This window comes from Amphiura filiformis, chromosome 18, assembly GCF_039555335.1.
Source record: "Amphiura filiformis chromosome 18, Afil_fr2py, whole genome shotgun sequence".
Lineage (NCBI taxonomy): Eukaryota > Metazoa > Echinodermata > Ophiuroidea > Amphilepidida > Amphiuridae > Amphiura > Amphiura filiformis.
The window spans coordinates 29,445,202-29,589,380 of record NC_092645.1 but is presented as its reverse complement, the minus strand read 5'-3'; the positions used below and the strand labels follow the sequence as shown (position 1 = coordinate 29,589,380).

Genomic DNA, 144,179 nt, shown 5'->3' with positions numbered 1-144,179 from the left:
AGCTTTATACACGTTACTCTTATAACCTCTTACATACAGTCTGAGTATCATTCACTCCCATTGCAACATAAGTAGAAAGTAAAATAAATGTTGTAATACCGTTAGCAAAACACACTATTTTTGCCATGTCCTTTTTATACCAGGGGCGTAGCCAGTTTATTCACTGTCGTAGTGCACGTTAGAATATGACCGTTGCTAGGTCAACTGGATCACGCTTTCTTTGTTATGAACCACTGATCGAAATGATCACAACACAAAGCCTATGGCGTATCAAAATTCGGAACAGGTGTATGAGCCCAGGCTTGGAGCAGTAACCAATGGTTACCAACGTGCACTACGACAGCGAATTTGGTGGGGCGAATTAAAAATAAAATTTCGGGGCAAAGACGAACAAAAATGTCCTGGTTGCATGGTTTTGACCCGGTATACATACTTAGTATACTGTGTATTATTAAAGAGACTGTACACGTAAAGTCTTCGAGCTTCCAAAAAAGACTTTATTGAGACAATGTCAGGGAACTTCGATCTCCGGGAATTGCGACTGGAAAAGGTCGGACCTCATCTCTACGATCTGAATTGACATAGGTCAATTGATTTCCCGGCATGCTCAGTAGGCACATCGGTCTTACCATAGACCCTGGAAGATATTTAATAAATATTTGTTCCACAATTTATCAATACATGTATGATAAAATATTAAAACATCGTATAAGCACTATTCTATAGTAAATCAGTTATACCAAGTAACTGATGAGGCATTAAATATGCCGGATATTAATCATCTTCCTAATAGGCAGACTTAGTATGGTAAATGTCATAGACGTGACTTTTTACTTCCGGAAATGGCCGTTGATCGGACCTCATCTCTTCTCAAATTGTGACCTAGGTCCCGACATTTAACCTTATGCAGTCTCATCCCCATGACAATGTGCAGTGTCCAAAATGGTCATCATCGTCACTATGTTAAAAATAATTTTGATCATAGTTAATTCGCTGTGGAAGTGACGTAATAATCGGATCAACTACTATAGTAATGGATGAATACAATGTTTGAATAGATCGCCCTGCACTACAAGCAGATTGCACTAATCACCTGTATAGACGAATCTAAATTCACGCATTCCTACACCTGACTAGCAGCCTTTAGTTGGGTAGCCGTCGGCTACAATGCACTCAAAATGTGAAATTATTCGGCCTTGGCGGAAATTTTAAACTGCATTCCATCACCCGTTTTACACCTTTCGCGAAAACACAGGTAGACAAAAGAATAACACCATACAGTTCCCTTCGACAAAACACACAGCATGGTCTATTCGTTGTTGAAGTGACATATTAATAATCGGATTAACTATACGCGATATCTATGCATTGACGTACTTGCGAACAAAATGACTATATGCATGAATAGATGCGACGGGATTACCTGCGGAATTATCTCCATTATATATATTATTAGCTATTATTCTATTAACCCTCCTCGTCCTTGCATCTTCTCTAGGTGTTAGGCGGATTTTATTTGCACAATTGGACGCTCAAAACATCAGATTGGTGCTAGCGGCTACCCAAAGATGTCCGACTAAATCCTGACCATGACTTGGCTACTTGGATTCGTCTATATGTCACCAAACATACAGAATGGTCGACTGCAGATCCGTCGGATAACGCTATTTCAATGAGAAATGAACTTTGCTGCTTGGATGATGTCACGATGAGGTTAGCATTTATTCCGTAGATTGAATACAATACCGCTTTTTTCAAAGATACTAATTTTACAGGTGCGAGTGATTAGCATTTCTTTGACACCCATGGTTCAATGCATATAGGTACCGTGTGAACGATGTAGTGCAGGGCGAACTATTCAAAATTATATTCATCCATTGCTATGGTAGTTAATCCGATTAATTACGTCACTTCGACAGCGAATAGGTAATAACATTCCATTAAAGTATGGCTTGTGGCATTTGAAAGCAAAGGTATCCTTACACTTGGAAGAAAAATCCTGAAAACTAATTCATATTGGGTAAATTTAGTTGTTTAATAGATGCACTTTCTAATCCGGCACATTATGACACCCCCATTGAATCCAATGTGTCATGTTAAAAGGAGACACTTTTGGGCAGGTTATCAATTTTTAAGGTTTTTACATATCTTAAATATAGAGATATTTTGCTCCACAACGCCGTTTTCCCCAATAGTCGGGCAGCAAACTACCCAGTTTTTAAGGCCCGTGGCCTTTTGATGAAGACAATGTGCCACCTATCCTAGCATGTTGTTTGGGTCCCAAGTAACATATTTATACATGTTTACAAAAATCCAGATGCAGCAGAAGGCGGCCATCTTGTTTTTCAAAATGGCGCCCATTTTGGCAAAATATTTCCTATATTTGTCAAACTGCCCCTTCCCAATGTGATTTTATTGGCACAGTAGTGATTGTTGTAGGCTTGTAATAGTAGTTTTGTCATGTTGGCATACAGTAGCACCAATATTAATGATTTACAAATTCAAAATGGCCGCCAAAAATTCAAAATGGCCACCGAAATCAATTTATTTCCTTCAAACATACAATAAGCCTACATCAATCTGGTAACATGGGAGATTGGACATGTGACATGAATATTAATAATAATAACACACACAAATCCCATACTTAATTACTTAATGCACACACACCCCACACCCCCCCCTCGGACACCCCCCCCGCGACCTATATATGTTTATCACATTGAGATGATGATTTCATTTCGTATATTGGAGTGCCATAGAAATGTATAAAAACATTTTCTTGGCTCATACGGGTATCCTTTATACAAGAACAAGAACACTTAGGTGCTAGTTTGGGCCACAGGTTGTATTATTACGTACATCCATAAGCACATGGCAGCGGGGCGGGGTGGTTCTTCAAAAATCAAAAATTTGAACACATTTAAGGATTTTAAGGGCACTTTTGCCCAAATGTGCCCAGGTGGTTGGTTTCACTGGTCTCCACTGAAAACCCAACCATCAATATACCAAAATCGCTGAAAAGGGTACCCCAAAACCATGGCACCTTCCTGTACACCATCACAGAGAAAGCCCCCCCCCTCCCATTGGCCAGACATTAGGTATTGAGGGGTATTGGGAATATGGTAAAAGGTACCGAGTGGTCCCAGCAATGGGTTATGGGTCCCGGAGGAATGGTCCAGGAATGGGGAGAGTCCCATGGTCGGTGTTAGGGCACCTAAAACAATGGGAAGGTCAGTTTGAAAAATATTGGATAGGGTGAGGGGTACTGGGGATGTAGTTAAGGGTCCCAGGGTTTGGATAATGGGTACTGGGGACATAGTTAGGTGCACTGAGGAAGGGCTAGGTGTACTGAGGACAGGTTAAAGGGTACAACGGGTTATGGGTCCCCGGTGAAGGGGCTATGGGTTTCACTCCAGGGATGATTGGTCATGGGTTCCAGGAATGGGGTTAGAGGTCACATGATCTTATTTGAGGTCCCAGGGATAGGATATGGGTTACTGGGATTGAAGTTGGGGCAATGGGTTACTGGGATTGAAGTTGGGGCAATGGGTACCAGGAATTGGGTAAGGGGTACTGGACATTGGGTAAATTGAACTGGATGTGGGCTAACAGGTTCCAAAGATGGGATTAGGGTCCCAGGGATGCTTCATGGGTCTCAGGGACGGCGTTTGGTGTTCCATGAATTCAGTTAAAGGTGACATAGTTAGTGTTAGAGGTCCCAGGGAATAGGGTAAAGGCCAGGGTTAGGGATAGGATATGAAGGCCAGGGTTAGGGATATGAGTACCAGGAACATGGTAAGGGGTAACAGGCATTGGATCTGGGGAACCAGATGTGGGGTTACAGGTACCAAAGATGGGATTAGGGTCCCAGGGATGGGTCATGGGTCCTGGGGACGGAGTTCAGGTTCCAGGAATAGAGTTTAAAGTCCCATAGTTAGTGTTAGAGGTCCCAGGGAATAGGGTAAGGGATAATGGGGATAGAGTTAGGGGTCCCAGGTTGGAGTAACGGGTACCAGGAACAGAGTAAAGGGTACTGGGCATTGGTTAAGGGTAAACAGGTTGTGGGGTTGCATGTACCAAAGGTGGGATTAGGGTCCAAGTGACGTGTTATGGGTCTTGTGAGAGTTCCAGGTTCCAGGAACGAAGTTTAAAAGTCCCAAAGTTGGTGTTAGAGGTCCCAGGGAATAAGGTAAGGGATAATGGGATGGAGTTAGGGGTCCCAGCGTTGCGGTAATGGGTACCAGGAAAGGGGTTAAGGGTACCAGCATTGGGTAAGGGGTACCGGATGTGGGGTTACAGGTACCAAATATGGGATTAGGGTCCCAGGGGTCTCGGGGAAGGAGTCAGAGGTTCTAGGAATGGAGTTAAAGGTCCCATAGTTGGTGTTAGGTGTCCCGGGGATATGGTTAGGGTACTGGGGATGGAGTTCCCGGGTTTCCAGGTTTGGCGTTAGGAGTCCCAGGGATGGTGTTAGGGGTACCGAGGACTGTGTAAGGGTACTGGAGTAAGAGACTTAGCATGCTTAGGGTACTAAGGATATGGTTAGGGTGCCAAGGATGTGGTTATGGGCTGGTCCGAGTAAATCAAACTTAGCCGGAACATTGGATTATGGGTCCCGATGTTGTGTTAAGGGGTCCCTTGGATGGGTCTAGGGTTCCCAGGGATGGGTAGGGCTATTGGCCAGGGATGGGTTTAGGGGTACCAAGAATACGGGGTTATGCGAACCAAGGAGGGTATAACGGTAGGACATACGGGTACTAATGCAGAATACATGTTATGGGTTATAGATATCAGAGTACTATGTACGTTTAGCAGGGTAGGCCTACAGGGTTATGAGTTAGGTACCGAATTAGGGGTGATCGGGGTAAAGATCAGGATTACGGGTTAGGGTGTGGGTATGGGCTGGCCCCGGTACATCAAACTTAGCGGGTACATAATTATTATTATCATATCCAGATGAGGAGACATGAAGACATTTAAGGTGGAAGTTACAGATCTTAAATTCAGGAACTATTTTATAATAAAATGTTATCATAAAGAGCGAATTCATAATCATAGGTAAGCATTTGAATATGGCGGTGGGTGTATGGGGTGGTGTGGAGTGTATTTGCAGTGCAGTATGGAGTTTGTGTATGTGTTGGTATATTAATTAACATGTTACTTGCTTAAACTTATATTTTACAATGCTCATTGTATGTTTAGAGGAAATAAGTTGAATTTGGCGGCCATTTTGTATTTTTGGCGGCCATTTTGAATATCAAAATCATCAATATTAGTGCATACATGTCATAGATAATATCCTAGACCTAAAACAATAGCTATTGTACCAATAAATTTACAATGGGACGGGTCAGTTTGAAAAATATTGGAAAATTATTGCCAAAATGGTCGCCATTTTGAAAAACAAGATGGCCGCCATCTGCTGCATCTGCATTTTTGTAAACATGTATAAATATGTTACTTAGGACCCAAACAACATGTTAGGATAGGTGGCACATTGTCTTCAAAAAAAGGCCACGAATTTAGTTTGCTGCTTGACTACAATGAAATCGGACATTCCTAAGCGAAGATATTGAGTTCGTAAGTTATGGTATGGAGTTATCAGCTTTTAAAAATATTATTGACAATGTTGAGAGTAGGGATTATCTTGAAAAATGTCTCCAAATATACAATATGCCAGTTATATTCCGGTCTGAAACTACCAGACAATATTTTTAACATTAAGGGATGGGGTATGAACGTTTGGGCAGTATTTATTGTGGGACATTAGAGCACATCAGACATATCGAATTGCATTCTGAATACGAAGAATGTCCTTCTGATTTTTCGTAATGTAATACACATTTTATGGCAAATTATTAAAATTGATATTTTTGATATTTAACAGTACTCGAAGTAAACTTTATAAATCTGATGATTTATACTTAAAGTGTATGTAGGTGGGATGAAAAGCCGACGATCAATTGAAAATGTTGACCTTTCGTATTGAAGATATGGATTTTTTTTCCCAAAACACCAAAATAAAATTATTTGATATCAGAAAGACATTCTTCGTATTCAGAATGCAATTCGATATGTCTGATGTGCTCTCATGTCCCACAAAAAATACTGTCGAAACGCTCAAAACGCTCATTCCAGATCCCTTAATAACATCACAAATTCGCAACAAACACAAATTGTGAAAAAATCACCCCCGGACAGAATTTTGGCTCTTTCTCCATTTACGATCCTGCCCAAAAGTGTCTCCTTTTGACATGACACGTCACAATTATATTTTTACATGATATTATTAAAAGTAAATTCGTAACTCGTGAGTACTATTTTATTGAATGTGGCTAACCAGTTCATTATAAACAAATACATCCTCACGTCTTGCCATAAAGCAGCCTCATGTAAAAGGATATACTGCACACGTACGGTTTTACATGTATAATATTTTAGCCACAGCTAATATATCCGTCTTGCCCCCAACGACCCGCTTTACTTTTCTCAAAAAGTCAAGACACAATGATGAAAAGGTCTTTCATTTTTTTCACATGTGAAAATTTACTTTTATTATCAGGAATGTTTTCTTTGTGGGCACTGTCTTACTGCTGATCACGTGTCCATGTTAAAGGAATCATTGGGAGAGCATTTGAATAGACAGGGAATGAGACGACTTCATCCAATGCCCATGGTAAGTTGCATCAGATTTTAACAATAATTTATAGTCAGTCACAGTAGCATTGCGAAAGTACCTTATAAACCCAGACAGGGTCTAATTCTGCATAAAACCGGGCAACGTTATTTCTATAGATCTGCTGCGCATTCAAATTGCATTGTATTGCATCGTTATTTCATTTGTGTCTATGCTAATTATGTTTACACAACATGAACTCACGTGTTTTCAAGCAAATTCGCCGATAATAGGTGATCAAAAGCGATCGGAATGTTACAAAAGTACAGATCGCATTCAGCTTACTTCATATGAGATGATCTTTGGAAAAATACGGCATAATTTGTCTTGGTGTTTGCGGAATGCCATGCAGTAAAATATTAATACGTTGCGGCAATTCATGATTGACAACTAACAATCGGCGTGTCATTCGTATCCTCCACTGTCAATTTCTTATCCACTCACTAATCCTCACAAAAGCTTTGTGTTGATTACGTAATGTGTGGAGGCAAATTGCAATAAGTACAATGAAATAATGAGTAGGGCGGGCTCCGAGGCGGGTTTCTTCTTCATCTTACGTAACAGTATTGTACACCAAAAAAACCCGGAAGCTTGTCGTTTGGAGCTCTAGCTGAAATACAGCAAGATAATGTAAGATAGTAAATGTAAACCTGTATTTTAGCTAGAGTATCTCGAGCTATATAAACCTTAGAACCCAGATTCAATGAGAAACAACCCTTCAACTAATAGCTGTGATTTACTAAAACCTATCACGTGAAAACAATAATATTGAAATAAAGCGCTCTGAATGTGTAACGCAGTAATACGCGTGCGCAACTATAAATATTTTATTTTCTCTTAAGGGATGGGGCCATTTTTAAGCGATCTACAAAAAGTTTTTTGATACGTTCTTTGATTTCTAAAAAAGTAAAAATCGCAGTTTAACAAATAACGGTTAAAATGAAAGCCATTATTGGGGGGCTAATTATTGTATCAATTTGAAAGGCCTGACACCAATATAAACATTTGTTTCGGTGACCCAAGTTCATAGTCACAAACGCTCACGCACTTTTTTACAGATGGCCTAGAATTGCATATTTCGGTTTCAGCGATTGCCCGAAAAAAGGTTGTATGTTTTTGAAAAGCATTTCCGCTTGGAATGTATATAGATAGTTATTGTTGATATTACTGTTCGCGATTTTTATTTATGCACTCTTTAGCCGACAATTTTCAATGCATTTTGCACGATAGAAATGTCGCTTGCATACCGATATTTTTAACAGTATCGGGTTTTTTAAACCAAAATACCTTCCACATTAGTTCCCAAGAATTGGATGAAACCATAGATACCATATCAGACTGCAGGTGACGGATAGATTTTAAACTAGAATTAAAAGAATCAGCGTAGGCCCTCTCAAAATTTAGTTTCGAGATATATCGCCTTGTGATAAAAAGTGCAATTTTGGACAGCTTTTTGGCTGTTTTTTATAACAAGGAAATGTTTTACTTACCCCAAACTTCTCATGTAGTCCTTACTCAATGTCCGTTGCTGTTTGGTATTATTCCAGTAATCCGATTTTAGTTATTTAATTACATTTTACCACAAGTTTGCACACCGAACGGTGTGCTATATTCCCAAAACTGTTAATGGCGTCAGGCTCGCCTTATTTCAAACCAAGTCGCAGATGTGTGACACTAAATTCGCGGTTTTTATATTGGCAATTCAAACCTACGACAGATTTGGTGGTTTGCGATAGGCGATACCATTTTCCACGATTTTATGATATCCAGCTATATAGGCCTAGTATTTCATTTGATTACACTGAACATGGACATGATGAAGCTAAATCTCTACAGCCATCATGCACTGATCATTATTTTGCAGACCCGACCTTTCGCATCGGTTCCACATGTAGTAGTCCTAAGCACCACATTAGATTATGTTAACAAAAAATATTTATAAAATATGCAGGGCCGGATTTACCATTGGGTCAGATGGACCAGGGCCCCCGAAATCTGGGGGCCCCAATTAGGCATGTGCATGTTTCTTTTTAGCCCGAATACACCATATTTTGCACCAAAATATGCTAACATTGCAAATTTTACGCGCTTCGCGCCCACTGGCCTTTTATAATTATAACAAAATTCACCTTCATTTTGAGCTCAAATTGTCTGAAACCGAAATGTTTCTCGCGCTTCTTGCGCAAATGTCTTAGTAAAACCCATCTTATTGTAGGCCCCTTATTTGTAAACCAAAACGTGGTCACTTGAGTCAGTGCACATGCCTTCCCCACGGTGAGTTTGGGGGCCTCCGAATTTTGGCCTGGCCCAGAGCCCCCACAAAGGTAAATCCGGCCCTGAAAATATATATACAAAATTAAATTCATGTTAGATTTATATAGCGCTATGAATCAACTAGGCCGGTTGCAGCCGAACACGGCGCACACCTATCCGCTGTTAGATTGTAACATCATCACCAATATTATTACAATATGGAATTTTGAGCGCTATGAATGAGCAAGAGCCGCCTCCTGTGTGAAATCTGCTATGGGAGATCTGATGATCATATCCAGAGCAACACCTGTGTTGATTCAATTCAATGCCTCTCTTTTATCTATTGACCTCAAATAAAAGGATTCGAACCATTATAAATAGCGTCCCTGACCTAATGTGACACATATTTAATGAGGCGAAAAGGGATTGGTCTGGAATATGCTTGACTGAACTCAATACGATCAGTACACTGTCCTATGCCTTATTTTGATGAGGCGGGAGTTTTAAAAACACGGCCCCTGAACATAACATAAAGCCCGAACATATTTCCAGACAAGGAACAATTCGCTACTTGCACGGTTCCGCCATTATGCACTATGTGCGGGAGAGCCTCGAACTGGCAGCATACATGAAAGGAAGAATTATGTAACCTTACACAGAACGTTATGACTAGTTCAATTCCCATTCATGTATGCTGCCAGTTCGAGGCTCTCCCCGCACATAGTGCATAATGGCGGAACCGTGCAAGTAGCGAATAGCCATAATACAGACACACTGTCTGGCAATGACGTCACAATAGTCTATAGTATGATCAGTACAAAATAGTCTGTGATCGTCTACAGTATAATCAGTACTAAAAGTCCAGAGCGATTTTTCAGTTATTTTCTAAAATTAAAAGAACCACTTTTCAGCGGAAATTTTTGTAAGTTGTACAGCTGAAGTTGTGAAAGGGTTGAAAGACTACAATATTACGGCATAAACAAGAATATGTTTGTTTGGTCTTTATTCCTAGAGGCACATCCCTTAAAATCGCACAATTTTGCGTTTAAAGAATCTTAATAAAGGTTGCTACCTTATCTTTTACACACAAATAATGACTGTGTCCTTGGCAGTAAAAACACATCACTCATTATTTTCACTGAGAATGATGTGCGAACATTATTATTGCCCCTTTTAATCCTTGGATGGAATAAACACGGAATTGTGTAAGTTATATCTTGTTTAGAAACATCATGCTAAACTATACCCTTATTTTCTAATTTTCTACAGAATAAGAAGCATTGTTGACATAATGTGATGCGATCAAGCAAAATCAGTCGGAACTCGGAAATATTAAATTTTCAGTTTCTTATAGGATGGTAAAAGGCATTTACATATCTGGATTTTGCAGGAAACCCCATTGAAATTGAACTAACAGTTCCAAAGATATGAGCAATTAAAGAGTTTCCAAAACAAGAGAAAACAAAAGGAAATACTTCCTTTGTATGGCTATATCTCAAAATCAATATTTTCCGAGTTCCGACTGATTTTGCTTGAGCGCATCGCATATGATGTGCATTGGGCTATTCCAGTTGAAATCCATACACCCCGTATGGAATACCTTACCTTACAATTTCCCACACAAGAAATATAAATTTCAAATGGAGTTACCTGAATAGGTGACTCCATTTGAAATATTTCCTCCCCTTTTGTGGGCAAATTAAGGTCATGTATTCAATCGGGGATGTATATAAACTTCAACTGGAATAGCACATTTCTGTGGTTAGAATAACTAATAACCCTTCATTGTCACACAGTCAATATTTGAGTTTATTTGGTGTATACACTCCCCGGGGGTACTCAGTACAAATGACCATACGGGGACGTGCCGCAAACATGGGTAGCATTTTCTGCCTTCTGGTATATCAATGACCCCTTTTTCAAAGCCTATTTTGGTATATGAATGGATCTTTTTTTTTTCAAAATTTTTTCCTTAATCTAGCCAAAAAACTAAGACAATTTTAGTTAATTTCGGCCAAAATTTTGACTTTTGGTATATCAATGGGTCCAAATTTCTTGAAAAATTGGTATATTTATGGGTCCACTTCCAAAATCTCAGCGGCGCGTCCCTACCAAAACCAAACTTGAGTACCCCCCCCCCCCGGATACACTCTTAGAAAACAGTTTTAAAATGCTTTTCATTTGACATCTCATGAATACCAGGAGAACCCTTTTTGGTTCCTATAACATTAACAGATCTCCCTAAAACCATTAACAGTCGAGGAACCTTTTGTGTGTGTGTGTGTTTACTAAATAGTCCAAAAAACATGTAATGATTTTACAAAGAGTTCTTGAATGTTCTAGAACCATTTGTGGGGGTTCATTCTCCCTGGGAGATATTTGAGCCCTTTTTTGGAAGTTAAACGATTTCATCCCTGGTTTTGAAATTTGACCATGTTCTGAATTTTATTTACATTTCAGACATACGAGGGGTCGACAGTCAGACATCAACAACCTAGGTCGGGGTATATGTCAAAACTAGCACAGCTAAATCAAGCGTGGTTTCAAGAAAAGTGTAAACAAAATTTGTACTGGTGTACCTAATATTTTTAAATAAATACACAATACTATATTTCCTGATGAATTCGAACAACTTCGAGTGGCTCAGAGAGAACCAAATGGAACTTATATTGTTTGACTAAACCTTGTTCGCTGTAATTGTTGGCTTAGCCAAAAGTCATTATTAACTTTCATTTTACGTGCGAAGCATTTTCTGTATAGCAAAGCCACAAATATGTAAATTACAGTCGATGAAATCGCCAACAAATAAATGCATTATCATTCACATCAATAAATAAAAGATATATTTCAAATTAAGGCGTTGAATCTGCACTAATGCCTTCACGGAGTGAACAGAAATGTCGAATTTGGCATATACGACGTTCTTGCCTTGATACCCCCCTCCTAAAATGATGAAAGTGGAGACGGCAAAGAGTAAAGGGTCATTAAAATGACTAAAAATTGGACGAACAATTCACACATTTGAGTTTGGCATTGCAACCTTACACTAAAAGGCTTGTTATCCAGCAAACTCAAAAATGTTCTTCAAACGTTTATTCAAAACGTTTTAATAGCATTTATTATTACATAAAATATCTTGGACAAACATTTTTGCAAAATACTTCGTCAATATTTAAATAACATTTTGTTATAATGTTTTGCATCACGTTTTCAAAAAATGTTTTATTAAAACGTTTTTAATCCGACATCAAAGCTTTTCTGTAAAACATTATGTATTTGCTGGGTATACGCTACTGCCTGAGATCAAAACAAAGGTCACTAGTGCATTAAAGTCATATTTGGATATAAAATGTTACCATGTATATTAAATTCCAGATAAAGGTTATGGCTTTGAATCTTTAAAAACCATTTTTGATTTTCACATAATGTTAAACCATATTATTATCTGTTCCAGCTTTAGTGACACCTCATTCATTTCCTTGGACTTTTGGATGTACTGTAATAGGTATTAACTTTTAGGTTATGTATGTACCTATTAACATTTTAAAATCAACACACGCACCCGATGAACAGTGGTGAACATATCCTACCCAGAATAATACATGAGGTGTCACTGGAGCTGAAACAGATAATTAAATATGCAGATTACATATACTAGATAAAGGTGAAGGATTGCTTTATAATAAAATATTAATTTCTTTATTATATTAAACCACAAGTCAAGATTAAAAAGTGATTGCCAATCATTTAATAATTGAAAGGGCAAAAAGGTCGAATCTGCCATACACGACTTTCTCGCGCTAATACTAATTTCCGGTGTTACAGAAGACCACGGTATGTGCCAGATACGACTTTCTTGTTCTCTCCAGGAATTACTGAGTGCAGATATGATGGTTAGTTTTGTTAATGATATGATAATTAATTAAGTTTGATACTTGAAATACAGTTTAAAACATATGCCGATTTACTGCAACTTATTATGACGTCATACAAAATCATGACAAATTGGGACCATAATTGCTTTGTTCAATCAAATCCTGATGAACACAATCATACATAAATAAAAAATAAATAAATATCCAAGTCCTATGAATTTACAAATGGCCACGCCATTAATACTTTCAAGACTCTTCGAAACTTTGAGTGTTGCAAAATCAAATTTGATAGAAAGGCAACTGTTTTATATTCAGATAATATACCGTAAAACCTCGTCTACAAGCATATAAAGTGCTTTTGATGAAAGCTGAATCAATCCAGCTGCCCTCCATAAATAACTTTATAACGCTATGGAGTTTGAGCAAATAAAGTACCGATACAAGCGTATAAAACAAGTATTATTGTAAGACCACTCTATTGTATCGATATTGTACTGATATGGTATTGTATTAATTTAGCCTTCATCAAAAGCACTGCTTGTAGACGAGGTTTTACGGTAATACACGCCTGTTGTCATTTTTGTTCATCACTGTTTATATAGCACAGTAGCAAATTGTATATTGTAAGATGAATTATAACAGCATTGTCTTAAAAATTGCTGATAAAATCTTCATCCAAGTCTCGAGATCCTAGGAGATCATAGTTTAGATTATTATAATTTAAGGCCCCCAAAAAATAATTGTTTGTTTGTCCTCCACAGCTTTGAAAGAGGATGTGCGGGCGGGCGGATTTTTTTTTTCGGATTTGACGCATTCCTGGACCTAACTAGAGCTAAATGCTACAATCATTCATGGTGACTTAAAAAATCAACATTTTGTTTCATTAATATGCAGTTAAAGTTATAATTTGTGTTCATGTCATAGTCTTTTAATGATTTCAAATCCAATGTATTTTGAAGTCACTAAAAATAATAGACTATGACATGCACACAAGTTATAACTTTGCATATTGAAGACACAAAATGTTTTTGGGGGGCTACTAGCTAGGTCCAGAGATATACTCCAAATCTGAAAAAAAAAATGAATTTTACTTATTTTTATTTTTAAAAAAATTGAAAAAAAAAACAATATTGGTCAGGCCTTCATCTGAGGAGCGGGCGGTGGAGGACAAACAAACAACTTTTTTTTGCCTTAGCTTAGTTGAATTTATACTAAGAAGAATACGCAGAAATTGATGCAGCACAAAACACGATACACGTTCTACCTTAAGCACACCATTTGTGTTATTCATTATGATACAGTGATACAGATATTTATTACAGGTATAGGCCTACATGTATATTACTTTCTATCAAAGACAAGAATCGCACATCGTCATCATCCCTATATCTTCGTGTTAAAAATTGCCGTGATAGTACAGCGAATCCTCTCGTTTTTTAACAGCTAGGCATCGCGATTTTGTTCGAGATAGGCCGAGCGACTCAGGCTAAGCATACCATGACTATCATATGAGATGCCACATCGTTTCTATATTCTACACATAAATACGATTTGTGCATGCTCTAGTACCCCATATGATGTTTCTATTACAAGAAAACAATTTGTTTTCAGGTAAAACCAGGGTTTTGTTTCCAGTACACTCACTCGAAAAGCAGTACACTAATTAGCGGTGCCTTGCAGCTTGCTGTGGATATCTTTTAATGCATTTTTAATGTAAAACATTTGAAATCCAAAGTAAAAATTGAGATATATTTAATTGAGAATGACAATTAGGCTATACTTTATAGGTATAAAGGAAAACGTTTAGCCCATTTAGTTAAGTTCCAGGTGCACGTCCTATAACACAACGCACATTTAAACTTTCTTTATCTGTGTCAATAATAGAATATTAATTTCAACGGAGTATTGAGCTGTATGGAACAAATATTTATAATACAGGGTGTTGACACTGTGAATCGCTACTTTACATTTTGATCTCAATTCAGGTTTTTTTTTATTAAAGACAACGTCAAAAATATTGCAGCCTTTTGAATTGACGTCATGTAAACCAATTTTATGTAAATATACTTTTCATCGCATTTGGCGATGATATTGCTAAGTGTGTTATCTGTCAGCGGTCACAGAGGTTATCCACGTTACTCATGTGTGATTTCTAACAGAAGGCGCTGGTTCCCTTACTATAATATTCCTCATTCAAGTCAACTCAATGCACGACCTCGGAGTTACTTGCATGACTTTGGCGGGCTATTTTGAAACGGTGATGATGGTTGCACATGCAGGCACTTCTTTTGAAAATCCTAAATAAGGTATAGCACTGTCGCTGATAGGATATGCAGCTTTTATAGAACACGGATAACCTCTATAGTATGCCCTATTGTTCTTGAAACATGTTTCTAGCCTCAGTAGCCTGCAATGAGCAGGGTAACACTACGGTACACCGATCCAATCGTTTTTGAAAAACCTTATTTATTTTGACAATATGTGATTTGCGATTCTTCCACATGTTACACATTTTCAGTTAGAATTATATAAACCCCCACAGAGATCATATTGCCTCACACCCCAAATAAATGCTTTCAAACACACACCCTATTTCGCTCCATTTCCCACCACAACCAACGCCCAACCCTACACACATCTACCCCCCCCACCCGTCCGCTCTTGCTTACACCAGGATTCCTGTGTTGTCCAGCATTATGTGTGTGTAGAATAGGCTAGTGGTTCTTTCTGGGGTATATTCCGTATTACACCATTCTTGTGGTGTACCACCAATAGTTTATGGAAAACGTTGTTTTTTTAAACAGACGCACATTACCCCCCCCCCCCCCTCCCTATGAGGTAACTCTAAAAACATTGCTGCACGTTCAGTCCTTGGGGTCCTATAAGCTATATTTCTTTGTGGGAACCATGATTTATATTCCACAAAGAAATTGAATACCTAAGGGCCCAACTCCAATTTTTTACAAAAATGAGTTATAGACCCACCATATTATTGCCACACAGTTCTTCCTTGTGTGTGAAAGATGAGCCAAAATCCACTTTCTAAATAGTCTTCCATGTACACTTAATCATGGTTTCATGGAAGTAAATATTGGGTTAAAGAGGAATATTGCTCATCCATGAAATCTGCTTTTCACTACAATAAACTTTCTTGCTAACATATTACATGCTTCTACTTGTACAATTAATGGATAATTACCAAATTTCTGTAGCTATTTATAACACATCGGCTTAAGGAACTATAGCACTTGCAGTATATTAGTGGAAGAAGGGCCCAACTCCAGCTCGTATTAAGACCTGTACCGTTACCATGGAAACATCATATATAATTACGAATGTATGTAATATTATATGTTCATTTATTAAAGGTCCCCTGAAGATGAAAACATTCTGTCTATAAAACTTTTCCAAATATTAAGTTTTTTCTTAATATCTCAAAAACAGTTTTGATGGAGTTGGGCCCTTCTTCCACTCAGGTCCCACAAGTTATTGATGCAACTTACACAGTATTCGATAAGAAGGCTCGCAAAGAAGCGCACCGTTCACCTCCACACCCACAATTTGGTAGCGCTATATATTTTATCGTTCACCATTACTGCATTGTAGTATCCGACCACTAAACTAGAACATGACATTTTAAGCATTAGAATTCTTTGATAACCTTTCTGATCCCCGAAACTGTTAATGTGTTCATTTCATACTTTTTAGATTCCACACACTCATCACTTCGTGAATACTTATTCTGAGGATCCCATCTGAGTTCTTTGAATATCTTCATCAACCTTTTGTCACATTTTAGACATTCCAATGTAATGCCATCGAGACGTACTTCTCTCAGTTTCGTGACCACTTTCAAACTCTCAAACAACCACGTGATTCCTTCTGGACCAATCTCTTCATTCTGTCCAACACTCAATTGGCGCAGATTAGCCACATATTGGATGGACAGCGATAACACCAAAGCACCTGCATTGCTTATTGCACAGTCATCCAAACCTAGGCACTCTAACAAAGGCATACCTTCAAATGAAGCACAAAGGGCCACTACACCTAAATCACCTATTGGGTTAGATGACACGTTTAACATCAACATCTCCGGTAATTGTGGCAAGACATTTGACAGACTGTAGATTCCTTTGAAAGTTATTCCGTTACCAGAAAGACTAATATATTTCAAGTCCTGTAAACAAGAAAGAGCATTTCCAACAGCAGCAATGCCTATATCGCTCAGTTTGGTACGATTAAGCTGCAGATCACTCAAATTTGGTAAGCACTGGAGAGCCCTGGACAAGTCTGAACAAGCATCACTGATATTGTTATCAGAAATGTCCAAGGATTTCAATTTTGTGCAGCACGAAATTCCTTTGGCAACAAATGAAATGTCGCGAGGCACCAGACATGTTGAAGACAACTCGAGCTTCTCCAAGTTGGGCATATTTTGAAGGACATCTGAAAATTCTTCAACTGAATTTTCTATCAGTATGCTATGGTCCATTTTGTGCAAGGACAAAGCTGTGGATAGCCATTCGAAGATCCCATGCAATGGATCCCGGACCTGTTCCACCTGACGTGTTAGGCGATGGGGTTGTGGAATATACACGGGGGATGCAGATATTTTTATTGTTTCTCCACCTAAGACATTGTTGCTTAGAACAAGCTTACGTAAAGTAATGTTGTTCTGATGAGCTATATTTCTGAAAACAGATTTCCAGAACGCAACATCTTCTTTTCCATACACTAGAGACAAGGATTCCAGCTTGCAAAACAATATTTCAACAAACAGGTTTGTGTCTTTAAGAGATTCTCCTGACAAAAGCAGATATAAGGTTGACAATTCTTTCATATTGGCGATCAATAAGAATAATTTGAACATATCAATACTAGGTAGAGGCTCTTCTGATCTCATTGATTCAAAGAATGACAGACATGGAATCGTTAGACTCAGCTCTTTCAGGTTATATGAGTATGACAAAAAATTTGCCATAGAAACAAAGTCAAACCTGCAATTGCTTGAAAATGTTCGTATTCGTGTGGTCTGTTTTCGCTTGTCAGGTCCCATGGACATAAGAATACCTTTCAACAGTGGCGAAATATCATGCGGGGAAAAACCACAATGTGTAACAGAAAGATTGAGCTCAAAATCCCACAGGCCGATTGTGGTTCCAGTAAAAACAGGCTATCATTAAGGATGCGGTTCAGAACTTCCTTTTCAGAGATAGACAGTGTATGCAGGGTGGCGTGTTCAATGACACCGGTAAAATGAATGTTGAGTTCATGAAATGGTGTCTTTATCCTACTGATTACACCGTACGTCAGATAGGTAGTTCTGTCAACTTGAGAAGCGATGCAACATTTCAAAGTTACTTTTTCTTTTGAGTATTTCAACAAGACATTGATAAGCCTGCCCGTCTCACGAGTATTTGATTTAACCATAGGTCCTTCGCGAGTGAAATTATCCCAGAATGGATCCTTTCTGGCTCGCATATACATAATAGTCGTACTAATCAATGAATATGTACCTGTTTGTCCTGAATCGGCAACGTACTCTTCAAAACAGCTCATGAAGTAATTTAGTAGACCTTCCTTTCTTCCAAAACTATTGTACATAATGCAGATGTTCACCTTTTTACAAGCAAGCCATTTGGTAAAAATTTCGACAAGCTTGGAGCACTTGCTTTCAAACAATAAGCGCAACTCTAGTTTCCAAGATGAGCTACCAGAGAAGGTCAGTTCGCATTGGTCATCAGATATAACCTCATTTGTTCGAATCACTACCAAATGTGATATAATACACCGTGCCGCCTTTGTACTTAAACCACAGCAAAACCACAATACATATTAGAATGATATAGCATTGAGGGGTGATATCCGTGATAGATAATTTGAGAATTTCTCCTCCGAACTTTCAGCCAGCGAAGCCCAGTATGACGCCGCGCAAAATTCTTGAAATGTTTTATGAATGAAAGAGTACTGTTTCACCATATGCAATTTTGATCTCTTTCTTTCTTCTACTAAAATTCCAATTCGGCGCGATGTTTCCAGAATATCAGGGTTTCCAAACTCTTGCGACGAAAAGAACAACCTATCTTCAAAGAGACACATGAGAGCGACTTTCCCCAGACCTATTGTGATATTGTCTTCAATTTCATCACTTCCGGTGTCATTACCAGTCTTTTCCAACCATCTCTGAGTCATATAATGCAAAACCTCTTGATATAAAGACGTGAATCGTTCTGGTAGTTTTTTAGCTTCGTGCCACAGCAAACAAAACATTGTTAGGACCACTGGAATACAGGCCATAGATTTCATAAATGGATAGTTATAAAAGATGGTTTCGATGAAGACAGCCACTGAGTTTTTGACTTGATCGTGGCTCATCGTTGAAATTGACAAATCTTCCAATTCATCATCGCTATCTTCGTCAGAACGGCGTAAGTCCTCCTGAAGTTCATTCATTCTATCTTGTGGGTTGTCGTGTTTAGCAATTATATGCTCGTAAAGTTCTTTAGCATTTTTGAATGAACGGACTTTAAAGAACTTCCCTATGAATTCAAATATACCTTCTTCGTTAAACCCTTTTACTTCAACATGCGAATACTGACTGAACTCGCGAACAGAGGTAACCCTTTGTGGCCTTGTTGTGACGACCACACAACTATTGCACAACATCTTGTTACAAACTACATCCATTACCAAATTGCCTTGGGGTGACCTCTCTATCTTACCACTGAATTCATCTGCCCCATCTAAGATGACAGCCACCTTTTCAGCATTGTCTACAATGTACTTGTGTAATCCTCCTTTAGATACTTTTGAATCGGACGGAAGCAATTGGTCAAATATAGCATCTACGAGGCTGATATCGTGATCAAAATACCTCATTTTGAGGCAGAATAGAAGTGTAAACTTGCTCAAAGTAGGGGATGCATTGCCTTCAACACACTGTGACCAGTCGTACGCGATTTTACCTGCTAAGGTTGTCTTACCACTTCCAGCATCGCCTTTCAGTAACACTCTCAACACGGGCTTATCTTTATCTCCTTTTTTCTTTAAGCTAAACAACTCATCGTATGTTTTTAATGGAACCTTACTCACAATACCAGGAAGGAAGGATTCTTCCAGTAATTCTAAGTCCACAAATACATCATCTATATCTACCGTACTTTCTATATCAAATGGAAACAATGACACCTTTCCTCTATCTTCTTCATATACCCTGACGAGTTCCTGCCTGCAAACGTCGATGTCAAAAGTATCCATGCGAATCTGAAAAAAAATTGAAGAAAAAAATGAAAGAAAACAAAACATTAAACATAATAAGTTGTCTTTGGATTGTTGTCAAATGGTATCATTTTTAAATAAAATAGTATTTATATAACGGTTTATCAGGGTGTTTCAAAAGTCACATTGCCATTCGGAGCCGTAATATCTTTCTCAACAATTGGCGTAGGGAAAAACAAATACATATTTGGAATAAAAAAACGTTTTTCCTCAGTGAAAGGTTGTAATAGTTAAGGCGTCCAGATAAATCCCCTATGCGTTAGAGATAGCCCTTTACAAATCCTTGACGAGAAATCCTATATCTTAGGAGAAATTCTTAAAACCTATATAGGTTGATACGGGTATGGATGGTTGCTGGAAGGCTTAGAATTCCCATGGTTGATATTGAGTTCAAGTGGCAAGACATAATAATCAGTTGAGATGACCAGACACACCAATTAGAAGTATTGTTGATCCTGTGGAGCAGTACTATTAATATTAATTCGCCCATTGGGATCTCTCAAACGGTACTTGATGGTCGTAGATAATCAATTCCCGACATGAAAGAAACTCTCAACTAATAATTACTGGTTCGATAACGGATTCCTTTGTCAAGTCCACAATTGTGTTAAGAATATTTATCAAGTCGTAGTGCAAAAATTCTTTTCAATCCCCTGTGATTCCTTTCCATATCTCGAACGCATCAGAGATTCTAATGTGGATTCTGTAAAATGACCCTTGAGCATGCAATAGGTAATATCGCTGATATCTTTTACATGACCGTGATGTCAGATATCAAAAATCAAGAATTCAAGTTACGACAATGGTAAAGCATGCGTATATTTTTTTTCGATTATTCATTGTTAGAAAAATATCGAAGTTGAAAATGGAGTTTTGTAGGAAAAGGTTAATGTTTTTGCTCGAGATAAAAAAGCCTTGTTCATATGAGAAGGTTTGGATTCAAAACGATTCTCTTATAAATGCATCTATGCACAGTTTCCATCTCGATACACCCTATACACAGATATTTCCAAGCACATCGATTTCAGCCTCTACGCAGTCTGTGTGTATACTACACAGTTGAGTGCATAGCATAATAAGAGCTTTGTGAGATCTAGTGGAAATTAGGCACCTGTGATTTGTTTTTGTCAAAAGCTCAAGTGTTCCCTTCATCGAATCAGAATTTTTTTATGAACGAAAGCTAACACTTCCCCCTAAAAACACTTTATATCTATCGTCCCTAGACAGATAATTCAATGTTTATAGCAAGGCGAATGTGGTAAAGCACAATTTTTACCAAAATTTAGGTTTTAGAAGTCAAAACCTCTGGTGTTCCTTACAATATTTTTCAAATTGTGGTCATTAAATGAAAGAGCATACTTATATTGTCCATATACTAGCTTCATTTCAATGAACATTGGCCAACTCTCTTTAAATTGCAAATCTTGTGCAAAAAAATACTATTTTCGCCTGTTTTGTCATACGGTTGTAAATTCAATGAACTATGACTTTGCTAAAGAGCGCTTGCAAATTGATATGATAAATGTATTTACAGGGAGCAAGTTAAAAGCAACAGAAACACAAAATGTCAACAAATAAATGTTAACGTGTAGTGTATGTTTGTATACTGTTATGTTGTCTGTTTTTCCTAATCCGTGTTATTTCTTTGAATAATTTTGTTATCGTCCCTATAGGCAGTATAGTAACTAAAGTTTAATACCTCTTGAAGAGTCTGGATAACCTGCCGCGCAGTTGCTTGAGGATAATACTGAGGATGTGCATTATTAAGGCAGGTGACGAAATCGCTTAGGTCTTGAAAATAACCATCAGTTTCAGTGTCGTCTAGTTTCAAGTTTGTGTTGACTTTGATGTGAGAGAGGTGATTGCGAATGTGTGCGACCTGGAAAGGAATTTTATGACAATAATTTAGTTATTCGTTATTATACATGTAGCGCAAATGATTTCAGTTTACATGCACTATAATCGTGCAAATCATGTTACAGTAATGTCATTAGCAGATGAATAGTACCTATAGTGCTAATTAATCTGGGCTATATGGAGGCATTTTAAGTAGTAGAAAAGGGTAATTGAACTTTGCACAGGGTGTCAAGTTCATAACTACTCAAACCTGTTCAAAACTCACACCACCGTTATCCACTGGTTATAAGGATTCAAATAAAAAGTATACTTATATCTATGAATAATGGGCAAAAGAGTAACATTGTGACGTCTTAGGTTAAATTTTGCCTCAAAAGTCTCAAATTATTTGTCTTGTTGCAAGAAATCAGAAAAGGGACAGTTTTAGCTACCTTAGGTGTTTTCTTATCCAGGTAACACAACAATTTATCAAGGTCAAAATGATTCAGTAAATATAGAACACAATGCGACTCAATAAGTATTCGATTTTGATGCGTTACTGAGCTAACGAAACATCCTATATAGCACAAATTATTTTTTTTGAATTTATAATGGAAAGGCCAATAATTTGCGACTATTTTCAATAAAATCGGAGTATTTTTCAATTTTGCTCCATGTGGTGCCAAAATTAGACATATGACGTCACAATGTTACATTCTGCTCATAACTCCATAACCGTACATCGCAGATAGGTCAAACTATACTTAAACTATACTCAATCCCTATGACTTGAGGAACACGTTGCATATGTTTTTGCCAAGTCTGAGCAATTTTGACCTTGACCTCTGTGTTAAAGTTCAACGACCTTTTCCCACCAAATAAGGGTGCCGTTGAAATGCATCCATAGCCTATAATGATGAGCGCTATATATCTCTGCCAAATTTAACATGATTTGCACGATTGTTAGTGTTACGAGAATTTATTGGACTATTAGGGCCTACAGGAAATCCAAGTTCAATTGTTCACACGAGCCATGTAAACTTAGATTATATATCAATAATTTAAACTGTCCCTGGAGAGACCGTCCTCTATTCTATTCCCCGTTCAAACTATAACCCTGTAGAGAACCATGATAGACCGCCTTATTCACCAGGCACAATCCAGCAACAAATATTTAAAAACCTGTGAATAGAGGAATCTTTTTCTACCCTCCCAAAGTTCTCCCTCTCAAAATCATCTTCTTTAAAAATCACATTTCCCGTCACATTTACCAACTGAGCTAATCGGAGGTTAAGACACACATTTGTAGGTTTACTTGTCCGTATGTGTATCGATGATTTGCTCAAAACCCTTTACACTTTTGTGGATGGGGCTATATATGTTTGGATGTTTTAAAATGCTAACTATCGGATTTTTTACGGTATTAACCGTAAATGGGTGTTCTAATAGTTAAGTGCTCCTGCTTTACATGAAAAATACCCATGTAAGACATGAATTCACTATAACAGAACAATGCACGGTACTTATTTAATTTCACTTTTTTTAAATAACACTCACCTTTTTAATGGTATCATATGTCGCCACATCACCCTGATGAAATTCTACAAACTTCATCATGATCATGATTAAGCTTGCTGAATCAAAATCTCCTACATCTGTATACACTGCACCCGGTTGTAGACGAAGAACAAACACTTTAGCCGCTTCAATTGGATCCGTGTGAAGTAAAGTTGGATTGATATTAGCCCATGGTAATGTACCTGACGAATTCGGAGGGTATACCACCTTCTCAAGAGCATCACCCCAGTCCACACAAGCATTACATGATCCCTTGCCATTCTTTGGTTTTCCTTTGGTAGGGCATGTCTGTGGACTTATGCACGGTTTTAGTCTTTGTTGTAGGGTTTTGTGCCAGTTGGTGAGTACATTTTGGATACATGGGATTGCTTCGGCGCATACAAGTTGTACTGCTTGGTGGCAGCGTACGTAATTTTCTGTTTCAATACTTGTCATGGTGAATCGGGTTTGTTACTCTAAGAAGAACAAAACAAAACCAATTTACTGTTTCCACTCGTGCCGTGCAGATATAAACATGATCCCACTTCCTCCTGTTTTGCACATGATTTTTTTATCTGATCATAATAATTATGAAACAGCTTTTTGTTTTTTATAAACGCTGCGAAATCGGTGTTTGATTGCATCAAAAAATCAAGGTCAATATTATTCATACATGACTGCTCACAATGCGTACACTGCGACCCCGGACTGCAACTAAAACACATGTAGCTATAACCGGTGTGTTGTCGGAAGTAAATTGCACATGATTAGAGTTTAACATGATGCAGTCATGTCTACAGTAGAATTCATCTCGACCTTTGCAGGACTTAAACCCCATTAAAAGCTATTAAACCAAGATAACACTCATTGAAGCAGCTCAACTGATTAAATCAGATCTTCTCTGGTTGTGTACAAGTGTCTGTTTTCAATGTGCGACATCGTAATAAAGCTGGTATTACAGCTTCAGTTGGGTAACCGATTATAAAGGAAACGAAAGGAAACAATGGTATGTGTACCATTGTTCACGAAATGACACAAAGACCTGCTTTTTGTTAACCAGCATTCTTCAAAATGAGCAACATAATGATTGTTGACTTAACACAGTTTGGAAATAATTTCTTCATATTTTTGGTGTTATCTGTCGTTTACATATCCTTCCTAAAACACAAAAGTGCGACCCTCTCCAAACATCTAAATTAGCTAAAAATTTAGGACATGTTACAAAACTTTATTTTCTAGAACCTATTTAGAATAATTTAAATGTAGCTTTTACCGTTTTTTGTGGCATCCTTCAGAAGTGAGCGGCCCGATACCAATATTTTCGGTCAAATCTCCATTCAATTAACACGGGGAGTTGGCTAGCTATGCCTTGCCCTCACTCATATTTCACAAAAGTGCGACCATTTCTGAACATCTAGCCTAGCTGTAATTTTAGGTCATGTTAGAGAAATATTTGAGTTTTGGAGAATAAATAAAATATTGGCTGGTTATTTTTCACACAGTGATGTTAACTAGGCAAGTGTCCATTCTCCCAACATACATCATTTGTTGAGGTCACACGTCAATGGTGAGAGCACTGTGTATTGTGTATAGGAAAACGGACAGTAACTGCAGTATGAGCGGAATATTTCTCCCTGTGTTCCCCAATAGTAGTCTTAGAGTAGGCCTACCGGTAATTAAAATCTGGTACTTACATGTTATAATCGAAATGTTGCGCTGTAGGAAAACGCTAAGAAGGCACGCCAAAGCTACTGCATCATAATAATTGTAAAACCTACTTTTAATAGTCAACTAGTGTATGTGGATGGACGTGAGATTATGAGTGCGTGGCTGACAGGCACCTGCTGGCTGACGTGGGTAGAGAGGGAGGGACTAATTTTAGTTTCCAATTCTATCCTTTCCCGTTATATTGAACATTTTGAACCAAAACGGTATTTATTTATCATGTCTAAAATGAAATTAGGTTCGCAATTTCGATTCTAACCTAACTAGGAGGGGGCAGGAGGGCAACGTCCCCCGAGCGCCACCATTAGGGGGGGCGCCAAATTAACCAATTCATTATCGATTCTGCGCCCCTCCAATCGATGAAAGTCAAAATTGTCGCGTATTTCAGCACAAAAGCAATGGAAAGAACATTTAAGACCGACATTCAAAATCTAGCAACCAAAATTAATTAGTGGTAGGCCTTATTTGTCCAAAATCGCCAATTTTGTTTCCTGCCCCGGGCGCTACCAACCCTTGTTACGCCACTGCCTTGATCTTTCTTTCATATGTATGAGTATTTATCGCACAGCATACAGACAAGTTGTACTTATTTTACTCTGAAACCTAGGGTAGGGGCTGCGCAATAAATATGAGCCCTTGGGAGGGTAAAATTGGGAGGGGCCAAGAATTTTTTGGCGAGCCGAAAGGGGGGGGGGCAAGCAATTTTTGGCATTGGTTTTTGGCACTCATTCATGGGGCGCGTTTTAAATAAAACGCTCTAAAATGCTTCGGAAAACGGTACGGAAACGCTTAAATATGCAAATTTTCCTGCTCGCTGCGCTCGCAACATACATCTAGACCATTTAAAGTTTGGAATTTGGGATCCCAGAAATTTGGCATGTTCAAGGGGGGGGGGGGCGAAGACTTTTGGCGGGCCGAGAGGGGGGCAAGCGATATTTGGCGAGCCGTTAGGGATTTCCCCCCCCCGGGCTGATAATTATTGCACAGCCCCTAAAACCGCTGTGACACGCTCCCCTAGATCAGTCGGTAGATCGTAAAAATCATCCAAATTCAGATTTTGTCACCTCAAGAGTTTTTTATATGTGCTAACAAAGTAGAGAAATTAGCTACATATTTCATGGGGCTTCTATTTTCCTCGACAGATTTTTTATTCAAAAAATATAATGACAATTCTAATGCAATATCCTTCACTTTTAATAGGCAATTTCTACTGAATTTTAATTTGTTTACACTTTTGCTGGGATCACTTAATGGGCACACTGAACGAATACAACATTTTCATGACTAATCCCGGAGGGGATAATCAAAACGATATATTTCAGTATTTGTAAATCGACAGGTGGTGGCCGCATTGCATTCTCTAAATTCAGTAAATTTTCATCGTCAACCGTGTAATTGAATGGGATTATTTTGAAATTTTAAAACGCTTGAAATATCACAAACAGATAGGCCTATGTTAATAAATAATATAAATACAAGCTAAAACCGTTGGGGTTCGATAATGAACCCCACAAAACTAACCAAGTATATTAAAAATGCCATACGGCCGGACGGTTTCACAAGTTGCCGGCTCGATCATGTCATCCACCACCTGTAAATCGACATTGCCTCATTTCAAATATATAGTTTTAGTTTTGGTTTTGGTTTTGGTCACGTGGTTTCCTATTGTCCTGCCTAACCACTTGAATCACAAGATATCGATCTCTTTGTTTCTACCTTTTGTTTAAAACTAAACATTTGTGACAGGTAGTTTCGGTTTTGGTTTCAGTTTCTTATAAGTGGTGTGACGAATACAATTACAGGATTTTCGAGTTACCTGATCTAAGTATACAAAAGAAATGTTTAAATTTCGCAGTGCAATATTCACGAGCAGAGAAGTCGAACAAAACAGTCTACATTTGAAAGCATTGATTTAGTTTGAAAGCATTGGCTTGAGACTACGAAATAGCCTAAGCTGATTTCACTGTGAAAATATATAGACCATCGAAATATTTGCATTCGACATTACAAAAAGGGCCACTACTGTAATTGTATAGGTGCTATAAACAAAATCGATTCATGTACTTAATCCCATGTACCAGAATCGATGGAAGGCCATTATATGACCTCTAATAACCTAATGACTTTTACTGAAGCAATTTTTACTGCAAAAAGTAGAAGATATAGGGGAGAAGATTGGGGTGTGTGTGTGTGTGTGTGGGGGGTTGAAGGGCAAGGGGATATGGGCCGGGAGAGAGAGAAACATATGAGAGAGAGCATTGGAAGTGAAAGAGAAGGGGAGGAGAGCTCGAGATGAAGATATCGAATGTAGGGGAGGAGGAGGGGGAAAGGGGTAATTTAGGAAAGAGGTGGTTATATAGGGAGGGAGCCCCCTCTTAAAGAGGTATGGGTTGTGCTTCCGGGGATAATAAACTAATTCATAATCAAATCATCTCCATGCATCGTTTATGTTTCATACAAACAAACAAATTCCCCACCCCACCCCATCCTTCAGTATACGCGCATGTATATGATTTCTAGGCCTAGAACTCGTGAGTGTAATATGCCACCTACCTTCGACAGAGAGCATCAACTGTCGTCCGCGGGATAGATTTCCGATATCAATCATGATAATAATTATGTTAGCACAATAGGCTATTGTATACTTCTGGTTATATACCCTATACTGTGTCCTCCCAGCATAATAGTGTTATGATTGCAGATCAGATCAGCTCTACTTTTTAATCCCTTGATTTTTGGTTTCTGAACAAAAGAGAAACCAAAACTATATATTTGAAATGAGGGATTGTCTCCGGATGTAGATGGACGAGGTCCTGGTTTCAATACATTTACGTTTTGCATTGAACAGTTGCCTCACTTTCCTGATTTTGCCGCTAACCTGACGGGATGCCTGTAGCTCAGTAAAAATAATATTGGAATTCCCCGTTCGTTTTTTTTTTTTATCAAAGCATGACGCATATATACTAATGTGCGTTGGCGGACATGACCTGCCAATGCCATTTACGTCTGTATATCACGATCTGATACATACACATTGTTAAAATACATTGTACATGTAGTATTGAAAATGCATTGCTATATCAGCACATGTACATGTACAATATTCAGTATTATTCTAATTAAAAACATTTATTTTAAAAGACTTGACATAAAAGTTACTTTTTATATGATACTGTTCATTAGTTCCTTTTTAAGCAACAGAAAGCTGTATTAATTGTTATTAATATATTATTATTATTATTATTATTATTATTATTATTATTAATATTATTATTATTATTATTATTATTATTATTATTATTATTATTATTATATTATTATTATTATTTAAGTCCCAGCTTATGCTTGAGTAAATGCACCTATACTCCCCATTCCAAAAAAATACAGCACTAATTTTTTGGGATTAAACAAATATTATCAAGTTCTGCCTAATTAAACATAGCTAAATCCTAATCATTTATTTAGTGCTAACTGGAGCTATAAGAAAAGGTTCACTATATTTCCTGAAAAAAGAGCCAAAAACATGTATTTTCGGCATGTTTTTTGACAATCGAGTCACAAAAATCACAGACTTGGAACATGCATGTCTAAGCTTTCAAAATCTTGAGTATATGCCGAAAATTTACTCTAATTTTATGGTTGGTTATAAGAATGAAACATGTCTTTTTTTTTCAAAATTTAGAATGCATATTACTAAAATTATTCTTTGGGCTTGATGTCACTACATACGACACCCTAAAATGCATGTTTTTGGCCCGTATTTCCAAAAATTGCCCAAATATTAAATTTTGACTTTTATTGTTAGTTATGATTAACTAAAAGATTAGGATTTACTTATGTTTCATTTGGCTAAACCGGATAATATTTTTTTATTCAAATAAATTAGTTCTGTATTTTTCTGGAATAGGGAGTAAGCGCGAGCTAGTCACTGTAGTCACGCATTACGCAATGCGAAAGTAGCGTACATGCTGCGCCCAACTGCTGCGTGATGTACCTGTGCATATCGCACGATTTGCTTTGTGGATTTCCTTAGATTATATTATTTTCGCCATGTTTGATGCGTTCAAGCAAAATCAGTCGGAACTCGGAAATATTGATTTTGAGATATAGCCAAACATAGGAAATATTTCCTTTTGTTTCCTGTTGTTTTGGAAGCTCTTTAATTACTCATATCTTTGGAACTGGTTGTTCAATTTCTATGGGGTTTCTGCAAAACCCAGCTTTGTAAATGCTTTTACTATCCTATAAGAAACTGAACATTTTATATTTCCGAGTTCCAACTGATTTTGTGTGATCGTGTCACATTAACCATATCCCAAGACAAGAGATTATTCCTAATCAGGTTAAACATTTAAACACGTATAATTATAATGACGAAAGTTTTTGGACAATACTTGTACAGCAGAGTTGTTCGTTCTAGTGGTTGTTCAATAATTATGAGGGGGTAAAACTTCCGAACGTTCCACCAAAAATCGCTTGTCACCCCCCTCGGCCCGCCAAAAAATCTTTGCCCCCCCCCCTACACATAACTATTTTTTGGGATCCCAATTTGCAAACCTTGAATGGAATAGATATATTTTACGAGCGCAGCAAGCAGGAAAATTTGCATATTAAAGATTTCCGTAGTGTTTTCCTAAGCCTTTTAGAGTTTTATTTTATTTAAAAAGCGCCCCATGAATGTGTGCTAAAATTGCTTGCCTCCCCCTCGGCTGGTCAAAATTGCTTGACCCCCCCCTTCGGCTTGCCCAAAATGTCTTCCCCCCCATATTTTACCTTCTCCAGGTCTCATAATTATTGCACAGCCCCTTACCAGCAGTTGGACTTTCCGGAGGTAAACGTATTAAATCCGGCTTTATTGTCTTAGAACTTTTGTGCTCATAGGTAAGTGGATTCTTATTCAATCGTCCTTGTAAGCAAATATGTAAACAAATATTGTACAGGTGAAGTATTTTCAAAATAGTGCGGATATGAAGTAATGTATAGAAATCTAAAATTCTGCTATGTGGTACCCATTTTTGTTTTACTCATTTACACATGGCCTTCCTTTTATCACCCATTGATACATACTTATGGGCGTCATAGGGGTGGGGGACACGTACCATCACACTTCCAAATCAAATCCCCCTTCCCATTTTCGCAACAGTATTCATTGTTTAATCTGTCGTTTGATTTCGAGCAAGCACAATCGTAATAGTGTATGTATTTTTATTTTTAAAACAATAGAACAGCATTAGATTCTCATTTAGAGCGTTCTTCTACTGTAACCAGTAATAATGTATAACTTCTCAGGGAGCACATCAGGGTGGTTCGTCCATGTCAGACAACCCCTTTATCACGCAAGTCTGTTAGATCCGTATTTTGGGGTATGTACTACCATAACCAATAGCAGTGTAACATGTGCACCAAATGGCTTTAACTAGGGCTTCATTTTACTCAGACACATCGTATCGCACAAGAGTCCATAAAGAGCTTCAATTGGGCCTTTTTTTAATTGTCCAATATAAAGAACATATTAAAACTCCCCAAAGTCCAAGTAGTGGAACAGTACCTAATGAGCATAAATCCAAAATGGCCGCTTATGCAGAGGTGAAATTTCAAATTTGGTCAATTGGTGTTAAAAACGTACCAATGTATTCCTTTCGTCATAAGGATTTTTTAAAAAAAGTATAGTTTGACCTATCTCCAATATACATTTCATGAGTTGTGGGGGAAAGGTCAAATGAAAATGCATCATTGAAATCTTTTTCTGAAAAGGATCTTTTCGAAATGCCGAAAATTATTTCCTCTGTATGTAGGTGGACGTCTTTTTTTAAAATATGTTTACCTTTTACATTGGTAAAATTGCTCAAATTTCCTGATTTTTCCGCTAACCTGGCGGGATGCCTATAATTCAGTAAATAATATTAGAATTCCACATCTTTTGTTCTTTTTTATCAAACCATGACTCATAGCTACTAATTTGCTTTGTATGGCGGGTAACCGGACATGACCTGCCATTGACTCGGTGCCATTTACACCTATAATTCACGTTTACTTGAATACTGTTAAAATAGATATAGCTATTGTATTGAAAATACACTGCCGTATCGGCACATGTACATGTATAATATTGTGTTGTATTTATTCTAATTACAAACGGTTTATTTTAAAAGATTTGACAGCTAATTTGACTTAAAAGTTACTTCATTGTATCGTTAATTATATTCCTTTTAAGCAGCAGGAACAGCTGATGCAGTTTTACCTTTTATTAGTACTAATATAATTATATTATTGGCGGACATTTGAAAAGCGCCCTCTATCTAGAGTTCCCCACTATTTGACGAGGTTGTACTTTTTAAATGATTCCACATAACTCAAAGTACAAGAAACCACTTTCAAATTTTATTCCCAGTGATTTGGTTACTATTTTCACCCCTACTACCAGCACCAGCCAACCTGAAGAACCGACACAATCATACATTGGGCTATTCCATTTGAATCCCACACACCCCCTGTGAAAGATTTTGGAATTCCAACCAAAATCATCCGTTTTGGAAATTCCAGATCCAACCGTTGGGGTTTTTTTTTCAGGCATAAAAAAATGGAATTGAGGTCGAAGTGCAAAGCTTCCACAGGGTATCCAACCATGCCAACTGGAATCAAGTTAAATTTGTAAATCTTCTACATTATTCAGCTGGAATTCCAATTTAACATGGACATATTGCCAACCGGATTGTACATTTGGCCCAAATGGAATCTAGGAAGCAATGTAAATCTTTCAGGTGGTGGAATTCAATTGGAATAGCCCATTTGGCATGTGGCATATCTTTAACTGCTGCCAGTATGCCCTAAGACCTGGAAGATGACTGAAGACATGACATCAAAGAACATGGAATTTCTAGAGATTGTACATCAACTAGTTCCAGCAAATCTTCGTGCAAGGGCTCCGAACCATATGGACGATAACAAACAAATCCGAACTGGATAGCTTTCAAGACAGACGAGGGCACGCGATATAATAATGTAGTCGTTGTAGATGGCGGGAAACAACAAGACACTAGTTTGGAATTAGTCGAAAGACCATGCATTGCTCCTATTGAAGAGGACCAGGAGCATATGCCAACAGTACATCTAATTTGAAGGTTAGGATCCTGTGTCAGTGGTCTGAATGGTGCTGCACCATTCAAGGCCACTGACACAGGATCGTTTTGGTGCTTCAGTATAAGGGCCGGCCCCCTGAAATGTCCGTGTAGTTGGACAGATGTTTCAAATGGATGAATCATATGTTCAGTATACAAATATTAACTGTCTATGAGTGTGATGGTCGAAATATAATCACGAGGTGAAAGATGGATTGTTCCATTCCACGAGCCTGAACGAATTTAAGACAGTTAATATTTGTTTTATATCACTCATACATAAATCCTATTACTAAAATACTATTTAAGGTAGGAAATACATTTTTTCATCAACATAACACCATGTTTTGCCGTGATATACTTCACATTTTGGGATCTACCCCATAACTAAATCGGCGAGTCTAAGAGCCATCGCACGGCATGGCGCAGGCGCACTACGGCAGGCACTATGATGGTAAAGACTATCACACGGAGAGGCTGATAGTAAAAATGATAAATGGTAATCAACCAATGAACTGTCTAGAATTTATGTATGAGTGATATAAAAGCGTCTAGAGAATCTTTTCTACCATATTGTTAAATTTGTAGCCCGCGCATACTAATCCGTTTCCATGGCAACGGCCATGCTATTTAAGGATTTTTATTATTTTTTACCTTAAAATGGCATACTTTAACTAGCAACCATATTAAGGGTTCCGGTTTGCAAGTCTCGCCCTTAGTATGGACTCTATCCCTAGAACCTATATAGGCAAAGTAGCTTTTATACGTTGATGTTTGATACCTTTCTGTTCATAGTCTTTAGTATCCTCAGCTAGAGCAAGCAGGTCAACTAGCCATTTCGTTAACTTCTCCAAGAGTTTATTTCCTAAACAAGTTACACATTTAAACAAGACTTTATTTTGTTTACATACCCAGTAAATAAGGTTCTTAGTATCTGATCCAGAAAGTTCACTACTTGCGTACGTTTCAACAACACCTATTGCCTTTATCAACACTTGATGGGTAGTGACTGCTGTAGCCAACCGACACTAGAAGTAGTTCCAGCGTTGATTTTGGAGTTACCAATCTGTTTTCCTTGATCCCTGAGTCAGGAACTCATCAGATATGTGAGATCAGATACTAAGAACTTTATCTACTGAGTTTATTCTACAGATCCTGATGAATTTGTTCAATCATGTTTTTTAAAGTCTAAAAAATTTTAGACTTTAATTAAGTCTAAACACTGTTTTTGCCATCAAGGATTTCGCAGTCTCGCTTCATCGATTTTTTTGTCGGGACAGTGAAAGGTATTGCGCACCAACTGTTACATTGACTACAACAACGTCAGTGCAGCAGAGTTATCCATCCTGCTTACATGCAGTTGGATTGTGCAGAGGTGTTTAGCAATTTAAAAAATCCTGCTTTATCGTCCTAGAATTGTTTTGTTGAGAGGTAAGTGGATCCATATTCTTCTGTATAAGCAAATTATTTGCGTCTAATGTTGTACAGGTGAATTATTTTCAAAATAAGGAGACATGTATTCATGTATTGAAGTATAAAAGTCTGTTGTGTCTGAGTGTAACCAAACCAAAAAAGCAATTTAGTGGTCCTTTAGCTGAAATGATCAAATTCAAGGTTCTTCAAGCGCTCTATTTTGGTAAAATACAGTCGTGAGTGGTCTGTGCATGTGGGAGCTGCGCTGTCCAAAAACAAGGGTGTTTTTTTTGGGGGAAGCATACCCGTATGATCATTCATTTTGTGTTAAATTCCACCCCCCCAAAGTTGAAGTATGAAGTATAACATGGCAAAGAAACCAGTAATCAATGAGTGAAGTTGAAGCACAAATTTATAAATGGCATTTCGCAAATTCTCAATTGTCACAGCTAATCGCAAAAGCATGGCCACGTCATGACACCGGTTATGTCCGTAATGCTCTAACATCTGAAAAGCAAGAAAAAAAGAACACAGAAACTGAGAAAGGAATAATGGGAAACAAGAAATGAATGGTCATCAAGAACAGAGAAAGCAAAACACCAAAGAAGAAAATTATAAACTTAATGATTTCAACAATATATGTAGAACAGAGAGGCAGCATTATAAAGATATTATGTAATTTATTGTAATAAATTCATTACCTTGACAGTCGCGGGATCGCTTAAATCGTAAATGAGTCAAATATGGTGCAAACTGCGTGTTGATTTTCTTCAATTCAGAAAGAAAATCTTGTTTATCGTAATTTTTTGTGAGATTTTTTATGTATATGCCTATGCATTTTTAAATGATACTTCGTAACGTGTCCCCATGTTGAAACTTGATAATCTACTTATACTTGCTTTAAAGAGAACACGTATTGACACAGTTTAGACGATAGAATCAAGACGATTTATGTGTGATATGATTCCATTTAATATAACTCTCATATATCTCATACCTATCAAGAACATAAGACAATTATGTGACCCGTTCCGACAAATCAGGAACAAGTCGCATATTTTTACAAATGTAAGCACGGGACAATAAGCTTCAAAATGATACCAACATTATATACATAGCATCAATACTTTTCAAGTTATGGATAAGTTTGTAAATGATACCCTTTACTTGATATTGTTGTCAAATTGTTAGTCTGAATAATGTGCTGATTAGTTTCCTACCTTACACAGGATTGCATAGGGATTATCATAGTTCAACTGTCAATTATTGATCAAATAATCCTCTTTTTGATAGGTACTTTCAAGGATTTGAAAGACCACTCAGTCCCAAATACCATGAAATTAAGAATAGAGGTTATCCGTGTTCTATAAGCTGCATATCCTACCAGCGACTCCTATACCTTGTTTAGGACTTCCAAAAGAAGTACCAGGGCTATGCTACTCAGCTCATTTGCATCGCAAAATGACCCGTCTCCTCTGCAGCCAATTTGGTTTCGCTCCATCGAAATCAAGCTGGTCACGGAGGAGACTACCCTCCTTTGTGTTTGTTCATTTGTGTATGGATGAGAGCCCTTCTTGGAGTCCGTTTGGACTTAGGCTACGCTCTCAGCTAGAGTCCGACGCTGCATTGTACTAGAAACACCTTCTCTGTGAACTCGCTAGAGCAAGGAAAATAAAAACTGGTTTCATTACTATTTGTTTTTGCAGGTCATAATAATTTTATACTAGTATTATATATTTTGATGTAATAAATATCAGTATAATTTCGAGTTCAACTGAATACTTTCATCATGATTAACATTAATAACATGCTTTTATTTATCAAAATCATAAAACTTTTCCACAATTTCACATATTTTATCAATAACATGGATGTACAATAACAATCCAAATTTTAGTATCATTAATGTTTCCTCTGTCCTTTGATGTAGAATGGTACATTAAAATGAGGGGGGGGTCAAAATAGTTTTGAACCTAATATGAGGGGGGGTCAAAAAATTTTAGGTCCATTAAGAGGGGGGTCAAAAAGTTTTGGGTTCACGAAGAGGGGGGGTCAAAAATTTTCGACATGAAAAAAAAAAAAAAAAATCCAGTCCCCCCCCACCAAAAGTATTTAGGCCTATGAACACTCCCTAAGTAGTCTTCATAGAATTCACACAGTCTATGCCATGTCATTTACGGATACAAAGAGGATAATAATGTTGAGGGCGCCCACAAAATCTTACACCGTCTTACACAATGTTCCAAGACAAAGTTCAGTTTAATATTTACTCATCGTACAAATACAGACGTTTTATCATGTTATGATGTTGTCTGGATGGGTGGACAGTTGTCACACTGTGGAAAAACAACAACCGGGAATCCGCATTCATTTACAAATAGCATTAAATTAGTATCAGCTAGTGGCCTCCGTGCAGTGGAAAACCTTAATTGTTTCATCAAAAAGAAATGAAAATGAAAAAAAAACCGGATCCACCTGTGAACCTATAAAATGGGCACAGAAATTTGTCTCAAATATGAATGAATTTTAAGAAACATACGGGATATGATGAACCAATGACCTGACGCCATGATAGTAGGATCTATTAGTCGTTTTATATACAATGTATATACCGTGTTGTCATAATACCAATATTTGTCATAATATATCGAGTAATATTTAGTATTGTAAAGATGCAGTTCATAATGCACAAACGAACACTGATCTTTATGATATTCAGGTTGTTGTACATCTCATATAACATGTCATGTAGGAGGTCATATGTGTTGACCTTCTCCTATTGTATTTGTTCATCTGTGTATGGAGAGGATTAACGCCATTAAAACTCCATCAGTATTAGGGCGTAGTTCAGTGAACTCACCAGATTGCTATTCCAAGTACTTTGATAATACAGATAATATGTATTAATGGGTCGAGGCGATTGCATTGAAAAACCTAATAAATTATTCATAACAGTTACGTAATCGATCGATAATGCGGACACTTTTCATTTGCAAACCACCAAAATTCGTGATCTTTTAGCGTTGGAAAAGAAACCACGTGAATAGAGTGCCCTCTCAAGAATAGGTTCTGTGTGGAAGTACCTGCATGTGCAACCATGACTATTTCAAAATAGCCCGCCAAAGTCATGCAGGTAACTCCGAGGTCGTGCATTGAATTAGTTTGAATGAGGAATACTACGGGAACTATCGCCTTTTGTTAGAAGTCACGCATGAGTGAAGTGGATAACCTCTATTCCAAAATTTTATTTTTTATTTTATTGGAATGTCGTCTTTAAAGGCTTATAACTCACAAAGATGCCTGGCGACTTGTTCCAGGTTTTGGTTGGAGCTGGTCACATATTATAAAGGCCATCAATAGACAAACATGATAACGTTGATCTGTTCTTTTTATTCTTATCATTAACCTTTGGAACATTTCACATACATGCTGTCTGTCCCAATGCCTTCTCGGACCATATAATATTTTTTTTTTTTAACTTTCATGTATATATTAAACAAGGAGGCTCAAACACCTGAAACAAGTTAAATCGCGTGACAACTCCAATGTTAACATTTATATACTTGAACGTTTTGCAAATCCTTTAAATCCTTTATGAGCGTTTGGACAGATTTTTTGTGGGACATGAGAGCACATCAGACATATCGAATTGCATTCTGAATACGAACAATGTCTTTCTGATATCAAATAATTTTGTTTTGTTTTTAAGTCGCGAAATAATACACATTTTATGATGATTAAAAATTAATATTTTTGATATTTAACAGTCCTTGAAGTAAACTTTATAAATCTAATGAGATCTGGTAAAACTATACTTTTTCTGAATCCTTATGATGAGAGCTATACATTGTTATGGTTTTAAACAAGATTTTACCAACTTTGAAATTTCACCTCCTGCATTATGCCATTTTGGGTTCATGCAAATTAGGCATTCTTCCACAACTTGGACTTTTAGGGACTTTTGATATGTTTTTTTTCCTGAAATGAATCGTGATTAAATGGTTTCTGTTGCAATTAGCAACTTTGCCTAGCCTAAGTATGTTCGCGTAGATTCGATGATTTATCAGGTCAATAGCCTTGAAAATTACATGACACGTTGCCATTTATGTATTGTATTCGAGAAAAGTCTGTGTAATGTGATTTTTATTACAGTAGAAATCCATACACCCCATAAGAAAGACATGCATGGCCTTAACCTACCACTGAAAGTGTGAATTTCAAATCACTACATGCTAAAATCCGGGATTGGTTGAAACATTTGTAATGCAATACCGGGTTTTTTACGGATTTGTCAAATAGTCACAGATTTCCCACTTTGTCAAGAAAAGTGTCTCCTAGTGAATGTAGGTATATATGAAATATATTTAACATTTACTTGCTTCACCAGATATCTTATTATCTTATCTTATTACCTACTCCGTGATATAACACATAGGCTATAGGGTATTGGTTAGAGGTTAATAACTGCGCATCGGTTATTTGGAGGGCATTGTGAAAAATCTAAACATTTTGCCTTTGGAACCGAGGGATATTCCGAGGTCCAAAGCAAAATGTTTAGATTTTTCACAATGCCCGACATATTACCGATGCAAAGTTATTAACCTCATTCATAACCGTCACTTTAATCTCTTCACCTTACAAAATACCACAAAATTTTGCTCGAAAGTTTATAAAAACAGATGATTTTTACATCTTCCCTTTCCAAAATTCGATCAGGCTAAAACATGACGACCAATAACAAACGTGCGTATCAAAATGTGTGCAAATATGGTAGCGCGCAATCCAAATACGGTAGCCAGCGCGCGCGCAGTTTATTCGACGCACAACAACACGCAAACGCCGGTCAATTGTGTGCGACATTGGAACACTTACGCATTTTGCGGTCAATTGTGAGATATTAATGACCTCGATTTGCGTTCGCGTTTTCACAAATAACTAAATGTAATTGGATCGCAAACATTGCGTATATTCATGAGGTTATGAATGTGCAATTATTACTTCCATCTTAACAACTAGATATTTTCTAGTGAATATTTGTATTCAAAATTGTTATCATGCAGTATTGAACTTGTTTTTGTAAGATATTAACCCGTGTAAATAATATATTTTGTTGATTGTTAGCCACAAGATATTTGCCATTATGAACTACTCATTCGTAGCTTTTTATTATCAGATTCACTCTCTCTCTTTGTGATGTTTCCTTTGAACATATTCCAAACACAATAATGTGAATTCAACAATATTATGTGTGCCAAAACTACCAAAACAGTTAAAAATAACAATTATTTTAATCACAACTTTATTTACATTGTTGGCATTTGAGTAGTAGGGCCTATTTGTTTTCTATGGATGAAAAATGGAAAGAAACAGATAAAGATAAAGAAACTCGATTTAAAAGATCGCAAATGCAGTCAAAAGTATAATGAAATTAGTAAAAATTGTAAGTGATAAAATAATACTGATTTAGATATTGTAACCGTACGTACGAAATGCATGGCCACCCAACCATAACTTTAATAAAGAATGGAAAAACACGGGGAAAACCAGTGAAAAAGAGTTGTCGAGGATACGCTAAGGAATGTACGTTTAAAGTTATCTATTTTTTTTTATAATTCAGACATAACTTGTACAACTTTTCGGATCCATGTGTTCAAACACATCGAATTTTCTAGACAGAGAAACGGCAAACACGGATTGAACATGCGACATTGCAAGCTTCTTCGGCTTCTTGTGGCAGTATTGGTACCATTTAGCTTAATAGTTGGTAAGTTTATTGTCATGTATCTATTACGTGTGACGGTGTAAAGATACTGTGTTGTTAATCTCAGAGTTTCGAATTTCGAGTTTAGAAATCTCGAGTTTCAAATTTCGAGTCTGGAGTTTCAAAACCTCACCGCAACACGAAAAAATATTTTCAAACTTCCTTAAACACGAAAAAAAAAAGATTGTTATTTTCCTCATTCATAATCATGAGCTCGTAAATACCATAATTAACTAAGCCCAACTCATTAATATGTAAACCAGAAGTGACCTCTGCCCTCGTTAATATTAGCATGGGGGAAGTGGGTAACCTTGAAAATAGGGACCCAAATGATTTTTATAAAATTTGATCAATCAGTTAATAACGTATTGTTACGAGTCGTACTTGACTCAAGGCCAAAATCACCTTTTACCCGAACTCACACGAATGCACAACACAAATACACTGTTTGATTATGCTAACAAAATCTAAGTCTTTAATTGAAAGCACGTTATTATTATTGGTACAATATATGACAACAAATGCACATACACAATAATCAAATATAATCACTCTTTAACTATTTAGTACTTAGCCAGCATTCTTCTTCTTGGTGATCATAAAGTTCTTGCAATGTTCTGGACGGCTGATGTATATATCCTTAATCACTTGTCCTGCGAAAATCAGCGAAGTCCTTTGTACACTTGCATTGATAAATCCTTGCGTATAAAATCCTTATACGAAAATGGTGCTCTCCAAACACGTTTATAACTCCTTGCGCAGTTCTCCTATACTAAACTCCTTGCGCCGTTCTCCAATACTAAACTCCTTGCGCAGTTCTCCAATACTAAACTCCTTGCGCAGTTCTCCAAATCTCTTTACTCCTTGAGCTGCTTTCTCCAAACTTGGTGCTATTTCCACCTTTCACACAATATCTTCAGGAAGCAGGACTGCGATGCAGTTGTCCCCACGTATATTGACAGTTGCGTTGAATCAAAACACCAGACTTCAGCAAGTCGACAGAATAATATATATTCCTTTCTTGGAATTACGTTCTTGGACGTATTCTAGATCTTCTCCGACAACACTGGCAAATAGTAGTATTTTGACTACATAAAATAATTCTGGTTTGCAATTTCCTTTCTTTGAAGGAATTGGACTGTAAGCATATTAGCTAGCTAGCCCAGATCAACACTATCAACTGTGAAGAAATATGTTAACCTTTCTCATTACATCACTTCCTGAGGGGAAATCCCATTACATCACTTCCTGAGGGGAAATCCCATGACATCATCTTTACTTTTTACAATCTCAGGGGGTTTCCAAATATTCCAAATTAGATATGATTCAACTTGTTTTGTTCAATTTGAGAGGGGAATTCCCCCAAAATGTCATCACTCATGTAACTTTGTAAACAAAGATAAATAATCAAATTAAATTATTCAGGGCACATCACAGTATTATTTCCAGATTGACGTATAAGCATAAGCATGGGAGAAATAGGTAACCTTGAAAAACGGGACTCAAATTATATGTTTTTATCTATCTTTTTAACTATAAAACTACAAGGTGTACTACCCCCAGGTTTTTCATCATTATTATTAGTATTATTATTATTGTATTCCTTATTTTTTCTCATTCATATGACACCATCCTGTGGGTCATGTTAGACACCACTGACCCACCAATTACACCTCTTGACCGACCACCATGACACCCTATGACATACCCGACACCCCTTCACCTCCTGAGCCCTTTCATCGCGGCACTTGAGAACCAAGGATACAAAATAAAAATGAAAGACACGGCCCTATATAAAGGAATTGGATCAACAACTGATATTTTTAAATTGACGTATAAGTGGCGTATATTTATTGCTCATGTTTTCCAAGAAGCTATGCCTGTGAAGGGAATTTTATCAAATGCCCTCTAACGAAAGAATCCACCACGCATGCTCAATACAGTTAATAAATCAACCTGGTGGTTTTTGCTAATTGTATTGATCATCCGTGGTGTCAACCTCTATGCAGAAAACAGATTATCATTTTGTCTAAAAACACTATTTTCTTTGAAAATAGGGAAATTTTATATCTTTTATATATATTACACACTATCATCGCTTGAATATTTGTTTTGATGAGAGTATCATAAATATTTAAATTAAGGTAACTATAGTTTCCTTTATTCAGGCTTTTCACCATATCTCCATGTTCGATTCAGAAGTAAAACTGATTTTTTTTTTTTTACAAAAGGGGAAAATCTTCTCGTTCTATTGGTGGCATCGGTATCAATGTGGCTTACATGCTTTTAAAGGTAGAGGCCAAGAGGTGGTACATCGCTGATGTTTTAAATTCACTTTATTTTATAAGGTTTACTATCAACGGATTTCGTTAAAATTTTGGATATGTGTTGCTAACGCATTAGAGAAATAATGTTGATATGTAAAATGAGAATATAAAGTGGTTCCTGATTTCTTTTATGACTTCATGAACTTGGTGCTCCACACCTATCAAAAAACGAACTGGTTAAAATGCTCTGCGTCTTTGCGGCATTCACATCTCTTCACTTTTCATGTTCTTATTGTGTTTCTATAAGTTATCTCATTATCTTTTCCTTATCTTTAATTTCCATTTGTATAATTTTGTTGTGAATTGAGATGAAAACAAATAAACTTGAACTTGAACTTCTATTTTCAATGTTGAGCTATATTTTGTATTTTTAACTAGCGACATTATTTCACTGAAACGTAATTAAGCCATATTTTATATTTGTTTATCCAATCCATTTCAACTAGGCAATCTAAACTGTACTCACCATTTACATCCCAAGGTATATAAATATATCCACCTCACACCTTTTCAATATATATCCAGTAAAAGACAAAATATCAAATTACTGCTTCATTATGATATCAGACTATCACATGTATTCAAAATGGATGCCTAAATATGACCTGAACCAAGTGACCTATAACCTGACCTACGATGACATATAGCCTTTTCAGTGTTATTTAGCATGCATCGCTTATTTAATTTATTCAGTGTTATTTAGCATGCATCGCTGAGTACATTTCTATAGATAGTATAACAAAGGATTTAATGTATTCTATTCATGTACTCTACTTGAATAGAATAAATTTTGGGTTGTTATGAAACACACATCTGAGTTGCTAGGATACAATAAACAAAAAAACATATAGGGCCAAAATGATTTAATAAAATGGTATAAAAGCACTTTGTATGTAGAGATATTTTATAAGACCAGGACATGAGGTGATGAACATATTTATGTACTTCATAAATTTGCAAAATTGTTGATTAGTTTTTGGTATCATTTAATAGATTATATTTTTCTCATTACCATCCTGAAATATGACGATCCAATTTGATGTATTTTCGGAGAAATCAAGAAACAAACAGGCTATACTGGTAGCCACCTTCGACATTCTGGGTTGGAAAAAATGATTCCGTGAATAAGAGCCGTTTTACTCCCATGCCAATTCGCACGAACGGAAATAGGTCCGCAATAATGAGGGCGCTATAATGATAAACGCTTAAAACTAAAATAAAGAAATACATACGGGATGAAATAAATACAAAACCTTATCTTGTTAAGTATGATACGAGAAATATGAAAAAAAATATCAGAACAAATGTGCCCCACTATAAAATAAATTATTAATTAATTAATTAATTAATTAGAAATATTATTTTTTTTAAAAACCATTTTTTTTCATCAAAACAAATCCTAAAATAAAAGATAAGTGTAAAATGTACGTGATGATAATATACCAAATTAAAAGGAAATGTATCAGGGTCAAATTAAAATAAAAAGAATGAGATATTTTGTCACAAGAATTATGAGCGTAGTGGTATGGCGAAGCACTCGACGGGAGTACCGGACCACAATGCAATTCATGCGTACCAATGTATTGGCTTGCTAATTGGGCTAATTATTCACTTTTACGCTGAAAATGCTCTCGTTTTCTCACATAGATGCATAAAGGGGACACTATTTGAAATTATATGTAAGTTTGAAGACAATCCATATCCTAAACTGATAGGGTTACCCCACGTTAAGGTACTTTCTCTGATTTACTTTTCTAGGTACCACTGCAAACGTTGCTTGCAATCGCCAACCCTGTCAAAACGGCGCACGTTGTATAGAATGTAACAGTTCATCGAGCAACGTGAATCATTACATATGTGTGTGTACCAATACCTACGGTGGTATCAACTGTGGATTAAACATAGGTGAGGGCGCTTACTTCATTACTTAAATGATATATTATATCAAATGAATGAAATACAGTAAATGAAATGAATAAATAAAAAAATGAATGAATGAATGAATGAATGAATGAATGAATGAATGAATGAATGAATGAATGAATGAATGAATGAATGAGTGAGTGAATGAATGAATGAATGAATGAATGAATGAATGAATGAATGAATGAAATGAATGAAAATGAATAAAATGAATAAAATGAATGAAATGAATGAAATGAAATGAAATAAAATGAAATGAATGAATGAATGAATGAATGAATGAATGAATGAATGAAATTAATGAATGAAATGAATGAAATGAATGAAATTGATGAATGAAATTAATGAAATAAATCAAATGAATGAATAAATAAATGGAATGAATGAAAAGAACGAAGTGAATGAAAAGATATGAAAAGATATGAAAAGAATGAAAAGAATGAAATGAAAGAAATGAATGAAATTAATGAAATTAATGAAATTAATGAAATTAATGAAATAATGAAATGAAATAACAGAAATTGAACAACATCAACATTTTATTTAATGTAAGTTCTCGTCAAAGCTTGCGCCGTAATGGAATTTACCGAAAAGGTCAATGGTCCCAGCATTGCAGAGTGATCCTGGAAGGAATTTCTGTGGAAAAATATCGGTGTTTTAGTAATAGAGTGTGCAACTGTTTTAAAGTAAAGCTCAAAAAAGTTCAAAATCCAAACATTAAAAGAAAAATAAAAGAATTACTGAAAACAATAGTCTTTCCTTTTTTGGCCAAAATCTTGAAAAAGTAGACCTAATACTCATGTTGAATTTCGAAAACCGGCGCTTTTAGTAATAATTTTTAGATTTTAATTGCAAATAAAAGTTTCAAAACGCTCATTCTGGTCAGACACTGTCTGGGCGATTTTTTGTCGAAGCACTGAACATGCTGAAGGAGCATATAAAATTCTGCATTAAAGCAGAGCGATGCGGGTTCATAAGAGCAATTCCGGGTCAATCGGTTATAACAATGCTGGACCCAGGCACTGTAGACCCAGGCAACATCATTTTAAACTCATGCGTGTTCGTGACTGGAATCACACTGACGGCGCACAGTGTCATCGCCCCGATAGCGATTAATTGTTTCGTACATCATATTATTTGTAAATTTTGATTTTTCCGTTTTTCAAAATCAAACACGGAATAAAGCAAAACTAACTGAAAAAATAATATTTTCTGAAAAATCAACTGATTTTACACGTATGCGTTACAAATATGATGTACGAAAAAATTAATCGCGCCCCGATATCTTCATGGCAGAAATCGTCATGGTAGGTTGAATCCACAGCCACGCATGGCCATTTTGTTCGGAGCTGTTTAATAGTTTTGAAACGCATAATGAGCCGAGGGACATTCGACTAAGGCTACTGACAATAGCCTGATAATTGACGAGTAAGTGCAGCTAGCCTACGCTGCGCTATAGTTCCGCACATATAAAATCAGATTTTTTTGTCAGTTTTTGAGCTCAATACGCACGCTTCTTTCTCAATACGCAAGCTAACGACTATCATATCCTTTCAACACATATGTTCAAGTGCAAGGAAAAAATATGGCTTCTTTAGAATAGAAAAATTACGGGAGATGTTCATCATTTTCTAACCCGGTATCCAAAGATTTATCGTCTGAATATCAAATCGTGCTTAGCACATTCACGTACATTCATGAACATATGTGTTGAAAGGATATGATAGTTAGCTTGCGTATTGAGAAAGAAGCGTGCGTATTGAGCTCAAAAACCGACAAAAATTCTGATTTCATATGTGCCGAACTATTATATATAGCGCAGCGCAGGCTAGCTGCACTCACTCGTGGAGGTAGTCTAAAAGCAGATGACCTCATGGCGTATACATGCTCACTCACACACATAGAGGTCAATTACCAGACTATTGTCAGTCACGGTTGTTTGATGTATATAGAATTGGCTTCATTATTAACTAAATACAAACTATAGATGGCGCTTTTTATCCTAAATCATATTTCTTTATTTGCATGGGTTAGGTGATTAATATTGCCTTTAAAACAGCTAGAATAGGAGAAAGAAACAACATGGAAATTTTATAAACATATTTTATCAAACATTTAAAGGAATTATTTGTATTAAAAGCTTGAAAGAGTAATTTCCAGTAATTAAATAGCGCCACCAATTTTGTCATAAATAGATACATTTTATATCCGAAAAAGCTTTAAAAAATACGATAAAAGTGAATAATTTTTTTTTTTTTTTGGAAATTAAAGTTGAGAATGGCTCAAAAGCATCTGTATACATTAGCATGATATCACTTTTAGCTGTTTAAGCCTAAGATTTGGTTGTACACGGTGTTTTGTTTGAAAATCTAATAAATGATCCCACCAAACAACCGTGCAGTAGGCTTAGGCAATAGAAACAAATTAGTTCGATCTTTCGATCGACCATCTATGCTTGATCGATCCTTATAATTTATGAAATCAATTAATTTACTATTGTTAATTGTGATAAAATAGTAATTTGTGCCTGTAGGGATATTGACCAATATTATTTTAGCATTAATTCTGATTAATTAGTTGATAGTTCATTAATAACAAGTATCGAAGCAGAATCGACGGCCGATCCAAAGATCGAACCAATTTGTTTCTGGTGCCTTAGTCGGATGTCCCTCGGCTCATTATGCGTCTCAAAACTATTAAACAGGTCGGAACAAAATGGCCATGCGTGGCTGTGGATTCAAAATGGCCATACGTGGCTGTGGATTCAGCCTACTATGGCGATTTCTGCCATGAAGATATCGGGGCGATGACACTCTGCGTCATATGCACAACCCCAATTATATATGAATTAATTAAACAAGGCATCATTTATATTACTTATGCCTTGTATGTCAGCTTGATTTGTCCGAATATTTGATTTCAAACAGTACCACTAGGTCATGCTCACATTGGAGTCACCCTACAATCAGGGTTTAAGAATTAAAAAATACACAAATGTAAAAAGATGATTAAATCATCACCAAAAAACGGATATGAATGTGATATGATTTTACAGTAACCAATCCCGAGTTCAACCATTGCAGCCAGAACCCATGTATGAATGGCGGTGACTGTCGCAATGCCTATTTCAGTATTTCGCAAGCTTCGTATTTATACTGTATATGCGCTTTCGGCTTCATTGGGACAACCTGCGAAACACCGTGTAAGTATTACTGTTTTATTTTATGGGAATTCATAAGGGCAATGTCGGGGAAGATGGATACAAAAATCGCGACAATGCAGTCTGTCAGTTGCTAGGACAATTTCCTATTGTGAAGGTTTTTATTTTGAATGACAAGCTCCTAGAATAACCGTTACACGATTCAAACATGGTCAAGCTCGTTTTCGGTTGTTGTTTTTTGCCATCTCTGGTTTGAAATTTTCTAGGTTTTATTTTTCAGATTAAATTTGCTTTCATATATCATGTAAAATTTACCCAAACGATGGTCGAATTTTAAAGAAAATCAAGAAAATTAAAATTAGGCAAGGTAGTTTTGAAACCTGCTTCGCTCGCTTGCGCAAAGACTTACCGTGACTCAAAATCTTGTATAACAATTCAACATTGTTCAGAAGGTGTTTATCAGGAAGCATTTAGTAAAGCATGGTTTTGGTCCTAAATTTTAACTCAAAAGACAGAGAAAATATTTTACCCTTCCCAGAATCCTTTGCAAGATAATACATCCCCTCATTTCAACAAATGACGCTCCCATCTCTTTGTACAGGTTTCCTTTGTTTTTATTTTGAGAATAGACTGGCTGAACATGGGTCGCTAGTGAAGAAATAAACATAAATATCTGGATGTGCTTTACTAAGGTATATTCCGTCACTATCGACCCATATGGCACAACATGCGAATCAGTACAGAAAACTGAAATGGAACAAATGCATTATGGGAAGTGTAAGATACGTTCTCTGCTCAAAGCCAGATGAGACATTTACGCTCGGTAGGTTTTAGCTTCAGTTATTGCGAACCCTGCTTTTTTTATATTCTCTATTCGTTTCCACACAGGTGAAGAGCATCGGTATGAAAAGTCTAGCAGTGTTGTGCAATTAATCGGGGGTTTCAGACACGTGAATAAAACGAGAGATAAAAATACTGCTTTGTGTCTATCACTTTCAAGAAGATATATGCATTTTGAAAAAGAGATCTGTGTACAGACTTTACATTTAGTAATAGGAATATTTTTTCACAAGCTTCAAAGACTGGTCTGGAAGGGGTCTACATAAACCGCGCGAGCTAAATATTAATTGGGGTGAGTCGGGAGATGGTGTAAAATAATTGTTTGATAGAAAATGTGCTTTCCATAAGTTTACATTATGGTGATCATAATGTAGCGAATTTGCGTTTGCGGCGGATTTGGGGAGGCTGAATTTGAGCTTTGTGGGGGATATTTACCCCGTGCGGTTTATGCAAACCCGTTCCAGACCAGTCTTGGAATTTTGCGAAAAAATATTCTATACTAAATGTCAAATCTGTAATAACTCCCAAACTATCAGAAAGACAACAATGCCACATATTTTTTATATTTTTACACTTTTTTGTGAACGTAACTAGACCCATTTAGCAAATGCAGGACAGCCCCATGAAATTTACTTCGTGTGCTCGAATTTTATTGGGTCTATAACGAAAGTAAAAAGTACTTCTCTTTCGCTCACAAATACGTGTCGTCCTGCAATTTTCTGTGATTTTTTTTTCAAAACATGTCTCAATCTAAATCTGAAATCTAGAGGTTTATGATTATATAAAAAAGTATTTTTGGCCCTTGTTTTCGCCACGGTTTCTGTGCCGAATTGAACAGTTTGTGTACAAAACGTAATAAAGTATTGAGGCCATGCAGCCAAAAGTTCCCTTTTTTGGAACGGTTTCGTAAGACAGATGTTTCAAATGAACAAATCATATGTGACGTGTCATGTCAAAAGGTGACACTTTTGGGCAGGTTATCAACTTTGAGAATTTTACATAATTATCTTAAATAAAGAGATATTGTGCTCCACAACGCCGTTTCCCCAATGAAATCGGACATTCGAAGATATTGAGTTTATAAGTTATGGTATTATAAAATTGTAAATTGTAAATATCAGGGTTTAAAAATATTATTGACAATGTTGATGGTAGGAATTACCTTGAAAATGTCTCAAAAAAATACAAGATGCCAGTTATTTTCCGGTCTGAAACTATCAGACAATATTTTTAACATTAATAACATCACAAAATCGCAACAAACCCATATTGTGAAAAAAATCACCCCCGGGCCGATTTTGGGCTATTCCTCCATTTCAGATCCTGCTCAAAAGTGTCTCCTTTTGACATGACACGTCACATATATCAAAATGTTCAGAAGAGTCTGGAAAATCTTTTCTGCCCTGTTGTCAAATTTATAATCCGCGCGTTCAATTCCATTTCCACGAATCAGTGACGTAGCCAGGGGTCTTCCCCCCTTGTCCCCTCTTGCCCCCCGTGGGATGGTGACCGCCCCGACATTTAAGACTTTTTTGTGTTTCTGACCAAATTGACATTATATTTTGCCATTTTAACCTAAAAAGTGCCAATTTTTGCGCGCTTCGCTCGAATTTATTCCCTTTCTGTACCATATTTCACCAGTTTAGCTAAAATATGGCAAAATGGCAACTGATTTTGTCGCCAAAAGGTGCCCCTCCCCCCTCTGAAAAGGTGCTGGCTACGCCACTGCCACGAATGGCAAATGGTTGAGATATAAGTGTGATAAACGCTCAATTAAGATGATACAAATTCAATTCAGTCTACATACCTCCAAGTTCATTTCTAGATATTTATATTCCCATATTTCTATTTTCTTTAGATACCAACCCATGCAACAGTCGTCCTTGCCAAAACAATGGCCTGTGTATATCTTATGGCGCATATTTCCTATGCACATGCCCAGTACCGTTTAGTGGAACGTTATGTGAAATGTGTGAGTAAAATATAGATACGTTTTTGTTTAATTTTCAGTTAGTATTTTGGTTTTCTGTATACTGCACAGTATTCAAAATCCTTATAGGATCATACGGGGCAAAAATTAAACATGCTCCCGATTTTGTAATTGGTTAAATGAAAGTGTAGAAAATACTCAAACCATTATCAGGAATATCCAATTTTTGGATCGAGAAGCTTTTCAAAATGAATGAAAGAGTGTGTTGTAGTTTCTATCTAACTTTTGCGGGATAGCGATTGTATTTCATTCGTTGTCTACTATACGAGTTTGTAAAGTGAACATAAAAATACACCATATTGTCCCCCAATTTATTGGCGTTTAATCAACTTTCAAGTTAAAAGTTTTAAGCAACCCTCCAAATTTGGATGTCGCAAACAAGTTGCCTTGTTGAATGGTTTTAACTCCTTTCATTGTTAATGAATATGTTAACTGTTTTTTTTTTTAAATAATCATAATATTGTGAGTCTTTCCTCTTTTAAAATAAGAGTGAAATGATGTAACCATAATTATTGTCCACTCTCTCATGTTTGCTTCTTTTTTTACAGCGAGAGCCCCCGTAGTAATTACCTGCTGCCCACCTAGCCAAATTGTGAAAGTACGCGTGTTAGGACAAGGTGCCACCGTTTTTTATCCACCCGCAGAAACAGCTCCTGAATCGGCGATACTTACTAATTACACACACCAATCTGGTTCTTTTTTCCCGTTTGGTATGACACAAGTAACTGTTACAGCTTACACACAATCTTGCGGTACAGGTGCCGTTGAAATGGACCAGTGCACATTTGAAGTGTCTGTTGAAGGTACTTTTTTTTAGTAATAATCAGTCATAGAAAAAATGTTTAAGGGATTAGTCAATTTAGGGCAAATTTGAGCAAAACATGTGATGTCTACTATGAGTTTTTGTCTAGAAATATTTATCACATGTACAACTTAGTTATATATCATATATGAAATAGGACGCTCTATATAATAATATTTGAGCATGATTAGTTTTGTAAGCTCACTTTTGTGCGCTACTTATATACCAAGTCACTGGGTCCAGGGCTACCTCCAACCCACCTGGCATCTAGAATCTGTCCTAAGCGGATTGTACTAGACTTGTTCATTTAACATGCGTTCGGCATTGTTACAGACGGAGTTGCAACTCCTCCAGACTGTATGGTCAATCTCACAAAGAAGTTTCCATCTCTCGACTCTAGGACTTCTCCGTGTCATGATAGGCAATACAATTTTCTTCCACTGTTATGTAGGCATACTGCTCGTTTATAGTTTCAGACATTATGATATCCTTAAACAATGTTGAAAGTACAGGTTGTATTCTTATCGTTTTTCTTAGAATTTTAGAATCTATTATATTTTCTTTCACTTCATTTTTTCCCAATTTAATTATAGAAGATCATCCTGTTAATGTCAACCCATGTGTTGATTTTCCATGTCAAAATGACGGGACATGTTCGTGTTTGGGTGAAAACCATTACGCGTGCACATGCACACCTGAATATGGAGGACTATACTGCGTGGAAGAAATAGGTAAGATGACGACGGTGTATGGTTAGTTCATGCATAACTTTCACCAGATGTTCGTATAAACCAGTCGATTAACGGTCCGTAACCCGATCGACAGCATTGCCCCCCCCCGCCCCCGATTTTTCTCATTGTTGATGAGTTTTTTGGTATCATATAATGGCGGAAATGGATATCGACGAGAGAGGGTCTCCTTCAGTCACGTGATTTCATTGGCTATATAAGCGGGTGCAACAGCACTCTGGGCCAGGGTCCGGCAAGGCCCGCAGAGCTGGCAAAGTATTTGCTCGCGGGCAACTCAACCCAAACCTCCACGTGGTGTCGGATGGATAACGCAAACTTGGGCTCTGGGGAACAGGCTTAGATGCGAGGAAGTCAAGCTAGCGGAGGATCATGCAAAGTTTTGACCACGTTCTAGCCCTTCCTCGGCTGACTCAGCCTGGTGTGGCTCTGAAGAGATACCGTTTGTTTTTTAAGAAGCCTGCAAGAGAAATTACATTGAAATCACCGTACGAGTTTACGAGAAGAAGCATATACAACGTGGCAGCAAGCTGAAAGGAAATAACTAAGATGAAGTGAAGCATATAACGTTTTGTGACTGAATGAAGATATACAGGTGCAATTTGACAAAGGAGTGAGTAGTGGCGCAAATAACCTGTTAGGTTGAATGCGCCATCTAAATCTACAAAAAACGAAAGAAACAAAAACCTGGGCCAGTCTGTCTGTAGCCGTGAGTGTGGTTGGTTGATGACTGGTCACTGGGCCTCCGCTCCTGATTCTATACCGATCTCGGATCATCCCGGAGCCCTAATAAATACTGATTAACCAGTGTTCTCTATATCTGTGTGAACCTGAGTGTGATTCATTTACCAGTGTCATCTACGTTATGGTCCGTACACCCATCACACAGTGTTATCGCCCCGATATCTTCATGGCAGAAATCGCCATTGTAGTTTGAATCCATAGCCACGCATGGCCATTTTGTTCCGACCTTTGAGACGCATAATGTGCCGAGGGAAATCCGACTAAGGCTACTGACAATAGCCTGGTAATTGACCTCTCTGTGTGTGAATGAGCATGTATACGCCATTGATGAGGTCAATGGTCATATGCTTTTAGACTGCTTGCACGAGTGAGTGCAGCTAGCCTACACACGGCCCTGCACTTCTTAGATCGCCTTGATAAGAGTTCGAAGCCCTGTCGTCAACAGAGGGCAGTAAACTCGAGGTAAAGAATATCCCATATCGCGCTAATGAGCTGGGCAGTAACCGTAGAAAAAGCTCGTTTCTGGCGAAAATTGACAAGTAACTTACACAAATGTCTAGATACAGTTACTATAAGGTCGTGCGATGTATTCAAACCATTTGTTAACCATTTCTTTTTTAGGGAGCAATAATTATTTATCATGAATATTATTGCCATGTTGATGACATCATAGTTACTCGCATTTTGTTCATTTTTAAATTTTGAAACATTTAACGCTCAAAAGTCACACAAAATCAATCACACATATTTGAAATTTGGTTTAGAAATAATGCTAATAAAATCATTTGGGTTGATCAAGCGGTTGCTTTTTATGATTTTCAAGGCAATATGCATAAATGATGAATCTGCATGTACATAATTTTTCACTTCAGTAAGCTCGTCTTTTGACCAACGTTCATTATTGATCACGGGTTATATTGTATGCGATTGACATCAAAGAACCACATGTGTATGAGCTTGTGCATTGAATTGAATTATTACACAATGGTTATTCAGGTTATTGATCGCTAGATGGAAGCGAACATGATACATATTACGTAGGATTCCATGCCTGTGCGGGGATTTGAACCTAGCGACCAGAACTATGAACACTTTGAAGTGTTAGCACCTTGCAGGGCCGTGTACACTGCGCTATAGTTCGGCACAAATAAAATCAGAATATTTTTGTCAGTTTTTGAGTTCAATACGCAATGGTTCTTTCTCAAGACGCAAGCTAACGACTATCATATTCGTTGAACACGTATATTCAAGTGCAAGGAACAAAATCTGGGTTCTTTGGACGAAATCAATTACGGGAGATATTCATCATTTTCTACCCCGGTATCCAACGATTTATCGTCTGAATATCAAATCGTACATAGCACATTCACATGTATCATCCCGGGTATTCATTTCAGTGTCTCTGCTGTGTCTCTAATGTAATTATTAACCGGGCGATGTCGGTGTGCACCACATCCTAAGCCTTAACTTTGCCAATCGCTACCCTATATACCGAAGGCCGGTTCCGCTACAATGTAATATATCATATTTTTTTCAGTACCATCCTGAAAATTGTTGCTCCAAATCGATGTATTTCCGAAGAAATTGTGAAAAACAGGCAAAATGTGGTTACCAATTTTAGCGAAATTTTACACGCCCTGGAATTCTGGGTAGGTAAGGAATGAAATCGGTGAATTCGAGACGTTTCACTCCGATACCAGTTCGCCCGGAAAAATAGGTCAAATTATATAGAGGGCGCTATAATGATATAAACTTAAAACAAAAATAAAGAAATACATGAGGGGCGAATGAATAAAAAGCATGACCTTATATTGTCAAGCATGATACGGGGAACATGAAAAAAATGTAAGAGAATTAGAAATATTTTTTTTCATAAAAAAATATGTACATTATATGCACAAAATTAAAAAGAAATACTTCAGGGTCGAATTAAATAAAAAGCAAGATATATCTTGTAAATAATCATATTTGGGCGTAGTGGTATGGCGAAACTTCGGGGTCCACATGACTCGAACGGGAATACGGCACATAGTGTTGTTTCAGGATGCCGACCAGAATGCAATTCACGCGTACCAATGTATTGGCTTGCTAATAGTCCGGCTGCAAACACCATATTTTGGGGGGTAAGATGGTTTTGGCAGTTAAAGTTTGTTTTATTGCTGATTATTGATCTTTGAGTGGTGTAGAAAAAGATTCTGTGGGATGTAAAATCATCACCCTTGGGCAATCCGAGATATTCAAGATGGTCGCTACGTAACTCGGAAATAGCATTCAAATGGTGTTTTAGTGACAAAAGGTATCATACTAAATAACTATAGTGTTGTAGATGGTTAAAGTTTGTTTTTTGCTGATAAATGATCTTTGAATGGTGTAGAATAAGATTCTAGGGGTGTAAAATCGTCACCCTTGGGCAATCCGAGATATTCAAGATGGTCGCCACGTAACTCTGAAATAGCATTCAAATGGTGTTTTAGTGACAAAGGGCATACCAAATAGTGTTTTGGGCAGTTAAAGTTTGTTTTTTCGCTGATAAATGATCTTTGAGTGGTGTAGAATAAGATTCTTGGGGGAGTAAAATTGTCACCCTTGGGCAATCCGAGATATTCAAAATGGCCGACACGAAACTCTAAAATAGCATTCAAATGGTGTTTTAGTGACAAAAGGTATCATAGTGTTTTGCTGATAAATGATCTTTGAGTGGTGTAGAATAAGATTATAGGAGGTGCAAAATCGTCACCCTTGGATAATTCGAGGTATTCAAAATGGCCGACACTTAACTCTGAAATAGCATTCAAATGATTTTTTTAGTGACAAAACAAATAATTATAGTGTTTTTAGAGCGTAATATTGGTAGTTTTGACTCAATATGTAATATATGCATGTGGATTATGAACTGACATACTTCAGTGATCCCAAATTGCAATGATAGCGTCCCATAAGTCGTGAAACATATGCTCACTGTAACTGTTTTTTCTTAACATATTGAATGGTTTGCACAGAATATTATACTCATACGTTTCTTGTTATTTAACAACACAACTTCATTCTTAACCATTTGCATCAAGTTTTACTTTGCTCTTTCAGAGCATTTTAGCAATAGAATACATCATCATCATCATAATCATCATCCTTTGGCTGCGGAGCAGGCGACTACAAGTTTCCTCCAGCTACATCGGTCTTGAGCCATTGCTGATAGTTGACCTTGACTCAGCATGGTGTCCATATCCCCCAAAAGACACTGGATGTATTTCCAGAACAAGGTTCGTTGCCGTCCGGGTTTCCTCTTGCCATGAGTTGGGACATCCAATGCATACTGTTTTACTGGCTCATCGTCAGGCAAGCAGAGTATATGCCCTACAAATTTCAGTTGACGAGTCCTGGCTTTCTCAACAAGTGGCGCTGTCTCTGTCAGATTGTAGATAGTAGAATTTGGTACTCTTGATGTTCAGCATAATACGGTAGCAGGATGTGCCAAATAAGTTGATTTTACTTTCCACATCCTTAGAGATAACCCACGACTCACAGCCGTATAAAAAACTGCGTGACGCAGGCTGTGTGAAAACAGTTTAACCTTGGTGGAAATTGGGATGGTAGGACTTTTCCACAGTTGCTCTAATTTCCAGAAGGCTGTCCAAGCAAGAGATTTCCGTCTCTTTAGGTCACTAGCACTGGACCCCATCATGGAGCCTAGTTATCTGAAGTCGGTTACATGCTTAATGGGATTTCCGTACACTTGTAGAGGAGGCTGGGGTTGACAGTTGATGGTCATATACTCTGTTTTGGGTGCGCTGATTATAAGTCCAAGGTCTGCTGCGGTATTTGCGGTCCTGGAGAGCTAAGACTGGGCCGGTCCGTGGGGTGGAAGACTCAAGGAGAGCGATATCATCAGAAAAGTCCAGGTTATTTAGCAATTTGGCAGGATATCTTCTTGATCGACGAGGACAGGTCACAGCTCCGGGTCCAGACGCTTTTCCCAAAAGGTAGTCAACAATGATAATAAAGAGAAAAGGAGCCTTGCAGAACTCCTGTTGTTACATCGAAGGGTTCAGAGATGCCCCCGTCAACCATAACTGCACTGCTGGAGTTACTGTAAATTACCTTTATGGCACTGACCAAAGTGCTTGGAATGCCGTAGTGACACAATATTGACAACATTACTGTTCTGCTACTGGAATCGAAGGCCTTCTTAAAGTCAACGAAGGTAACTGTCAAGAGGAGCTGGTATTCCTTAAAGCCTTCCATAATTCTTCTCAGTATATGGATCTGCTGTGCGCAGCTGCTTCCTGGTCTGAAACCAACCTGGTTGCTTCTCAGCAAGGGGTCTACATGAGGCCGGATTCGTTTTAAAAGGACCATTTTGTAGACTTTTGAACAGCAGCTATCGACATGAGTAATATGCGTCTATAGTTGATCATCAAAGAAAGGTCACCTTTCTTTGGCAATGGCATAAAAACATTGGTGATCCATTGGCGTGGTGGAGATAGTGTAGTGTTAACTTCTGTCACTCAACACACTCCCTTGGAAAAGGTTGTTCAAAATGTGTTATATTTCTACCTTTCATATCGGTGGTGGCCATCTTGGATTTTGTATGCGATTGTGAAGAAGTAAAATGTCAAACTGGATCTGCTTAATTCTAGAGTGTACATTAATTATTGTAAGGAACAAAATCTGGCAACAGAACTTTACCTAATGGTTTTTGCTTATGACGTTACACAGCGGCCACTTTAAATTACTTGAATTGTGAGAGTGTCACATTTAAAACTGTACATAATTTATATCTAAACCATCCAAAAGGCTCCCATAAATTTTGGCGTCCCTCAGGGGTCAATCCTTGGCCCCCTGTTTTTTACAATTTATATAAATGACCTCTCTAACCACCTTAAGAGTACTGATTCCAAGGTCTATTTATATGCTGATGATACAGCCATGTTTGTAAAGGGTAAATCAGTCGAAGAGATTTTAATAGAACTCTTAATTCAGAGCTGGATCATATTTCTAAATGGTTGCAGAATAACTACCTCACTTTGAATGTCAAAAAAACCAAATCCATGTTGTTTGCAACTCAACACAAATTAGGCAGGACCGAAGAGTCTCTCAATGTTTATATCAAAAACGACTCCATCGAAAATGTAAATTGTTTTAAATATCTTGGCATTTGGTTAGACCCCTCTCTCACTTGGAGTGTTAACACCGATTATTGGTCTCTAAAATAAACAAACGTATCGGTTTGCTTAGGCGTGTTCGCAATATCCTCCCGCAACACACACTGAATTTGCTTTTTAAATCACTTATTGTCCCTCATTTCGACTATTGTGACGTTGTATGGGGGAATGCATGCGAGACTTATCTTTCTAAAATTGACAAACTTCAAAATGCAGCTGGTAAGATAATTCTCGGTCTTCCTCGTAGGTATCCTACCAACGTTTTGCTTCACACCCTTGGGTGGGAAAAGCTTCATGATCGTCGCTCCATTCATTTGAATGTCATGGTTTTCAAAAGTCTTACATGCAGTCTTCCTTCCAACCTGTGCAATATTTTTAATCATGTTCATAAAACCCATAACCACATGACGAGAGCATGCTCTCAGGGAAATCTGGTCCCCCCTTCATGCAAAAATAATTCTGACAAACGCAAATTTATTTCAAGAGGGGTGATGTCTTTTAATGAATTACCTCAAATAGCAAAAAATCCCCTTCCAGTAAGTCAAAGAGTGATAATCAGCAAAGAAAACTACTTTAACTGGCAAAACCATCTAACCTTGCTCTGCCACCGGACTATAATGTGCTAATTATCCACATTTACGCTGAAAATTTACTCGTTTTCTAACTTCCCAGCAAACACAAAACGTTTTCGACATCATTCGCAAAAGGTAATAAAATGTTGTCAGAAAACGTTTAAATGTCGGGTTATATAAAGGGTATATCAAGGGTATAAAACGTTTTCGTAACATTAAATAAAAATCATTTTTGATAATCTACTGCTCAGCAAACAAAAATGTTTTACAGAAAATGTATAAATGTCGGGTTATATAAAGGGCATAAAAACGTTTTAATAACATTCCAAAAACATTTTTGAAAACTTGATACAAAACATTTTAAACAGAATGTTAGTTTGGGGTTGAAAAAATATTTTGCGAAAAATGTTTGCCCAAAATATTTGCAATAACGTTTTAAAAACGTTTTCATGACCTTCATATAACCCGACATTTAAATGTTATTAAAACGTCTTGAAAAAAACCTTTTAAGAACATTTCTGTGTTTGCTGGGTGCAAATATTTTAACATAATGTTATTTAAGTGTTGACAAAATATTTGGCAAACAATATTTACAAAACTAGTTTACAATACCATTTTTGAAAACATTAAACAAATATTGTTGTAGTGTGTTTTCAAACAAAACGTTTTAAAACGTTTTCATGACCTTTATATAACCCGACAATTTAATGTTATTAAAACGTTTTTATGTAAACCAAAAGCCAAAATATAACTTATTAAAAACGTTTTAAAAACGTTTTTGTGTTAGCTGGGTTAGCTGCATAAAGGTGACGATATTTGAATCAATGTGTATGTAAGTTTGAAGACAATCCATATCCTAAACTAATAAGGTTCCCCTCTTAAAATGGACACTCTGTTCCTGATGAAATAAGTAGGTGTGGCGTGGTTCCTCAACGTGTGTGTCGCTGTAGCTGCAGTTGAAAAACGCTGTAGCAATATTTTTATACTCAAACTTAGGTAAACGGCGCGCTAATACGTTTTACGTAGTATTTTATTCTGATAAACAGAGAACAGAACTTTTTCAGTTTTATTTCAAGAAGTCAGTCAGACTCTATGGTCAGAAATGTATTATATTCTTACAGCATATTACACAGCAGGGATTTCAACTCAACAAAATCCAAACAAGGCCTAATGTAAAAGAATGTTATTCATTTCCCTGTGTTAATGACAGGAGATGCAGCGTGGAGAAACGGCTTCAATTACAAAAAGGATGCATAAATAATATCTGAAAAAAAACACATTGTTTTGTTGTACCATCACAAACCTTTTTATGGGACACCTTGTGTTTAGAAACGCGTTACTCTTATTCTTTATAACGTCATGTGAACTTATTTAACAGTCATTTTTTATGAATATGTTATAATTGCAGCTGCCGATCCTGAATTGGACGCCTGCTCAAGTCAGCCCTGTAAGAACAATGGCGTATGCTACAATGGTTACAATCATCATGCTGACACCGACGCTTTTGTGATTCAGTATACCTGCGTTTGCCCACTGAATTTCAGTGGAACTAATTGTGAAATTGAGAGTAAGTTTTTAATTACTATCCATTATTTGTTTTCGGTGCCCTCTTTCATTTACTGTAACTATAGCGCATAAAAATCTCATCTATTTTAATGACTTTCTCATGTATCGTTAACAAGGAGGCAGGCGCGTAGCAAGCGGGGGGACAGGGTGGACGAAGTCCATGGGCCCCGAGGGTTCAGGGGCCCCGAGCACAAAAGCGAAAATTAAATAAGGGCTGATAATGGAGAGCAGGGCCGGATTTTTATACCATTGGGCCAGATGGGCCCGGATCCAGGACAACTTTGGGCCCCAAAATTGCCCTATGCATCTTTCTTTAAACCCCAATAACAGCATGTTTTTTGGTCAAAATAGGGCACATTCAAATACCAAATTTTATGTTGATCTGGGGCCAAAATAATCTGAAATTTATTTGAACAAAATATGTTAGTCCCAGCTTGGTCCCCCATTAGTTAAACCAAAACTTGGCCACTGACTTGAGTGCACATACCTTCCTCAGCACGTGAGTTCGAGCCTCCAAATTTTGGCCTGGCCCAGGGCCCCAATAATGTAGGCTAAATCCGGCCCTGGTTAAAAGGGCCCGTACTGCTCCTTGTCCATGGGCCCCTGATGCTCTTGCTACGCCCCTGCAAGGAGGTGGTGGATTATTCGCCCGGGGGGCACATCAAAAAAATTTGGTGGATATGCTCCCCCGGAATTTTGAGGTGGTGGGTCTTTGGGAGCTGGCGGCGTACCGGTAAAAGGGGGTCTTTTAGAGCTGCGAACCGGGCTGCGAACAAGTAAAATGGGGACTTTTGGAGCTGCGAACAGTCAAAATCAAGGGTCTTTCTTAGCTTTTTGGTTGACAATCGCCCCCCCGGATTATTAGCTTCGCATACACGACAAGGTAACAAAGATCGCATCAGAAGTTTTACACCACATTGAATTTAAGGTTTTAACCTTCCAATTATGGAAACTTTTAGGCCTCATAACTGCTAAATAAATTGTTGGTCTAAAGTATTTTAAAGTATACATAGAATGGCAAAAATTTGACGAATCCTTTTCTTCAGTAAAATTCTGTTTATTAATTTTTAAAAACTAGATATAAAAATCTAGGAACCCGGTTTGTTAACCACTTTGAGAATTATCACCAAAAAAGGTTAAACAGTTATAAATTTTGTAAAAGCAATCATAAAAATGCACGATTTTTGACCATATTGCAACCATTTTTGGTCCAATAGACTGTTCATAAATACTTTGGTGGGGGGACTGGGCAAAGTGTGGGGGACACAAAAAGTTTTGAGTTGCCCAAAGGGGGGACACCAAAAAGTTTTGGTTACTAAAGGAGGGGGTTCAAAAAAGTTTTAAACAAGAAAATACCAAAAGAACAAGAGCATACAACTACGCGCGCATATGTACCAATAAAGCCCTTTTTACCTTGATTTATGCCCAAAAATAGTGTAAAATACATTTTTGGCGCGCTACGCGCGCTCATTACCGGTATCCCATTAAAACCTTTTTGGAATCTCAAAGACTTTACATGTATTCTACATTCGCTATAAGAAAAGGGAATATGTATGTCATTGTATGTATCCCACTGATAATACCGGGTCAAAATGATGCAACCAGCATTTTTTTTGTATTTGTCCCAAAATTTATTCCCCCCCCCCCTGACCAAGAAAGCTGGCTACACCCCTGATAAACAAGTCTTAAGTATTAAAAATCTTGAGTATGTGCCCAGATGTTGCTCTCAATTTCCAGTAGCATAGCGACGGGGGGCAGGTGGGGGGCATGTGCCCTGGGCGCCACTCTTAGGGCGCGCCGAATTGACCAATTCAGCTTCGATTCTGCGCCCCTCTAAGCGATGAAAGTCTAAATTTTCACGCGCTTCGCGCACATTTCAGGACAAAGTCAATTGAAAGATCAATTTAAGACCGATATTCAACTTCATTATAACCAAAAATAATTAGTGATAGGCCCTATTTGTGCTCCACGCGGATTAATTATTTCAAGAATCGGGAGCGACACCTATCCTTAGCCCTGAGTGTCACAAGCCCTAGCTACCCCACTGTCAATTTCCCTTTTTTGTGTTACTTTTATGTATTCAATTATTAGTTATAAGAATGAAACATAATTGTATTTTCAAAAAATTAGAATGCATAAATTGAAATTAAACTTCATACAAGTCACAGCATGTGAAAAACACGTTTTAGGAAACATACCTATATTGTAAATAAATGTATGAACAAACATGTAGGCCTATAATTGCCGGGTATAATTGTGACTGAGTTGCACAAATGTAGTAGCCCCCCTCCCCAGACTGTTTTTAACCTCTGGGAAAGGGGGGGTCAAAAAAGTTTTTTATGTCTAAAGAGGGGGGTCAAAAAAGTTTTAGGTTCTCTGAAGGGGGTCAAAAAGTTTTGACTCCAAAATTTCCAATTCCCAGCCCCCCCACCAAAGTATTTATGAACGGTCCCTAATTGTTTGTTGGTTTTTTTAATTGAGTTACGTTCTTCCCATACTTTTACATGCGGCATATTTCTTTTGTATGTTATTGTTTTCAAGCGGCGATATTTAAGATATTTCTCGGTTAAATTAATTTTCATTGTAAAAAGGTTATTTTTCTGATTCAAAATGTGCTTTAAATTAATTTAACACTTATAGAAAATATGAATTAAGGTTTTTAATACGTAATTCGCATACTTAGCGCTTAATTTGCATATGTAGTGTTTCTAGACTTTAAATGGCTTTTTCTGCATGTTACGAAATGACGCGTGCTAAAATAGAGGGCGCAGCTTTTCTCAGATTTAGAGGGTAGATCACTTGTTTTATATAGATTGTTATAGAGCGATTTTTGAAGAAAGAAAAAAAGGATGGTAACCAGGAAACGGGTCGATTTTGCAAAAGTTTCCCCGAAAATTAGGGTTTTCGTCATTTCACGAAATCAAAAAAGCTCTCTATACAAACGTAGATATAGATATAAATGACTTAAATACCACAGTTGGCCGCCGTTACCATGGCAACGGTCTCCAAAACAACATTCTCTGCACGCAGAATAAAACGTATTGTGCTGGCACATCACCCCACCAAATATGAAGTCTGTGGGTTAAGTAATTTTAAAAAATCATATGAACCACTTCAGTGTCCCCTTAAGATCACTGTAGACAAAAACCTCATGCGAAATATGAGAAAAGGGTCAAAATTTATACTAGCTTTAGGGCGCTGGGATACTCTCTTAAGGGATCTGGAATGAGCGTTTCGACAGTATTTTGTAGGACATGGGAGCACATCAGACATATTGCATTCTGAATACGAAGAATGTCTTTCTGATGTCAAATAATTTTCATTTTTTGAAATTCACGATATAATACAAATTTTATGACAAATTATTAAAATTTAATATTTTTCACATTTTTGATATATAACAGTCCTCGAAGTAAATTTTATAAATCTAATGATATATTCTTAAAGTATATGTAGCTGGGAGGAAAAGCCGACGATAAATTGAAAATGTTGACCTTTCATATTGAAGATATGGATTTTTTACCCCAAAAGACCTAATATTTTTTGGGTGTTTTGGGAAAAAAATCGGCTTTTCATCCGACCTACATACACTTTAAGTGTAAATCATCAGATTTATAAAGTTTACTTCGAGTACTGTTAAATATCAAAAGTATCAATTTTTAATCATTTGCCATGATAAAATGTGTTTTTAATTGCGAATTTCAAACAATCAAAATTATTTGATATCAGAAGGACATTCTTCGTATTCAGAATGCAATTCGATATGTCTGATGTGCTCTAATGTCCCACAATAAATTCTGTCCAAACGTTCATATCCCATCCCTTAATGTAAAAGAGTGAAAATTCACTCTTTTAGAGTATATTTTCACTCCTACAAAGAGTGACTCTAGGGACCAGTGCTTGAAGAGTGAAAATCACTCTTTGTAAAGAGTGAAAATATTTCACTCTCAAAAGAGTGCTTTCTCACTCTTAAAAAGACTGAAACCCACTCTCAAAAGAGTGGAAATGAAATGACTCTCACTCTAAAAAAAAAGTGGTAATTTACTCTTAATTGAGTAAAAACTAATCAATCTTTTTAGAGTGAATTATATTACTCTCTTGTCACTCGAATATGAGCCAATTTTACTCGATAAGAGTGAAAATCAGTTCACTCTTGACAGGGAGTGAACATTTCACTCTTTTACATTTAGAGAGTAGTATTGGTTTGTTTGTTGTTGTTGTTGGGTTTTTTCGTGGTTTTTGTTTGTTTTTGTTTTTTGTTGTTTTGTTGTTGTTGTTGTTGTTTGCGTGTTTTTTTTGTGTTTTTTTTTGTTTTTTGCTTCTCGACTTATTTTTATTCTGATCTCTGTAAAGCTCAAGTCACACAGTCATTTCCCCCTTCATTTTCAACTGAGGAATTCTATATGATTAATAGCGCCCACCTGTTGTACTTGGAAAATAATGAGAAAATGACTGTGTGAAATGGGAAAATGAAACTCTGGTGTGTTGTCTTTAGGGACATAAAAATGATGTAAAAATAGGAACATGTCCTATTTTCTACAAAGCTTTCTACATGATTGTATTCATTTTAGAGCGTGTGCTCTTCAGGATTCGTCACATAAATTATGAAATCAGGCCTTGCCGTCTAGATTTCAAAGGCGAGTGGTCAATCGCTCGCTACCTTGATGCTAGGCGAGTAATCGAATCACTCGCTAGTGGTCGAATCACTCGCTGTCGAATCACTCTCTAGGTCTGAATCAGTATGACCCACTTACGCACTGCTGACACGCTCTATTTTAGAAATCAAGACTAATTTATTACGATAAATTGAGTACATTGGAAGTGCTAAAACATGAATATATAATTTAGATTCAATTTGGGTGATTCGCAGCGAGCGATATTTATTTGTCTATGGTGAGTGGAAAATCGCTCGCTAGAAATTGAGTTTGGGCGAGCGGTAGCGAGCGAGAGCGATCGCTCGCCTCAAACGGCAAGGCCTGTGAAATACGTGTTTGGATGAAGAAAATGTAAAATAAAGTATAAAACTAACATATTTAGATTAAAATCAAAAGGTAAAATTATCCACCATTCTTGTTCCAGTTGAGCAATCTTGTCAGGAAGCTACCGTAGACATGTGCAGGCATAATATATGTATGAATGGAGGAGTATGCCACAATGCGTATTTCAGTGACGCACAAAGAGTCGAACAGTTTTGTATATGTCCTCTTCATTTTGTTGGACAGTATTGCGAGGTGACTGGTAAGTACAATAGTTTAAAATTAAAATTAAACTCCTTAGAGGATGTCATTTTCTTCGGAAGGGGGTGGGGGAGGGGGAGGGGGTCAATGAATATATTGAAAGGAAAACTGTAAGACATGAAGCCTAAAATTAACATTATGGCAAATCTATAGTGAATTTCAGAAAATATTGAAACACTTGCACTATACCAATAATGACCTGCAGGCATTGTTCATCAGAGTTAAGGGACGCACCATTAGATTCTCAGGGGATGGGAGTTTGGGTCAAGCAGAATTTTTTTTTGGCTTCGGAGAGCACGATTTTTTTTTCGCCGCCTTTGGCGGCGAAGTAATTTTTGTTTCAATTTTAATGTAAATTTTTATACAAATTTGGGTGGGGGAAATTTTTTTTTTACTCATCAGTGAGGCAAAAATTTTTTTTTCGTCTCACTAGTGGGCAAAGTTTTTTCTTCCTCTCACTAGTGGGCGAAGTTTTTTTTTCAAAAAACTCCCATGCCCCCCCTGGAAATCTAATGGTGCGCCCCTAATATACTTCCACCCTCCTAATATTAACCGCGTTTTTTTAAACAGACATTTCTTGTTATATATAATATTTTTAGAATTACTCTTTTGCAGATAATACTCCATGTAGCAGCAATCCTTGTTCAAGCGACTACTTGTGCCGGAATTTTGACGAATTCAACTTCATATGTATATGTAAGAGCACAACTAATGCCTGCGATGTCGAACCAGGTAAGTAATTATTTTATGACAACATAAAAATGTGCGTAGCAATAAATATTAGTCGGTGTATGTCATCGATAACTATATGATGTTGTATTGAGATTAACTGCACCTATAAAGCGATATTGATGGTGACAAACCGCCTTCCCTACCTCTGCTCTTAAATTTTGCACTATGAAATTTAAAGTAACCGTGAAAGTTTTCGCTCTGTAACATAGAATAGAAAGCTATCGATAACAATTTACGTTGAGGTATTTATAACTACAACAATGAAAACTACGTAACGATAAGCAAACTATAACAGGAACTTAAAAATGCCCATGTATTTTTGTTTTTCAGATCCAATACCGAGAGATACATCCCCACCGGTTTTTGTTTACTGTCCAGTAGATACGATTGTAAATGTAGCGTCATTTGGTCAAACAGCCCAGGTCACCTATCTACCCGCACAGGCATTAGACGATAGTGATGTGGTACAAGTATCTTATAGTTATCCGTCAGGATCTACTTTCACTTTTGGGCTAACTTCTGTCACCGCAACGGCAAGAGATGCCAGTGGCAATACTGCACTATGCGGCTTTAACGTCAACGTGACAGGTACAAAGCAATAATTGACGTTATGCCTACTGCATTTGTTACTAAACAGCGTGGTTTTGCATGTGCTACTATTTTGGAATACAATATTAAATTTCCCTTCATCTGTTCATGACTTCTCGCTGACGACGACGATTGATGATGATGATGTCGGTGACGGTATGGTGATGATGATAAAGATGATGATGAAAGGTTGTGATGGTGACGATCATGGTGAAGTGAAGCTAATCGGCCTAATGGCAAAAATTACGATTTTCATAATGAATTATGTTTTTTCAAAATTATAGACGAGCCAGTCTATCTCAATGTAATCATTACCTGCCCGCCTGACCAAGTTATACGCGTACCTTGGTCTGTACGCTCAACGAGGGTCGATTATCCAGCAGCACAAGTAAATGACTTCGGAGGACGAGATCCACTTGAAATATCTTATAAACCTCCGGGACGTGTATTTCCCGTTGGAATCACTACCGTTACTGTTATTGTAACCATTTCAAAAGGACATTTTCGAGTCGGTCAGTTTACAGTTACCGTTCTAAGTAAGTACTTGTGTCATTTAATAGTCCATAGTTGATTTGATAGCTATCAAAGAGATACCTTATACTGTTGCCTATCACAATAGAGGTTAAACATTTTGTTAAAACCCCAGAAGTGATATCAGGACAAAGCTGTGCATGTTGGTACTTGATTGTTTGGATTCCTATGTTGAAAATCCCTTGTAGTACATTAGTATTTTTCTTATGTGTAGTGTATATTGTTGTGGAAAAAATGATCACCTGGACTTTTGATTTTGTGCCTCGGTTTGAAGAAATACTTAATGCTATTGACTAGTAAAGTGCCATTTCATAAGAAACCCCTTTGATACTTTCACAATATGCTTGTTTCATGTTTGCATATATTTTAAAATAAAGAAATAAGAAAAGGTAAATATATGCTTATACCAATTTAGCTCACATTGCTATTTTTAGACTTTGTCAATTCTCGCGATTCACAATACAATGCGCCGACAACGGTTGCTCTTGCTAGTCCAAACTTTGACCTTCAGGGTCGACATCGCTTTCCTAGCTACCATAAGTTTTAACACCAGTGTGATAATAATAATGCTGAAAACAGCTCCACGAAGGATTCCGTGTGATCAATAGATCGAAAATGGATCTACTACAATTATTGTAAACTTCTGTTTAGTGTACATTCGCGTGAAACCTAATTATATTGACATTTACACACACAATGACATGTTCCTGTGTTGAGTTCGTATTACGCGGGCTTTGGATGTCGACATTTTCCCATGATGCACTGCGTATTTCGGCCTTTCCCCAGCTACCGCTGGAGGCGCATCGTATTGTGAATCGACCGAATTTATTTCGTTCCAATGACCGGTCAGAATGGGAAACTTTGAAAATTCATAATTCGAAAAGTTTTTGACCGATTTTGACCATTTTTAAATGGTCAAAATCGGTCAAAAACTTTTCGAATTATGAATTTTCAAAATACTTTTGTTGATGCGTTCTTTCCAGAAAACAATCTTTTGTAGCAATAGGGGCAACATGAAATTATGATGGTCATCCCTAATAATAAGACTGATGATGATTATAATGATGATTATGATGATGATTTATGTGTTCATATGATATTAGCATCGCAGTGTTTATTTATTCAAATTAAAGTATACCGGTATATTGATGAAATTATTTTTGCAAAAAACGGGGAGTGTCATATCTAACACTGAACATTTTCTTATTTATAACAGACGGTCTGGAAGATTGTGACTTTTCAGAACGTGCTGGGTGCGATGATGCGCGTTCCCCAACACCTGAGAAACCTTGGGTTGTCAAAACCAAGTTCTTCCTTTTTAATGGAGGTGATCAAATAGGAAAGGAGTTAAATGACCGTATGAATAAAGATGACTTTTTAAGAGCGGGGTATGATAGCACAAAACCATTGAAGGTTGTTATTCACGGGTTCAGGAGTGCACATACAACAGACTACATAGCAGATTTACGGAAAGCACTTCAGGCAAAGGTATTAAATGAAGAGTTTGTTTCCAAAATCCAATAGCTGTCTTGTGTCATATTTTTCTGGTATATTTAACATTTTAAAGTTTAAATGAAATTTAACGATTAGAATGGATATGTTTGTAATTCTAGCTTATATTCTAACTATTTTTCAACATCATTTTGTCCCCTTAAAATTCTCAAATGCAAAGCTTTAAAATGGCTTTCATTGGATTTAGCTCCTTTTGGAACCAAAAAGAATTTTCTTCTTGTGTTTTTTAAAGATGACCAAAAATTGTTATAACTAACCAATGTTATTACATTGGCAAGGTTACTGCTACTCTTAGCAATATCTTCAAATGAATGTTACACAAAGCAGCCGTTGGAGTCAAACTTGGAACCAAACTCTAATACAACTTAATTTAAATTATTGGTAGCCAGGATTCAGTGTTTAATTAAGTGTTATAATTGTCATAATTAGTAGGGTCATTTTTACGAGAACAGAGGAAAGATCGGTTCTTTGAGTTAATTACAAACAAAGAAATATCTATGTTCTTTACGTAACCTTTGATTTCAAGTTGGTCATGTGACACTTGTGGTCATGGAGTGTGATGCCTGTGAGCAACTTCGGGCAAAATCGAGTCATGTAAGCAGGAGCTAGGGACAAAATGCGCAATCAGCTAATTCACTATTTCATACATAGCGGCGCACAGTGTCGACAGCCAGTGTTATAAATATAAGTTTAATACTCCGTTGGTGAGCGACGGGCGATTGGTATTTCACCGAACGCAAGAAAAGGAGGCCTACCGTATCTGATTGGCTAGAAATCGATAGCTTGATCGCTCAGAGGTGCAGTACAAACTCAAAATGGAGCCATGTATTCAATTCGATTGAAATCGATATTCTATTATTGACGCAGATAAAGAAAGTCGATAATGTACATTGTATTATAGATACAGCAGCTGGATCTTACACGGGTTCCTTTGTATAATTCATTTCTCAAACAGTTGAAAATATTACAATTTTTACTTTGGATTTCAAAATCTTTACTTATACAATGCAGTAAAATATATCCACAGCAAACAGCAAGGCCCCGCTAATTAGTGTATTGCTTTTCGAGTTAGTGTACTGGAAACAAAACCTGTGTTTTACCTGACAACAAATCGAATTTTCTATAATGGCAACACAAGTCGTAGAATAGAAACTATGCGGCAGGCTCTGTGTGATATCTCATATCATGTAAATGGTATGCTTAGCCTGAGTCGCTCGGCCTATCTCGAACAAAGTCGCCATGCGTTGCTTTTGAAAAACGAGAGGATTCGCTGTACTATCACGGCAATTTTTGACACGAAGATATAGGAATGATGACGATGTGCGGCGCCGACGCGCTATTTATCCGCAATCGCGCATTCTACATAATATATGCAAATGATAATTACAAAAAAGAAATATTGCGACCGGGACACGTAATTTCTTTCTGTAACCATAATGGGTCGCTTACTTAAGATTTGCCTAGGAACCGCATAGTCCGAGGCAAGGTTCATTATTAATCGGAGATTATACAAGCCAACGTATGGATTCGTGGTAATAGTATATCGTGTTTATGCCATTTATTCGGTAATCAATGCTAACCAAACGCCTTTCTGGCAGAACGGCTCGTAGCATAATGGTATAGCCTCTGGGCTATGGAGCCATAACATGCGGGTTTGAATTCTGGTATTATTTAAATTTTAATAAATTTATTTTTATTGTGTTAAGTAGTTAGTAAGAGGACAAAATAATCTAGCCTCCATATACCTCAGTACTGCGGCCCATTATGGTTGCAGAAAGAAGTTACGTGGTCGGGACTTGAGTCCCGGTCCACTGCGCCGGACATCACATCATGCGGTTATTGTTAACTACATGTATGCCCACAACACAGGGGCAATTGAACCCTACTGGTAGCGCTGTGTTGTAGCTATAGTGGACGAACTAGTTAGCATCATATATCAAAAAGTATAAAAGCTATGATTTTAGTACTTGCTCTATGTTTCAATTACTTATTCTTTTCCAAATATCTGAATCTTCAACCCTGTACAAGCTTTAATAATGGGGAACATACATTTTATTAAAAAGAAATCCTACCATCTATCCAAACTCGCCGTGTTATTCCAATGCACATTTTGCTTCACCGGGCAGCCATTTTTTGGTCGTATTGGAAGATTGGTGTCATAAAACCGCCATAGGTACAAATTTAGTACTCTCTGTCAATCAAGTATGGCTTATTCTCTACATGTCAATCTTTAAATAATTGGCATAGTCCTTATAATAACGGTGGTCCGCCTTGATGAGTAAATGACAGCAAACAGCTGCCTTTCAGTGAAAAATACCCTAAAAGCTCGATCAGCAGAGCTCAGTCGTACATGTCAATAGCGTCATTATCGATTGGATTAGTCGTCCGTAGCGGACAATTCGGTCGCTCATTGGATTAATATTATCAGGTGGTAATAAATTTGCATTGAACAATAGATTACTATGTAATGGTTTAGTACTGCATATATCGATTTAATCTTCAATAAGCGGGTTTATGGCTGGAAAGGTCACGGTGAATTTGCCGTGGACGTGACTGCACTATGCTATACATACTCCGGGTATTCCTCGGTCCAATTATCCGGTTCTGGGCATCGGATATTAGCCTAGATTTATGGGTTTAATATCGAGGCAATCTTGACACCAGTGCTTTGTAGCCAGTGCGCTTCTGCGTGCATATTTTGGTTCAAAATTTGGCGGGTATGTCTTCAATTCTTCAATGGATTGCCAATGGGTGTATTCGGAAATGCTTCAAAAGATTCGAATGTAACGACAAACATTTTCAGAATGATATTACTGAAACCCATAATGGTATGAAACCCATTATGGTCATTTCCTTCAATAACATGGACTTTGGAGTTGCGTTCAGATTGTATTGTTCAATGCCCCCAAATATAAATAAAGAACAACGTTCAATAACTAAATAACTAAAGTGCCTTGCGACCACATTATTTAGACAAATAATTTGGCCTGAAAACCTCCGGCACGGAAGTATTTTATTTTTAAGGACTGCTCTTGTTTTCCAGTGTAATGTAATGACATTGTTCATTATTTTGCTGTGAATCCATGAGTATAGGAATATATATCTAGCTTTGGCAATTTTGATATAGGTGACTGTAACACTTTTAGTTGCTCAGGAAACAGCATCTAGAATACAACACCGTTTTCAATTTATCTTCCAAACAGGGCACATACAATGTGATTGCGGTCTGCTGGGAAAACGGAGCAAAAGGACGCTTCATTGATTTCAATATCGATTTTCCAACTTTTGATATCAGCATTCCATTCTGGCGCGACTACTTACAAGCTGCTCAAAATACTCGACTTGTTGCAAAACAATTGCAACTCATGCTTGAAGCACTGCATATCCAAACCAACTTGACTTATGCCAATGTCCACTTGATTGGTCATAGTCTGGGAGCCCAAGTGTCTGGATTGGCAGGGGCAATGATAAAGTCTGAAACCAATCAAGCATTGATTGGACGGATAACAGGTAAAACATACTTAATTGCAGCTGTTGAGATATATTGTACTAGTGAATGTTTATTAGTGAATTGTCGTCGCCCTCATATATTGTCGTCACCCTCAAAACCCGTGTGAAGGTAGTGGGGATTTAGTAGGGTCATATATAACAATTCCATGGCCGTGGAGAGCTAAGGTTCGTTTCTCAGTTGATTTATCTTCTTTGAAGGTTAATTTAAAAATATAGTTGGGTGCCCTTCGCGAAAATGCGGGGAAATCCTTGAAAGCGATGTTGCAAATTGTGTTTTCAATGGTTTAGCCTACATTGCTACTACATATCATATGGTTTTCAGAGGTTCTTTTGGTCAAGGAATGTCGATTTGATGATTTGACCTATTTTTGACTGTCAAATCCAAGATGGCCGGCGATATTCATTTCACAAAAGCCCGTTTTACCGACCTACTAGAGTGCAGCAGATATATATATAATAAATAGTGGTATTTTTAGTAAGAAATGTCATTCTGTATTGGGTCCTAGTCAGGACTCCATATCATTATCAAGCTTAAGTCCAGGAAGTGGCTCCACTCGCCATCCTCAAGATGGAAGCCTAGTCATGAGGTTTTATTATTCGGTTGATCCCCTTGCTTCCGGTTAAATAGATTTTAACCACAATAATGACGGCATGTTTAAAAGTCACCCAGTTTCTATACAAGAGACAGAAACAGGTTTTCAAAGCTCTTTTTAGAACCACAAGACCTTCCAAAATGACAAAAATGGTTGGAAAAGTCTTTTTTGCTTCATTGTTTATAGTTTTAAATATTATGCAACATTCACCAAGAAGCAAGATTTCGGTTTTGAAAAGTATTTCTTTTTGGAAACCAAGATAAGGTTTCGCAACTATAGTGTGTCCCCCCAAAAAAACAGAACCCTCCTTGCGCCCTCTTTTACTCCTATTTCTGGAAAGTTAATCAAATATATTTTGGTATGTTAAAAAATCTTTATTCGTTAGCTTTAATAAACCGAAAGAAATATTTCAATCGGCTCACAAGTTTTGAAGATATGCTCTTTTAAAGAAATGTACCCGGTTTTACTCTGTCCACGGAGGAGGTTTGGCTACTTCAAAGATTGAAAGGAGTACACGTACCATGCATGAATATCAAGCATTCTTCAAGGATGGTTGCCTCCTTGACGAATACAGGTTTCAGCTATGGTCCTCATTGCATTGCCTACCCTACGGTTGCGAAGATGTTGGATTCTAGCTGGTGATCCTCGCTCATAGTAAATACGTTCCAAAGCCTAATGCTATTATTTATCCATGTCATTAACCGTGTGTTTTGTTTTAATATTTGATGTAGCCAAATCTCATCCGTGGACAGAGTGAAAAACGGGTACATTTCTTAAAGAAGGCATATCTTCACAAATAGTGAGCCGATTGAAATTATTGTTTCAGTTTATTAAAGCTAACGATTTATGGTTTCTTTGATCAACTTTTCAGAAATACGAGAAAAAGAGGGCGCAATGAAGTTTCTGTTTTTATTGGGACACCCTGTATAATGCTATAAGTCATAGATTTCCAATCTGCTAAATTTTGCTTGGTTTTAGTTCCATTACCGGGGTTTATTCCTTTGCCTTTTTTTTTTAAACTGTGGTTCCTCAAAGTCCTCGTGATCCGATGATTTCCGAGTGGAAATGTTCTGTTCTGGTTGTTATTTGCTTCACACCTAAGTATAACATCAGGGTTTGAAAAAAAATATACTGTACCAAGCATTATAGTTTTCTTCTGACATTTACTGACAAAATGAAAATTATTACTTTTCATTTGACCGAAAATATTAATTTTATGTTGAAAAGGTGTAACTCAAAATTTTGCTCATTTCAACACCAAATTCGATCTTTTGCCTCATTAAAGGGCAGGTCTATTGCAAAAACAACATCATATCATTGGCAAGCTATTATTATGAGGACAATGAAAATGACTCCTTTTTTGAGAAAATAAGACGTTTAAAACTGATATTACCCAAAAACCAACTTAAGCGGCGAGTTCCTTCGAACGAGACAGATTTGGCCTAGAAAAAAGGTGACGACGTATACTGTTGTTGTTCACAGAAAAAAACCCTCCAACTTAAGTATTACAAATTTAATGGTTTTTAAACATATGGATAAAATCAGCCGCTTCTTTTTTGATATATTAGTAAATTGTGATATTACAATGTATATGTATATCAATATCATGAGAAATATCAGGCCTAAAAAATTAATACATAATTTGAGCTTAGAATTTCATCTGAGACTAGCATATAAACCGTATTAAGTCCACAAACTCATGTATCTGATTTTCCTGTATATTGCAATGCTATAGTTTAATATTATAGTTTCAGTTGGATGAAATATTACAAAGCAAACGCATAGTAACAATACTGGTGGGCTTTGTTTCCGAAATGAGAACAATAGTCTGCATATTGTTATGCAGCATTGTTATGGTAAATGATAGTACAACTCATTGTTGCTAATGTCAAACTTGTCAAAGTGATTGTGGGGAAGAACACGCACGAGGCTGAACTTTACCCACGCAATTTCTCCTTTTTCAGGAGAAATACGCATAAAAATTGCAACAAGTGTCAACTTGTTAAATAATTATTTTTTCGAATAGAGATAAACTTGTTTTTGCAATAGACATGCCCTTTAAATGACTGAGTGAGCCTTGTACAACAATAGATATCAGTTGACCACCGTTCTGAGTTACTCCTCTTTTCGCCAAACGGCAAGAGTTTCTAGAATGCTGCTAAAATAAGAAAACTTTTAATGCTAATTTATTGCACATTCTAGGGAAGCGTGGTTACCTTTTTTTAAATAGCCGAGTGAGAGGATTTTCAGTGAAATATTTTTTGTGTCAAAATTGAAGCATCCTATGTATAAAAGAATATATGAATATTTACTGCACATCATATATAACGATTCGTGATACCCAATTGTGGCATATTTGATGTCGTTTAAGAGGCAGATAATTTCATTTCAAAATATTTTTTTAATTGAGCAAGAATAAGGATAGAAGAAACGTTGAAAATTATATGTAAAAATTACATTAGACCCCACCAAAGATTACTGTTTCCTTTTTATCTTTTATTTCCTGAAAAAATTGGGGTCTAATGTGGATGTTTTAAATAAATGATAAAAACATCGAACGTATATACAAGAAAAATAGCTAAAAATGGTAGGCTGACTGGGCTCCATACATCGCAACCGACGCGATGTACAGAGCACGTGGCCGAAATCAAAATCGATTTATGTGTATAATAGTAGGCCTACCCTCGTATTAATTGTCTGTATGCGCTTGAGAATTCAACAATATAAATAATGGTAGCTCTATTATGATACACATTAATATTTTAAGCAGATAAAATTCCAAAATATGGTACGTTTTCTGTCTTTGCTTGTCACGTGGTATGTTGAAGTAATGAAGTTGCGATTATATGTTTGAATTTTCACGATGACACCAATAAGTCCTCGAGCGGTCTAAGGCGCTGGTGATATGATATGTCGATACTGTATATACATGATAGCGGCGCAGTGCAGCGTGGGTTCGAGCCCCGCCTCTGCCGAACTAAATTTCCTTTGTTTTTTTTATTTCATATTATGTTAGGGAAATGTGGCTGGGAGAATGTATGTATGGCGAAGAGTGGTGTGGTTCTGAGTGTAGTTACTATAAATAAATAGGCTTCATTTGTTTTCACATTCTCAACAGGTTTGGACTCAGCAGGGCCCGTATTTGACAAACTTACTGCACAATGTCGATTAGATAAATCCGATGCCATGTTTGTTGATGCAATACATACCGACTCCCAGCTGTTGGGATCAAAAATAGAGGTATGATGATCTTTATAATACGCTGGCGAAGTTACGTAATTAATCGGATTAATTACCATAGCAATAGGTGAAAAAACATATCGCGCTGCACTACAAGCAGGTTACACGCATCACCTGTGTATGTCTGCAATCATAGATTGAATACAATACTGGTCTTTTCAAAGATACTAATCTTACAGGTGCAAGTGATCAGCATAATATGATTTAATGCAGAGGTACCGCGTAAACGTATCAGTGCAGCGCGGTATATTGAAAAATTGTTTTCACCTATTGCTATGGTAGTTAATCCGATTATTAAGTAACTTCGCCAGCGTATATGTGAAATAAACACCAAGTGACAAAAATTAATGTAGAATTCGGGAAGAGGTTCGTTTGAATATTTCAATGTTGTGTTGTTGTTGTTGTTTGGTTGGTTTTTTGTGTGGGGGTGTGAGTTTTTTTGTTTATTTGTTTGTTGTTTTTTTGTCTTTCATAATAGTTTGTTTCACCCTTTGTTTTTCATCTCTCCATAAAATTCATACAGTATTACATGCATCTTTAAATTTCAGTTTATCTTCCAGTAAATACTCCAGTTTATTAAAATTAAATTAAAAGATATGCAATTGATCAATGTTCAGAATATCACAAAATGGTGCATCTTCATCTGGTCAAAAGTTTGGCTCCCGAAACTAATACGCGTGCGGACATGGTAAAGAGGCATTCGTGCAAGCTGAAAATAAAGGTGGCGCTGTTCAGGTCCCCGTAGCTTAAAAGTTAGTCTCAACTTGTGTCAAAAAACCCATTTTAAATTAAATTTTAATCTTTATTTAAGACATTGGTGCTACCAAAATATGAAAAATGGTTTTACATGGGGTAGAAAAACAAACTTACTTTCATGTATATTTACACGTATTTCAAAGGTACTTTATTTAGTGGTGTGCGCCTTGATCTTGGGCGCACACCGCTGAATAATCGCCCCGTTGAAATACGTGTATAAACGCCGGTTTCTTTGCTCGTTTTGAAGCCTTTTGGGCTCGATATTTTAGGATAACCAGTCGATTGCAAATCGATGAAACTTTAACATATGTTTCAATGTATGGTAGTCTTCCACCTCGTTTTTCCGCTACGAGGCTGTGAACAGCGCCCTCACTGTTTTGACATGCTCTAAAGACTGCAAACCTGTTTCTGCCGTTTTTTAATCCGCGGACCTATTTTCTTGATAATGATAAAAATGCGACTTTTTGGCGACTCAAATTCATGTATAGGCTTTACACTTTTATTTAAGCTATAATTCGCTACTCTAGGTATATCAACTCAAAAATAAGCGCAGCAGAAACACGTTATTTAATGTTTCTACATGAATGAGCTTTATTAAAGCATCAAAAATAAAAATAAAACGAATTGAAATCGGTCAATGCATTGTGATGTAGTGTCAATTTTAAGATGCTCATAAATGGAATGCAAATCTTCCACAAATTGCTGTAATGACAAAATTGGCACATTTCGAGATTTTGAAGGCTTATTTGGACGCTTGCTTGAAAAAGCAACGTTAATTTAAGTATCCCAGGTTAATTGCCTATTTTTTCTAACTTCGTCAAAGAAAACAAAATTAAAAAATCTATCATTGAATAATTATAATAAATTAACCAAATATACTATTTTAGCAATTGCGGCCAATCTGCAGACAAATTAAAGCTGAAAAAATGACTAAGTTCAGCTAATTAATGCAAAATTGATGCCAATAGGAAACCGTACATGATATCATTGTTTATATGAACGTATTAAACACGTTAAAATACACCTTTTGGTCTTTGTTTGACATTCATGTCTGTTTCCGTTGCTACCTAGGCGAAATGTCAACCGTGCTAGCATGGTCAACCATGGTCAACCATGGTCAAAACATGGTTGACCATGGTTAACTATGGTCAGCGATGATCAGCCATGGTGGCTTGACCATGGTCAACCATGGTTGCCATGGTCACCATGGTATACCATGGTCGACCATGCTTTAGCATGGCCGAGCATGGTCAGCCATGGTCTTCACCTTACTTGACCATGGTTGACCATGGTCACTTTTAAGTATACCATGGTCAACCATGCTTTATCATGGGTGAGCATGGTCAGCCATGTTCATCACCTCACTTGACCATGGTTGACCATGGTCACTTCAAGTATACCATGGTCAATCATGCTTTAGCATGGGTGAGCATGGTCAGCCATGGTCATCACCTCACCTGACCATGGTCACTTCAAGTAGGCCTATACCATGGTCAACCATGCTTTAGCATGTGTGAGCATGGTCAGCCATGGTCATCACCTCACCTGATCATGGTTGACCATGGTTACTTCAAGTATACCATGGTCAACCATGCTTTAGCATGGCTGAGCATGGTCAGCCATGGTCATCACCTCACCTGACCATGGGAGACAGGCTTAATTGCCTACAGGCTGGATACAGTAGGAGATCAAAATGGCAGCCTGCATGAGCAAAATGGATGGCACACATGTGCTGAGATTGTTTCCGTTCTTACATCTAACATTTGCAGAATAAATGCAAGAGTTTCAATTGAAAGACTTATCAGTTATTGAGGAACCCACTGGAGGTGAAGTTGGTATGGAAACATCCCAAACAACTGTTAAGCTTAAGCAGTGAGTAAAACCTGTAGACTTCAAGCAAGTTAAAGCTAGCTGTGGTATTTCTGTCATGACATGACTTTTGAGTATTGTGCACAAAAACGCGAGCTGCATGCATGCATTATCTGTTCGACAAGCTACAGCTGACTCTTCATGGAAACACCAGATAGAGATCAAGACATGATAACATGGATAATAATGACTCTAGAACATCTCATGCCACAAATTGATGGCTCTGTCAATGATACATATTAATATTGTTATTCTATGCTAATCATGATATGATTGTGTATGTGTAGTATAACTAGTGAAGCAGGCCGGTTTACAGTTAACATGGTTAAAGCCCCACCTGATGATGTAATTAACCCCAAAATAAATGTTACTAGTGTTTTATGGTTTTTAAATCAAGTAAACCACGCAGACGCGCCGGACGCGAGTTGTTAAACGGTGATGAACAACGGTGAAACATGATTGAATCCCTTTCAACAACGACAAGAAGCTAAAGATCGTATAATTCACGATTATTTTACGAGGAATGTCAGCCAATCATTGTCACTAAGCCTTACAAAAACTTCGATGATTTCTCTGTTAATATCAGCAATAACGCTATAGAATAAAACGGCAAAGTTTAGCCGCTACCTAAAAGACACTGAATTCAACTTCTAAGCTTGCATACGCACAAAGGTTCCAGGCATGACGAATTTTACGCGCTCTCGCGTAACGCGTAGTCTCGCTTGCGTTCGCGTATACGCTATACACTGAGTAAAAGTGTGGATTCATCACGGATTAACAACGGTTGGCTCCTGTACAAAGGTATAGGAGGAGTTGTTGGCACCATTGTCATCCATGGTTGACCATGGACAATTTGACCATGGTTGACCATGTTTTTGAAAAATGGCACCACTGCCAACCATGGTTAAACATGAACAGTTTTGACCATGGTTGACCATGGTCAAAAGTTAACCATGCTTGACCATGGTCAAATATGGACAATTTGACCATGGTCAACCATGGTTAAACATGATCATATTGACTATGGTTGACCGTGTTTTTGAAAAATGGCACCACTGCCAACCATGGTAGACCATGGTCAAACATGCAAAGTTTTGACCATGGTTGACCATGGTCACTTTGGATAGACCATGGTCATTTTGGATAGACCATGGTCAAAAGGTTGACCATGGTCTCTGGCCGTGGTGCCATTTTTCAAAAACATGGTTGACCATAGTTGACCATGGTCAAAAACATGGTTGACCATGGTTGACCACGGTTGTTGAACCATGGTTGACCATGGTTAACCATGGTCAAACATGCAAATTTTTGACCATGGTTGACCATGGTCACTTTAGATAGACCATGGTTGACCATGGTCTCTGGCCGTGGTGCCATTTTTCAAAAACATGGTTGACCATGGTTGACCATGGTCAAAAACATGGTTGACCATGGTCAAAAACATGGTTGACCATGGTCAAAACCCTGGTTGTTGAACTATGGTTGACAATGGTTCAACCATGGTCAAACATGCAAAGTTTTGACCATGGTTGACCATGGTCACTTTGGATAGACCATGGTCATTTTGGATAGACCATGGTCAAAAGGTTGACCATGGTCTCTGGCCGTGGTGCCATTTTTCAAAGCATGGTTAACCATGGTTTGACCATGGTCAAAACCCATGGTTGAACCATGGTTGACCATGGTTAACCATAGTTCAACCATGCCTTTTTCGCATAGGTAAGATTCAAATTATTGATTTCCGGAAATCCTCGTTATTTTCCAGATAATGGGGAAAATTTTGAATAAAAACAAATATAATACACATGTTGAATTATGCTAGTACAGAATAATTTTGTCAAAATATAGCAAAAATTATAGCAAAATTAAAAAAAAAATTAAAAAGAAGTTAATATGACCGATTTGCTCTTATTAAACGAGACATTGCATTTCGGTGAGTAGTATTAATTTATATGTATTTATTTTTAACTTTCAGTTGGGCAACGCTGACTTTTGGGTAAATGGAGGCAAAAGTCAACCAGACTGTAGAGTTCCGTATTCGTGCAGTCATCGACGTTCAGCTACACTTTTCACCAATAGTGTTAAGGGGGACTGCTCTTTTCCAACAAGAGGTTGCGTATTTAAAACCAAATTATTAGTTTTTGGAACAAAGGCCATTACGAGTAGACACCCTCATAAAAAGCAATGTCTCAAGTGCGCGAATATGGGAATAAATGCAACCAATGGGCGTATAAACATTTCTCAATTATGCCTGTACACTAAAAAAGTTGATCCGTATTGTGAAATTGGAGAAAAGTGTTAACGGGATTTGCATGTTTCCTACAAAAGATTACGTAATAACCTTTTTTGGGAGTCGAAAGGGGAAAGCCTGCAAACCCGATGTGCTCGAATATCATGGGAATCAATGCAATCATCAAAGGTCTTGCAAACCCTGGTGATTTCTGTCTGTACACTAAAGGAAAGGATCCGTCTTGTAAAATTCCGTAAGTGGAGAATAAAAGTATTGTTTTGAGACCTAGCCGTGTACGTATCTATACCTCCGGATATAACACGGTTAATACCATCATTTTAAGTGGATATAATGGTATATATCGTCATATATCAGGTGATATATACATTCTTAAACAGATCGACCTTAAAATAATGTTTGGATGCAATTTACGTCCTCTTTTGTGATCATTTTTTATCAAGGTCACCAAACCGGTGCCCATGATTACTGCTGCGCAATGGGTGTATTCTTGCCCGTAGTGGTGATACCTAGTACGAGCAAACCTAGTATTTATTGCGAGATATAACACGGCTTTGATACCAGGATATAGGCAATCAGATTCCCAAATTATTAGAGCTATTTAAGGGATCTGGAATGAGCGTTTTGAGCATTTCGCCAGTATTTTTTGTGGGACATGAGAGCACATCAGACATATGGAATTGCATTCTGAATACGAAGAATGTCTTTCTGATATCAATAATTTTCATTTTTGAAATTACGATATAATACAAATTTTATGACAAATTATAAAAGTTGATATTTTTCACATTTTTGATATAATAACAGTCCTCGAAGTAAATTTTATAAATCTAATGATATATTCTTAAAGTGTATGTAGCTGGGAGGAAAAGCCGACGATCAATTGAAAATTTTGATCTTTCATATTGAAGATATGGATTTTTTTCCCAAAAAGACCTAATTTTTTTGGTGTTTTGGGGAAAAATCCATATCTTCAATACGAAAGGTCAAAATTTTCAATTGATCGTCGGCTTTTCATCCCACCTACATACACTTTAAGTATAAATCATCAGATTTTTAAAGTTTACTTCGAGTACTGTTAAATATCAAAAATATCAATTTTTAATCATTTGCCATAAAATGTGTATTACATTGCGAATTTCAAAAAATCAAAATTATTTGATATCAGAAGGACATTCTTCGTATTCAGAATGCAATTCGATATGTCTGATGTGATCTAATGTCCCACAATAAATACTGTCCAACGTTCATACCCCACCCCTGAAAAACTCATGAATTTGAAATGAATACCTGAGCGCGAGAAATGCATAAGACCATGAGAGCACACAACATGGTAAATGTACTGACGGTCTAAATTGTCCAGATTTTCTGGAAAAAATACTAATGGGCCAAGAAAACAACAAAATGCAAATATATCGTTATGAATTCGGCCGAATCCGGATTCGGCTGTTAGTAATGCCGCCCTTTGATTACTTATTACGCTGTTATCATCTGATCTCCGTTAAAAAACTGATATGCTGCCCTCTATTATCTAAAGCATTGATCTTTTGTTCTCTAGCTCAAAATTAATGCATGCATAACATGAATTTACCAAAAGCCGAATCCGGATTCGGCTGTCTGCCGAATTCATAACGATATTAAAGCGAACTCCAGTTTTACCCCAAAATTAACTTTCTGCATCTGTTCTAATCAATTTACCTCGCAGTAGGAGGAGGGTTAACCCTCTTGTAATCAACCAGTTAAAACTACATACATAGTTGTACATTTTAGATATCTTGTACCATTTCCAAATTGTGGGCTTTCGTTTCAATAGAAGTGCAAGTCGAAAATTGAATCAATATCGATCAATAAATAATCAAATTCATTTTTTAATGTAAATAAATAAAAGAAATAATAGAGCTACTCGTATAACCTATAACCAGAGCTAGTGTAACCCGTTACCACTAGCTCAAAATGTCCATAAGAGACTCTGCATTTCTTGCGCTGACTTTGATTATTGCAAAACATAGAAATATATAGATAAATACATAATAGAGATGGTTGCGATTAATTATGTTGTAGGTAAATATTTCATATAGGTATGGTTCCACGTTTGTAATCGAGTTTATTATACGTTATACGTTTTCTGTTTGTTTGTTTTTCTTTTGTTTTGTTTTGTTTTGTTTGCTTTTGTTTTTTAATTATGGTTATATGCGATTATTTATGCGTGTATTATTGTATTCCCAGCAAACACGTAAAGTATAAAACGAGTAAATGTCGGATCATATAAAACGAGTATAAAGGGTATAAATCGTTTTAATAACATTTATAAACATTCTAACATAATGTTATTCAAGTGTTGACAACACATTTGGCAAAATGTTTGTCAAAAAATATTGTACAATAACATTTCGACAGAATCTAAATAAATATTTATTTTTGTTAGGGTAGTGTTTTTTCATATAAAACGTTTTAAGAACGTTCCATGACCCCACATTTAAATGATACCAAAGTGTTTTGACCAAAACCAAAACCTGTTTAAAAGAGTCATAATGACATACATTATTTACATTAATATTTTGTGTTTGCTGGGATTAACTATGTTATTATGAAATAACTGTTCATGGTTTTTTTTGTTACTTTCGTATATAGTCCATACAAGGTTTCTGTGAAAGACAAGTACCGGAGAATTTGCTTACTGGAAAGGATAAATATCCCAATTGAAACTCGGAAACGCAGAGTATGGGGTTTAACATTATAATATCTATTTTACACAGCATCACAATAACTTATGTTGTTTAGGAATACATCGATTTGCATACAAATTCATGAACAAGATAAACCACACGACGTTAGTTAGTCGTTCAGGGGTGTGTAATAAAACTCCATTTTTTGTCTTTCTGAGTTTCAATTTGCTTGTTTATCCTTGCAAGTAAGTAAAGCACCCCAAATTATCTCCGGTGCCAATCTTTCAGAGACACCCTGTATATGTCTTATAAGTGACTATTACTAAAATATGACATTCTTTTGTGCTTGTAATTAATGTTATATTTTAATTAACAATACCATTATTCATAAGGATGTCTTCTTTAAAGCCATATATTATAACATTATCATACAAAATAGATTAGTACTTCTTTAGCCATAACATGTTAGCTGTTATTATCAGATATGTCCCCTTTTAATTTTGAGTCGAACAACTAGGCAAAGAAAATTGGAATTTACTACCAACGCCATTGTTGGTCGTGTTATGGTACGACGCTTTGTTGTTTAGATCACCGTCCCGTACACCATGTACGTACTGTGTTGTGAATATCGCGTATGCGTTCGACTAATAATATTTCCATCGTAATAATAAAACGACAGTTTTATTCAAATTCTCGGATTTTGACAAAACTACAGCACCTAGGGTCTTGCTTTTAGCAGGGTATATTTGTTTAATAAAGTACAATATGATCATGGAAAAAACAGAATTTTAAAAAATATTGAAGACGGCCTCCTCAGCAAATGTTATAATATGGCTTTAATGCTTGTACATATTATTATTGTTCATTGTAGGTAACTAAATTCCGCACAATAATTTTGGGGACCTGAGAGCACATCAGACACACCAAATTGCATTCTTAATACAAGGAAATTAATAATTCATATACATATGAAAAAATTGTTAATTTCATACAATTTAAGTATAATTATATAAAGTTTATTTAAGACTGTTAAATGTCAAAAATATCAATTTTTAATATTTTGCCATCAATTTTGTATTATATCGTGAACTACGTAAAATACAAATTATATGATATCAGAAGGACATTCCTCGTATTCAGAATGCAATTTGGTGTGTCTGATATGCTTTCAGATCCTACAAAAAATACAGTGCAAACGTTGATATCGGATTCCTTAATGCAATTTTTCCAGAAATTTCCGAAAGGGAATATTATAATATTTCAGAAAGGGAAGGTGGTATGAATGTGAAACAAGAACTAAAAGGTGTGATTTGACCAGCACAATAACGCTATATCAATAACTGAAATTTTGTATCTCAACGCTTTATATTGTTTTCATGTTCGTTCTGAGTAATTATTAAGTTCACACTGGAATTGTATAATAGTTATGTTTATTGTACGATGCCATGAGCATCTTAAATGGTGGTGTGTGCATAGCGATAAAGTGTTTGCGTTTTTTGTTTTGTTTATAGTCTTTTTCTGGTTTGCTGTGTTGTGTTGATGCGGTGTTCTGTTTTCTTAATACCCATGTCCGGTAGAAGGGTGTAAATTTAAGAAACGCTTGGAATGAAATTGTATTTGCGGGAAAAAATAAATATAAAAAACAATATTACCAGCAAAATGTTCCTCTTTTCAGAGTCAGTACACTCTTATATCTACCAACAGTACAATATACTTATACTTGCCAGGTTCATACGTTTGTTCGACGTCGAATATTCGATACAACCAGTATTCGTTATATAATCATTTTTAATTCTAACAAAAAATGTATAGCTGTTCTAGCTATATCGTCTCTACCAAAACCTCATTTTAGTCATCACGTTTTTGCTTGTACTGTGGTAAAAGGAAATTGCCACAAATTGTTCTTTCACCTGAAAAGAATCATAAAAAGAATAGTTCTGCCTATCTTCTGTGTTAACCTACTGAGATAGAGGCAGAGATAGAGACAAGGCAGTAGAGAGGTGACCGTATTTGCCGGAATGGGTCTGGGTTCATGATGCAGTCATGTCTACAATAGAATTCACCGCGACCTTTGCAGGACTTAAACCCCATTAAAAGCTATTTAACCAAGATAACACTAATTGAAAACTGCTCAACTGATTAAATCAGATCTTCTCTGGTTGTGTACATGTGTCTGTTTTATATGTGCGGTATCGCAATGAGCTGGTATTATAGCTTCAGTTGGGTAACCGATTATAAAGGAAACGCAAGGAAACAATGGTATGTGGACCTTTGTTCACGAAATGAGACAATGGTCTGCTTTTTGTTAACCAGCATTCTTGAAAATGAGCAACATAATGATTGTTGACTTAACACGGTTTGGAAATAATTTCTTCATATTTTTTGGTGTTATCTGTCGTTTACATATCCTTCCTAAAACACCAAAGTACGAATATTTCCAAACATCTAAATTAGCTAAAAATTTAGGACATGTTACAAAACTATATTTTCAAGAATTTTAGAAGAGTATTTTTAATATTGGCCGGTTATTTTTCACACAGCAACGTTAACTAGGCAATGTACTATTACCTATAACATACACTAAAACACCAAAGTACGCATATTTCCAAACATCTAAATTAGTTAAAAACTTAGGACATGTTACAAAAGTATATTTTCTAGAATTTTAGAAGAGTACTTTTAATATTGGCCGGTTATTTTTCACACAGCGACGTTAACTAGGCAAGTCCCCATACTTCTAACGTACACTATTTGTAGAGGTCACGCGTCAATGGTAAGAGCACTGTGTATTGTGTATAGGAAAACGGACAGTAACTGCAGTATGTAGGGTTAAGGTTTGGGTTAGGGTTAGGGCTTCCGGCAAATACGGTCATCGTCACTCTCAAGGTCAAGGGCCATTGGGTGGCCAAAGACCCTGTTGACACTGCTTCTAGCCAACCGCGTGTCTGGATACAAGCCGGAATTTTGAATCAGGTATATATTTAATTATTTGCGTTTACAGAATACATGTTGTACATGTTGTAGGTTTACATCTTTTTAATCAAAAACTATCTAGCTGATGACTAGTGGAAAATACGGCATCTGAGACTGTGATTGGTTTTGTCAAAACCCCGATAGTTTCCTTCATTAAATCGGAAAAGTTTTTATATCGAACGAAAGCTAACACTTCCCGCTAAAAATTCAATGTTTATAGCAAGGCGAATTCGGTAAATCCTTTGAAACTGCCTATTCGCGCGCAATTTATGACCAAGATGTAGGTTTTAAAAGTCAAAACCCCGGTTGACCCTTACAATATTTTGCAAATTTTATGTCATTAAATGAAAGAGCACACTTATAATTGTCCATATACTAGCTTTAATTTCAATGAGCAATGGCCAATCTTTAAATTGCCAATCTTTTGTAAAAGGTTACTATTTTCGCCTGTTTCGTCATACAGTTGTAATTTCAATAAACAATGTCTTTGTTTAAAGAGCTCTTAGAAATTGATATGAACCTCATATTTGCTCATTTAAGCCGAAGGTGCCAATTTTTTTTTGCGCTGCACGCGCATTTGTACCATTAACTTATTCTGTCGCCATATGGTGCTGGATTCACGATACTTCCAAAAATGTTTCCAACCAACCCCCCCAATATCAAAAAGAAATCTACGCCACTGCAGTATGGTTCCATAAAATATACCACTATAAAAAATCATTATTGTGTCAAAGACCTTAATAAAAAGAAGAACACATACTTCATTCCTAGTTCCTAATGCCAACAAGTAAAATAGAAGAGGTAATTCATTCCCGACGTAAGTTTGATGTCAAAATCTGGGGGAGTAACATTCATCTATAGCACAACGTATTATAGGTTCCTTGGTCTGACAATTGAAACTGATGGCCAAGTACCCTCATAAAGCGACCATACCAAGCGTTTAAAGACCCATTCAGTGATCCCAGCGCAAGTGTAAAAAGATTAAAATTGTTTATATATTGCCTAAAAGTTAAGGATAATTCAATCAAATTGTCATTTGATATTTTTGAAATGAAAAAATTTGCACAAAAAAAACGCCAGTATTGACGTAGATGAAGCCCCATTCAAATACATGTAGCTAATTCATATACTGACTGTATATAAATTACAGATTACTCGCGGCTTTCGGCTGAAGCACTAGCAGGCTATGTTAGCACATCTATGACAATGACAAAGGTACCAAAATCTGAATTTTGATGATTTTTACGATCGTGCGGATGGGCAAATCACTGAATGGGCCTTTAATTTGTTTTGGGAAAAGAGAGTTTAAGAGAGAGAAATAAAGAAAAATAAAGAAGGGGGTAGAGAGACAAAATCATAATGAAAAGGGAGAAATAGAAACAGAAAAATGGAATAGAAAAAAGAGAAAGAGGAAATGATAGAGGAACAAAAAAATGACAAATTTTATCATAACATAATCACTGAAAAAATCAAACATATACCTCAACACTAGTAATGGGCATGTCACAGTGGCTGCACAATAATTCTGTCACACTGTGCATGCAAGCATAACAGTACATTGAAAAGCGCGCGCATCAAAGTTCTTCAAATTTGGCAAACATCCATGTCGAAAAATCAATTTCCTCATATGTGCTATTTATCACAATTGTTTGAATTTTTGATATATGGTGTGCGAAACCTTTCTGTGACTACCATCGGGTTTTTATTAAATAAATATTGCTTCTTTTAAGAGCTACTACCTGTTTTTATGGATTGTTGAAGATCCCTCATAAATCAATAAATATAGGCCTTTTGAAAAATCAAGACCTACCACCATTTAGCTGAAATACTAATCTTTCTAAGCATGTAAATTATTTTCGTCGACAACGAATGGCACACTTGAGGAAAACGAGTTAAAACAAAACATTTTTAAAGTGAGTTTAAAGGGAGTAATATTCCAAACCACAATAGCTTTAAGCCATTGTGTGTGTCCAAGGCCACGCCATTTTTGTATACGCGGTATAGTCGAGTGGCTGTTCCTTTTACCGTTTGTCTTCCCACGTTAATCCAGATAACAAAATGTTAATTTAAAGTCTCATTGCAAATGAATTTTTATTTTTACTTTTTGGATTTGGCTTTGAGCAATGGTTACACATACCATATTTACAGAAAAAATTATAATTCTATCCCAGACACCGTCAAAATGTCAAAGTTTGTATTTTTTGTATTATATTAAAGTAATTAACTGCAGATTCTTTACTCAACATCATAACCGGTTCATACTTGACAAATTTATGATGAATGAAAAGACTTTTATGAAATATTGAAAAAAAAACCAAAGTTACTCATGCCTAATTAACATAATAATATCATGAATACATAATTAGCTGTAATTAGCTAATTTGCATAATTAATTTCTTTTTGTGTATTTTATCAATTGAAAGAACTTTGTATACATATGTGTGCGAAAAAAAACCGCACCCTGATATCATGTGCGGTTTTCTATTGGCATCAATTTTGCATATTAATTAGCTGAACTTAGTCATTTTTTCAGCTTTAATTTGTCTGCAGATTGGCCGCAATTGCTAAAATAGTATTTGGTTAATTTATTATAATTATTCAATGATAGATTTTTAAATTTTGTTTTCTTTGACGAAGTTAGAAAAGATAGGCAATTAACCTGTGATACTTAAATTAACGTTGCTTTTTCAAGCAAGCGTCCAAATAAACCTTCAAAATCTCGAAATGTGCTAATTTTGTCATTACATCAATTTGTGGCAGATATGCATTCCATTTATCTACATCACAATGCATTGACCGATTTCAATTCGGTTTTTGGATTTTTGATGCTTTAATAAAGCTCATTCATGTAGAAACATTAAATAACGTGTTTCTGCTGCGCTTATTTTCGAGGTGATATACCTACTAGTAATAATACCAAGACAGTGGACTGCAGAGTAGTCCCGATGACATGAAAGTTTCCAATTTTAGCGCAGACGATATCATGTGATAAATTTTGTATGTATTACATGCGTTATCACGTACATGAAATTTTCCCGCTTTTCAGTATCAAAATCAATATAATTTCATTGTAGTGGTTGCCAAGAACGGTTATTTCCAATATTTACTATATAACTGATAATCTAAGCACATAAAGCATGGACCCTAGACCCAGTCGGAGCCACTCGGGAGCACCCTACTCAAGTATGATTTGGGTAAGTAGGGATCTCTGAGAAAAATTTAAATATATATAGCAATACAGATTATTTCAAGAAAATTGGAACTTCGGTATATAACTCAATCACAAATATTCGATCCAATTAAAGAGCACAGATTTTACCAAATTGTTCCTGATTTTTTGGCAAATATCAAAAACACATTTATATATATAAATACTACATAGCAAAAATGGTCCCATGTTTGTGGTACGTTCCCATATTGTCATCTGTAGTATGTTCCCTTCCGAGGATATGGCAGAAGATATAAAGCACCTCTTTACATCATGGTAGGACACCCCCGGGTATACCAAAATGTGTGATAACAAAAGTGAGCGCGGAAATTGTTTGTGCTGGAAATGGTCATGAAGGTTTATTTGCATACGCATGCGCATATTACTGTAAATAAAATTTGAATTGAGATAATATGTCAGTAGCATTATACGAGGTTCAATTTAGCACTTCGTCAGTGCCCTAACTGCTTGGCGACAAATTGAAGAATTCTCTTTCATTTCTTAAGGAAATTCATATAACGCAACGTTTAGGTAAGTTTGATCTCATGAATAATAATGACGGCAATGTTTTACATGTATTTCGTGAAAATAAACATTATATGTCGTGGGTATTATGTAAACACTTTGTACACATACATGCACTTGACCGTTTTTCATTCAAATTGTTGCATAAATTGTTATTCGTATCATATTTTATATATTATATATAGAAGTTTGACAAAACTTGCCAAGACCAAGAATATGTTACTTTTTTGCACCCATTAAAGTTTGTATTGCCTAATTAGTATGTCTGTTTTTGCTTTATTCCGTTTATAGACTCTGATTAATGCACAGCAGAAGCTTTGTTTTGAAAACATAAGACACTAATCGACCTAACGAAAACGTTTCAGGTGAGCGAAAATTTATATATAGTCGAGGTTAACACACTGTAATCTATTAACATTTTGATTAATTTAAAAAGTTATGTGTTTGAAGAATGTAGTTTTACAGTATTCCTATCGCTATTCATTTAATACAACACACAGGAAATGAAGGCTTCAGAGAAAGATTTTTGTGCAGTAATAGAACGCATTTGGCCAACCAATTTGCGGTGTCTCTACACCAAGCTTGGCATCAAATTAAGAGACGTGGTAACGTGGGAAACAGATGCTAGAGAAGGTGCAACGGTTCATGACAAGGCAATGTATGTGCTTGTAATGTGGCAACAACGTATTGGTAAAAAAGCTAGTAGGGAAGCACTTCTTGAAGCCTTGACGAAATGCCAACAGCTTGATGTTAAGGAAGAACTCGAGATAGAGTGGGAACTGACAGGTAAGATGGTGATGTCACTCATGTAACTTTCCATTTTTACAATTTTGCATTTGATTATTAATGTACACTATAATAGTCCACAGATGATCAGAGGGGGATTTATTTCACCAAAAGTACCTATCCTTATTTACATATATTTGTATTAGGCATCACTTGGGACACCTGACAACGATAATATTCCGTTGCTCCAGTAGTAGGTTGTGACTTCGGAGGTTATTGACCTTTGATTCGGCCTCTAATTTGAATAAAATATCCAAAAATAGTTTTTTGACATTAAAATTTTTATTATTCTGGTGTCAAATAAAAGAGTTAGTTATCTTTTATAACATTATATACATGAAAATGAACGACAATTGAACCATAATTTTGGGTTGAAAATCGTATTTTATTTTTAATTTTACTAATTTTAAGGGGATTTCACAGAATTTGACAAGATGGGACTTCTTGACAGAGTAGTGAATATTTAGTGAGACGCATATAACTATTTCTATGAAAATATAATCACAGCGATGTTTCAAATCATACATTTTTACGTGTCAATTTAAAGATAATTGCTCATTCTACCTTTTAACATCATAATTTATGGGATTGCATAACATTTTGATTGCATAACATTATTTGACGATATATTTTGACATATTCATGTGTTGTTGTTTTTTCTCATTTCAAGGGGTAACAACGTTAACATATGGAAAACAAAATCCTGTTCAACATTTATCATAGTCTGCCTTATATTCAACTAACCAATGTGCTCCAAATGCAGACAATACCCCCCAAAAAAACCACCAAACAAACAAAAAACGGGCCAACCGTGATATCCCATAATACAATGGAAATCGTCATCGGCTATAGCCGCCAATTTCAAGCAGGAACGTATTTTCGTTGGTGACGCGACTGATCATAGACAGGGGACTAACATGTCATGCGTCAGTGTTTCCGTTTTACCAATGGCGAGATTGGACCAACAGCTATACCATCACTTAATCCATACTCTGTTGAACGTGATGTTTCGACACCAGCAAGGTTGAGGCATCTTTAAGCTATAGTCAAGGAACAATTCCGATAGATTTTCATGAAAGCGTTCTAAATGTTGTATTCAAAATACTGCAAGAGGACTGTTGTACTACTACAGAATTTCACAGGCAGTAAGCAAAAAACATTTGAATGTTTTGAAACCTGCATTTCGTGTCAACTTGACGAGATCATACGTTGTAATTTTAGCCGCACCAAGCGAACAACGATCACCACTGCAGCACGCACCTCAAGATCTACAGGGACGATTACATCCAAAAGACAATTTGAAACCAGATGGTATTCTACAAGAAGAAAAAGAAGAAACTGTAGTAGATTCAGAGCACCGCGCTAATGAAATGAAATTTATGAAAGCCTCGAGTGACATCGAAGCTGGTGTCTGCAGTGTGTCAGTCGCAGTCCGTACCTTCTGGAACGGTAAGCATAAAGGTCATAGCATTACTTCATTGCTTGCGAGTACAACACCAGTACAGAACGCTATGGTGGATGGAATTAAATTGGCAGCTGAAGCAACTTTCGTGGTCAAGAACATTCATTATGAAGCCGAGAAGCGTAAGCTTCAAAACCGCATTGCTGCCGAAGAAGATATGGATAATATAGACCCAGCAAACACAAAACGTTTTCGACATCATTCGCAAAGGGTTAGAAAAGGTTGCCAGAAAACATTGAAATGTCGGGTTATATAAAGGGCATATAAAGGGTATAAAATGTTTTCATAACATTCAAAAATATTTGTTGCTAACCTACTGCAAATATTCTAACATAATGTTATTTAAGTATTGACAAAATATTTGGCAAAAAACGTTTGCAAAAGATATATTACAAAAACATTTTTAAAACATTTTTAAAAAAATGTTGCAGCGTGTTTTCATACAAAACGTTTTAAAACGTTTCATGACCTTATATAACCAGACATTTAATGTTATTAAAACGTTTTTATCTAAACCTAAACCCAAACTATAACATGTTTAACTCTCGTAAGAAAAAGCAAGAAAAGTTTCGCTTAATTGAGGATGGACCACCCGTGCTCAGCAAAGAAGAGAAGTGAACAAATTTTGATCTTATACACCTATCCGACTTCGCCATTACTGCGGTGTCCCCGATGTAACACTCCGGCGTCCCGAGGTCGGGGGTTCCCTCCATTATTTATTGTGTGCTATACAGAATTGTACCCGGGAATTGTACACAACAGTGATATTCAATACACAATCATGAGTATTGAATTACGAATTAAATCTCCCGCTCTGGTACATCTGTGTTGCCGTCAATAGAGGGCCAAATACAGTAAACGCTTCTCGGATTGGTGTATACGAGAAGAACTAAGGTGGGAAATTATGTTAGAGGCTGCACGACAAATTGGGCAGGAGTCACAAGTGGGGAGTGGCTTCACAGACGTAGCGTAAGAGAGCATGTTATAACGACATTGTGAAAAGACTTGGTGAAACCCTACACAGCTGAGAAAACAAAGACCACACAGTGAAATACGGTGAAGTACATAGGCGTCAAATTAAAGATAATTATACATTCTACCATTTGATATCATAATTTTTGGATGGATTGCATGTCTACTTGAAACTTCATTTTGGGGATCATAACTTATTTGGACATTTCTGTAATTTTTCTTCATTGTAACGGATACAAACATTAGCATTTGGGCAACAAAATCCTGTTCGACAGTTCTCATAGTTTGCTTTATTTTACGTTCTCCAAATGCATACAATTCCCCAAAACACATGCCCTCCTTGATTCCCCATAATACAAATGTACACCGTCATCGGAGCAGCTTTGGCCCTGCTACGCTTATTAATTGTGGCTGTGCTGTCTGGATACGACAGTTCCTAGGTTGGCTACAACATGAGTAGTTAATGTATTTAGAAGGCTGCAGCCAGAAAGGGGCCATTTGATGCTAGGTCGCAAGAATATTATATCTGGTTTGGTAAATGATGTGGTTTGCATATTTGCTACACAATACTAACCATTTTTCTTTTTATCCACTTTGTAGTAACAAATATATGTGGTTTCCTCGTGGTGGTACTTCTTATTGGCATAATAATCATTTTATGTCTTGGATATGGATCGCAAGGTAGGTGATAACAATTAAGTTAGCATAGTCGAACGCAGATAGCAGGGCCAACCTTCAGTTGTCTTCGCCTGGCTCCCTTGGATTAGAGCGGGACGACCCGTAAACTTCAACATGTTCAAGCACGAACGTATTTTCATTGCGGCGATACTAGCCATAGACAAAAAGTAACATACATGCTGCTGGGGTGCTTCAGTGTTTCCAGTGGCGAGATTGGACTAACGGCTACACCAGTTTTACTTGCAGACTGTGCTGAGCGTGTTTTTACACCAGCAAAGTTGAGACATCTTAAAGCTATAGTCAAGGAACTATGAAAACGTTTTGGATGTTGTTTTCAAAATTCTGCAAGAGGACTATTGTACTACAGACAGTAAGCCAACGTCATTTGAAAGTTTTGAAGAGTGTATTTTGTATCAACTTGACAAGATCATACGTTGTAATTTACAGTGGCAGCAAGCGAACAACAGCATCGAGATCTACAGGCTATTATACATATGCTGGGAAGATTACAGCCAAGAGACAAATTGGAACCAGGTACAGATGACATTCTACAAGAGGAAACTGTAGTAGATTCAGAGCACCGCGCTGAAGAAAGACTCGAATGACATCGACGTTGGTGACAGCAGTGTGACAGTCGCAGTCCGTACCTTCTGGAACGATGGACATAAAGAACATAGCATAACTCATTTCTTGCGAGTACAACACCAGTACAGAACGCTATGGTGGATGGAATTAAATTGGGAGCTGAAGCAGCTTTTCTGGTCGAGAACAATCAGTACGACGCCGAGAAGCGTCAGCTTCAAAACCGCATTGCTGCCGAAGAAAATATAGAAAATAAGGAAGCTCTCGTAAGAAAACAGCAAGAAGAGTTACCCACAATTGAGGAAATGATCAGCCGTGCTCAGCAAAGAAGAGAAGTCAAAGAACAGATTTTTGAACGGAAACAACAACAACTGAGGGTGGAAACTAAGTTAAAAGTTGCACGACAAATTATACAGACTCTTCAGCAGGAGTCACCAGTGGGGAGTGTAAGTGCAATTACAACACCAATACAGAACGCCATGATAGACGAAATTAAATTGACAGTTAAAGCAGCGTTCGTGGTCAAGAACAATCAGTACGAAGCCGATAAGCTTCAACTTGAAAACCGCATTGATGCCGAAGAAGATATGGAAAATATAAAAGTTGTCGTAAGAAAACAGCAAGAAGAGTTACGCCTAATTGAGGAAAGGACCACCCGTGCTCAGAAAAGAAGAGAAGTGATAGAACAAACCGAGATTTTTGAACAGATTTTTCAGCAGGAGTCATCAGTGAGGAGCGGAAGTGGTCACAATAGTGGACGTAGCGTACGAGAGCATGTTGTCAGTACAGATACCAAAATTCAACTTTCAGTTTTGTGTTGATTTTGGAAAACTCTAGCTTAGTGCATGATTGGGTCAACCACATGATAGTTACCAGTTGATAGGCCTGTGATAATGGATCAATATTATTCTGTCATAGAGTCAAGTGTAATAATATAACAGAATACTATCAAATATGCATAAGGGTATCAAATGTATGCAAGCACACATGTGAATAGGCGAGATGACACTTCATGATGCAGTCATGTCTACAGTACAATTCATCTCGACCTTTGCAGGACTTAATCCCCATTAAAAGCTATTAAACAAGATAACACTCATTGAAGCAGCTCAACTGATTAAATCAGATCTTCTCTGGTTGTGCACAAGTGTCTGTTTTACATGTGCGACATCGCAATCAAGCTGGTATTATAGCTTCAGTTGGGTAACCGATTATAAAGGAAACGAAAGGAAACAATGGTATTTGTACCTTTGTTCACGAAATGAGACAATGGCCTGTTTTTGTTAACCAGCATTCTTCAAAATGAGCAACATAATGATTGTTGACTTAACACGGTTTGGAAATAATTTCTTCATATTTTTGGTGTTATCTGTCGTTTACCCTCTCCAAACATCTAAATTAGCTAAAAATTTAGGACATGTTACAAAACTATATTTTCGAGAACCTATTTAGAATAGTTTAAATGTAGCTTGTACCGTTTTTTTGTGGCATCCTTCAGAACGAAGCGGTCCGTTACCAATATAGCTCAATATTTTCGGTCAGATCTCCATTCAATTAACACGGGGAGTTGGCTAGCTATGAGCTAGCCAACTCACGCGTCAATGGTGAGAGCACTGTGTATTGTGTATAGGAAAACGGACAGTAACTGCAGTATGTCCATCTGAGACTTGTTCAAGTGTGGACACAAAATTTTGTGTGTGTTTTAAACACTCAGAACGCTACTGACTATCCTCTATTGTCATGCATAGTCGTGCTAAAAGTTGATCGATACATGTTGCAATCAGAACAATTTTTCGGTCAAATAATTTTATTTTTTCAGTATTGTCGGATAAAAAACATGGTGCTTGGATATATCTTTTTAAAACAAATCCTGGTGTTAAAATTAGGCATGAAAATATGTCTTTTAGTGTATGATTTTTGCTTTTTATAGGCCTCAACTTCTTGGAACCTTTTGGAATTAACTTTTTAGCGATTCAAAATGATATAGTTCACCAAAGAAAGATTTTCCCACCTATGTGGCCTATATATTATAGTTTTGTAAGAATATCCGTTTTGATTTCAACTTTTTTCTTTTCACTTGCGATTGCCACAATGTCTAACTCAGTACTTCATTTCTAATATAACCAGCAGAAATAATCGATATTTCCATTGTGGCTTGTAGAATCATCCATCCATAGGTACATTCGCGAGTTGATTTTGACAAAATTGGTAGCCGGAATCGAAAAATTGTGCAATCAAAACCGAAATTCTGACTAAACTATGATATATTGCCCTATATGATGTGTTTTGGAAAGTTGGGAAATACGTTCCATTAGCTATTTATGTTTACTTTGAAAAGCAAAAGATGTTGCCCCCCCCCCCCCCCCTCAAAAAGCTCACGGGGCAAGTATAAATTTCATACCTACGTTTAACACCAGGGTTTGAAAAATAAATACCAAGTACAAGCATTATAGTTTTTCTGACATTTACTGAAGAAATATAAATTATTGCTTTTCATTTGACCGAGAAATGATTATGAAGTAAAAAGTTGTAACCAAAATTTTTTTGCTAGTTTAAACACCGAATTCAATCGTTTCCGGAACCTAATTCAGTGACTGAGAGGGTCTTGTATAATAATAGCATCGACTGACTAGCGTTCTGAGTGTAAATTGATCGCATCGTCATATAATTTTGTCAGAGTAGAATTATTGTTCTTATACGTATACAATTGTAAGACCAATCCAAGCCAAGGATAGATTTTGCAACTGTTTTATTGTACCCAGAAAGGGGTTGTATAATTGGGTGTAATGTTTATCAGCAAACTTAGGATTTGTGACGATAGAGCTGTTAGTGCCACAGGTGTGTGAATTTGTGATGCGATCTGCTGCATTGGAAGTCACCACAATTAATGGATGAAGTAAGTTTTCAAACTCTTTATTGTTATTACTTAATTTGCTCATTTGTATGCATGATGTTATCTTTATGTTATTAAAGCCATAATGTACGATCTTATAATATGAAATTGGTTAAATGTTTTCAAACCTGATTTTTTGGGGGCATATTTGTAATGTTTACACAATGTCCCAACTTGCACCTAAATGGAATCAGCCAAATTTGTTGTGTTTGTAGGTCAACAGAGCAAAGTTCGACATAATGTTATAATTCAAAGATAAATTTTTAATTTGAAGGTAATCGTACATTAAGGCTTTATAAGTTTTAAAACAAACAGGTGGAAATGTATTGTAGTTGAAGAACAAAGAAGTTAATATATTTCTCGACAAAATTGGAGAACAAAGAACTTGCATGTTCACATGATTGTCAACCCTACATGTAATATATTTGAAATTGTTATATTTGGGTTAACTATTTGATTTTGAACTGCACGACATTGAGGATTTGTTGATGTGTTGATCACAATACTTTGAATTTTAATTTTGATTGAGTAACTTCAACATAGGTCATTGTATTATTTAATATTATTTTCGGCTATCATTTCTGAAATAAATTGCTTTGTGAGTCAGTCGATGTGAACCTTTCATATAAGTCTGTAATTATTGACTTATATGAAAAACATAATTGGTTTAAAATTTAGTATTTGATCAGTGTTGTAAAATAAAACTAAGGGTAAAAAGGGCTGTTTAAAATTTGAACTTATTATTATTTGGGAAGTAATACTTCGTTAAAATGGTTTATGGTTGGATCTAATCAATATTATGTCAAATCATACAAATAACGTGTATGTGTTTAATTACAAAGAAACAAAAGAATATGCGGAAACAAGAACATATTAAATAAAATAATCATTTAAAAATGAATATACTTTTGCATTGTGTTCATAATTCTATTTGTGTGTAGAGTACTAGCTGTTTTATTATAATCCCACATCTTTTGGGTGTAACACATGTAATGACAACATTTTTCACATGACCCGGTGAAATCCACGCAAAGAAATGCAGTTTTCAACGATTTTTGCCACACGGTCGCCAATTGAATTCCACGAAGTGAAATATAACAGTATTCCAGAGCTTTACCGCGTGGATGAAAATCAAAGACCAAACAGGGAAACAAACACGCAGTATTCACCACCAGAGCTTCACCGCATGGTTAAGAATCTAAGATCACAGAGTGAAACACATGCATGGTATTCACCATCAGATCATTATCGAGCGGTTGAGAAGAAAAGACCACGGAGAGACACACAAATGCAGTATTCACCTCCAGATCTTCACCGTATGGTTGAGAAAAAAGACCATGTGGTGCGACACATGAGCAGTATCCACCACTAGCACTTCATCGCATGGTTGATAATGAAAGACCACGGAGTAAAACACATGAGCAGTATTCTTCAATGGCGCTCAATCGCATGGGAATGAAAGACCACGGAGTGAAACACATGAGCAGTATTCTTCAATGGCGCTCAATCGCATGGGAATGAAAGACCACGGAGTGAAACACGTGAGCAGTATTCACTGCCAGAGCTTCATCGCTGGAACACTCTGGATGCGTGGTGAGAATTCTATTCAAATAACATCACCAGATAGATGTGCGGGAAAAGCTGGGAAACGTAGCTTAATGTTAATTCTATTTAGGCACATGCATATCCCTACATAGAATTAGAGAAAGCCCCCAAGTCTTAATTTCAGACTTTCTGGTTGGATGGGTTTTGATCTCTAGAGGGGCCATTATTGATATCCAGTGGTATTTCCTGCTAAGTGCTCATCAGGTGATGAGCAAATTTGCATAATGTATGGCGGAAAAAGTTCCACATGTGCACATGAGGCATCTCCACTGGGCAGGCTGAGGAGAAATAGAATCACTTTTGTGAATGCTGTCGTAGTATCACCACCTTGGCCAAGTTTGCTGCTGACAAGAAGCAGTTTAGAATTTTCAAAGGTGACTGTGTGGAGATAGAAGATTTTCTTGTTGTTTCATCGGTGACTGTGTGGAGATCATTATCAGTATCATTATTTTTTAATTAGTTGAATTAAAAAAATACTGATAGGTTGAATTTAAACAAATTGTGATACATAGGGAACGTAAATTATTATAGTTGCATCTCGATATCACTGCTGTGTAGCCAAATTGAGAGAGGAATATTGTTTAGCCGTGTGTGCTTAAACTTTGCGTGTTAAGTTCAGCTGTTGGGCAGACATAGCAGTGGAGATATGGCTCCCAAACGGGAATCACATGTTCGAATCCTGCTACATGTATAGCACCTTTTTTACTTATTTTGCATGGCCATATTGTTTGGGTTAATTCTCTTCTCTCCGCTCAGTAAAAGCCAGAGAAAAAAATCTTTTATAGTTTATATTTCAATGGTTTTAAGATTGCAATTCATAAACTGCTTTGTTCAGCAAACCAAGGTGGCATTTCTTTGATTTTTAATTTTATATGAACAAATGGTGTACCAGTTCGATTTTGCTGATGGCTAGCGTGTGTCTAAGTTCATTTGTAGATCCTAGGATGCCGAAAGCAAGACGTGGTCGAGGTCGTGGAGCTGTCGGTGGGCCAGTGCGATGTGGAAGAAGTTTGGGTCAACAACGGAGACAGATGGCGGAGCCGCAGCTTGAGGAACCAGTCCAACCTATGCGGCAAGGGACTGACCTGTGGTCTAGTGCAGTGTCGCCCAAACAGTAGTGACGAGATGATAAACCCCACAAATGGTGAGTTCACTGGTACGCCTTTCTTAATAATGAAAAGAAAACCGTGAGAAGAGGAGAGGTAGAAGCAGGTGATGAGCAAATTTGCATAAGGTATGGCGGAAAAAGTTAAAGTGCCACATGTGCACATGAGGCATCTCCACTGGGCAGGCAGAGGAGAAATAGAATCACTTTTGTGAATGCTGTCGTAGTATCACCACCTTGGCCAAGTTTGCTGCTGACAAGAAGCAGTTTAGAATTTTTTTCAAAGGTGACTGTGTGGAGATAGAAGAAATCTTCAGTATTAGTATTTTTTAATTAGTTGAATTAAAAAAATACTGATAGGTTGAATTTAAACAAATTGTGATACATAGGGAACGTAAATTATCATAGTTGCATCTCAATATCACTGCTGTGTAGCCAAATTGAGAGAGGAATAGTGTTTAGCCGTGTGTGCTTAAACTTTGCGTTTTAAGTTCAGCTGTTGGGCAGACATAGCAGTGGAGATATGGCTCCCAAACGGGAATCACATGTTCGAATCCTGCAACATGTATAGCACCTTTTTTTACTTATTTTGCATGGCCATATTGTTTGGGTTAATTCTCTTCTCTCCACTCAGTAAAAGCCAGAGAAAAAATCTTCTATAGTTTATATTTCAATGGTTTTAAGATTGCAATTCATAAACTGCTTTGTGCAGCAAACCAAGGTGGCATTTCTTTGATTTTTAATTTTGTATGAACAAATGGTGTACCAGTTCGATTTTGCTGATGGCTAGCGTGTGTCTAAGTTCATTTGTAGATCCTAGGATGCCGAAAGCAAGACGTGGTCGAGGTCGTGGAGCTGTCGGTGGGCCAGTGCGATGTGGAAGAAGTTTGGGTCAACAACGGAGACAGATGGCGGAGCCGCAGCTTGAGGAACCAGTCCAACCTGTGCGGCAAGGGACTGACCTGTGGTCTAGTGCAGTGTCGCCCAGTAGTGACGAGATGATAAACCCCACAAATGGTGAGTTCACTGGTACGCCTTTGTTAATAATGAAAAGAAAACCGTGAGAAGAGGAGAGGTAGAAGCAGGTGGGTCTGTGAGTTATGGTAAATTTGGGGCCTCTCTGGGTAAGTTTGTGTCATTAATCACCAAAAATCTGGAAAGGTGAGTTCGTAGAGCTGGAGTCTTTTATTGAAATTAAGAAACAAAATATCAAAGAGGAATAGTCATTGTCCTTTGTCCAAGTAGGAGGGCAAATTTATTTAAAAGCTTCTCCAATACGGTCAAAGAAAATTGTGGATATTCAGCAGTGGACCAGTGCATTTTTTATTTACATGTCTATATTTTTGGAGCGTCACCCATTCAGGAGTTAATTAAGTTATGTAGATTTGATTAGGAAATTTGCGTCTAGGTTTGGGGAACGAGGCTGGCTGGAGTAAGATATAGTTTCGGTTAAAGCCATATTATAACATTTTGAAACAAAATAGATTAGCATTTCTTTGCCATAAAATGTTAGCTTTTACTGTCAGATATATCCCCTTTTATTTGTGAGCCGAACAATTACGGCAAAGCAAAGAAAATTGGAATTTACTACCAGCTCACATGTCGCGAATACGTACCACTGCTTCGGTCATATTATGGTACGACCCTTTGTTGTGTATATCACCGTCCCGCACGCCGTGTAGGCCCTACGTACTGGGTGTTATGAACATCGTGTATGCGTTCGACTAATAATTCCATCGTAATAATAAAACGCCGGTTCCGTCGTTTTATTCAAAATCTCGGATTTGACAAAACTACAGCACCTAGAGTCTTGATTTTTGCAGGGTATATTGGTTTAATAAAGTACAATATAATCGTGTAAAAAAGGACTTTTAAAAATTCAGTGAGGGCGTCCTCCTCAGCAAATGTTATAATATGGCTTTAAGTCAAGCGCTGTATCCGACACGGTGATGGGAATCTTATGATGCTGATTTGTTTTAGGAAAAAATGGCGACGCCTGTTTACAGACATCAAGGTTCCTTTCGTGGCCAATTCTTGGGTCGGGCATCATTTGGTCAGTTCCCAACGACCAGATGCCTCTTTTATTGTTCGACTTCAACAAGCGTAAATGTATCTGTTAGCCATGTAGATATGCCCATCGATGCTTATACTGCACCAAGCCAGATCATGGGAGCTATCGGTGCAGGCTCAAGTCTTGGCGTCAAGACAGTGAGCGCCAAAAGCATGCAGATGTAACTATGACTTCCCTGCCACCTAGGCTCCTTTAGAGTGTTTGCTGATAGAGAAACAGTGACTGGTAAGCTTAGGAGGGGGGGAAACGCCGTCCACTTATCAATCCGGGTGGCGTAAGTTCGTGGGATTTTGTTCTGGTTTTGGATTGGGTACCCAGTTGCCCAATTTTTAGAGGTGCTTTGGAGCTTTATATCTTATTTATCAGCAAAGGGTTACGCGCATGCCACGATGTCCACTTATTTATCAGGGATTGGTTTTAAGCATAAAGTTCATAGCTTGGATGATCCAACAAATATCTTTATTGTGAGATTGATGTTGGATGGTGTTCGTAGGGACAGAGGCTCATCTAAGGACTTGCCCCTGCCTAGTACGCTGTATCATCTGGAGAAAAATTTTGGGCATGTGTGTTCTCGAAATTTGAAACCATCTTGTTCAACCTTTAATATGTCTTAGTTGTCGCTCGGATGTCTTAATTTAAATTCGAGGGGCGACAGAGTCATCTCCTTTAGTTTAAGAGTGTCTAAAATTAATCAGGTAGTGGTTGTTAAGGCAATGTTAGATAAGAATTTGTGTGCAGTTTTAGCTTTGGGAAAAGTAATTTGAAGTTGCCTCCCAATCGAAGATCCTATTTCCCCATTTTGACTCACAAAATATCAATTGAAGCATGTTCTAAAAAGATCAGGTGAATGTTGCCACTTTCAAGATCGGCATCTGTTTTAGTCTTATTCGTTTCGAATTGGTGCAGCGACAACTGCTTGGCAAATGGGCATATCAGACCAAGAGATTCAGACAATGGGAATATGGTGGTCAGGAACATTTAAAAAGTATGTCTTTGCTTCCTGACTAAATCCTGATGAAATAGTGGAGCTTTGTTTCTATGTGCTTAACGAGGGCAGAAGTCACACAAGCAACATAAACATTATAAACATATTGGTCATTAAAGGCACCAGTCAGTAAAAACATGAATTACAAATAAAGTTAAGAAATATAGATTAATTAATACAAATAAAGTAAATAACATGTTAAAGATGATAAATAAATCCATGGAAAACAATCTTTTTGGGGTGGGTCAGTTTGTTTATAACAAATTCGTTATTCCGCAAACAAAATAATAAAGTAAAGCAATGTTCAGGTTCTCCACAAGCACATCGTATCCAGTAAACGGGATAATTTGAAATTTCAATATGAAATGTTGGAATTTTACGATTCCATCAAAAAGCAGCCGCTTATTTTAATGAGACAATCCTCAAATCACAATCAAAAATTTCAAAAAAAGTATGCAATTGCAATAATGCAACAATTAGACAGGAATCTTCAAATGCACAAGCATAAATACTGTTATACAGTTAGAGAATAAACGGTTCCAAAAAAGTAAGTCCCCCCTAAGACATTTAGTATAATCCAAAAACGGCTTGATCAATTCTCTTGTTTCAAAGTTAGAAACATAGGCTGATTAGTTATGCATCAAGTGATTGGGTTTTTGTTGCTAATTTTTATCATCTTCATTGCAAAATGCAGTCATTTACGATATTTTCGGCCAAAAAAAGTTGCATTTTTCTACATAGGCTTTTTATGCTTGAATTTGTGTTTGACAATTTTTCCCTTTCAGTGAGTAATTTAATCAAAAAGAAGCATAATTGAATTTAATTAAGTTTAAGCCTTTCCTGATTTAGGTATCACACATTCAGAAACAGTTTTATGGTTCAGTGAATAAATTAAATTGAATGCTGCAGCTTATTAATGTCTTTGAATAATGAATAGGCATTCCTTCATGTGAGATGGCTTCCAAGCATCGTTCTTCTCTGCTGTTGGTCAAGCTGGTTCCCCGCATGCTGCAGGATTTGCTGCAAAGTCCTTTAAGGTGATGTGGTCCCTCACTTGTCCGCTTGTAACAAGTTGAGTCTTGATAAAGGCCACCCATATAAATGTTTCTTGAACCATCCAAGGAATGACTAATGAAACAAGTGTATAGGGCCAGCATAAAAGATCTAAGGAATTTGTTGGTCCATTGGTTAAATCAATCACTGAACACAAGATTTATCAGTTACAGTTACAGTTGTTCCTTCCCAATAAATTAAATTAGAATGAAAAAACGCATTTTAATGGATACAAAAAGCCAATTTAGAAAAGTGCAACTTTGATGATGAATGCAATTTCATAAATGGCTATATGATTACTCACTGAACCACAAAACATGTTTGAAAAGTGTAAAAATTCATTCATGAACATCATAACTTAAATTATTTTAATAAAAAAACAAAATAAAATATAGAAACATTCCTTTTTGGTTAATTTTATTCAAGTGAAAGAGGTCTGAAACCAAAACTCATGCATAAAAAGCCTATGTAGAAAAGTGCAGCTTTTTTGGCCGAACATTTTATAAATGGCTGTATTTCTCATTGAAGATGATAACAGATAACAAGAAAACCCAGTTCACTTGATGCATAACTAATCAGCCTATGTTCCAAACTTTAAAACAAGAAAATTAATCAAGCCGTTTTTAGATTATACCAAAAATTCTTAGGGGGGGACTTATTTTTTGGAACCGTTTAGTAAAACACAATCTTCAAGTGCATATTTAATAATTTATTTTCACACATTGTCTTTGAACGGCTAATCAGGCTTGCAGCAAAATAGCCGCAGTAGCAAATCAGAATTAGAACAAACTAAAGATAAGTCTTCACTCGTCTATTTTTAGAGTTTCATACAAATTCTAACATTTCTTATGTATTTCTTTATTTTTTGAAAATCACCTAAATTTATCCACATTTTAATTTTTTAGCCTACATTGAGCGTGCTATGGTATTAAAAGTTTCATGGATGGTGTATAAGCTTAATATTTAAATTCTCTCGCCAGCTTTTTTAAATAAAGTGTTTAATTGTTTGATTTTAGGGAAATTTAGAAACACCTCTAACTTAAAACAGAAACACTTTATTTAAAAAAAGCTGGCGAGAGAATGTTCTAAATTTAATTACCTTTCATATGACACCTTGTTTGTTGATATTGGACCTATAGTTAGCTCCAAAAAAATTCCAGAATTTAGGTAATTTAGTGTTTCTAGAAAACGTCAAGAAAATTGAAAAAAGTACTAACATTACCATTAAATATCTCCTTTGTTAAGATCTTGGAAAAAAATCTCTGTCCTTATTAAGTAGCATTTTTGCAATAATATAAATCAAAAACCAGATTTATGCAGTGGGTATTAAGAAGAAAAAATAACATTTAAACACATTATCTGTTTTCATTAAACAAATTATCTGTTTTCATAAATTAAGCTGATTTGATGAACTTGGCAACATGCCAAAAACACTCCAGTCTAGGGAGTTTTTTAGTCAAAAACGCTCTTTTGGAAAAAATTAAAAATTGGTGAGTTTTTCTCACCCATCTACACATTCTGTATTACTTTCAACCAAATCTGAGCATGACACCGTAGCCGTTCATACTACCTTTAACGACAACACTACACTATAAAATCAAACTTATACCTTGACACTATTATTAACAATAAAAGACAACGTGAACTGTGGACCCGATGACATGCAATATTCCAAATTTAACTCAGACAATGACACTGATAATCTTTGTATTCTTTGCACATTTATGAAATTTTCCCGCTTTTCATAATTAATAATTATATAAACTTCATTGCAGTGGATGCCAGGGACGGGTATTTTCCAGTATTTACTATATAACTGACAATCAATTATCTAATAATAGTTCGAATAGAGCTGATACCAAAGCACATGAACCATGGACCCTAGACCCAGTTGGATCCAATGGCTATATTGTACTGTTCGGGAGCACCCTACTCAAGTTTGATTTGGGTTGGTAGGAGACTCCCTAAAAATGAAATATCGCAATACAGATTATTTCAAGAAAATTGGAACTTCGGTATATAACTCAATCACAAATATTCTGGCTTATTAAAGAACACAGCTTTTACCGGATTTCCTGGTTTTATTTTTTTATTATTATTATTATTATTGTTTTAGCAAAATCGGTATATCAAAACATTGACAAATTATCACCCCACATGCCATATTATTACCTAGTAGTAAAAAGGGTTATTGATAAATTCCAGATAGCAGAAATGGTCCTATGTTTGTGTATGGCTCCTATTTGTAGTGAGTTCCCCTCCGGGAATGTTGGCAGAATCGCAGAAGATATAAAGCACCTCTTCACATCATGGTAGGACACCCCCGGGTATACCAAAATGCGTGATAACAAAAATGAGCGCGGAAATTGTTTTGAGCGGGAAAAGGTCATGAAGGTTTATTTGCATACGCATGCGTATTTTAATTGGTATTGAGATTTTGTGTCAGAAGCATTATCAGTCCAAGAACAACGCCAAATATGGATTAAAAGACCTTTGACCTTGGATGTACAACAGCATGTTATGATCTAATGGGAAACTGTGCACATCAACAAACACCATTTCTATCAAAAAGGCAACGTCTGATATAATTTGAAACCACATAAATTACTAGAGTTGGTTCTTCTCTTGGATTTGGACCAAGCTTTAGAATATCGAATGTTGCGTTTTGAAATAAAACAAACCAGAAATTTATCACCCATTGTAAAAGATATGGTACATGTACCGAATACATGTACATACATTGGCCTTGAGGATTTCCCGGCCCAGCCATGCTAACCACATAAGGAGATTATACGATTAACTTAGTGCAGCTATTGTCATAGCAGGGTATTATTATGTAATACTCCTGATCCATATTTGGCGTTCTCTTGGACTGATTATACGAGGTTCAATTGAACGTTCGCCTGCAGAGGATGATTTAAGGAAGCCCCATCATGCACTGCAAACGTGTTATCACCAGAGTTTCAACTGCCACTTTACTTTTCAAATCCCATTGAATTCTGTGTAAAAGATGTTGTTTAATAATTGTGCGTGTGTCATTATTACTTAGTCGATTTCAGATCTAAAGTGATGTATGCATGAAGGACAGTTCACACCTTCTGTAGGTAACATAAAATGTGAAATCGACCAGCATTGTGAATGCGTTTTTATTGTAAATATAACAGTCCAAATTCAAATTTAACCATGTCCGTCAATGCAATGTGCGCGCAGTGGTGTCATGTTCACTGACACAGCTGTGCTAACCGCAAGTCAACACAGTGGCGTGGTGGGAAGTGCTTAAATCATCCTCTGGTTCGCCTGTGCCCCAGTTGCTTGGTGACTAAAAGAAGAATATTATTTTTACATTCTTTAGGAAATATCCAGATATAGTTTTGATAGCAAGACTTGGAATATCATTACGGAAAAAGTTTATATAACGTTTAGGTAAGTTTGATCTTATGAATAATAATAACGGCAATGTTTTACATGTATTTCGTGTAGGCTAGGTATAGATTATATGCCCTGGGTATATGTACACGTACATGCACTTGACCGTTTTTCATTCAAATTGTTGCATAATTTGCCATTCGTATCATATTTTATTGTAGATGACAAAACTTTGTTTTACCTGTGAAAACGCAAGGTATACAATAATGTGTGGGCTTTTGTTTACGAAATGAGACAATGGTCTGCTTATTGTTAACCAGCATTCTTGAAAATGAGAAGCATATATGGTTGCAGACTTAACACGGTTTGAAAATAATTTCTTCATATTTTTTGGTGTTATCTGTCGTTTACATATCCTTCCTAAAACACAAAAGTGCCACTATTTCCAAACACCTAAATTAGCTTAAACTTTAGGACATGTTACAAAACTATATTTTCTAGAATTTCAGAGATTACTTTAAATATTGGCTGGTTATTTTTCACACAGTGACGTTAAATAGACAATGTCCTGTTACCTATAACATACACTAAAACACCAAAGTGCGACTATTTCCAAACACCTAAATTAGCTAAAACTTTAGGACATGTTACACAACTATATTTTCTAGAATTTCAGAGAATACTTTAAATATTGGCCGGTTATTTTTTACACAGTGACGTTAACTAGGCAATTGCCTAATACTTCTAACATACACTATTTGTAAGGTGACGGTCACGCGTCAATTGTGAGAGCACTGTGTATTGTGTATAGGAAAACGGACAGTAACTGCAGTATGTTCCCCACAAAATTTCGCTATGAATTCATAATGTGAGGGCGCCCATGCAAATTTGGGAAATTCTGGCTATGTAAAAATGTATTTTAGCTCAAAATTCTACGATTTTCACCAAATTTTCTGCTAAAATGACTATTTTCACCTAACTAACAAATAAAAGTCAGCAGCTCTTAAAATCATTGGCGCTACACCCCCAGTCATCATTGACCGGTCCTACCCCCGGGTAAGGTGCCGGGATGAAACTTTTATCACCAAAATGAGCGCCAAGGATGTATCTACGATTAACTTTGGTCGTTTGCTTTGTATTTCTAGGGTTAACAAAATGTAATTTCTTAACATTTTGCAAAAAGTTTCGCTAGTAATTTAAAAATTCTATGTTTGAAGAATGTATGTAGTTTTAGAGTATTTCTATTGTTATTCATTTAATACAATATGCAGAAAATGGCAGCTTCAGATTCAGATTTATGGGAAGTAATAAAACGCCTTTCGCCAAACGATTTACAGTGCCTCTACATTGAGCTTGGCATCGGGTTAAAAGATGTGGAAACATGGGAATTAGATGCGGGACCAGGAGCAACGGTTCATTTCAAAGCAAGAAAAGTGCTTGCAATGTGGCGACAACGCAATGGTAAGATAGCTACTAAGAAAGCACTTCTTGAAGCGTTGAAGAAATGCCGACAACTTGCTGTTAAGGAAGAACTCGAAATACAGTGGGAACTGAAAGGTAAATTAGTGATATCACTCATGTTACTTTCAATTTATTTGTAGTTTCCCAATTATCTCAGTGACACGTGAACGGTTTTTGATAATTTATGTTACAGAAGATACTTCGTTGTTTTTGAATCTTTAAGAAAGTTTTAATTTCACTGCCAATATTTTATGTTATGTCCCCCGATTCACAGGGTCTATTTTTATTGAGACACCCTGTATATCTGCAATATCAGCTCGATACGACGAAGCGCATTGAAACGCATAGCCTGACAGAGAGATAGACGGGCTAGGCAGACAGAGACCTCATATTTTAAGATTATTTAAAGCCATAATGTGCGATTTGCTCACAGCGACGCCCTCAATTTTTCTCGAATTTCTAGTTTTTGCATGCTTGTTATATCTCAAAATTCTACATTTTACACGATGCTGTACTCTTCTAGGATTAAGCTTGAAACTAAAATTAAAAGTGTTAATAAAGTCTAAAGCATTGAACAGCGTTGAACCAAATGTCACGCAATTAATATTCCATGAAAATACAAATTGCTATATTATCCAACATCATCCAGAAATTAAATATATTGCAGCATGTTCCAATTTAATAGCGCTAAGCCTTTTTACTAAAAAAAAACCACGTTTTTCAAAGCAGCAAAAATCTGTTTTTTAGGGCATGATTTTTGACACAGTTGAAACACAGTTCCAATCATTAGATTATATGGCCTGCTATTCAACCTCGTCATGCCACTCTTATTTGCTTATTCTGTTATTATCTAGGTCCAGATGGATTTCAACAGCCTCCGGATTATCAATATGATCTACATCAGATGTCTACACAAGGTCAATTTTTCTATGTGTTTATCTATCTGTATTTTAATATTAGTTACAATACTAAACGACTAATGGCCTTTAAATATTTATTTTTATTTATTTACATGATAAAACTTAGATGACCCTGCTACATTAGTTTTACAGAACTGTTTCGTAAGGGCCGTAGCACTCACTCCTCAGAAACTTAGTGCAGAATGAGGTTCAAATTAATATTACAATACCAACCAGGAAAATATGTGCATATGGTTGGTATTGTAATATTAATTTGAACCTCATTCTGCACTAAGTTTCTGAGGAGTGAGGGCTACGGGCCTTACGAAACAGTTCTGTAAAACTAATGAAGCAGAGTCATCTAAGTTTTATCATGCATTGAGCTCCTTCTTGGTTGAGCACTTTACCATGTCCATGGTTTCAACCTTTCTTGGATTTTTATTTATTTATGTATTTATTTATTTATTTATTTATTTATTTATCTTATTATTTTATTATTCTATTATTTTTTTATTTTTTTATTTTTTTTTGGATACGTCAGTGCATCGAAGCAACTTTGTATTTAAGTTTTTGGAAATCCATATCTAAGATTTCACTCTTAAATAAAAGATGGTGTAACTCTGTTAACATTCCATCTAAAGACTTTTAAGTCTTTTAAGACTTCAACCTATTTAAAAATAGGTAAAGTAAGTGTTTGATTATAACTCTTTTTGAACAAATTTTAATTTTTCCCCAAAGTAGCCAATGCACATAAACGTTGAAAAACTAAGTGCATCTAATATCTCAGTTGGTTAGAGTGTCGTGCTACTATTAAGAAGGTTGCCTGTTCGAATCCGACTACATGCACTGTTTTTTGTTTTTGTTTTTGTTTTTTCAACTTTGGGGAAGTTTACAATTTGTTCATCCTATTAACCCAGAGAACTAAGTATAATAAGTTTAATAATTCTTTTTGTTATTTTCTACGCACAGGAGAAGCGCACTTAAACCAAACTTTCTTCGATTTGGATATATGCAAAAGAGAATTGTGTATGGCGTATGAAGACGAACAAGGCAAAGTATCTCTTCTACCATTTGAAAGTACTGTGGAAATAGATGATATCTTTGTCAATTTGGAGTTAGTCCAGGAGGCGGCGCCATTGGATAAAGGAAAAGAGGAAGAAAGGATTCGGTTAGACTCGTATAATGATCTTTTCTGTTTACGGAAAAAGATAAGAACGAAAACAACGTGTCTGCGAGTATTACTGAAAGGAGGTCCGGGAAATGGTAAAACAACACTGACATCAAAAATAGCATACGATTGGGCTCAGAACATTAAAGATAATATATATCCTGTTTTAAGTCAGTTCGAGCTTCTCTTTGTGTTAAATATGAGATATATAGAGCGAGAAATGAGCTTTGTTGATGCTATTTTTAGTCAGTTGCTTCCCTCTGACTCAAAAGTATCAAAGGAAGGATTAGAAAAATATATAGTTGAAAATGCAACAAAGATTGGGATTATTTTAGATGGCGCGGATGAATATCGAGGTAAAATTGTCAAATCGAGATCCGGTAATCGTATTGCGGATGTTGTTTGCAATAAGATGTTGCGAGAAAGTTGTACAATTGTAACAACTAGACCTCATATGGTAAATAAGGTTGTTGAATTTTACAAGCAGTATTGTGTTGTTGAGGTCACAGGGTTTTCAAGACCGAATGTTTTTCAGTATGTTGGTAGGTTCTTTCAAGTACGACCGTATACGCCAAGCGATGAATTCTATCGTAAATTTGTCACAATGAAGAAATTTCCTTTTACTATGCATTACGATGACGAGGAAGAAGACAATATAAATGAGTCAAAGGAATCAAAGGAAGCAATCGAGGAATCGGTTGATTCTTTCCTGAAGAAAATCCACCTCTCTGAATCTTTATTTTCTTTGTCCTGTATTCCAGTTATACTCACCATGCTCTGTGTTCTGTGGCAAGGAAGTCAAAATCTGCCTGAGCGAATCGCAGATTTGTATCGTGAAGTTGTCCATTATTTCATTCAGCGGTGGTATGAAAAACATAGTGATAGTGAGACTCTGGAAGCTGACATCTCTAACTCATGTGTAGGTACAATGCCTTTTGGGGCATTGTCAGAAGACGATAGTAATAGCAAGACACTAGAAGCTAACCTCTCGAACTCGTTAGGTAAGGTAGCATTTGAGGCATTGTTTGAAGACAGGTTATATGTCACTGGGAATGAATTCCAGGAGTTTTGGATAAAGCTTGTTCGATAGGAATCATTTTGCCCGAACGAAGACGAAAACGATTGCATGTAACCCAGGATTACCGATTCTTTCATAAGACCTTTCAGGAATATTTTGCCGCGCTTTATTTGGTTTCTTTAGCCGAGGACAAAGCGCATATATTCAAGCAGCATCTAGCTAATATTACTGCTAAAGATTCGTTTGATTCCTTTCAGCACTTGCTCAGGTTTTGCTGTGGGTTGAGTTGTAAAGCAGCTAAGATTATTCTTCAGTTTTTTGTACACGCCAGTTCTTGTGCTATGTTCAAAAATGTATGCCTCTTTAATTTGATGCAAAGTCCATTTAGATCAATGCTCCCACAAAGCCCGTGGTCATTTGGGTTTCAATTATTATTTGAGAGCAACTGCAACGACCTGGCCGATATATTTCTACAGTGGTTACAAGCTCCTATTATATGCATAATGATATCGAAATGCATGAAAAGGAACACAGATGAGTTAGCCTGCTTGGACTATTTCTTGCATTCTTTAGAAAGAATCAGTCTAGCAACCTGCAACATCGAATACAGGACTTTACGATTTTTCTTTTTGCACTCCACAGAGAGTGACGACAAATCAGACATTGAAAGAATGTCAAGATTGGCAAGATGTCTTTGTAAGCTTTCGCAACAAGTTCACCAAAATCTTGAAATTCATTTAATTATATCACCGCAATCAAAGAAATGCATCGAACTAGCACAACAGCTCATCGGCTTGATATCTGAGGTCCCATTTCAGCACCTTATCATCACACTAAGCTGTGGAAACGATAGAGATTTGTCTTTTCAAAGCGCGAGTAACTACACTGACGTTACAATGATCTTACATGAACTAGGTTTACAAATTGGTCGGATGATAAAATTCCACTATGCGCTAACCATAACTGCCATAGAATACAGTATTGATATATCCTCATTACTTAATGGCTTAGGAGCTAACCCAGATACTGGTATTTACATTACGAGCTTTCAATGCAATTTCTGCTCGTATAGTTTCAGCGCAATGGTATCTTTCATTTCGAAGCTTAACTTAATATGCTTAAGTATCGACCAAAGAAATTCTAACAGTGAGGCGCGTACGTTTAACACCTCCCGCAATCAAATTCCTCTCAATTCCAAATCCGTGCCAAGATTTCTTCGAGCCTTAAAATTAACATATCTGAGTGAATTGCACTTATCAAACATAGAGATCGGATCATCCATTGATACACTACTAAACATCATCCCGAAACTATCCGATCTATCTTGTCGAAATACCGACATGATCTCCAAGCAATGCAAGGTTTTGTTCTCATTCCTTTCCAAAAGAGGAAATGTTAAATTGCAAAAGTCTTTGTCTATCTGGAAACCATATTGGAAGTCAAGTACCAGTCTCGTTTCATTTTGACACATGTATCGCTCTCTGTGAGGACGATGGTAGTGTCCTAGTGCCACATGCTTTTGAATTGTTGAAGAGCTGGGAAAGAAGAACAGTAGAAATCCTGGTTAGCGCGTTGCGGAAGCTGCCAAACCTCGTGAATTTGGATTTGTCTGACACATCCTTGACTATACCTGATTTCTGCTTCCTTTCGGAAAGTCTGCCACAAATGCCAACTTTAAAAATCATCGACCTGGCTAACAATAGACTTGAACATCTCTGCGCGTATCTGTCCCCATTCTTTCATCAGGAGAATAAGAACTTAACCAATGTTGTCCCTGATCAAACTGATGTTTCAAAGCTACATATAGGATCTATTGCCTTATCACGATCTTTATTACGTCTACAAGGGTTGACATATCTTGATCTGTCAAACAATGGGATTTCATTTCAGGGAATGTACGAGTTATCACAATCCTTCAATCAGTTGCCCTACCTCTCCATACTTCTTCTCTCTCGTAATCCTTTCGGCGACTTGGGTATAACGGCTCTCTGCCATCATCTTCAACACTGTGATAATCTTACGCAACTTGATATAGAAGACTGTCATCTGACCTCAACCGGTGTACTTGTGTTGGTGTTATCGTTTGGACACATGCAATATGTATCTTCCCTTAACATTTCCATGAATAATGACATTGGTCCTCGTGGAATAAAATGGCTGTATGAAAATTTGCATAAATTGCCACAGTTGGAAATTTTACAGGAGTCAAGTATAACCCTTCCAGTAGACGAGTGTGACATGTTTATGAGATCGTACTTTAAACAGCTTGGACAGAAACCCACTGATGTTTCTGGACGCGATGTTTTTAAAATTGAAGACCTGGAAAAGGGTCACATTCAACGCATCAATAAGATATTTGAATCATTTCGAGATATTGTTGACGACCTTTATCGACAACACTATCGAGTTGCCTAAAATTAATGAGTTATAGAACTCGCTATCATATATGTATGTATTTATCGTCAACCATTGGTCTCCTTTCGTCACATAATGAAACAACGGAGTCGCCGCTGCTGGTTTGAATGTTTCTGGTGATACTCGACACTTCCGCTGATCCCTAGTATAGCTGCAACACGGTATAAGACTATTGTGTTTTTGAGAATTTAGATGTAACTATGATTACCTAATTAGTGACGGCTTTTATACGTTCTCTATATCCCATGATGCCTTATTCCAGGGGCATTACGTATAGTTCGTCAACTTTGTTGATTGCGTATATCCACCAAACACAAAATATTTTCGACATCATTCGCAAAAGGTTAGAAAAGTTTGCCAGAAAACGTTTCAATGTCGGTTTATATAAAAGGTATATAAAGGGTATAAAACGTTTTCATAACATTCAACAACGTTTTTTGATAACTTACTGCAAATATTCTAACATAAGGTTATTTAAGTGTTGACAAAATTTTTGGCAAAAAATGTTTGCAAAAAATATTTTACAATAACATTTTTAAAACATTTTACGAATATGTTTGCAGTGTGTATTCATACAAAACGTTTAAAACGTTTTCATGACCTTTAATGTTATTAAAATGTTTTTATTAAGACCAAAAATCCAAAATATAACTTGTTAAAAACGTTTTATAAACTTTTTGTGTTTGCTGGGACCTGATGTTAGCCAAGACAAGAAGTTAGCCAGCACAAATGAGCCGTAAATTCCCTAAATCGTATTCTGAGTTACGGTGTAAAATGTGTGCGAAGGTCGTATTCATCGGTAACTTAAGCTGGCCCGACATCGATCTCATTTTGATAGTGAAACACTAATCAATTATCCTATTGTTGAAGTTTCTACCTATGGCTATAGAACTTTTAATAGCTCTGGTCTTTGTTTGCTTTTGCTAAATCCTGTTCAAGTGGTGGGTTACCAGGCATTGTATTTTGTATAGGTATGCATAACCAACAATTAACAATGAGAGAACTTTCTAAAACCTCGTTGACTTGGGGATGATTTGAAATGACCGCCACTTATGACTGTTTGATATTTATCGAGGGCTGGTCAATAAGTTCCCGCAACTATGGTGTATCTCCGCTCATGCATGACTTGGATGGCTGTTATTTACGCTAATTTCAAGTTTGTACTTTTGTCTTTCAAAACGAATATGTATTAGCGATGCTGAATGCTTAATTACGTAATGACATTAGCATAAACACAATAGCGTATGGGCACTGCCTGATTTATGGTGAAAAGTAGTCAAGAAAATCTCGCGCCAAATTGAGGTATTGTTACATAATTCCAAATAACTCGAGAATAAAAGTATAGAATCTGGCACGGTTTTTGCAGCTTTATAGACCGATAACATAGGCATGATGCTGGACTCTTTTTAGACATATACCATTTTTATTAAAGAAAAGAAATCGTGTTGAATATCTCCAATTTTGAGTAGGCTTTATCACCCATTGTTCTTTACATAATAAGAGATAGAAAGATTAATCGATGACAAAATTTAACCAATGGTACCTGGTTTGATTGGGTATCTACTGATTATAAAAAGGAGGTCCCAGTGGTGAAACCATAAACATTTCTTTCTTAATGAACCCTTAATTTCAAAAGGTCTTGTTTTTGTAATTAAAGTAGCACACCATAGAGAGGCTCTGGATTGAATAAGAAATTTGATTTTCAAAAGTGTTATGTCTAATTCTAGCATAAGACTCGGTATAGCAATTCACTCACACAGCTACTGTTCCGCAAACCTTGTATTAGTCATATTTTGAGCGCGTTTTTGATGAATTTTTACCTTTTTCATACATTTTTGGTACTTTCAATCATGCATACCATCAACGCATGCGCATATTTCTATTTTATTGTCCTGACTATGATCACTAATACCATACCAATAATCATATTTGTTTTTGTTTCATTTTGGAGATAATTTGGATTCTTTCTTCTGCCGTGTGGGCTCTTTTTCGCGATTTTCACACCATTGTTGCTTGTTGTTATAGGCCTATTTTTGGTGAAGTTCAAAGACGGTCCCTTTCCTCATCTGTTGACGGATACATTTTCTTCTTTCATAATTATCAATTGAATATACTCAGATTACCTCATACCAAAAAAAAGGCTTGTAAACTGCTTTGGTCCTTACTTCTGCTTCTTTTTATTACACGTTCCTCAAAGCCAATGCAAATTTCTCGCCAATGTTGACAATTGTCAGTGTACATATAGCAATGACTTTATGCAAATGAGATTACATAATTAAAGGTACTCTGATACTAATTGTTGTGCGTTTTCAAAGACAAAGGTACAAACTTTATTGATCGTAAGTAACAGTCATCTAAGTCATGCATGAGCGGAGATAAATAATGGTTGCGGGATATTATTGACCAACCCTCGTATTGCCAGCAATGTGGAAAAAGAGACACACGTAGAAACGAAAAAAGCTATAATTATGTTGAAGGAGCAAAGTTTAACAAACCATAACCCCGCTCCTGGATATCGTTTGAAGTCAAATGATATACCATTTTTAAGTTTATGATGTTTATTTTTAAACACGAAATAAAACAAAATTGACCGGGGAGGAATTTAAGGCTCATTCGCCGTGAACGGTCACATATGTTATCTTAAAATTATATGGGCATTCCGTGTAAAAATGTAACATTCCGTGCGCAATTAGTAGAATAAAGGTATTGTTTTAGCCGCTAGAGTGCATCTATCGTCTCATATAACACAGGCGAATTCATTATTTTAAGTAAAAAATAATGATGTTGCGTATTATACGAGAAGATAGATGCACGACAGCGGCTAAAACAATACATTTATTTTCATTCTTAAACACTTCAATTATATACCAAGTATACAAAATGTATTCAAATTTCTTTCGTAAATGATTCTAGCGGCAAAAACAGCCTTTTAGGCGACGAAAAAAGAAAACCCTGTTCTACGGGCCCAACCGACCCAGATTTTGAACAAATTGGGGAAAAAAATTTTCCTGTACAAATGAATGCCTACCCAAATTTCGGAAATTTCAGGAACAATTTTTTTTTTGTATCTTCTCAAAATGCAAATTATTTACAGATTTTAGTGATTTTTTCGGCCATTTCAAAAAAAAAAAAAAACGGCCGACCGACCGACCCAACTTTTTCGTCGCCTTAGCTCTATTCCGATTGCCAGTCTTAACAACGCGTTGATTTCTTTAAAACAGCTTGTTGCTTTCGAAAATGTGTTATAAACTGAGCTCAAAAAGAAACTTATAATTTTTCACAATATCTTAAAATCCTGTCCATCAAATTGAACCAAAATTACACACAGGTTTACTTCAATACTCTAAACACATGTCGGTAGCCAAGCAGTTATCCAACTGACAAAACAGCAAAATGCACTGAAATGGAACAGCTTCCTGGACCACATTCACAGCCCAATAATTTGCATCCAACACAATAAATCTGTGAGAATAAGTACAAGATCCTTGCACAGATGATAATTCCCTAAGAGTAAGTGGAATAGTGTGGAACAAGACCTGTTTCTTTAAGAAAGTGCGTGAAAAGCAGAAAGCAGCACCGTTTTGTCATCTGTGCGAGGATCTTGTATACATTCTCACATATTTTTTGTGCTGGGTGCCAAATATTGGGCTGTGAAAGTGGTCCAGGAAGCTGTTCCGTGTCAGTGCATTTTGCTGTGTGTCAGTTGGACAACAGCTTGGTTACTGACATGTGTTTAGAGTAGAGTATTGAAGTAATCCTGTGTGTAATTTTGGTTAATTTTAATGGACAGAATTTTAAAATAATTATGATCTTCTGATTCACAAGTTTCTTTTTGAGCTCAGTTTATATTGAGTAGGCAAAATTTTGTTTTGGGGCAATTCCAAGTATCATTCCGCAACACGAAGTTTGTATATGCAAATTAGAGTTTTTATAGAGTGTTTCTTATGTAATATGTTTAGTTTATTTATTTACCCCACTCTAGTTCATGGGGAGGGATCCTGTCATCTTCGGTGTGATCTCTGTTTTGCTGTGTTGTTTTTGCAGAGTTTTTAGGTTTAGCCACTTTGAAAGTGACTTTTGTTACTCTTGGCTATCCCTGCCAGAGGCTCTGTGTCTTGTTCTCCTGTTTTTGCACACCGAGGGAGTCTTGGATTCCTCATCATGGACTGGAGTCTTGCCTTTTAATAACTCCTGTATGAAAATAACTCATGTTAATTGCTGGTCAATTGAAAATATTATATACTTTTAATATTGTGCAATCATTGTATGTGTTTTACTGTATGTTTAATGTTTTTTATCTGGCAAATAAAATGAAATGAAAATTTGGGACGTTTGGAAAAGTTTCTCCCACCTTAATCTTTCACTTACCCAAAATAGTTTCCATTATACTATTCACCTACCTAATTGACTGCTGCATTAAAAAGAATTCATGTGCAAACTTCGCGTTGCGGAATGATGTTGCTTGGAATTGCCCTTTTATCAAAAATTATCATTATAATTCGTATATTGTTTAAATATGTATTGCACCTTTTTATATTTAAATAAAGCTTTGTATGTATTTTAGAATATAACTTATGTATGACCCCATGACCCTAACATTGTGTATTTATACTGAATGTGCTATGGTGGTAAAATTTGAGTTCATAAATAAATATATAAATAAACATGACTTTTGTGTTGAATATTGCTATATTTATTGGTTTTGTATAGTAACATTGTGGATGACTTGGTAAAGATTTATCTGTTGAAACGCCAGCCCTTATTTGTTTGTTTTTTCATGCTTTGGTAAGGCGGTACAAGCTTGCAAAATCAAATTAATTTCAGAATAGTTTGTACCATCTAGGGTGTTTTCCATACGAAAACTAAAATTCAGGTCACGATGCAGCGAAGATAAATTTTAATGGGTGTTGACCTCTCTCCTGTTATCTATGTAACAAAACAAAGATAACATGATAATATAATATGATAAACTATTCTGAATTTGAAATGAAGACGAAGACAAAGGCAATTAGAAAATCTTGCTCTACGCAAAAATGTGTCCATAAGTGGGTGCAAGTCACTTACAGGGTGTCCCATAAAAAGTTATGTAAACAAGAGACCGTTTTGTACGTTTCGTCACAATACTTTTTCAATTCATTTCAAAAGCGTGAGGGAGAACTTAAGTTGTGGATCCTATGTATGGGGTTCTTCGATTTCTTTCAAATTTCAATTTTGTTATTCTTGGGAGAAATGGTAAAATAATATTAACAATAACAGTATTATTGCTATTTTCATACAAACACAACGAATTCGGAGGCTTCTACATGTAATCAAGAATAATATTTGGAACATTCCAAATTGAAAATATCAACAAAGACATTCCAAATTGAAAATATCAACAAAGATCAAATAGATACGTTGTAGCTTTACAGTAGACACATTGTATTATTAATTTCGTTATCAATACTATTTCACCGGTTATCGTTACTGATAACCTATGATAACCTACGAGCTATGAATAGTTGGAAGACTTTTTGAATTGCGAAATATGGTATTTCCAGTGTCTAATTTTGGCCACCACCGACAACCTACTACGTCATAATAAAAAAAGATATTGATGACTATCACACACACCATGACCATGTAGAGATTCTATAAGAAGTATTAAAATGTATTCTTGGTAAAAAAAATTGTGATTTATAGTGCGCTACGCACAGGCACAACGCCTAGACGTTGATCCACAAGCCTCAGCACACTTTACAGGTTGCACCGCGTCATTCGCGGTTCATGACTTGGTAAGTATTGAAAGTATGCAGTTTGTAATTATCTTGAAAATGTATGATATTGAAAATGTGTAGATACTAAATTCTTAGGATTATGTCGATCTGGAGTTCTTAGATCATATTTAGACAATAGATCGCGGCCGGTGAGTCTGACTTGTACATAGCGTGATATAATGGAATAGTAAAACACACTTGCCTACTACACAAGGAGAGAAACACGGTTCTTTATTGGAAAAATAACGCGGTTTATGAAAGGGAACAAAATGTGCCTTACAAACTTACTTGAGTAGAAATTACTGAAAGTATATAAGCAGAGCGGACATTAAAATAAAATAAATAAAAATAAATAAATGTTGGTATTTATACAGCGCCTTTCACATGGGTACATGGGTAGAGAGAGACAAGTAAGGTAAAGCGCCTTGCCCAACAGCACAACACGATGGCACCGTTGGGCTCGAACTCACAATCCACCGATCACAAAGCAGAGCCCGTACCGCTGCGCCAACGTGCCCTTACATTATCGTTTTTATTATTTTAAATTAACTTTTGATTCGGTATTTTTAACCAGAAAAGATACAAATAAATTTAAAGAGTATGAAAAAGTGGGTAATGGGGAATTCAACGGACGAGGACACAAAACACATCAAGGATCAATAAATGATACAAGAGGATATCTTGAATATGAACAACTGGAAAGAAAGAGAGCAAGGTACACCAACTTGATGTGGGAAACAAGTAAAATACAGACTAGACATTATGCAGGTGGACAAAAACAGCAAATGTAGGCATATAAGAAGTAGGCAAAGTTCGATAGCCAAAAATTACCAGTTCCAAGGCCCACAGAAGTGCTTAACCTGAAAAAAAACCAAGGATCAATGGAATACAAAAGTGCACTCGAACTAGTGATGAAAATAACTGTGCATATATTAACAGACAAGGTTAAACAAACAATCAGTGTAGGCACAAAAAACACGCAAAGTTCGATGGTCAAAAAATGCCAATTCCAGAGCCCACAAAAGTGTCAGGAAAACAGTACAAACGTACACTGGAAGTGATGAAAGTCACTGTGCACATAGCCATGTGTTTGATTTTGTTTGTCTGCTTTCCTCACTTCCAGTGTACTTTTGGACTGGTTACCTGCCACTTTTGTGGGCTCTGGAATTGGCAAATACAGGTAAAATGTTTATTTTTTTCTTAAGGGAAGGGGTATGAACCTTTGGACAGTATTTATTGTGGGACATTTGAGCACATCAGACATATCGAAGAATGTCCTTCTGATATCAAATAATTTTGATTTTTGAAATTCGCAATGTAATACACATTTTATGGCAAATGATTAAAATAGATATTTTGATATTTAACAGTACTCGAATTAAACTTTATAAATCTGATAATATGTACTTAAAGTGTATGTAGGTGGGAAGAAAAGCCGACGATCAATTTTGACCTTTCGTATTGAAGATATGGATTTTTCCCAAAACACCAAAAAAATTAGGTCTTTTGGGGAAAAAATCCATATCTTCAATATGAAAGGTCAAAATTTTCAATCGATCGTCGGCTTTTCCTCCTAGCTACATACACTTTAAGAATATATTTTTAGATTTATAAAATTTACTTCGAGGACTGTTATATATCAAAAATGTGAAAAATATCAAATTTTAATAATTTGTCATAAAATTTGTATTATATCGTGAATTTCAAAAATGAAAATTATTTGATATCAGAAAGACATTCTTCGTATTCAGAATGCAATTCGATATGTCTGATGTGCTCTCATGTCCCACAAAAAATACTGTCGAAACGCTCAAAACGCTCATTCCAGATCCCTTAAAGCGTTTTGATAACATTTAAATATCGGGTTATATAATTAGGTCATGAAAACGTTTTTTAAATCGTTATTATAAAACCTTTTGGGCGAACATATAAAAAAAATATTTTGTCACAACTTAAATAACATTTTGTTTAAAATGTTTTGCAGCAAGTTTTCAAAAATATTTTGTGAATAAAACATTTTTATACCCTTTATATAACCCGACATTTAAACGTTTTCTGTAATATGTATTGTGTTTGCTGGGTAGCGGGCGGGTAGAATGGGATTTTGTCGTCGTTAGGAAGAATGTGGAATAATGACCGGTGAAAAAAGCATGGGGAAGATGTCTAATGACCCTCTTTGTTAAGAGAGCCTCGATCTCCTCCACCAAGTCCTCTCTCTGCTAGGATCTAGCGGTGATGGGGTGTGTTATTCTCCCGGGGGGGGTCACTCCCATTGTGGCCTGTACACCATCCGCGAACATCAAATTTCATACCTCAAATTTTATTTCCGCGTATTTAGCAATTGCAATTTTGCTACCCTTTTTTTTCCAATTTTTCATGTTTTTGACACCCTAAACGCGTTACGCGCGTATCGTGCCTACCCACGAAAAACGACCCTTTTACGCGTTTTCATTATCGCGGATGGTGTACAGGCCACAATGGGAGTGACCCCCGGGGTTATTCTCGATATTTTGAGATAACGAAAGACCGAAATGTGCCAAATATATAGTATTTATTTGTAGTTTGTACTTTAGGATTTTACCATAACGTAGATAACATTGATTAAAAAGTACAGTAGAATGGGTACCAAAAACCCCGAAATTTCACGTTAATGTCTTCTCAGACTTGATATATCGACGTCCCATTATTATCGACGTCCCAAAGTCCGAGCAACCTCTGACTAAGTAATACCGTGCAACTTACCATCGCAACATTGTGAAAAAGTGAATCGGTGTAGTATTATTAACATATACCCCAATATAATACTGCGCTCAAAAAGTATCCGAACACTTAAAACAAAAGCAATGTCTTAAAGACACTAAAACTAAATTGCAATTTAGAATAGTCGACAGATGGAAAATATTTCGTTCTGCGTACTTTGATAACTTACTCGGCACGATGCGATTTATTGGTCGAATTGCAAAACTGACAAATTCAGATAATTTCTCCTTCAATGCGATTTCAGCTACCTTTTGTTGCGGATTCACTAAAGCCTGGTTGATTAGCGTTTACTCCGCTGTGTTCAATATGCGTGCTTAGAGGGAAAAGTCAATGCAAATTTTTGTCACTTTTGAAAAGTTCTCATTTTGATTCAAATTGCTATAATAAGTTAGGAAAATAAAGTCATATCGTACTGAATGAGGTATCAAAATAAGCAGAACCAAATTCTCCATCTACTCCCCCATCTACTTTATTTTGTAATTAAGTTTTAGTTTCCTTAAGAAATGGCGTTTGTTTTAATAAGTGTTCAGATACTTTATGTGACCAGTATAGTACGATAGCGCTATCGTATGAGCTACATGTCAATACGGGCGTTAACATTTCTTTTGGACTTGGAACTCGTATCGTGTGTTCTTTACTTGCGTGATTATTGATAGGACTGGTAGTTTTTATTAATGGAACGTGTATGGCAAGCTAGACGTGTCCACAGTGCTGACAACTTGACTAGGTTCTTGTTAAACAGGGTTGTAAATGTATGCGCACATTTTAAATTTTCTGGGACTTCATATTTTATGGAGCTGGGCATATATATTTTCCACAACTTTATGGCTTTTGAAGTGTGAGCAATGCATTAAGGATACGATACATGATTTACCGACAAGTGACTCATTTCGGAATGCGATCATGAATTTTGAAGAAAAAAAAGTTTCCACAGGCTTCGAGGGGACTCGAACCAGCGAATCTAAACTTCCTTCGATTACGCGTCTAGCGCTTTACCGCTCGGCCACCGTAGCAGTTGAGCGGAGGAGTGTGATGATAAAAGATAAATCTCATAATGCCATCTTTAGCCTTTTGTTTACTAACAAAAGACGCGTTTTGTAAAGATAGATTAGTCGTTTTATGCATAAATAGCACGCATTTGAATTTGGATTTGGAAGATACCTTCTCTTAAATAACAGTATTGCGAACCACCAGCATACATAACTCGATGTAGAGAGTCTTTCCTATTCAGAGGAAATATTGCAATTACACACCTTATTGCCTTTTAACAATAACCATTGACACTAGCACATATCAGAGAAGATGTAAGAAAAGGATGGAGAACAGAATTATATCCTTGAGATAATCCCGTAGGTAATCCTGTTGCACCTATCATAGTCCTTTATTCTCAAGTGGTGGGTTAACCAACAGTTAACAATGAGAGGAAATTCCTGAACCTAGTTCAGTTGGGGATGATTTGAAGTGACCGCCAATGATGACCATTTGATATTTAATACCAGCAATGTGAAAAAAGAAAGAAATAATGTAGTGCCAAAATAATGTACCCTTTTACGGAAGGAGCAAAGTTTAACAAGTTATAACTCCGCTACTGAAGTACGAATGTCAGCGGCGAATGTCAGGTTATTATTTCCCAGTCTTAAAAAAAAATTGCAGGCAGAGGTGGGAATCGATCTCGGTACCTCCCGGTTAAACAGCACTGTGAAAGACCACTAGACCAACTAAATATCTGTTGTGAGATGTGTGACATTAATCTTTGATATTGCTTAATGGAACAAATCGCGGAATTAAATCAGTAATAAAAGAAATAGATTCTTATACAGCGGTCAAATTAGATAAAAGGGGAAATATTTGTCCCTGCTCGAAAGAAAATATAGGTTAGAAAATTATCAAATAAATTTAAATTACAAATTGAGATTTTATATTTCTTTCTTTCACGAGGCGACATTATCACAGACAAACACTGTATAAGCTAAAAACTCGACGCTCATCAGTAGATGCTGTCATTTAGCTCAATGGTAGAGCATCAGACTGCTGATATCAATATCGTTGGTTCGAGTCCTCCTGCCAGCAATGGTTATATTTATGATTTTAATGCTACGCTAAAATTTGTTCAATTTTTTCGTTTATTTATTTATTTATTTATTTATTTATTTATTTATTTATTTATTTATTTATTTATTTATTTATTTTTTTATTTATTTATTTATTTGTTTGTTTTTGTTTATTTATGTAAATAATTTGATATATTTGAAAGAGGTATTTGAGCAATTTTATAATCCTATGGGGTCATTTTGAACCCCCACCCCTCCAAACTTGCCAAACGCACAACACCTATGAGTTTGCATCATACATGTCATCATTAGTCACGATTATGCACTTTCAGTTTCCCACGCGTTTGAACGGGAATTGGATTGCGTACTTTTTCGATGTCTAGTGAGCAAATTTTTTCATTATTTTGAGAAAATGATGTCAAATTTTCTATTCTATATTGTTTGGCAATAATGTCTTTTTGCCAATAGTATGTTTAAAGTTGTAATTTTGTGTTTTGATCGCAAAGATCGGATATTTTCGTTCCGATTCGAATTCTGAACCCTTCGCAAGGGTGCCGATTTCGGCAGAACTTTGACGATAATTTTGCCTTTTTGGACACTTAAATGCTTTCGATCCTTAATTTTGTTTCAACCGAGTCTTAAATTATCAAGCACAATACAGTTGGTACCACATTTATATACATTGATGAAATTTTAAAGATTTTTTTTCAAGTTTCTAACCGGCGCAAATCGTTAAGTGTGTATTTCCCATTGACATCCAAAATGGCGTAAGCCAGTCCTCAATATACATAGGTACGGCGTATATAGGACTGGCAAGCGAGTCTATGTCATCATCATACAAATTTGAAATTCAGGTCCCACAAAATACAGTAATTGTGCAAAAGAGGACATAAATAATTTCTTTCTGCAACCATAATGGGCCGCAATATATCACTAACCGCATAGTCCGAGGCAAGGTTCATTATTGTCAGGGTTAGGGTCTTAGGGTTAGGGTCTTATGGTTAGGGTTAGGGGTTAGGGGTTAGGTTAGGGTTAGGGTTAGGGTTAGGGGTTAGGGTTAGGGTTAGGGTTAGGGTTAGGGTTGGGGTTAGGGTTAGGGTTAGGGTAAGGGTTAGGGTTAGGGATTAGGGTTAGGGTTAGGATTATATTCGTATTTATTATACTAATAATAGTATATTGTGTGTATGCAGTTTATTCCGTAATCAATAAGTATCATAAACAAACACCTTTCTGGCACAACGAATCATAGCACAGTCGTGTAGGCATTAGACTATGGATACAAAGGTTGTGGGTTCGAACCCCAGGTAAACCGTTATAGAATTTTAATTCTATCGATTTCTTTTATTTTATTAAGTAAGAGGAAATAATAATGGTAATAAACTCGTGTTATATCTAGCCTCATAGGCCTATTAATTACATGTATGTACTATGTGTTATCGCATTGTGGCCCATTATGGTTGCAGAAAGAAATAACGCACGCCGGCAACTAGACTACTATACAAAAAAATAGTATCAAATCTTTCCTGCTCAATCAATATAATACTTGCAAATAGATCATAGTTTACTAATCTAATCCTGTAATATAGACCAGTTATATCACCTGTATTTGCATGTAGAGTCTATACATGGTTTGTTATGGTAGGGATTAGTGTCCGATCTCTGTAATGTAATGTAAATGAAGCATATTGATATGCAGGAAGAATCGATCAGGGCGCTATCTATTAGGGAAAGATAAACACTATTCAAAATATCAATAGACAAGAAGAAAGGGATGTAGAGATTTGTAATTGAGTCATGCATGATTTATCAGAAGGTTCTTTCCAATTCCCAAACGTAATGCGAACGTTTGGGAAAGGTTTCAAACAAATAATAAAGACACTGATGTGATGATGAAATTGCGTAAGTCGGGAATCATCTGCGTCGCAATGTTTTGTTTTGGTTTTAGGAATGTGACCTTAAAATTTACGACTTCATAACATTATCATTCGAAATCAACAAAAGATATTTCAACACTATAAGTCCTCTTTCTTTCTCTATGTTTTGTATATGTATGTGAAATAGCTTCAACAATGGTTCGCTGCATAATGGTAAAAATAGCCAGGATAAATTTAAAATTGATATAAAACGTTTGTTTTTTGATCGATTACAAAAATAAATTTTTGTCGTATAAAGAAATTGTATCTGGTGTGAATTACACTACAGTTTTTATTCCTAGGGCTCTTTGACTTCTTCAAATAGTTTTTTAATGATAGAGTGAATCCCCTGGCCCTCTATAATTACGCACAAAAGATCGACCCCCCTTAATGACGTAATTCAGAATGTTATAACTTGAGTGTCCTATATAGAAGCCTTTATTTCGTTACCACCATGTACGCGCCAAAAATTCAACAGTGAGCATGGTGAGTAACTTCCCCGGGCAGAACAGACATACACTGATATCACTTCATTTATTGATATGGCTGTATGTGTTTTTATCTTTCTAAAAAATTCCAGACAATTTTGTATGACGCACGTGGACTGGGTCCAGACAAACATCTATAGGTTCGTGTTTTGCAAACCGTTGCGAACTTATTTCAACAGGCGTAGTGCAGGTAAGACTATTATTCGCAATTGTATATCATTTGTTTACCGTGGTGTATCAAGGGTCAGGTATAAACTGATAAGAACAACTTAACGACTTGGTTTAAACGTAGACCGTGAAGATATGGACGGTCGTCTGGATCGTAATTCTATAGAAATTTCACATTATGCTGAGACCATGTACGTCTCGCTCGCAGTTGTTGGATTAGCGTGTTTGAAAGAAGCGGCATTCAATCGAAGTACATAATATTGTCTCTGGCACAGTTACGACTGCAATGTAACCTCTGTTGTCACAAAACAATTATAGTTACAAGAAATGAAACGGTAAAAAAACGTTTATTTGCTGCAGTTTCAAGTTAATTAAATAAATACATATATTCATCGTTTCGATTTATCTAACACTACGGTCACTACCTGTTATACTCTGGCATTGAATGAGTTTCAATTTGCGTTATATAAGCCTTGGTCTCAACGTCATGCTTGCACGGATGCTCAGAGCACAACATTCCATTGGTTTGCGACTGATAATGCAATTGAGTGGACGAGAGTTGAGTTATTGACCTTTTGTACTGTAAATCGATTTGATGGCAGGTTTGAAGACTATCTTGTCTATGTGTTAAGGCGAGACGATCATAGCTTCAAAGGATATGCTGCAGATGACCGTCCATGTCTTCACGGTCTATGGCTTAAAGCAGGGCAATTGGAACATAAACTATTAAAATCTGTCATATAATGTCCTCTCGGTTGTTCCAACGGGGACATATCGTTATTCCGTATGACCATTATTCCGAAAGTTCACTGCTCGGAAGGGTCAGTAGGCTCTACTCCAAATTTGCAACAAGGTTCGTAGTAATGGCCCTTTGGATTAGTGACCCTTCGGAATAACGAACCTGCAGAAAAACGAAGCGTAGACCAAAGGGATGAAATCCAAACTTAACCGGCGGTTACCGCGTTCCATTGTGTAGAAAAATATAAACCGGCTCCAACCGGACGGAACCGGCGGTCGACCGCCGAGTTTTGATTTCATCCTTAATAAATTATAATTAAGTATAGGGGTTTAATATTCCGTATTCTGTACACAGATAAACAGGTGTGTTTTTGTTTGACCTTGACATTCTGTTTTTAATTCATGTTAACGATCATATCGTTAATTGTAATAGATTCATGTAACAACATGTTTCTCTTATTATACATTCTCCTTTTAATTTCTATTTTTCTCAGAACCACATTCACCATGACCAGTAATGAAACAGAAAACTACGTACGTTGCCACCAAGCAGTACAACTTGTATGCGCCGAGGCAATCCCATGTATCCAAAATGTACTCAACAACTGGCATCAAGCTTTACAGCAAAGACTAAAGCCTTGCGTAAGTCCACAGACATGCCCTACCAAAGGAAAACCAAAGACTAGCAAGGGATCATGCCAGACATGTGTGGACTGGGGTGATGCTCTTGAGAAGTCGGTTTATCCTCCGAATTCGTCAGGTACATTACCTTGGGCGAATATCAATCCAACAGTACTTCACACGGATCCAATTGAAGCGGCTAAAGTGTTCGTTCTTCGTCTACAGCCGGGTGCAGTGTATACAGATGTGGGAGACTTTGATTCAGCAAGCTTAATCATGATCATGATGAAGTTTATGGAATTTAATCAGGGTGATGTGGTGATCTATGACACCATTAAAAAGGTGAGCTTGGTATTTTGTACATTGTTCTTGAGAACTTAGGTGTAAAATTACTTGAAGGAAAAAGTGAAGTGTTGACTTTGAATGGAAATCGTTATCTGAAGTCTTGTCTAGTAAAATATCCTGAAATTTATATTACCTGACTGTACCTTGGCTCTTATTCAGTTCATCCTTTCTACAGAAATGCGTTGCATTCTTTAAATAATGTTAGAGGCTATATAGAGGGTTTGTTGTTGTACATAATTTTGCACTAACTTTACAAAACTCTTAGCAAAGCGCGCGAAATAATCGGCATGTTTACAACGGGGTTTACAATCATGTGGAAATATCTTCGTTTACTTTATACTCGTACTAACCTTATTATTACATGGGAGACTGTACTGCAGAGACATAGGACGAAATAGCCAACATCTCATGATTATTACCATAGTCCGTATTCCTTCCACGAGAAAGTAAAGTAAAATCAAACCTTGTGATTTCTCAAAACCTCGAACTTATGCTAGTTGGATTACTTACCTTATTTCCTTTCTGAAAATGTATTATATTTTTCATCATTCCGTTTTGAGATACAATAAATAAAAACCATGCAATTACTGACTTCAGGAAGTCATAACAACCTACACTTGGTGCAGCTGCGCTATGTTAAATCACCTGTGCATCAAAATCAGTAGAAAGTGACTATTATTATCATCAACTTTGCAATGTATAAGTGAGTTAATTTCAAATTACATTCCTCTCTAGATTGCTGACATTCGCAATCATCTCTCTCACATCAAAGTCAACATAAACCTGAAACTAGACGACACTGAAACTGATGGTTATTTTCAAGACCTAACCGATTTCGTCACCTGCCTGAGTAATGCACATCCTCAGTATTTCCCGAAAATAACTGGGCAGCAAGTGGTCCAGACTATTCAAGAGGTATTTATAAGTTGTATTACATTACGGTACATAACAATAAGGCAATCATGTACCAAAAACAATTTGGGAACAAAACTACACTACATACACTACATGTATATGTGACACTATCTGGTCCATGGAGGCCAAAGGAGGCAATTATAAAAAGTGAGTTTCATTACTATTAACTTATACAAACATTTAGCTATCATATACTGGAAACACTTGGTTTTAAAGTTTTCTGATGTATTTTATTGTATTTTGTTTTTACTCCATAGTTTTGCCTTTATATCAATTTCAAATTTGCCACATTTGGGCTCTATGGACCAGATTGTGTCACCTATGCTAACATGTTTTTTGTGTAGCATCAACATTGCTTAGATCATTATTAAAAAGACTCCTTGATCAGTCCCAATCAATAAATTCTATTAACCAAATTATTATTTCAAACAACAACATTTCAATATAAAACTGTGTAGACTCTCATTCATCTGGGTATGTTGAAATTATGATTTAATTTAAATCTGGTCAACCAGACATACCTATTTTGACGGACGAACCGACGTTGCGACTAAAACCTTCAGTCCTCAGCTGGGTTGTGATGAGAAAAACGGGTCTATTGACTTTAAGTTAAAACATCAGTTATACCCGACATCCGAAACCATCCCGGGTTTTTACGGCCTCCCACAGGTTCACAAGGACACCATCCCCTTGCGTCCTATTGTGAGCAGTATCGGCTCGGTTTCATACAATATCGCCAAATATTTGGCCAGAGTTTTGAGTCCTGTGGTTGGCCTATCGGACCACCATATTCTTAACTCTAAGGATTTTTCAGGGAAAATCCAAGGCTTAGTGTTAGAACCTGATGAGACCTATAACATCATTTGATGTCACCGCCCTCTTTACGAGCATTCCTCCGAAGGACGCAGTCTCAGCGGTTCGCGAAGTTCTGACTCAGGATACCACACTTCATGAACGGACAAACTTATCTCCTGATCAATTATGTGATCTACTTAGTCTCTGTTTAGATAACACCCACTTTTCGTACAGTGGAAAATTCTACCAACAATGTCATGGATGTTCCATGGGTTCGTCTGTCTCACCGATTATCGCTAACCTGTATATGGAAAGATTTGAGCGCATTGCTTTGTCAACGTTTCCCGGTATAGCGCCATCTAGATGGTATCGTTACGTGGATGGTACTTGGATTTTAATTAAATCCAACGAACTTGGTAGGTTTTTCAACCACATCAATCAAATTGATCCCCATATCAAGTTCACGCAGGAAGGGTTGTCAAATAACAAACTTGTGTTTCGTGACTGTTTAGTGTCCGGGGAAGAAGATCGCTCCCTTGTGTCTGTTTATCGAAAACAGACACACAAGGACAAATACCTTCAATTTGGTTTCCATTCACCCGCTCATTCAGAAACTCGGCGTGGTCAACACCTTGTTCCAAAGAGCTGAGTCGATCATCACCAAAGATAAGATCGCTGAACATCAACATCTTCGCAAAGCGCTGGGTAACTGTGGTTTCCAGGACTGGGCCATAAATAAGGCCTTAAACAAGGACAACAGTAAACCCACTGCCAATAGCACGAATCAGACGGGGAGAACAGCAAGTATTACCATCCCATATCACAGAGATTTATAGGAAAACTCAAAAGAATTTATCGCGACCACGGAACTACCACCCACTTTAAACCCACGATCCGCCAGTCCTTAGTGCATCCCAAGGACAAACAGCCCAAGGGGAGGATCAGTGGAGTGGTCAACGGAGTCCGCTGTTCTGAAGAGCAAGCCTGTCAAGACTCTTACATAGGAGAAACCACCCAACCTCTTCACAATCGCATGTTACAACATCACAGAGTCAGCTCAAGTTGAAACGACTCATCAGTGTTCTTACATCTGAAAGCCTCCGGACACCATTTTGACACCAAGGATGTCCGAATCATAGATCGCGAGCATCGTTGGTTTGAGCATGGAGTGAAAGAGGCAATCTGGGTGAGGGCTGAGCAACCATCCCTCAACCGCGGTGGAGGCGTCCGGGCCAAACTATCACACGGCTGGGACAGGATCACACAGGACATTCCTCGTCGATTGTCATCAATACCGGAAATGTCCGGTACTCAAGGTCATTTGCATCACAACCCAGCTGAAGACTGAAGGTTTCAGTCGCAACGTCGGTTCGTCCGTCATAATAGGTATGTCTGGTTGACAAGATTTAAATTAAATCTTAACATTTCAATAATGCTCTTTATTATTTAAAATTTTACAAAGAATCAAATTTATATTTCTCTTCTAGGCACTTTTTAGAAGATGTATATTTGATATATTTGAAATCCATAAGCCAATTACGATAACATAGCTTATCGTCTTTATCCAATGATAATAAGTACCACCATTCTCCCCATGACGTCATAATGTGTGGGCATCCATTGTAAAATAATTCATTTTCGCTTACAATTCTTGCTTAAATATGAAATGAAATCAGTACTTCTAACCCATAATTCAAATTGGAAATCACTGTCACTCAATAATGATCATCACTGAGCATCAACAACTCTACCCTGAAAATTCCATAGGCCACCCTACCCTTAATGGACTTCTTCTCAAATCATTTATTTTGAGCATTTTAGTGCATCGGAAAAAATGTTAAAGACGGTCCCATTGTCTTACAATTTATTTTAATGTTTTAATTCTGTTCTCCCATTCACTTCCAGATTCGTATGGACACCTTTGACATTGATGTTTGCAGGCAGGAACTCATCAGAGTGTATGAAGAGGAGAGGGGAAAGGTGTCATTGTTTCCATTTGATATAGAAAGTACGGTAGATATAGATGATGTGTTTGTGGAGTTAGTGTTACTAGAGGAGACTCGCAAACCTCCTAAGATAGAACAAGTTCCATTGAAAACTTACGATGAGTTGTTTAGCTTAAAGAAAAGCGGAGATAAAGATAAGCCCGTGTTGAGAGTGTTACTGAAAGGCGATGCTGGAAGTGGTAAGACAACCTTGGCAGGTAAAATCGCCTACGATTGGTCACAGGGTGTGAAAGGTAGCACGTCACCTACTTTGAGCAAGTTTACACTGTTATTCTCTCTCCAAATGAGGTATGTTGATCAAGATATGAGTCTCGTAGATGCTATATTTGACCAGTTGCTTCCGTCCGATTCAAAAGTATCTAAAAGGGGATTAGAGAAGTACATTGTAGACAATGCCGAAAAGGTGGCTGTTATCTTAGATGGGGCAGATGAATTTGGTGGTAAAATAGAAAAGTCACGCCAGGGTAATTTAGTAACGGATGTAGTTTGTAACAAAATGCTATGTAGTAGTTGTGTAGTCGTAGCAACAAGACCACACCAAGCGAGCTCTTCCAGTGTATTTAGTCAGTATTCACATGTTAATGTAAAGGGATTTAGTAAACAAAGCATGCTTGCATTTATTGGAAAGTTCTTTCAGACCGATACAAGCGGCCCCGGATTCTTTGAAGCTTTTTTCGGCAAATGTAGCCCCCCTAAAGACCTTGAGGATGCTATTTTGGAGAATAAGCGCTCTGAATTGTTTGATTGTACATCATACGATGGCATCAGTGTAAACGAGGATCCAATCTCAAAGGTAGATGAAACCCAAAGAATGAAATCAGTTGATTTATTTATCAAAACACTATATAGGTCTCCTTCGTTGATGTCCATGGCTCTTATTCCTGTCCTACTCACCATGTTTTGTCTTTTGTGGAAAGAGTCTCAGAAACTACCAAATCGAGTCTCTATTTTATATCAAGAATTTATGCATTACTTCACACAGAGGTGGTTGGAAAAATCTGGTACGGAGACGGATAGTGAGGAAATGGAGACGAGGTTGTTAACTCAACTTGGAAAGGTCGCCCATACCTGTTTGTTAAAAGACCAGCTGTTCTTTACAGCGAAAGAATTTAGAGACGATGATGAGATACTAGAGAACGCTTGTGCCATAGGTATTCTTGTAAAGGAAACGAAGAGATCTAGGTTACATCGGATACGGCAATATACGTTCCTTCATAAAACGTTCCAGGAATTTTGTGCAGCAGCATATTTGGTCCCGCTTGCTGACAAATCCAGTGAAGAATTCTTTCAGTATTTTGACCGCATTTATAGCAATGATCTTAGGTCTTTCATATACGTAGACTACGTATGTCGTTTTGTTTGTGGGTTGAGTACGGTACTTCTGCAGCTAGTTATATCTTATCAAATTTTGTGGACAAATACTCCAGCGAAGTTTTACGTGGAAACATTTGTGATATGCGCCCATATGGGACGACACCATGGCTACGCGGAATGAGACTCTTATTTGAAAGCAACTGTCCAAACCTTGTAGGAGAGTTTAACAAATGGCTTGCTTGCGATGAAATCAAGGTTACGCTACCAACCACATCGCTACCATTTTTTAATATTGATGGTATAAATCCATATTTAAGCTACTTTGCATACTGCTTGAGTATTCACAGCAAAACAGCTGGGCGGATCGGTTGTTTTTCAAAGATTACCATTGATGTTTTCCATAACTCAATTCCGAAGGATTTTTTTGAAGATTGCAAGATGTTTGCTAGCCATGGTAAAAAGTCAAAAACCTGTTCCCGGGGTACGAGCTTGCTCACCAATGCACTTCTAAAATTTTCTAAGCATGATGTCACTGTTAGAATAAATATTAAGAGAGATTTAGACAGAACCATTTGGATCGCTGCAGGCTTGATAAAAAGGATAACAACGCCTTTCTACGCCCTTCATATTAAGCTCAGCGGCTTGGAAAATTTTTCGAAATTGGACATTCTTTCTCAGTTTAGATGGTTCGATTGGCCTAAAAATGATTCAGAAATGTACACAATGTACAAGAATATTGTTGATTATGCTCTCTGGCATGTTGGGGCTACAATTAGATGTTTGAAATTTGAAATTAATTTAGGTGTATTTTTATGGGCAGAATCTTCATTGATTGACATATCTCCTTTACTCCATGGTATTGCTATGAAACATCATGGAATGTATGTACCCGCTAATGAGATTATAACGTCTACTTCCATACTTGAATTTGAAACTGATTGTTATTTTACTTCAGAGTCAATCAAATATTTGCTGCGCTGCTCCAAAAATTTAAAAGCTCTGAAGATATTACTACAAAGTCATGTACTTCACTTGACGGGTGTGTGCAATGCATCACTTCCAGGGATGCTGTCAACAGTTTTGGAACAAAAGTTGACTACCTTAAGTTTAATAGGGTATTCACTCCAAGGAACTGAGACGGTCATTGCCAAGCTTTTCACGGTGCTTCAAAATCTGTGTCTTCGGAACGCAGAAAAAGATGACGCGTACTGGCAATCCCTTTTTATCAGCGTGGCTGAGCAAAATAAATCCAGGAACATTACGTTGCGTACCCTACACCTTAAGGAAAATTGCATTGGTGGTGGTACAATAACCGTTTCAAGCTCCCCGGTGTACTTCATCAAATTCAAACCCGATGGAGAACACAATGGACAGTTCCAACGGTCATTCTCTGGACAGTGGACGTGGTTGTCGGAGTCTTTAGCATTATGTGAACTTGGTTCAAGTATTCAAATCCGAAACGCCGTAGAAGAACTCTCGCATGTTCTTCCACAAATGCCATATTTGGAAGAACTTGATTTATCTTCCACTAATCTTCTGCCATGTGATGTGAAACTTCTTGCACAAGGTCTTGTCTCTTGTTCGTACTTGAAATTTTTGAAGCTTTCCCACAACAAGATCGCTGATTCTTCACTATGTCTTTCCCGTCTCTTTCTGTTCGTAAAGAGTTTGACAGAATTGAATCTTGCAAACGCCCATCTCTGTGACAATGGAGTCATCGTCCTAGGCAAATCGCTAAGGAATTTACAAGAATTAAGAATGTTGGATCTTTCGGGAAATCGTGTGAGTTTTAAGGGATCCTACAGCCTTTCCACAGAATTGCAACATCTTCCTAGGCTTCAACAGCTTGACATTTCAGAAAATCCAATCGGTGATCTTGGCGTTCTTGCACTTTGCAATTCCTTTCAACAGGTCCCCCAACCCCAATTATGTCATCTAGGTTTGAGTAACTGCAGACTGACTTCGACAGGTGCACTGCTTCTGGCACTATCATTCCCGTTTATACCTAATTTGAATCGCCTTTACTTGGCGCGAAATCCACTGATTGGCTCAGATGGTGTCAGGTGGTTGTTTGAGGGTTTGCACTCTCTACAGGCGCTGACAGGAATCGACCTTGATGGCATAGTGGTGGATCAGGCGAATTGTGACGAACGTTTACGAAAGTTGTTCATTAGAACAAACAAGAAACCCAAACAAGCTGACGAAAATATGGAACAAGAAAGCGAAATGAAAGAAGTCTACCCTGTGAATGAAAACATTAGTTGGATTCCCACCATGCTCTACTAAAACGAAAGAGAAGAGAAGTGAAGTGAAGAGAAGAGAAGAGAAGAGAAGAGAAGAGAAGAGAAGAGAAGAGAAGAGAAGAGAGAGAAGAGAGAAGAGAAGAGAAGAGAAGAGAAGAGAAGAGAAGAGAAGAGAAGAGAAGAGAAGAGAAGAGAAGAGAAGAGAAGAGAAGAGAAGAGAAGAGAAGAAGAAGAGAGAGAAGAGAAGAGAAGAGAAGAGAAGAGAAGAGAAGAGAAGAGAAGTAGAGTAGATAGAGAGAAGGTGTAGAGAGGAGTAGATTGGCAACAGAGAAGATATGTAGAGAGGAGTAGAGGGACAACAGAGGAGAAGAGAGCAGAGGAGAATATAAAAGAAAAGTAGAGTAGAGAAAAGTAGATTGGTCTAGAAGGAATCAGACACTGACAAAAGTTTACTTCGATTGCATAGAGGTGGATCATGCAAAGTGCGACGAACATTTATTGAGAAACTTGTTCAACCAACCAAACGGGAAACGCAAACAAACATATTCCCGAGAAAGAACGTATGGAACAAGGACATCTTGTCTGTAGGACATTAACAAACCCATATCGAGCCTCCGCTTTTGAATATTAATATTCAACCGAGGAATAGTTTGCAATATACATGTCAGTCCACCTCGCAGGAATCTTGTTAGGTTCACACTTGGTATTGACCTTCAAACTCGTTATTATACGTGGTTTCAGCCACATTCTAACATAGGTTGAAATCAGGTTGAAATCGTTAGGAGGTCATGTACCTTTTTGTTTTCGCCCATCTTCTTCACCAGGAATATTCTCATTCGTTGCCTGAATTGTTTATGTATTCCTCTATTGATTCATACCGTGTGCAATAATACTTTATTCATGTGTGACGTGTTTTAGTATAAATGAAGAGCTTGTTTCCAGATGGGATTAAATGGGGTTCCACTTTTTGTCGAAATTGAGTTATGTGCAGAGTTACAAAATACAAATTCTAACCTTTGTTTCACATCTGTATACTTTGATCAGCTCGTATTCGGCGGGCCTTATAACATCGCGGATTAATATCAAAATATTTTATTCTGAGAATTGTCTTCTGACATCTCGCCAGAATCATTACGAATTATTAATTCAAGTCCTACTTAATTACTTTCTTTAACACACAAAATATATAGCAGAAAGGTCAACTAACAGCACTTTTAACATGGGTCTACTTTTCAGCGTAGTGGTAAAAGCCTAACATTTCCCGCCTATTACGAGCTGATCAAACAATAGCATGCAGGGGTCCAAAGAGTTGGATACAATCCACTATTATTAAGCCAAAATGTGGTTCTTATAATGGTAAAAGATTATGTTGTTAATCAAATGAAATCAAGAAAACGTAAAATCAGTGGGAATAATTTTTAATTGAACACAAACGAAATTGGTGTTGTTTAAAAGAGTTTCTCACAAAATCACAAAAATAATAATTCAAAACGAGTTATTTAAATGCGGGTTTCTGGTGTTTATTTGTGTGGAGGTGTCTGGGGTGTCTGTGGGTGGGGTGTGTGTGTGTGTGATCTGGCATTGACTTTTATTTGCATCTTATTTTGAAATTCTGGTAAAGTGGTTTTCCAAAAAAATGCTCAAAATTGTTTGTTTCCAAAAAGAATTTTTAAGCTTCAAATATGTTATCTTTCAATGGGCAGAAAAATTAACTCATTCATGGAAGTGCAACATCCTTATTTTTAAAAACTTTGATTTTCGCAGAACTATACAAAATGGATTTAATCCCTTTTGGAAACAAACTTTTGCTCGAAGGATGAATTTATAAACTGAATTTAATAGCGAGTTTTTACAGTAGGATGTAATGTTTACCTGGAAGTTTTAAAAATATGTGACCTTGTTTTATATTGTAATTATTGTTGCTTGCCATGGTGTCTTCTTGCGCATGTTGCGTACTTGTAGGTTTTAAGATTTGTATTATATAATAAGTTCTTATTATATCAAAACATGTGCATTATTTCCTTAAGTTTTTAATTAATTTCTGTGAATATAAAGCGCCTAGAGGCCGTTTTCGGCATTGGGCGCTATATTAAGCGCATTGTTGTTGTTGTTGTTGTTGTCATGTTGGCTGAGGGCCATAATTTGCCAATAAAATATACATGAATATAAAACTGTTACTTATCTTTTTTCAAAGAGGGACAAGGACAATAACCTTTCTTTCAGTGGCAAAGATTTCTTTTTGACACTGGAGGATGGGGCTGGAACATTTTTCTTTTAATATAGTGAATTCAGCACCTTTTGGCGTCAAGCCCGCGACATATTGAAGTTAGTGGAATATGGTATAAGTGAAATAAATTCGCGCGAAGCGTGCAGTTTTGAGGTTAAATGGGCAAATATGAGGTTGCACAAAAAATAGGTGGCACATCCTGTTATGGTTCTTATTTGGGTATTGAATTTTCAGGTTCAAGTGTAAGGATTCTCTCAGGGTGACACTTTAGAAGCCATTGGACATTCTGTTCAAGAGTGTGTAATAGCTTGAAAATAAAATGGTAAGATTTGCCCAGAAAATCAGTTCTTACTTCCTCAGATTCGGCGCTCCGCGCCGCAAATTTGAGTTGAATGCCCCCTCCCCGATACACTGCGTTGACCGGAAAAATAACATATAGTGGGCAACGGAATTGGCTCCACTAATACATTGTGCAGATGTTGCAATTTGATTAAAACACACCCGAATAATTTTTTTACAAACTAAAAGCAGTTTGGCGTAAAATGATTTCTTAGGCATAAGAGATCTGTGTAGAGATATGTGACTTCTAACAAAAAGGCGCTGGTTCCCGTAATATTCCTCATTCAAACCAATTCAATGCATGACTAAAAAAAGGCGCGGGTAGGTTCCCGTAGTATTCCTCATTCAAACCAATTCAATGCATGACCTCGGAGTTAATTGCATGACTCTGGCGTGCTATTTTGAAACAGTCATGGCTGCACAAGGTAAAGCAGTCGTTGATAGGATATGCAGTTTATAGAACACGGATAACCTCTATTATCATTATGGTATACAAAGGATTTTATTTTGTGTAATTGGGAAAGCCTTACATAAAGCACAACAGAGACGTAAGCCCGGGGACGTAAGCAGCGGGCACAACTGAATGGAGGAAGCTTACTCGACAGAGGGCAAAGGGACACGAAGTCCTGAGCATCTAAGTCAAGTCGAAGTATTATAGTCAACATGTCGAGATTCGGTTTAAGGGATGTATAATGGGCGGGAACCTGGTTTGTATTACAGAGGGAGTGTGCCTGTAAGAGACACAGCCACCAGAAAAGGACTAGCTCAGATCGCGCGCCAAATAAGTTAGCAGTTCAGATATTGCATTTTTCCCTCAGCGTTGAAAAAAATAGGCACAGCTGGGAATCAAACCGGGACCTCCCTGTTTTAAAACTCAGTGTATTACCACTGAGCCAATTCTATTATCTGTGAGAAGTTTAATAGTAATCCTTGATATTGCTGGATAGAATAAATCAATACTGATAGGCCTGGACATCTGTAATCAAGATAGCATAACCGGTCATCAAAAGCTCAGAAAGTGAGTACAATTTTACTGGATTTGTCTACCAAAAAATCACCAATCTTATGAAACAATCCTACAAATGAAACTCTTTAATCAAAAAAGATTATTTAAAAAGATACGTTGTACCTTTAACCAGCCACATTATTGTTTTAATTGATTCGTTATCAATACAATTTTCCGCGGTTATCATGACTGATAACCTATGAGTTAAGAATAGTTTGATTCAATTTGAATTGCGAAAGACGGTATTTCCAGAGTTTAATTTTGGCCACCACCGACAACCTACTACGTCATAAGAACAGAAGATTTTGACAACTTTATCACGTACAACAGAAATACGGATCATGGCCGTGTAAAAATGTTATAACAAGTAGAGAATAGCATTCTTGGTAAGTATGTCATTTTTCAACTTTTGGTATTCAAGATGAGCAATTAATCTTTATTGCTGGAGATACTACATTTTAAAGATTGTATCGATTTGGAGTTTTTAGATCATTATTTAGACAACAAGTCGTGGCCGGTGAGTTTGACTTGTTTGAAAATGCAATAATACATAGAACACAAATTACTTTAATTCAGCTCTAGGCAGTACAATTTGGTACTAAAGTGCCCTTTAACTTTAACATTTGAAGGGATTACTAACGTATTTCAAAAATGAAATTACATATTTTACATTCAATTTGTATACCCATTTTTACCAAGTCTCTATAAGTGCGGTTGTATATATCAGAATCAGTCCACTTCCTTTAAGAATCGGCCGAAACAGCTCTAGGTGGATTATGACTGTCTGAGGTTATCACCCTAGCTTTTCGAAACTGATTGCGAGATACGTGTACATGTATGACTCTCTCTGTACACTGAACCGATGGCTTAATGTTCCCTCCGAAGGACGGGTACTCTTAAGGTTCATTTACCAAATTTCAAATACACCATAATTTTAATCTACACAGAGGTTGCCAATTAAATTCAGAATTTTTCCATGTCAATGCCCCAGTTCTTTTGTTTTCAACGGTCCTCCTCATCATTTGTATTCCAAAACAAAATAACAAATTGAAAATAATTGTGTAGGCCTTGGCCAACACCTTCTCAGACCCATAAAGTAACAAATAACTAACTAACTAAATAAATAAGAATAGAGCTCTTCCATAATTTAGTCCGAAACCCAGTTTCCAGACGGACATTTGTGTGTTGTTACAATGAATTCGAAGTAATTTTATCATCAAGTGACCCACATAGAGGAATAGGACATCTATCGTGAGCCAATCTGCATTCTGTTGCCTGCAAAAGCCGACGATCAGGTAAAAGAAGTGTGGGCAGATATTTTTCTTAATTTCATGATAAGCTTAATGCTCTGCGTGCTAGCCATGCGCTTCAATGGAAAAAGTTGAAGTTTTGAAATATTTTCTCAAAATATCAAGAGCTATCTTAACAACTACTGAATCAATACTAGAAGGCTTGTTTGTACTCATTTTAATGCATTTTTCATGCTGATTCCAAATATGGTCATGAAAATGTACATTTTTGAAATTTTTGAATTTTTAAAAAAAATTTGAAACATGTCGTCTGCAGTCGACAACCGCGTGAAGAGAGTTAAATTGCATTGAAAACGACAAATAGTAATCACAAAATATATAATATTCGTAAATCACTAAAGCGAATGGTAACGTAGGTATGTGGAAAAGAAGTGCAATAGCAATGACAAAGTATGTGCTCAGAGAGTTGTCTTTGGCACGTCGCTTTTTTGAAATATCACTAAAAATATCAAATTTGGGAAAAACGCCCCAAAATTTAAAACAAACACGAACCTTCCAAAATAAATACATAATACATGTCACTACCTGTCGCTGTGATTTGGCGTAATTCGTTGTTTCCCTTCTCCAGATACCTGTACTTCAAGTTCGCCCATACCCCACGCCTTAAATGACACAAAAACACAAACTTAGAATCTCCCGATTTCGTTTTGTATTTTGTTTAAGTTTATATTGTTTGCAATTGCCAAAGTATGTAATTGCTTCTTACACTTGATTTTCAAATCAACGCTGATATCTTTAACTCATTGGGACCCAATTTTTAAATCTGGTGATGTTGATCTATCTGCAGAACTATTTGAGGACATATTTTCTGATATTGTTGAAAAACATGCTCCATTTAAAAAGAAAGAACTCAGAAGAAAATTTCCCCATGGATTACTAATAAGGTACTAAGTATGATGCGGGAGCATGATAGACTAACAATTATTGTAATTAATTCAAGTAATGACCATTCTTGTTGGGAAAACTACAGAAAAGCTAGAAATAGTACTAATAAAACCATAAAGGATAGAAAGAAAGAGTTTTAAAACAAGGTTTCAATAAACGTAAAAATGACATTAAAAAGACATGGCAGCATCTTGTACATGTTGTTCCATCTAGTAAAAATAAGGATACTAAAAATTCTATACCCATCATTAATTCAAAAGAATGGTCCAGTGATTGATTCTAAAGATAAAACAGATGAATGAAATAAATTCTTTTCCGAAATAGGTCCACAACTTGCCAGTGAAATAGGTGATAATCATTTTTGTGACAACATTTGACTTTGTCCAAGTAAATTATGAGTATGTATTCAATCACTTAACCATGTTATCTGATGACAAAGCCACTCGTTTGGACAACATATTATCTAAATTGATGTAATTAGCTGCTGCTATTATTACACCAATTATTACTCACCTAATTAATCATTCTTTCACAACCTGTAAGTTTCCCACTTGCTGGAAAAGAGCTTAAGTTATTCCTGTGTCTAAGCCCGGGATCCAAGTGACCCCAGTAATCATGGTAATTGTAGACCAATTTCAATTCTTGTTTTTATATCTACGATCGCTGAAAGGCAATTTGTGATCAATTGTACAATTATTTAAATGATAATGGATTAATTAATATTAATCAATCAGGTTTCAGACCATTTCACTCTACATGTTCTGATGTTACTGAAGATTTGTACATTGAAATTGATAAAAGGAATTTAATTTGACTTTGTATGTTAGACTTAAAAAAAGGCATTTGACACTGTAGACCAAATAAGCTTAAATTGTATGGCATCAGAGTGTACTGCATTAAATGATTTACAAGTTATTTTACAGGACGAACCTTTTTGTGGATGGTACACTCTCTGATATCATGTGGAATGCCACAATGGTCAATCGATGGGCCACTTGCCTTCCTTATTTATATTAATGACTTACCCAATTATGTCACACACTGCAAAGTTAATATGTATGCTGATGATACTATAATGTATTTTGCTGCCAACTCAACTACTGATATAATTAATTGTATAACTAATTGGCTTCAAAGCAACAAACCTAGCCTTAACATAAAGAAAACAGAATTCAGGCAACAGTTGCATTCTGTTAAAGATGCTATTGAAAATCCATGATAGTAACAGTAAGAAAGTTTATGAATATAAACATTTAGGGGTCCTCATTGACGATAAATTGTCTGGGACCCAACAAATTAAACAAGTTAGGAAAAATCTTTTAGGGGTATGTTTATGTTAAAGAAATGTAATCTAAATTTATTTCTAAAGATATTTTGAATAATATTAATTCAATCATACTTCCTCACCTGGAATGTTGTAACGTAGTTGGGTAAATAGATTGCAAATAATCCAAAACAGAACTGCTCGCATTTTCTGTGGAGCCCACTGGGATACCTCCACTGCAGTTGTTCTTGATCAGCTTAATTGGACTTTTGTATAGGCATCAATATAACATCTCAATTTGGATTTTTAACCTTGCACCTCCTTACCTTCTTCTTGTTTCAAATTTTTCAAATAAGAAATACAATTTTCGGCAAAGTATTAATAACATCTTTATTCCACAACCTCGTACTGACTTTTAAAAACAAAGCTTATCCTACTGGGGTATCGCCGGTCATTTTGGTATCTGATCTTGGCAGTAAGTGAGTGATAAGTCAATCAATTGATTATCTGATGGGGGCACTGGGACTGATTGATGGGGCATCGCCGGTCATTTTGGTATCTGATCTGGGCAGTGAGTGAGTGATAAGTCAATCAATTGATAATCTGATGGGGGCACTGGGACTGATTGATGTGACATCGCCGGTCATTTTGTTACCTGATCTGGGGCGTGTGAGTGAGTGATAAGTCAATCAATTGATTGTCTAATGGGGGCACTGGGACTGATTGATGGGGCACCGCCGGTCATTTTGTTATTTGATCTGATGGGGCACTGGGACTGATTGATGGGACATCGCCGGTCATTTTTGTATATGATTTGGGGCATGTGAGTGAGTGAGTGATAAGTTAATCAATTGATTATCTGATGGGGGCACTGGGACTGATTGATGGGGCACCGCCGGTCATTTTGATATCTGATCTGGGGCATGTGAGTGAGTGAGTGAGTGATAAGTTAATCAATTGATTATCTGATGGGGCACTGGACTGATTGATGGGGCATC

At 36.7% G+C, this 144,179-nt stretch overlaps 4 protein-coding genes across 4 annotated transcripts in view; 3 read left to right on the top strand and 1 right to left on the bottom strand.

Moving 5' to 3' along the window:
- The window catches only part of LOC140139082 (probable tubulin polyglutamylase ttll-15), a 15,357-nt gene extending 5,138 nt beyond the window's left edge, over positions 1 to 10,219 (top strand). The window contains exons 5-6 of the mRNA XM_072160863.1: positions 6,566 to 6,679; positions 10,202 to 10,219. Of these exons, the coding sequence (XP_072016964.1) occupies positions 6,566 to 6,679; positions 10,202 to 10,219 (132 nt within the window). The remainder of the gene's footprint in view (positions 1 to 6,565; positions 6,680 to 10,201) is intronic.
- A 6,071-nt stretch (positions 10,220 to 16,290) lies between these two features.
- Positions 16,291 to 24,870, bottom strand: LOC140139081 (NLR family CARD domain-containing protein 4-like). The gene is made up of 4 exons (XM_072160862.1): positions 23,482 to 24,870; positions 21,788 to 21,967; positions 18,654 to 20,073; positions 16,291 to 17,880 (listed from the first exon to the last, which is right to left on the bottom strand). Exons 1-4 carry the CDS (start codon positions 23,935 to 23,937, stop codon positions 16,451 to 16,453), a joined length of 3,486 nt encoding a protein of 1,161 aa, XP_072016963.1. The 5' UTR covers positions 23,938 to 24,870; the 3' UTR covers positions 16,291 to 16,450.
- A 22,806-nt stretch (positions 24,871 to 47,676) lies between these two features.
- Positions 47,677 to 80,385, top strand: LOC140139080 (uncharacterized). Its single transcript, XM_072160861.1, has 13 exons — positions 47,677 to 47,731; positions 49,607 to 49,720; positions 50,287 to 50,541; positions 51,134 to 51,271; positions 59,173 to 59,331; positions 64,410 to 64,568; positions 65,183 to 65,299; positions 65,630 to 65,887; positions 66,172 to 66,423; positions 67,635 to 67,906; positions 71,134 to 71,440; positions 75,152 to 75,273; positions 79,874 to 80,385. Exons 1-13 carry the CDS (start codon positions 47,677 to 47,679, stop codon positions 80,198 to 80,200), a joined length of 2,535 nt encoding a protein of 844 aa, XP_072016962.1. The 3' UTR covers positions 80,201 to 80,385.
- A 21,202-nt stretch (positions 80,386 to 101,587) lies between these two features.
- LOC140139079 (uncharacterized) lies at positions 101,588 to 111,694 on the top strand. The gene is made up of 4 exons (XM_072160860.1): positions 101,588 to 101,809; positions 108,348 to 108,633; positions 109,392 to 109,454; positions 110,406 to 111,694. Exons 1-4 carry the CDS (start codon positions 101,588 to 101,590, stop codon positions 111,692 to 111,694), a joined length of 1,860 nt encoding a protein of 619 aa, XP_072016961.1.
- The last annotated feature ends 32,485 nt before the right edge of the window (positions 111,695 to 144,179 follow it).

Coding starts and splice junctions, on each gene's coding strand:
- LOC140139081 (XM_072160862.1), bottom strand. CDS start 23,937: ATGACAAGTATTGAAACAGAAAATTACGTACGCTGCCACCAAGCAGTA. Junction 21,968..23,481: donor CATATGATACCATTAAAAAG/GTGAGTGTTATT, acceptor ATTCCTTTCCAG/GTCGCACACATTCGCAATCA. Junction 20,074..21,787: donor TTATCCAGACTCTTCAAGAG/GTATTAAACTTT, acceptor ATTTTTTTTCAG/ATTCGCATGGATACTTTTGA.
- LOC140139080 (XM_072160861.1), top strand. CDS start 47,677: ATGGGAAGTGTAAGATACGTTCTCTGCTCAAAGCCAGATGAGACATTT. Junction 50,542..51,133: donor ATTTGAAGTGTCTGTTGAAG/GTACTTTTTTTT, acceptor ATTTAATTATAG/AAGATCATCCTGTTAATGTC. Junction 59,332..64,409: donor AACTAATTGTGAAATTGAGA/GTAAGTTTTTAA, acceptor TTCTTGTTCCAG/TTGAGCAATCTTGTCAGGAA.
- LOC140139079 (XM_072160860.1), top strand. CDS start 101,588: ATGGCGACGCCTGTTTACAGACATCAAGGTTCCTTTCGTGGCCAATTC. Junction 101,810..108,347: donor CAAGTCTTGGCGTCAAGACA/GTGAGCGCCAAA, acceptor TACAATATGCAG/AAAATGGCAGCTTCAGATTC. Junction 109,455..110,405: donor ACATCAGATGTCTACACAAG/GTCAATTTTTCT, acceptor TTCTACGCACAG/GAGAAGCGCACTTAAACCAA.